Here is a 141,317-nt window from a genome sequence, read left to right as displayed (position 1 = left end):
TTAGTTTCCTCATGGGCTTTCCTTTGGGGCTCATCACAGCAGTATCTAAGCCTAACGAATATTAATTGCAAGGTAGAGAGGGTTTCCACAGCTTGCAAACAGAGGCACAAAGCGATTAAGGACATTTGGAAAAAAAAAAAAGTCTGCTAATTTTTGAGCGCCTCAGTGGTTTTGAAAGAGAGAAGTTTGGAAATGAAGCATATTTAGTAACAAGAATGATTTAAATTTCACCCCAAGTGATTTCTCTCTCGGTTTCTCCACTAAGTGCCTCGCAGCTATGCCATGGGGTTTTGTAGGAGAAACGGGGTTTTGGACATCGCTGCTCTGTTTTTACCCCTTGGAATGCAAGCAAAAGTATGAGCACATTAGCAGCTTGGCCAGAAGAATGAACTATTAAGAGACAAAAAGAACAGGAGTACTTGTGGCACCTTAGAGACTCACAAATTTATTTGAGCATAAGCTTTCGTGAGCTACAGCTCACTTCATCGGATGCATTCCTCATGAAGTTGATAGATTTCCACTCCATACGGCTAAATTCAGTGCCTTGCATAATGAAAGGTTTCAGAGTAGCAGCCGTGTTAGTCTGTATTCGCAAAAAGAAAAGGAGTACTTGTGGCATCTTAGAGACTAACAAATTTATTTGAGCATAAGCTTTCGTGAGCTACATCCAATGAATGCATCCGATGAAGTGAGCTGTAGCTCACGAAAGCTTATGCTCAAATAAATTTGTTAGTCTCTAAGATGCCACAAGTACTCCTTTTCTTTTTGCGAATACAGACTAACACGGCTGCTACTCTGAAACCTGTTAAGAGACCATTAGTGTAAGAGTTAATTAGTGTAAAGGAGAGAATAAATTAGCATGCCCTGCAACTGGTTCTCTTTAAACTATATGGTACTTAATGATGATTGACAAATATGGAAGTCTGATGCCCCCAGTGGTTGTAACTAATAGCTAGGACAAAGGCTGTCACTAATTAAGGCCTTGTTGTCAGAAGTGCCCAGCACCAACTTCCCACTCTAAGCACAGTCAACGGATATGCAGGATCTCTGGAAATTAGGCCCTAAGAGAGAGGGCTGAACACATGGAAAGGGGACAGGGAATAAGTGAGAGGACAGGACAGAGCAGAAGAGACATCAAAGCCTAGCTCAGGGTGTTTTGGTCTGCATGTGGACGTACTGCAGCGCCCAAAGCCCAGCTCCTCTGCTTATGAGTCCTCTGGACAGTGTGTGTACCTCCCTTGTGGAGGGAAGGGGAAGGCCTCAGTGGCCCAGAGAGGCTCAGTCGCAACTCCACTACAAAGAAGTTTGGCTTTCAAGGCCCCTCGGGGAGGGAAGAGAAGGGACCTTGCAGGAGAAGGCAGCCGGCAAAGGACACTGTAACTGGCTGGGCATGGGGCAGGTTGGGTTTAGCAGGCCTGACTGATTTACAGATGGCTGGGAAGAGGACATGGGGTAGATCAAGTTGAGAGAACCCTGTTATTTCTTAGGTCTGGGGTGCAGAAAACATCAAGGGAACTTGTTAAATTGAGGGTCCTGGGACTCCATGGAATCATAGAATCATAGAATATCAGGGTTGGAAGGGACCTCAGGAGGTCATCTAGCTCAAAGCAGGACCGATCCCCGACTAAATCATCCCAGCCAGGGCTTTGTCAAGCCTGACCTTAAAAACTTCTAAGGAAGGAGATTCCACCACCTCCCTAGGTAACGCATTCCAGTGTTTTACCACCCTCCTAGTGAAAAAGTTTTTCCTAATATCCAACCTAAATCTCCCCCACTGCAACTTGAGACCATTACTCCTTGTTCTGTCATCTGCTACCACTGAGAACAGTCTAGAGCCATCCTCTTTGGAACTCCCTTTCAGGTAGTTGAAAGCAGCTATCAAATCCCCCCTCATTCTTCTCTTCTGAAGACTAAACATCCCCCGTTCCCTCAGCCTCTCCTCATAACTCATGTGTTCCAGTCCCCTAATCATTTTTGTTGCCCTCCGCTGGACTCTTTCCAATTTTTCCAAATCCTTCTTGTAGTGTGGGGCCCAAAACTGGACACAGTACTCCAGATGAGGCCTCACCAATGTCGAATAGAGGGGAACGATCACGTCCCTCAATCTGCGGGGAATGCCCCTACTTATACAGCCCAAAATGCCATTGGCCTTCTTGGCAACAAGGGCACACTGTTGACTCATATCCAACTTCTCGTCCACTGTAACCCCTAGGTCCTTTTCTGCAGAACTGCTGCCGAGCCATTCGGTCCCTAGTCTGTAGCGGTGCATTGAAATCTTCCGTCCTAAGTGCAGGACTCTGCACTTGTCCTTGTTGAACTTCATCAGATTTCTTTTGGCCCAATCCTCCAATTTGACTAGGTCCCTCTGTATCCTATCCCTACCTGCCACCGTATCTACCACTCCTCCCAGTTTAGTGTCATCTGCAAACTTGCTGAGGGTACAATCCACACCATCCTCCAGATCATTTATGAAGATATTGAACAAAACCGGCCCCAGGACCGATCCCTGGGGCACTCCACTTGATACCGGCTGTCAACTAGACATGGAGCCATTGATCACTACCCGTTGAGCCTGACAATCTAGCCAGCTTTCTATCCACCTTATAGTCTCACCCTGCCAGCCCCAGGCCACTCCAGGGGCATCTTTCTCCAGACAGCCCAGACTCCCCTCTGGGCTCTGGTGGCAAAGTCCCAAAAAGCAGCCTGAGAATCTGGTCCTAGAGTCCAAACACATGCTAACAGCCCTGACTCCTCCCTCCTGGTGCCCAGGCCCCCTCCAGAGATCTAATCTGGCCGCTAGAGGCAAAAGCAAAGGGGAGGAGACCCCCCCATGGGGCTGCAGCTCCCCCTGCGGTGCAAGGAGAGACAGGGTGGAGAAGCATGCTCTGCTCACTCCTATGCTCTGTCTGGACAGGAGCACCAGGGCCCATACTTAGACTTCAAACCACAGCCCCAGAGCCACTCGCTCTCCCTTGGGGATGGCAGGCAGTCCCTGCAATGGGATAGTGTGACCCCTCCTCCGCCTTGCCAAGCCCTCTTGGATGTTCATCTCCGAGTGAAGACATGCCCCGCATTCCCCCCCATCCCAGATCAGTTCAGCGGCAGGTCCAGGGTGTCTCAGAGTGGGACGGTACTCATGCTTTGGGCTCTTTCCCCCACAGGAACAGTCCTTGCTGGGATCCCCTCAGAGTCCAACCTCCAGGTCAGCACCACGCTGGGCCAGTTTCCCCTCTCGGCGGAGCTATTAGCTGTGCCAAACCAGGGATAAAACTATATCCCATGCCAACGCCCCCGGCCGAGAAGAGCAATCCGGAGCAGGCGGGGAGAGGTGACAGCCTTTCCAATACAATATAAAATACCAGGCTCTCCTACCTTAAATACATAATGGATATTTCTTCTCTCGGAGCATTTCAGGGCAATAAAAGCAACAGTGTCCAACAAGGTGTTCTGCAGCATACACGGTCCGAAACTGGCTTCCTCTGGGATGTCTTGGGTGGTATGGACAGTTGCAAATACATCTGGGAAATGATGATGTAGGAGCTTGTTGTCACTCGTCCAGAGGAGTTTAGGCCAAGATGTCAGTTCCATCCTCAGTCTGCAACAAAGCAAGGAATCACTTACACTGGGGATAGGAAATTGAAGGGGGGGAGGGGGTTAATACCACAAAGGCAGTAAGGAATTGGAATTGAATTATAACCGGATGGGATCTTTAAAGCTACTTTAAAGCTACTGGGGACCAACGCATTGGCATTGGTGGAGATTGCCTGGCACATGGGAGCTTGCGGCTTTATTGATATCCAGCCCAGAAAGAGACAAACTATTCCGCACTAAAGCAGCAATCTTCATCTGTAGAATAAACCAGTCTATTTTTTCCAGGGCGCTCAGTCAGCTGCTCCCACGGCCCAGTAGCTCCCACAATGCTGACCGCTTATACCCAGGATCATGAAGCTTTGGGCACAGTAGGGAAAATCTCCAGTTGATGAAAAGAAAGCCAAGCTAGTCCACCCTAATCTCAGCCCTGTCTATTACAGGATCACAGGCTGCCGGACTTTCTCAAGACACAGTCATTGTCTGCTTCCGCCCCCCAAAATGGAAATGCTGGGATTGTTCCAAACGCTTGTGGCTTTTCTACATCAACTGAAGATTTCTCCCACTGTGTGTGCTGCCTTTTATGTTTTGTTTGTACTTTGTAGGGTGTGAGCCCCGGTGTCCTGGCCAGATTCCAGCCGGGGAAATTATGGTCCATTAGCTAAGATGCCCCTTTCTTTCCTGGCCTGCTTCGTTGAGCCTTGATGCTGTGTGCTCTTAAATGGCTGCCGTGCTGCACCCCTGAGGTGGCTGCATTTCAATTTACATTCGATTAGTTAGTAAATAAAGTGATTTGAGATCCTTCTCGGTTAGCGTGAAAGGCACGGTGTAAATTAGAGGTAGAGAAGCAGGAGTGGGTTTTGGTTTGGCAGAACCTCCTCAGTCCAGGTTTGGGTTTTGCAGAACCAAACTAGGGATGGTTTAGATCCGAGGTGGGCAAACTACGGCCCACGGGCCACATCCAGCCCACAGGACCCTCCTGCCCGGCCCCTGAACTCCTGGCCCGGGAGGCTCACCCCGGCCCCTCCCCCGCTGTTCTCCCTCCCCTGCAGCCCAAGCTCACTGCTCCACCAGCGCAATGCTCTGGGCGGTGGGGCTGTGCAGAGCCCGGCCTGACCCGGTGCTCTGTGCTGTACGGTGGCGTGGCTGGCTCCAGCCGGGCGGCGCGGCTGTAATGCTGTCGGCCACTGGTGCTCCAGGCAGCGCGGTAAGGGGGCAGGGAGTGGGGGGGGAGGGTTTGGATAGAGAGCAAGGGAGTTTGCGGGGGCGGTCAGGGGGCGGGGGGGTGGAATGTGGGTAGGGGTCCCGGGGGGCAGTCAGGAATGAGAGGAGGGGTTGGATGGGGCAGCAGGGGGCAGTCGGGGCGCAGGGTCCAGGGGCAGTCAGGGGACAGGGAGTGGTGGATGGGGCAGGAGTCCCAGGGGGGCCATCAGGGGGCAAGAAGCAGGGGGGGTTGGATAGGGGGCGGGGGCCGGGCCACACCTGGCTGTTTGGGGAGGCACAATACATACAATTTTGGAAACCTGATGTGACCCTCAGGCCAAAAAGTTTGCCCGCCCCTGGTTTAGATCCAGATTGCTTTCAATCTGAACACCCCGAATCCATGAGGCTTGGATAAAAGGGTTGTTTTGTCGCATTTTATTCTGATTCATTTGTGGCAGTTATGAAGGCCCGGGCAGACTGTGACTCCTCTGCCTATGTCCCGACATGGCGATCTCAGACATCACTAACAATATAGCCGGGGCAGTAGGTTCTTGCAGTTCAGCTGGCTTGCAGGGACTAGTGAGTGACTAGTGGGCAATGCTATTAAATGAATCAGAGCTCAGGGGCTCTCTCTAGCACCTTGGGGCTGGGCCTGGGCCTGGGAATTCCACACATGGTTAGGTTGCAGGATTGGGCCCTTAGCCATTTCAGGGTTCTGTGGGTTATTTACAAAGACACAGCTCCATCAAGCTCCCACTGAAGGCAGTGCAAAGATCCTCATTCACTCCAGGGAGAGCTAGATCAGGTCCATAAAGCAGAGAGACTGAAAGAGAACACTAACAAGCCCTGAAGAGCTCTTGACCTTAGAAATACTGAGATGGAAGGACAGATGAGCCAATCTAACCTCTCTCACCTTGTGCCAATGGGATTGTTTTGTTACAATGTGATTTAGAGCTTAAGCTAACGGGATGTAAAGCACTCAATACGCAAGGGAGCGGCACTGACCCAATTCCGGTTCTACCTCAATTTAATCAAATCAGAACAGTTTTCTCATATAGGCAAGGTCTGCGTCCCCGTCCTGCAAAGATTTTGTGCTTAATGTAATGCACTGTGAGTAAGTCTTTGCAGGATCACGGTCTAAACAGACAAGATGCTAAGACAGACAGCAGATGGGAGGGGAAACAAAGGGACAAGGTGGTAAAATGCCAAGTGCCCACAGTTACGTGGCAGGTCAGTGGCAAGATGGGACCAGATCCTAAGTCTCCTGACCCCCAGCACCAGAGACAACTCACACTGGTGCACGCTGCCTCTGGCTGCATTACGCTCCTCATGGCTGGTGGTGGAACTAGACTGGACAGTTGTGCTTTCAGTTGATCAGTTTCACTTCCTGGTTCCCAAGCACTATCCCATGCCCAGTGCTGCTGTGTTTGTGTGACACCACCACTGGGATACTATATAGCTATAGAATTTCTTTAAACACTGTTTTCATTTAAATGTGTGGGAGGATGGGGTTTACTTAATGAAAACATTCTGCTCACATTCGTTTTTAGAGAGCACTTCAAAAGAAGACAACAGAGCATAAAAATGTTGGCCTAAATTACTAAAAACAAACAAAAAAAAACCTGTGGGAATAAATTGTGGGCCCTGGCCCAGATCCCTTGTCTAGCAAGGTTACTCCCTTATCAAGGCAGGTAAATGCCACAAGCTGGGAATGGTGTTGTCTTCCTGGTATTATTCCATCTACCTACCTAAGTTCCTAAAAAACAGTTCCCCTCCCTGTAACTGGCCAGACCAGTGAACTGGCCTGACTAATACAGTGTTGTTCCCCTTCCCATGCAATGCAGATAGCAGAATAACCCCCTTGTGAGGAGTAGGGGCATCCCAGGGCAGGCCCGCTCCCTGGTGGAGGAATGTCACAGGCTGACTGGCCCTTTAAGGCAAGAGAAGCTCAGCCTGGCCCCTGGCCTAGCAGCAACACCCCTCTCCCCTCCCCTGCAGCTGATGGTAATGTGGCAACTGAATGATAATTAGTGAGCCCAGGTGTGAAAGGGGAGGACCAGACTATACAAGCTGAGGGGGCAACCAGTGAGGGGAGGGGCTTGGCTTGTAGAGTGAAAAGAAAAGAAGCGAAGCGAAGCGAAGCTACAGGGCATACTGGTGTAGGTGAGTGGGAGCTCTGAGACAGGCCTAGGCAGGCAGGCCCCACCCACCCACCCACCCACAGGGTGCAGGTTTGGCTTCTGTGCAGGAAGCTCTGGGTGAGGGCCTGCAAGGAGCAGAGGGATCCCCAGTGGGAGGGAGTCAGTGAGGGAAGCCCTGCTAAGACAAGAAGCAACAGAGGGAAAGCTCTGCAGCAGCAGGTCAGGCTCCTGTGGGAGAGGCCTTGACATAGGGTCAGTAAAAGCACCTCAGTGGAGCCGGGGGGAGGTGCAGGAGGAGAGTTACTCACTGGATGTTTAGCTTGGACTTTCAGTTGGACCTTCTGTTACACTGGAAGGGAACTGAGCTTCGTGTGGCTTGGTTGGAGGGCTGAGCCCCTGAAGACCTGGTGAGATGCAGGTTGGCCAGCAGGAGGCCCCAGAGACAAGGACCCCTTGAAGCATTGTGCTCTGACACTAGGGGTGTTGAGAACGCTATCTTACAAGGAAGAACCACTGAAGCTGGGTATATATGAAGTGTAACTTGCTTTACTTACACACAAACAGGTTCTGGAACAGAGGTGGTTACAAACTGCACCCAGACAATACCCACTTCTGGAAATCTCAGCCCCTGCACCAATGCCTAGTTCCCAGGAAGCTTCTCTGTCCTGAGAATTTCACCTCCAACTAGGGCAAAGCGTAAACTGTCTGCTACCTGCCACTTCTCTTCGCTTAACTTTTTCTCCAAGGACTATATACTACATCACAAAACCAACAACCTGCAAGCCTATCTGCCAAATACTGAAAACTTGCTCATGTGGTAAGAAAAAGAGCATGTGAGGCTATGTGTAACAGTGCCATCTGGTGATGGCTGCCATAATATATTTCCCCAAGACCTGTGCCTATCTGGAGTGGTCCACAGAGGCACAAGTCAGTCACATGAAGGCTCAAGGCCTTAGCAGTGCTGCCCAGCCTCCTCTTTGACGCGCCCCCCCCCCACAGCAGCCATGCTACTGGGGCACCCCACTGAGTAATGCCCTCAGGGTACCCCCAAAAGGGACCTTTCCAAACTGCATAGGGAAAGTGGGTGTCCTAATACTGACAGCTCCACAGCATGTGTGTGTGTGTGTGTGTGTGTAGTGATGCAACTTCTGCCACAGGCCCAGCCCATCTCCTCTCCTCCAACAAATCCCAGCCAACCACGGAGGGTTTCCAGAGGTTTTGGGTCAGAGGAGGGAACTATGTCACGGAGAGCACACTCTCTACTTCTGCGCCCGCTGCCCAGCAGAACCTGCTGGCTGCCTCCCACTCATCTCTGGCTATGGAGGGGAAGGGAAGATACGGCTCCTTGTTAAAGGGATCGTATTGTCACACACACAGCTATAGAGAAGGTTGCTGCAGTGTTCTGTTACTACCCGGGATGACTCTGTCTTCTGTAACACTGCACTCTCTCTGCATGACAGAGCATCAGGGAATGAGGATTGATTGGGAATCTCAGCTAGTATCTCATTAGCCCATTTTCACCCCATCCCACCTCTAGCATCTCTCCAATGCAACACGCCAGCTTTGTTTGCTTGTTGCTCAGTGACTGAAATATCCAAAGATCAGTGGCAGACAAAGTCCCCATATCCCGCAGGATTGGATGCCAACGCCTGTGAGTGACAGCTACGGCTGTATTCATACATACAGAAAAGCTGGTTATGTGAAAAGCGGGAAGCGTATTGTCTGTATATAGGAAACAGGCTTGTTGTGGCAAGTCTTGTACTGCCTGCTGGTGCTGAAAGCATCCAGCAAGTGAAACTCCTTAGAAGTTGAATAATTGATTAAATGCACCACCTAGTGTTTTGCCTCAGCATAACACCGCACTCTGAGATAGTCACAGCAGGGCAACCTTCTAGTTTCTGTAGTATACAGGTTCTTATCCTGCCCTCATCCCCATGGTATCTGAGACCCAGATCCACGAATCTAAGAAAGATAGGTGCCCCTCCACCTAACTCAACTGTAGGGCATGATCCTGTGGATGGCCTCTGAACATACCCACTGGATCTGACCTGCAAAGACAGATGTTCCGCCACCCATCTTCTCCTGGTTCGTAGATTGCTCTGGGGCTTAGGCAGGAGATAGGCATCTGGGTGCCTACAGGGAGCCAGCAGCGTCCAAGCCCAGACACTGGAATTTAGGCACCAAGGAAACTCTTATCCTGAAAACACAGGCACTGAGTGAGTTTAGGCACCTACAGAGTTAGGTGAGAGTTTTGTGTGTTGCAGTGATGCCTAAATTGGGACTTAAATGCCTACGTGCCTTTGTGGATCTAGGCCAGACCTCCTTCCAGTAGTGCATTAAGCAATGTGTCTAACATCTATCTCATGTGGTTTGTTCTCTCTCATCCTCTCTCTGCAGGGAGAATTGTGTGTGCAGTGGGGTGGCTTATTGGCATAGAGTTTTGGTTTGTGGGAGGAGGGGGTATGTTAAATGTACATGTGGTTCTGGGTTTATGTTAGAGAAGGCGGCTGGAACTTGTTGCAGAAGATGGGGAGATCTCGGATGGTCCTTCATTCCTGGGGGAGTCTGGGACTGGCCCCTGAGAAGGCTCTGTCTCCTGCCCAGACAAGCTTTACTCTTGTGGTAGAAAGTTCCACTGTACCTGAGGAGCAGCATTATTGACCATGAACTTATGCCAGGGCTACAGGCTTTGAGAGACCTGGTACGCCTTGAAGATAAGGACCAAGACCTTGAACCTGACTTGATAGTGAGAGACTGTCTCCTCCTTGACCTTTTAACCACCCTCCCCTTGAGAGATAAAGGTAAAGGAGCCTCTGCAAAGGAATTAGAGAGAGAAAAGAGGGCTAGAGGAATAGTGTTGAGTGATGGAGAGGAGCCAGACCTCTATGGACGCTTATCAGGCATCGTGGACAGGAGGTGGGGCAGGGTTTATCTGCTGGGAGAACGGCAGTGAATAGAGGGACAAAGTTACACTTTAATGGAAAACTGGCTTTTTTTCTCTAAACCAATTTTTTTTTTTTTTGCAAAAAAAGTGTGGCTATTATTGAAACCTTTTGGTGGCATTTTTCATAAGTTAAAAAATGATAAATACCATTTGTCATGTACAGAAAGCCACACTTTGCTGTCTGATAACCCTTCCAATCAACATTTCTGGTTGTTGGGTTTTTTTAAAAAACACACAAAAATTCATGAAACTCCCAAATTGGGGCCATTTCAAACCCTGTGAAACACAAACAACTTCAATATGTTTCATAAACTTTTGTTTCCATTATCTGAGCAACTCTAGCATTGAGGGGGAGAGGAGGAAGAGGACTAGGGTGGAAGATGCTGAAGAATGGAGAAAGAAGGACAAAACTCCATCATGGTTGAAAGAAACTAAGTCTCTGGAGTCAATTCTGCCTCAACTAGCCCAGTGCCGCCCCAATGGAGTCAAAGCACTCAAGTCAATGATGTGACAGAATAACTCTCCTTGGAGTATGAACACTGGACTGCTCAGGAGCTAATCAGCCCCACACTTTTGCTGTTCTCCCACCACTCCTTGCAAGTCCAAAAAAATACAAACAACTAAGGAGTGGACGTCTGCAAGGTCAGAACTGACTGCTGTCACATAGGGATCTGCTAAATTCTCTGGAGGGGTTTTCAGCAGGTATGTGACTAGTCTATAGCAGAGTGTGATGATCTAATACAAAAAAGCTGCAGCCTAAGAAATGCAATGCAATGTGACAGCTTAACATTGCAAATACACACCGACCCTTATTTAGCATACACACTAGAAAGAAAGGAGCCTAACGGTAAGGTGGTAGAACAAAGTTCATTGTTAGGGATGGGCCAAAATACGGAGCTGAAATATAAATGCCTTTAAATCTAACCTTCCACCAAAATTAAATTCCTGGATATGAACCTACCTCTGTGGGTCTGATTTGCGTTTGGATCCAAAGCCAAAGGGGACACCTGAGTAAGTCTTTGCAGGATCACGGTCTAAACAGGCAAGATGCTAAGACAGACAGATAAGATGGGAGCTTGAAATAATCTCAAACCTCAACCTTGAACTGATTCAGCCACAACCCCAAATTCTGAAACACCCTAAACCTCATTTGGGTCCTGATCCAAACCTGGTGTCCTCAGCAACAGAGTCAATACTGATTGAGGAAAGCCACCATCATTATTAATTGAGCACTTTCCATGGGGCCATAATTAGTGAAGGAGAAGCCCTATTCAGACACCTAACTTCTCTTGGAAACCAAAGTAGGTGTATTGTTCAGACAGTACACTGATGAGCACAGGAGAGAGAGAGAGAGAGAGATCTTGTTCTCTGTGGCTTTGTCTAATCTAGCCTTAGCTGACTCAAATGCTGGGACCACCACCACCATCTTTACATGGGAGCTATTTCCTGATATTGAACCATCCCTTCTCTTCGCTCACGACTATCCCATTATTCCCAGATATACCCCGTTAGAATATACTGAACTATTCCTCTTTCACTTTCTGGCACTTACACCTGTCAAATACTTGCTGATGATTATCAGCGTCCGCCTCACTCTTTGTTTGCCCAAGGTAAACGCATCTCCTTCTCCTCATTAGTTTCTCAGAAGCCAAAGCTTCCAGCCCTTAAATCAGTCTGCTTGCCCTTCTGTGAAGTCCCTCTGGTACGGAAGTGCCTACAGCTGAACACAGGTTTTTCTGACTATGCTCAGACCTAGATACTGCATTGCCAGATCTACTGATAGATGGGAAGGAGTTCAGGAAAGAAGAAGACAATTGAGCAGGCAGCCAGGAGGAGTGATTTGTAAGGAAAGGCAATGTGGCTCATTTAGTGAAGTGACAGCCAAGAGGTGGCATGTTAAGTCTCCAAATAGCTGAAGGCATGGACACCAAAAATGAAGGAGAATTATCTAAGGTGGTAGCCAGGGATACAACTAGCAGCCACCAGTTGAAATTGAGAGGTAAATTGTAATAGATAGAATCTACCTCATACACAGCACACTTCATCAATAGATCTCAAAGCACTTTACAAAGAGGTTCAGTATCATTATCCCCTTTTACAGATGGGGAAACAGAGGGTGAAATGACTTTCCCATCATCACCCAGCAGGCCAGCGTCAAAGCCAGGACTCAAACGCAGGTGTGTTGAGTCCCAGGGCAGTCTGCCCTCTTAGGAATAGTGCTGCCTAGGGGTCAGCCATCCCAATCACATGGCATGGCCCTTTAAGATTCTGGGAGGTTTTGATGTAGCAAAGACCTAGGAACTAAGAGGTATTGGTGGAGAGGAAGCGGTCCGGGGAATAAGTAGCTCGTGGAGAAGGTCAGTTCCTGTTTCTTTAAGGTCCCGGGGCTAGGAGCTTTGCAGAGCGCTGAGCTGGGAGAAGGGGGCGGGCATATATGCTGCTTCATGCCTCGGAGCATCAAAGACACTTGTAGGAGATGACTGCCTTCTGAGCCTGAGGACCAGCTGAAGGAGAAGTTGGCTAAGGCCCTGGAGCTGGCCTGCATTATAACCCAGCCCCACGGAGGAAGGCTGGGGACTTGCATCTCATGGAGAGGGACTGTTGGAAGCACAAGTTGGCTCCTGGAGGAACTGGGGCACAGAAACCTATTGGGGCTCCTGTATGGACCCAGAGAGGGCATGAACTGGAGCAAGTAAACAGTGAGTGAAGCACTGAAGAAAAGTTGATAAACCAGCCCCACCCCCAGGGGACAGATGTTCTGAATTAAGCAGGTCTGGCTGACTGACTGAAAGGGCACTAAAGACAATGCACCTGCAGGGCTGCAAGGGGGTGTGTTTGACTGCAACCCCCCACCCCCACCCCATAGAACTCCCCCCAGAGGCTGAATAGCAGGACAAACTACCTGGCCATGAGTTCTATTAAGGCCATGCTGACGCCCCTCCCCGGCTTGGGCAGTGGGGGAAGGAAACAACCCTGCACGGCCCCACACAGGCACCAGCACTAGATCCTGTGGTGCCCCCACTTCTCCTGCAGCAGGCATGAATTGCAGTCTCCCCAGCAATCCTGACCCGTGCCCCCTTCGATGCAGTTACGTTTACAGAACCTTGTGGCATGCCTCTTGCCACCTCGACAGTGGCGTGCTTCGGTCCAAACGCCACTATTGGGAATGCCCTCACCTCCTGGAGAGACAGCCCTGGTGCAACAGCACCCTGCCAGCACCCTTGCCCCTTCTGTATAAGCAGCTCCCACCTCCCTGTGCTCTCCCTTCACAAGGGCTTCTCCACCAGTGGGACAAAATGACTATTGACAGGTACTCTCCATACTATAGCACAACTGAAAGCTCTTCATGTGGATGAGCGTAGGGGCTCATTGCTTTATGGATTCCTTGTCCCCCAGAGAGTATCTGATACCCCCGTGTCATGTCCCTGCGTATAGATTTTGCATCTTGATTCTGGAGATAACTGACAGATCTGTCAAACAGCCAGTACCTGTAGGCAGGCAGCTCCCGATGGAGTGTGCACCTGGGGACGTCCCCGTGAATTCTTCACTAGACGGTGCACGAAATAGATGGTGCAGGACCAAGACAACTGCTTGCTCACGCTCCCAAGAGTTTTTGTTTGTTTCTTGTGGGCCCAGTTCTGCTACCCTCGTTCACAAGACAAAGTAGCCTCATTGGAATCAGTGGGGCTATAGCAGGGTAAGTGAAAGATACTCCTCAGTGAGTAAGAGCAGCAAAAGCCAGCCCCCAGAGCCAAGCTCTGGCTGTATCTGTTCAGTGGAGCTGCCTTTCAGCTATGTCATCTCATCTGCCCTGGATCTGAGGTTCCCTTAGTGTCCCAGGTAATGCTACTCTGAGCAGTCTGGGGTGATCGAGTGTGGCCATGTTTGACATGGATATACCACTATACCTGGCACTCACGGAGCTAGAACTTTCCACCCACAGATCACAGTGATTTACAAGGGGGTGCCACTATTGGACACACAGGAGAGTGGGGCTGCACACAGACAAAGTGGCTTGTCTGAGGTGGTACAGCTAGTCACGGTGGCAGAGTCGGGAACAGAGCCCAGATCAAAGCACCTGACTGTGTTGCCCTATATCTAAGCACTTAACTGCCCTTATCACCCCAGGACCGGAGCCCCTGTTCGCATGAGATCTTTGGAAATTAATAATACTGACAGATCTTAAAACTGAAATTAATAATACTGACAGATCTTAAAATTAAAATTAAAACTGAAATTAATAATACTGTACATTGATTTGGCACTTTTGATCATAAATCATCCTAGAGGGCTTTACAGACAAGAATGGATGTGCAAACTACATGCAGGGATTGCTTTGTCTACGCCAGGTGGTGAAACCGGAACAGCACTGAACGGCCGAGCCGGTTGAAAATTTTCCAGTGGAACAATTGCATCAAAAAATGCTGATTCAAAACATTCCACAGGAATGTGTCAATTCTATTGAAATTTCCTATGGGAACCGGGCAGGCTGACCGGCCAAGCAACCTACTTGCCTGCTCTCCTGCCCGTTCACCTGCCCACCCACTTCCCTGGGCTTTCCAGCTCCCTGGCATCCCACTGGCAGGATCCTGGGCTCTCAGGCTCCCTAACAGCCCACCTGGCAGTCTGCCAGCCTCCCTGGGCTTCCTCCGCAGCCCACCCTGGTAGGCTGCCAGGGCTTTCTGGGCTCCTTGAGCAGCTTGCCAGGCAGGCTGCTGAGCTCCCCAGCTGGCAGGCAAAAAGATGGGCTCCCCAGCTGATGGGCTCTCCGATGCTACCTGGCTGGCCAGCTCCCCAGCAGATGGGAAGCCTGGGATCCCTGTGAGAATCTTTCATTTCAGAAACCCCAAAACATTCCTACCAGCTGGGCCACCCCTGGAAACATTCTAGGGTGGGTTTGTTTGTTTTTTAAACTTTTTGTCGTTATTCAAGATGCATTTTCCCCCCCAAACACTCAGTTTTTCACAGGATGGAAATACATTTCCTGGCCAGCTGTGCTGAACAGTCCCCACACCGTACACTACACAGCAGCACTAGCCCATAGGGCAGAGCGTGAAGAAGTATCCCACCTCCAACTGAAGCTGCAGGGCGAATTTAAAGCAGCGTGAATCCAGTTACATACACTGGATCCTGGGTAAGACACCAAAGCTTTAATGACCACAAACAGGGAGGAGTCACGATCTCAATTCTAACACCCCAACCAAAAGCCAGCATCTTAAGCACTCGACCAGGGGAGTGACTATACACACTCTGTGGAAGAGTCCCAGATTATCCTGCTGAACACAGCAGGGCTGGAGCTGTCCGGGAGTCATTGATGGCTCCCTGATTCTCCAACTTCTACGGGCTACTCCAACTTCTACTAGCTGGCCACCATCCGTAGAGGGCCCATACACTAGCTGAGCATAGCCAGAGTGCAGTATGCTATAGCCACACCCCCAACATGCACCCTATACCAGATCCAAAGTGTAGGGAGAAGTGGCACAAGGGCTGGCTATGCCAGCTGAGAGCCCCCTGATGCTGGGGGAGTTCTCAGCAAATGAGCTGGAATGCAACCAGGAATCTGATCCTGAATTACCAACACCACTGGGTTTTCCTTAGAGGACTTACCTCTGCTTCCAGACCTGACCTCACTTCTGTTGTGAGAGATGACAGCACAGAGTCAAGTGGCTGGCAGACACTGGGGATAGATTTGGCCCATTAAGTATTTCCACTGCTGTATTTACACCAGAGGTCAGTCAGTCAGTCAGTCTTGTTTCTATGACTTCCTTGCTTTCTCTCAACAGTAAAGGGATGAACATAGCCTGCAAACAAGGAAAGGCAGTGATCACAACCACTAGGCCAAGTTCTATTGTGAGTTAGCAGTAGTGTAAACAGAGTAACTCCACTGAAGTCAGTGGAAATTAAACCAGTGTAAAACTGATGTGTGAGAGAGGAGAATTAGGCCCTCCAACTTGCTGCCCACTTTTGGCCTTCGAGAGACAGAGCACCACATGGAGCGGGTGTAGGTTTCATCTGAAGTGTTCAGGGAGCACGAGAAGTTGGCAGATCTCCTTTGAGAAGGAGAGAAAAGGACTGAAGAGAAGACAAAATGTTAAGCCCAGAACTAAGACAATACTTTGGTTTGCAAGGCGAATTTCATGCAAGGATCTCATTGAACTTTCCAGGCAATTACTTAAGACCCACTACAGCCTTATAGAACAGATCAACATTGCTACCCCCATTTTACAGGTGGGGGAAAACTGAGGGGGTCGTGACTTGCCCAGGATTTCCCAGTGAGTCAGTGGCAGAACTGGGAATGGAATCGAAGATTTGAAACCCAACCTAGAGCTGGGAAGCCAACTGCTTCCCCGATTTTCGGCCCTTTGCACAGGTCACAAGCAAACTCACAATCTACTGGTTTTTGGTTTTGCTTGATGTTTTTTCTAATGCGAGGCTCAGCTGGAGGGGAGATGATTTCATATGAAGCCCATAAGCAATTTGTCTGTGTTAAGACATAGCCCTGTCACTGAAACATTTTAAAATAATCATTTTCCTGACTTCTCTCATAATTTAGATCCTAATCCAGGTAAGCCAGCCCCTCTCCCAAGGCAGAACACTAGTGCAGATATTTCCTCTCTCTCTTGTAAATGTCTACATTTCTTAGTTCTTGCATTTCCTTTACTCCCATTTGCTAGGAGAACATCTTGGGGTGGCCTAGGAATTTTTCAGGTTGTTCCCTGAGAGATAAGCAAACACTTTCTCCCCCCTGCCCAGAAAGGGGAAAAAACAAAACAGTGAATTCATTTTCTGTGCAGCCCTGACTTTCCAGATCCCTGACTTTCCAGTGTTTGACCTTAAGATGTCGCTAGTAGCTCTTGGAAACAGCCTGACTTCCTGCATTTCATCTGTGGGCTTAGTGAAATAGCAAGCTAGAGGCAATCCTAACAGGCGTTCCCCCATCCTCCAGCCTTCATAGAACTTATCATGAAAAAGAGAATAGAGGCAGTTTACTTATTTATTACAGGGAGGGCTGATAGCACCACCTATTAAGTTTGCTCGATGCTTCCCATTATCAGACCCTGTTTTCAGTTGCTTATAACTTTTTCAAACTTTAACCATTTGGGCTGAAGTCTTCCATGCCAGGTGTCTACCACAGGCTGAATTGCTGTGGATAACTTCAGCCAAAATGGTTCAGTTGTTTCCAAAAATGAAGCTAAGGAAAAATACATTGTTTCACCCATGCTATAATCTTCCGGTGACTTTTTCTTTGAAAAGCTTTAGCATCCCTGTGCTTTGGAGCAGGGATCTGAGACATGTGGCAGAAGGTGACATTTGTGACAGGGCTGGGCCTTTTGCTGTCACTGTGAATGTCTGCCCAAATTTGGCCAAGTTACAAGCCTGGTGGGGGGGGGGGGGGAAATGTAGTTTGCACATGCTCTGTAGACTTATTAGATTTTAGTAGCTAAATTCCCCCAAGATTCCATCTGCAATGGGCATGCTCCAGCAGAGGGCTGCAGTTGCAGTTCTGAGCTGCTGAGGGCCTTGCTGGGTCCAGGGTCATGCACCTGAACAGAGAACAGGGAGGCTGGCTCTCCCGCGCTCTTAATGACCTTTCTGCTGGGCCCATGCAGCGCAGAGGAAGGAGCTGCCTGATTTGAAAGTGGATGGGACAAAAGCCAAATCTGCAGTGGGGTCAGAGGGAGTAGCGTGTATGGTGAAGACGCACTATGCTGATGTGACAGGGCTCTCCCATCGGCATAATTACTCCACCTTGGCGAGAAGGAGAAGCTATGTCAGCGGGAGAGCATCTCCCCACAGCACCGGTGTGGACAGCACAGAACTTGCATCACTCGGGGAAGGGAGGGGCTTTTTCACACCCTGAGCAATGTAATTTAGATCAACTTAAACAGTAGAGTAGATCTGCCCTGAGTCTCACCATTCCTCTGCTGTCAGCAAATATCAGTGAAACCTACGGGCAAAGTGTTCTGTCCTCCACCAGTGCTGCTCTACATAAAGGATGAAAACCTATCAATTCCTTTGTTAGCTCATCTGGCAGAGATCTGTGTGGTGGATTGAAAGGTCTCAGCCTTGCTGATGATGCATGTGAGTGTCAGTATAATACCACATTCTGTCTTTTAAGTTTGCTTTTTTAAAAGCCTACATCTCTCACACACTAGTCTATGTTAAAGGTTGAGAAGTCAAACGCTGAAAAGTTAGCAAATGCCAGAATTAAAGTTGTATATGTAACCTTAATTCAGCCTCCTTGTGCAGATGCAATATGAGGCAGTCTTTATTTACATGATTATGTAGGACTTTTTCCAAATTAAGGTTGCATAGGAAGTGCCAGAATGAATATTGCCTAATGTTTGAGTTCTTGGCTGTGTAACCTTGATAATGTTTTTTAAGCTTAGGTTTTGTGTATATATAGTATGTAACAGGCAGTCTCTGCTCCATATAAATGAATACAATTGTCTCTTCACATTGGGGTTTGAGGAAACATAAATTTAAAATAGGAAGGAACAGATTTCTGAGAGTTTGTGTTTGAATTTATACAAAACTATGAAAAAGTCTGCCACCTGATTTTTGTGTTTTTATTAGCGGCTGTTAACAGTTGGCTACCCCCATTCTCTAACCACTAATAAAACTCTTAGAGGGCAATAATAGTGAAAAGACCAGGATTTGGAAAGCTGACAAAAAGGGTAAAGGTGAACTGATTGATCTAACTGGTTACTTTGTCACTGTAATAAATTAACACTCCAAATCACGGAAGCACTTAAGCACATGCTTAACTTGAAGCCCATGAGTAGTCACGCTGAAGTTCAAACAGTGGTGATCACATGTTTAAAGTTTAGGGTGACCAGATGTCCTGATTTTATAGGGACAGTCCCAATTTTTGGGTCTTTTTCTTATATAGGCTCCTATTACCCCCCACCCCTGTCCCGATTTTTCACATTTGCTATCTGGTCACCCTATTAAAGTTGCTTAAATTGCTTTGCTGAAATGTGGCCTATTAACCAGTTATAAGAAACATGCATTAGGGCCCAGATGAGCAGTGGCTGTATTAAAGAACTTATTATAAATCCCTAGAACTGGTCAGAAAATACCAAAGATTACTGAAATTTCAACAAAAAAGAGGGGGCGGAAAGCTTTCCCCAAAATTTCTTTTTTCCATCCAGTTGTGTAAAATTTCATTGAAATTGGAGGAGGAAAACTCTCAGTTTGAGTGCTGTCTCTGTTTTTGTTGACCCCATTGCACAGGTGTGAATCCTAATCCTACCCTTAGAATCCAATCTTTCAGCCTGCCCCAAATCACATTAGAGTCAATTGAAGTCTTTCCATTGACTTCAGTGGGCCTCTTTTGTGTCCCCATCATGGTGAGAAGTGCCCTGGTGAGCAGACAGTCCTGGCAGATCCACAGCACGGCCAGCCCAGCTGTGGTGACTGTATTGTTTGTTGGGTCCCAGACCCCCCACCTTCTTCTCCCCACACACATTTGGGACCTAGGCATAGCCCTAGTTTGCCTATGTGATAATTCCCCCTGGGGGCAGGTGAGGAGAAAAATGTGATTGAACCAGCCCTGCTCACAAGAGTAGCTGTTCCCAAGGGATCTCCACTATTCCTGTCTCCCCAGCTGCAGCCACTTACCACTGATTTGGCAGCTTCCCTAAAAAAGGCAGTGGAGGTAGCAGCTGGCTAGCACAGCCAGGTGAGACATGGAAGGCTTTGAGTAGGGGCCCAGTTTGCACTTCAGAACCTCGGGAATGGAAACTGACTAGACAGAAATTGGCCTGTTTGGAGGGGATGGGATCCAGTCCGGATCTCTTATTCCAGATCCAAACACCTCCAAGCCTCGGCAGGGTTCAGACTTTTTTAGAGCTATGATGTCATCAACGTCCAGCCCTGGAGCAACTGTGGATTGTAGACCCCCCACACTTTTTAGTCAGTCTCCATTCCCCGTATGCCGCAGTACACACCATACAGTCAGTTGGATTAGGATGAACCAGCAGATCTCAGCTAGATACGCAGCACAGTGACCCACAGTGAAGTGGAATCTCCCCAGAAAACGGTGCGGGGACCGCCACCCTGGATCAGAGTAGGGAGGTGATCTCATGGACCACCACAAGGGAGCAATTTCATCTGCTGAATCCAAGCCGGGCAACTCCCCCACTGAAGCCCAGAAGTGACATTTCTGAGACTCAGCACTGACATGCGGCTGGGTGAACTGCCTGTGATGCTGTATAAATAGTGAGCCGTGCCCATAAATTCAAAAGGCTGGGATTTGAAAAGAGCCTAAGGACCAAGGCACCCAACTCCCATTGGCTTTCAAATGGAATTGGGCACCTAACTTCCTCTGGTTCCTTCGAAAACCCCAGATAGAAACTTAAAAAGAGGGTCAGCCTTTTTAAAGAGTGAATTCACTAACCCAGCACATCATACCGAACGGTTGTCTCTTCCCCGACCACACACGACTGCTAGAGCTGACTGAACTATTATATGGGAACAATTTATCCACTGGGTTTGGCCCTTTCCATTCCAAGGCCTATACACAACTTAAGACCTCAAAATAGAGCTTAACTGGGATTTCACATTGGCTTTGTGCCGGCCCCATGCCCTCCATGAATTGTCTATTAACATATCTTGAATTTTATGAATTGGTTTGTTATTTCTAAGTGAGGGACGAAGGCTTTTTGTGCACGTATTTAGTCTCTGGTGGTTTGCAAACTATTCAAAGCAAGTAGTCCAGAGTATCTGAAATTCAATATTTGAGCTGTGTGCCTGGCCACCTCAGTTGCCTGGTCTGGTTTCTGGTTACCGTTAAGCTCGGATAACCCGACCTCTATGAACACAACTGCCTGACTGCATCTTTGGGGTGCTGGATCACTCAAGGAGGGGAAACAGCAGGTCTAAGAACTGTCTATTAGCATTTTAAATCTTTTCTGTCCCCTTTTACATGAAAAAAAAATATATCTGGCCAAATACATGGACCTTAGCTTTTCAAATTGCCGAGTTCTCTGGCTGAGGGAGAGAGAAAGCTATAGCCTTGATTTATTCCCTGGCAGAGAGAGGGGAGGGAGGGAGGGAGAGAGAAAGTTACAGACAGTCCCTTGAGTCACTTAATTGAGAGTCCCAGAGCTCTGGCCAGCATGGTTTGGAAAGCTGCATTCAGCAACACAAGCCACTTTGTATAATTGCCAGCTGCACAGAGTGAATTCACTACTATGCACCACCATCGTGTGTAGCTTGCGTGCTATCAGGCAGATGACTGTATGGTCCCAGGACTATCTGCATGATTCCACAGAGTGATTTTCCTCAACATTGACTCTCCTCTATCTAACTGGCCCATATATCTGGGTAGTACCAGGAACAAGTTCAGAGTGCCTTCGGGCAAAGGATCTGTCTGCTGTTTGCGCATCCTGCCACCACCCACCCTATTCCCCCTCTCACTGCTGCTCATGCTGAGGGATTGTTCAGTTGTTTGCATGAAAAAGATCACTGACTTTCTCGTTCTCCTGCTCCCACACAAACACAACCACACAAGCGGACAAGGTAAGCACTTCCAGGACCAAGATCCTTGTTCTTACAGTTATGTACGTTCACTCACTAGACAAACTAAGCCTGGAATGAAGATATAAATTTTTAATAGAGAGATTAATTAACCATTGGAACAATTTACCAAGGGTGGTGCAGGATTATCGCTGACAATTTTTAAATCAAGATTGAGTGTTTTTCTAAAAGATCTAGTCTGTTCTAGGAATTATTTTGGGGATCTTCTCTGGCCTGTCTTATACAAGATGTCAGACTAGAATCACAATGGTTCCTTCTAGCCTTGGAGTCTATGAATAGCTAGATGCACACAAACATCCGCACAAACAAAAATCAGTTTCATGAATATTCAGAGAAAAAAATGAACAAAAAAGGTGCTAACAAGGTCAGATTCAACCAAAATTTGTAACTGGTGAAAATGTTCACAAATCATTTCCTTTCACTATTAATGCAATTATAATCCAATTTATAATCATCTCTTTTTTTTTTGACGTTAAAAGGACTTTCATCCTACCGGTTTACAAGATTTTTAAACCACATTTGTGTTGAACAATATTTGTAATAACCAAGAGCTACTAAAGATACCAGGATTAATATTGGGTTGGCTGTGTGTCTGTTCCTTTCTGAAAGTTCCATACATAGCTATTACATCCTTGGCATACATATATACTTTGAATATTATAAATTATTCTCATTTTCTCATTATGATGGGGGATATCTGAAAGGAAACATCATTCACTTTTAGGTGCCTAATACTGAAGTGATGGTTGAGGTGAATACTACTACGTAATGTGAAGATTTGGTGAACAAGATAAATACTGAGTTTAAATTACTATGATGAGCAACTTTTATTTTCCTATGAAAGATTTATTTGCAAGAAGCTATGAATAGGACTTAAAATAACTTATGATACACTATTTGCTTTTTCCCTCATGATATTCTAAATAACTTCTAAAATAAGCAGTATATCACAGTGTCATGGGGACATAATTGTACTTGTATTAACAAAAGTATCATTACAAACATTAAAAAAACTACACATAATATGCTAAGATTTTAGCTAGCCGTTTTCTTTAAAAATTAATTTGTTTTCCTATTCGCTTGTTAAAATAATCACATTCAATTAGCAGAATAGAGTATATTTTGACTTTGCATTCATGTAATGGTAATAATGCTCAATCCTCTTTTTCTATAGGATTTTGGTTCCATTTTGCAACACATATGAATTGTATTGAAATACCATAAGTCACCTAAAGCCAATCTATTTTCTCTTTATGATCCAGTTTTTTATTTGATTTACTTGCACACATAAATGACTGACCCAAAAAAATCTCAATATTACTCTTACAGTCTTCGTATTGCCTAGAGAAAAATCTCTCTCCCACTCTCGCCTTCTGTGGTACCAATTATCTTTATTAAATGGTGACCAAAGCTGTCAAGCACCATATTTAGTAATTTTTGTGAAAAAAGACTGAACACAAGGGATATTTCCTGAGTGATGGCTCACATTCAAATACTGCATTAACTACAATTGTAACTGATTTTTTCTGGACAACTGAGACCCTAAGAAACAGCTGTAAATTCCCTCTCTCGAATGTCTATTGACATCCGTTTCAAGCAGCAGGTGTTTGATAACAGAAGACATTATTCAAACGTTTCACACACCCATACTAGGCTGTTTTCTACCAAGTAAACTCTTCCATGGAAGGACTGGCAGATTTAATGGGGGGGGGGGGTAATTGACAATGGAAACAGATTCTTATTTATTTGGCCAGGAGATTTTTGCAAATGGATTGAATCAGATTTAGAGGTCAATAGGAAGAAAGAGGTCTATGCCAAAGAAAGTTCACTAATACTAAATGGCAATTAGTCCCTAGATAAAAGTGTCTAAACCATGATCCTATTGTGATAGTCGCCAGATAGTGTTTTGTTGAGCTATTGTGGTTATAAGGGTGACAAGAAAAAAAAAAGGGGGAAATGATTATTTAAACGGCTCCACTAGAAAACAGCCTGGGGGGGGGGGGTGAGAATTGGTTAAAGATTCATGGGGGGAGGGAGTTAAGACAGGTTGTTTTTGTGGGGTAACCTTCACAAAGTGCCTTCTTTCTGCCCTGCCAGAGGAGAGAGGAAATCTTGTTTGCACAGAGAGATGTGCTATAAAAGAAACACGAAGCTCGGAAAAACACTCCCAAGTGTTCGGGAGGTAAGCTAATTTGATCGTCCTTCTCTGATCATTTTCCCTGCTCCCCACGAGTCCCACACATCTGCCCCTGTTGAGATCTTATCTGAGGTGCAGGAAGTTCTTCCCCACCCCCATCACTTTCCTTGGCTTGAGTTAAACGGGCAGTTCCAAGGAAAGGCCAAGCGAAGGGAAAAGTCTGAGTCCAGGAATGCTTCAGAAGAGCAGCTCTCTGGACCCTCCCCACCCCTGCTCTGTGCAGGGAGGCAGGGCTCGTTCACACGCTGCCCATAGCCCTTCCCAACCCTCCTGGAAGACCAGGGTCAGTCCCTCGAGGAAGGGGCACCACCAAACCCCTCCTGATCCCGCAGTCCCAGGTGCGGGGGGAGTTCACCCTAGACTCCCTGCTGCTCTGGCGGCTCAGCGGGGCTGCCGCCTCCAGCCCTGCGAGCCCCAGCCAACTGCCCCCTCCAGCGCCGGCAGCGAGCGAGGCCAGCCCCAGGCCAGAGCGATCAACTTTCCCAGGTGTCCCAGCGGGCTCCGGGGGCTGATCCCTGCCGCCCGCCCGCCTGCTGGCTGAGCAGCTGCTCCGCACCCGCCCATCCCATGGGGCACTGCCAGCGGGGGGGTGGCGGAAGGGACCCGGCCCCCGCCAGGCGCGGACACACGCTGCCATGCCCCGCGGGGAGCCCGGAGCGCCGCGCAGAGCCCGCTCCCTCCGGCCGCTCGCTTACCAGCTGCCGCCGCCGTTCCGAGGGGGAGCGGGCAGGCGAGGCTGCCACTCAGCAGCGCATCCCGGCTGCAGTCCCAGCCGGAGCGGAAAGCGCCCGGGGGAGCTGGGCGGAGCGGGGCCGCCGGGCGAGGGGCCAGAGCCAGCTCCGGGCGGCGGCTGCAGCCTGCGGTGCCTGCCCCTCGCTCGCCCTGCGCCGGGCTGGCGGAACTCAGCGGCGTGACAGCCCCGGCCCTGCGCCCGCCCTGCTCCCAGCCCCTCTCTCCCGCACCCGCCCACACTACCGCACGCCACCTGCTCCCCCGCCCGCCTTGGACCCGCCCCCCACGGCACAGCTCCACCCACAAGTCCCCTGCACCCGCCCCCCTACGGCACACCCCTTTCCCCCCTCCCTTCACTGCATCCGCCCCCTACACTCCACTCCCCTGCACACACACCCCAGCTTCCCCTTGTTCCCCCCCTCCTTCCCCCAGCACATCGCCCACCCTCCCCCTGGTCCCCACCTCCCGGGCACATCCCCCTCCCATCTCCATCCCGCCCCCCCCCATGCCACACCCACAGGTCCCATCTCCTGCTTCCCTAAATCTCTTCCTACCCCCATCTGTGGTTTCCATCTTCCCCCTCCCTATGCTCTGTGTCTGCCGTGCTCCCAGCCCCGTCCTGCCGCGTTGCCCCCCATCCCCAAGACCCAGTCACTGTGCTCCCCATCACCACCTGTGCCCCTCTCGTGCGCCCCATCTCCACTCCCACTGCATCCCGCCCTCGCCCCCCGAATCCACTCTCACCCATCACAGCCCCTCCTCGCCTCAATTCCCCCCCGGGCCGTCTCTGATTGTCTTTGTGCGGGAGGCGAGGTCCCCTCTACAGTCTCCGGACAGACACAGGGTCACCGGGGCAGACAGATGCTTCCCAGCGAGTGATCGCTGCAGTTGGTAGCCTGGCACTATTATCGTCTCAAGGAGTCTGATAAGCAAGGAGATCCTCCGAGTGCCTTCCTGGCCTGATCCCCCTGGAATCCTGGGACTCGCCCTCCCCAACACCCCACCCCACTGGGAACCCCTGCCCCAGAAACACTCCCACGAGCTAGGGATTTCTCCCCCATACACCCCTCCCCAGGAACACTGCAGCCTTCTCACCAGAAATGCCTTCTCTCAAGTCACCCCTTCTTCTCCCAAGAGACACCCCATGGAGCCCCACCTCTCCCCCCAGGAACTAACTCCCCTGCCGGCCCCCCTTCTTCAAAGAAACTCTACCCCAAGAGCCTGGGGGAATTCTGCACCGCTGTGCATGCACAGAATTTATGTCCCTTGCAAATTTCTTTGCTTCCCTGCAGAAAAATGACATTCTGAAATGGAACCAAAGGGAAACCACAAGAGCAGTCTTGTTACCCTTCCCAGCAGTATGTTTCGGGGCCCAGGGCAGCTGGCAAAAAGGTAAATCACTATGATGCAGGAGGTGGGACTGGGGAAGACCCAGCCGGTGGCTCCGACCCTGCACCATGCTCAGCTGCTAGTCCCAGCTGGGCTGGGGAGGACGGGACTGCCTCTTCCCTTGCCCAGCATCCAGGGCCTGGTCAGACTCACCCCCAAATCTTTCCCTCAGCTGAAGGAAGCTCTGCAAACTCCCACCCCGCTTCCTGCACCCATCGCTCCTAAACTGCAGGGGGAGGGATCCCTGCACAGGGAGCTGCTCCCACATCAACCCAACCCCTGTGCCTCCACACCCCCTCATACCCAGACCCTCCCACCAAGCCCCACCCCTCTGCACTCAGACCCCCCCTCCTATGAGCCCCACCCCCCCCTACACCTGGACCACCCCAACGAGCCACCTGCACCTGGAGCCCCACTCCACCAAGCCCCAACCAGCTGCATCTGGATCCCACACTGAGCCCCCCACACCCATGCCCCCTGCTGAGCTCTATCCCCCCCAGACCCCCCCTCACTGAGCCCCAACCACCTTCACTTGGACCCCCTGCAGAGTCCCATTACCACTGCACCCAGAACCCTACAACAAGCCCCTGTGCATCCATATCCCTCCACACCCGGATCCCCCACTGAGCCCACACCCAGATTGCCCCACACAGAACCCTCTCAAGCCACACCTGGATCCCTCCACGCTTGGTTCCCGCCTTGCTGAGCCTGCCTGCCCACACCTGGTGCACCTGGAACAGAGGGGCAGAGCCTTGGGGTGTTTCTGGGGCAAGCCCAGTCCTTGTGCTGTGTCAGGGTTGGGTGCAGCCTCACCGCTGAGTCCGTGTCCCAGGGGGAGCTGCACAGTGATCTCCCACCTCTGTGCAGCCAGTGGCCTGTGCTCCCCAGTGTCATGCTGGAGCCTCCACATTTATTTGACAAACAAAATTTGCAGAATTTCAAAATATTGTATACAGAATTGTTTTTATTTTTATGTATTTATTTATTTGGGGTGCAGAATGCCCTCAGGGGTAGCCTTTGTATATTACAGGAGGCCAGCACAGCCAGCCTTGCAGAGCAGCTCTGGCCTGTGCTGTCACATGTCCCCTGGTGCCATTGCCGTTCCCAGGCCTGCACTGGTCAGACTGGGTCCTAGGCACACACCTGGTCCTGATTCTGGAAAAGGTGCCAAGAGCTTAGTGGAACTCCTTGAGGAATTGGAATGCACTTCTGATGAGGAAATCTTTATCTCACAAGACGAAATACAGTCATTTATGGCAAACAACAAGTCTTTTTACAGCAATAGAGAACAGTACCGACAGCGTCTGAAGGAGAAATTTAATAAATACTGCCGCTTAAATGATCACAAGAGGCCCATTTGTAGCGGTTGGTTGACAAGGGCTGGAGCGAACTAAATACAATAAAATAGCTCTGTCTTTCATTGACATCCTCAAGATGACTACTGCGCCTTCTCTTTCAAAAACTTAATTTAGTGACTTATGGCAAAATTTTATCTTAAAATCAATGTGATTCTTTTTCTTTTCTTTTTTTTTTCTTTTCTTTTTTTGGTGGGGAGATTAGTGGAGGTGATTTTGTTAATTTCACCCCACTCTCTTCCAGTCTGCAGAAGATTAAGGGGGTTAGAAAGCAGGTGTTTATTAAATAGTTAACTCTGGTGAGATACTAGGTGCTACTAGACACGCTGCTCAATTCCTCTGGATGGGACTTGGAAAAGAGGTTTCCTTTGGGGCTTTCTTAAAAATGTTCCGTAAAGCAGGCGCCCCAATCTCTGACTGAGTGCTCTGATTTACAGGGCTAGTCTAGGGATTCTGGCCACGTCTGGTCTGATGGTAAAAAATGTTTGACATTAAAATAATCTTTGCTTCACAGGAGGCACTCGCAGGAAAGAAATTATGGATCTGTCTGCGGTATCAAACGACTTCTGAAACAGCTGGTATGTAAAATAAAACCATCAGCTGTCTTGTCATGATCAAATATTCCCTAAATCTGGGCTAGCAACATTGCTTTTGAAAGATGTCGTTCCCTATAAATGCCTTTAACGCCTGGTAGAAAATTCTTGTGAACATGTTGACAAATGAAATAACCCGGGTTATTTGATTAACGTCCATGTAATCTAAATATTGGCTTGTATTGAGAAAGGAAATGTCAGCTTTGTAATGCTTTTGAAAGGAGGGATTTTCGCAGCAATTCGAGAGTAATTTTATACCAACAAAACCTACACTACGCGAAATATACTGAAGGGATTAAAGAGAGGATAGAGCAGGGATTTTAACTTTCTATAAGAATTCCGATCATGCAGAAAGGAAGATAGATAATCTGGTAACGGGTCCAAACATTGCATCCAGCTATTATTCCAGCGGCTCATCACCAGTCAAGGGATGGGTTTATCTGGTGCTGCGGCCTTTTAATCTCTCTTTGGACACGTTTTCTGTAATTGGATGTATGCGGCCAATAAATGAGATCAGCAAATTCACATTGTTGGAGCTGTTTGTTTATATTTCTCAAATTGCATGCAAATAGGTTAATAATAGACAGGGAACTCATTAAAAAAAAACACCCCAAAACCCCACCCTTTTCATTTGGGCGCTGGAACCATTACAAGAACATGTGCTAAGATTATTTGTGTCGATTCCCTGATGGAAACAGGATCTAGAGAGGTTAGTGTCAGATCAGCTGATGGGATTGGATGCAGTTGGTTTGGTTTTATTTTGAGCAATGCATGAGCAAATGAACATAGGCCTTCTTGTCATTTTCAATCGTGCAGCTCCCCACCCCACGCCCTGTCCCCTCCCGCCCCTGCTACCCGCCGCGCGCCCAGTTTGATTAGACAAAGAGGTTAGACGCCATCTCACCTACCCACCAGTCAGAGGAGTTGTTAAATTTGCACAGGGCATGAAGCAATGAACCGGTCATCTCTCTATGCTGATGCTGATTTTATACTCAGAACGTGAACCCTGGAAATATCAAAATGTGAAACAAAAATATAAGCTCTGCAGAGCTGGAGTGGAGCAAGAATTAAGTCAAAATCTCCCCTAACCACTGTGCTGTCTCCCCTAACCCTGGCACACATTGGTATTTAAAGTATGAAGAAATCATTGCCGAGTAGTTCTGTAATATCTGGACACAGCAAAGGGGGGTGGGGTGGGGGGTAACAGACTTTTAATTCAGACTGTTCTTGATTCTCAGCTCAATAATTACAGTTGCATGATTATTACACTATCCCCAATTTTATACAGGCCTTCAAGTATGCCCCACTGTTGCGCTGCAGGGTCCCAAGGGGCATTAATAGATAGTCGCTGGGGTGTTCTGTTTACTGTCTCTCTGCACGTGTACCCCGTGTCTATACAGGAGCAATGCAATCGATTGTTTATGAGGGAGCCGGAATGAAAAAGTGAAGAAACATGATGAATGTGCACGAGCCACTTAAATGTCAAAAGATACGCGATGCGTACTCCGGTTTATTCCAGGTTGAAAAGCACTGTGTGGGGTAATTATACCTGCAACACTGATAGGTACCAGATCTTTGTCGCGCACCAAAGGGATCCGAAGCGATGAGCATTTGGCTTTGATTTTAAAAGGCAATTTACTGGATGGATTTCAATGCATACAGAGGGGTGGAAATCTGTTTCTGATCTGCCCTTGGCACATTTGCGCCTCGGACACGTCTGCAGCAGCCCGGGAAAGAGACATTTCCCTTGGAAAGGACGCCTAGTGGGAGGGGATTCTCACTGTCCTGAAGTCACTTGTTCATTTTGTGTGTGTGTCAACATATAGGATGTGGGTTGCTTTTATTTCCATCTCCATGATCTAAGTTAACCATTGGGGCTGAAATGGCCAGGGCAGCAAAAGTGGTTAACACGCAGTGCATTCAACTTCCGACGGGCATGGTTTATACCGAGCACATTGTCTACTAAAACCATTTGATCCTCTTTCTTGCTGACCCGCCTACAGCCAGGGCGGTCTGATTTTCTGAACTGGGTCCAGTGAGGAAACGTGAAACGAAATCGGAGCCGGTTTGCTTGTAGCTTTAACGTTGGCTCAAGATTTTCTAGCAGTAACTTACCCAGCAGAGAGGGGAGGTGTGCGTCTGCGCCCAGATGTGAGTGTGATTGCCTATCCGCGTACATGGGAATGTGTGTGCTTGTGTTGCAGGTGTGTGTGTGTGTGTGTGTGTGTAAGCGGAAAGACTGTGTGTAGGTGAAGGCTGCGTGTGTCTGTGTATATGGGAAGGGCTGCAAGTCTGTGTGGGAGGGCTGTGTGTGGTATTTGTGTGTGTAGGCAGAAAGGCTGAGTCTAGGTGTGAGGTTTGTCAGTGTGTGTGCATTGGTGGGGGTGTGTAGGTGGAAGGGCTGTGTGTGTAGGTGAGTGTGTGTAGATGGGAGAGCTATGTGTGTATTTTGTGTGTGTAGGCAGACAGGCTGTGTGTATGTGTAGGTGTGAGGACTGTCTCTCTGTGTGTAGGTGGGAGGGCCGTGTGTGTATTTTTGTATGTGTTGGTGCGAGAGCTGTGTGTGTGAGAAGGCTGTGTGTATATGGGGAGGGCTGTATGTGTATTTGGGGAGGTGTAGGTGGGAGGGCTAGGGCTGCGAGTATATGGGGAGGGTTGTGTGTGTATTTTTGTGTGTGTTGGTGGGAGGGTTGTGTGTGTAGGTGGATGAGTATAGGTGGGAGGGCTGTGTATTTTGCATGTGTTGCTGGAGGGCTGTGTGTGTGAGAAGGCTGTGTGTACATGGGGAGGGCTGTGTGTGTATTGGGGCGGGTGTAAGTGGGAGGGCTGTGTGGGGGCATTAGTGTGAGGGGGTTGTGTAGGAACAGTTGTGGGGGGGGGGGGATGTAACAGAGCCGGGGGCGCCACGTTCCCGAGCCCCAGCCTGTATCTGGGCAGTGAAGTGACTTGCTGGCCGCGTCTCCCAGCCTGGCCGGGCTGCGGCTGTTGGCGAAGGGGCCCGGCGCCCGCCGCCCTAGCTCGCTCCCTCTCTGCCCCGCCCGGCCGGGCCGGGCCAGGCCGGGCCGCGCCAGCCCGCCGGGAAGCTGGGGAGAGGCTGTAGCCATCCCGGCGCAGAACTAGTGCTGCGGAGCCCCGGGACCCGCCGGCAGGGGGCGGCCGGTGCCATGTGAACACATACACAGCTACACCCCACATACAGACACACAACACGCACAACACATGAACGGCAAGATATGCACAGAGTCCTGCACACACACAACACACACTCCTGCACATAACACCCCCACATGCAGACACAGTCACACAGCACACATACACAACACAGAGTCCTGCACACACACAACACACACTCCTGCACATAACACCCCCACATGCAGACACAGTCACACAGCACACATACACAACACAGAGTCCTGCACACACACAACACAACCTCCTGCACATAACACCCCCACATGCAGACACAGTCACACAGCACACATACACAACACAGAGTCCTGCACACACACAACACAACCTCCTGCGCATGCACACGGTACACACAACACGGTACACACAACACATGCCTGCACACGCCACACATACACAAAGCCCAGCCCTGCACTACATCTACACACCCTTCCAAATACAGACAGGGACACAACACACACTCCTACGCACACCATACACAACACTCCTGCATGTACACCCCACATACACACGCAACACACACACACAGCACACTTCCCTACACATACACACAAATATACACACACACTCCTGCACAGACACACAACACACACTCCCACATGGTCACACCAAACATCTTCTGCTTCCTATCCATAGGCACAGTCAGACGCAAATATACACACTCTCTTGCACCCACGCACCTCACACAGAAATACACACAATGGTGCATAGAGGCAGCAGTCATAGGTACACAAACACAGCACATCCATACACATTCACATACCACAGACATACACCAGGTTCATATATTCACTGGCAAATCTGGCCCCAACACACACACATACAAACACGTGGACGGCACACTGAGACAGCAAGCAACAACATAGAGGGAACCCACCCTGCTTAGCTTCCTTATAGCAGTGGTTTTTGACCTGTGGTCTACATGGACCCCTGGGGGTCCAAAGACTGTGTCTAAGATTTCCAAAGTGGTCCACACCTCCATTTGAAATTTTTTAGGGGTCTGCAAATGAAAAAAGTTGGAAAATCCACTAGATCAGAGGAATCTTTACCTTGGATCCCACAGGATTGGAGGTGGGAGGACCAGACTGCCCTTCTGATAGTTTCAGCACTAAAGAGGCAAGCATCAAGGGATCAGGCTACAACTGAGAGGGATTTAATTCCCACCTGAATGCACACTTCAGCTCAGAACTTTGCCTCTGGTGCTATCTGTTGTGTGACCCAGGACAGGAGATGCTAATGTGACACTGTGAAAAGGTTGCTTTGGAACTTAGGAAAGGCCATACTGGGTTAGACCAATGGTCTATCTAGACCACTATCCTGTCTTCTGACACTGGTCAATGCCAGGTGCCCCAGAGGGAATGAACGGAAGAGGTAATCATCAAGTGATCCATCCCCTGTTGCCCATTCCCTGTTTCAGGCAAACAGAGGCTAGGGACACCATCCCTGCCAATCCTGGCTAATAGCCATTGATGGACCTATCCTCCATGAATTTATCTAGTTCTTTTTTGAACCCTGTTATAGTCTTGGCCTTCACAACATCCTCTGGCAAGGAGTTCCACAGGTTGACTGAGTGTTGTGTGGAGAAATACTTCCTTTTGTTTATTTTAAACCTGCTGCCTATTAATTTCATTGTGTTATGAGAAGGAGCAAATAACACTTCATGATTTACTTTCTCCATACCAATCATGATTTTATAGACCTCTATCATATCCTCCCTAGTTGTTTCTTTTCCAAGCTGAAAAGTCCCAGTCTTATTAATCTCTCCTCATATAGAAGCTGTTCCATACCCCTAATCATTTTTGTTACATTTTTCTGTACTTTTTCCAATCCCAATATGTCTTTTTTGAGATGGAGCGACCAGAATTCAAGATGTGGGCGTACCATGGATTTATAGAGAGGCAACATGATATTTTCTGTCTTATTATCTATCCCTTTCTTAATGATTCCCAACGTTCTGTTCGCTTTTTTCACTGCTGCTGCACATTGAGTGGATGTTTTCAGAGAACTGTCCGCAATGACTCCAAGATCTCTTTCTGGAGTGGTAACAGCTAATTTAGACCCCATCACTTTATATGTAGGGGGTTATGTTTTCCAAGGTGCATTACTTTGCATTTATCAACACTGAATTTCATCTGCCATTTGTTGCCCAGTCATCCAGTTTTGTGAGATCCCTTTGGAACTCTTCAGCGTCTGCCTGGGACTTAACTAGCTTGAGTAGTTTTCTATCATCTGCAAATTTTGCCACCTCACTGTTTACCCCCTTTTCCAGATCCAGACTCCTCTCTGTCACTGAGAGCAGGGAAACAACCAGACCCGCTCCTGGTCCTCAGAAAGAACTTTGCTCTCTGCAAGGGGAGCGATCTCTCTTGGGGTTGTGATGAGAGGCCGGCTAGGAGTCTTTGGGACAATATAATTGCAGCAATTTGCCTTCCAACCCTTATGGTCGCTCTGGGTTCAGTCTCTGAAAGTGAGCCTTCCCCACAGAGAAAGAGCAATGTCCGTTCCCAGCTCTCTCATCCAAAGTGACTACTCGCATCCTTCCCTGTGGCTCTAGGCATTAACCAGGTCATATAATCCCAGTCCCTTCTCAGGAACTGTGACTGGTGGGGGATTGGGGGAGAGTTAGTTCCCTGCTTGGAGATGGGCGGCTGGAAACTGCTAATTATTCAGATTTCATATGCAGCATCCAGATGAATGCGGGCTTTGGCCAGTTCTTTAAGGGGCATTTTTTGTGGGGGAGGTCCAGGCTGTGTGTTATGTGGAGAAATCTTAACTCAGTGATTTATTTGAACCGTACCAACACCGTCCATCCACCCCCGTGTATAACACCCACAATACATAAGTCTCTCGGTGTGTGTTCGTTTTTATCATTAGAAGAAAACGTTTAAGCGTGGGGTGGCATGACGGGGAGAAAGCAGCAACCTGCACAACAGCAAGCGGGCACTTTCCTTTGCACGCGGATGGAAAAGGCGTGTGGCACGGGCAAGGTGGCTTGATAACAGCGGCTGAAAGAGGCACCGATTCGTTATGTTTCGGAAATCGCAAGGCTGCCTCCCGGACGTAAAACGTTCCCCCTCATCCGCCTCCCTAGGGACTCTTTCCCCGACTGGCAACCGCGAGGCACCGAGGGTAATGAGCAGCTAGGGAGCGGACGAGTGTACTGTTATTGACCAGAGGCGTTTGGGCGGCTAATCGATCTGCGGCCCAGCCGGATTGTTTTAAAAGCAGCGCTTTAAAAACAATCGGTAGCTCGATAGGAGCCTGAACTGTTTTCATGACACTGGGGAGGGTGGCACCAGTGTTGATTAAATCGATTCCCCTTTAAACAAAGGGCAGCAGCTGAGTAAACATCCGTGGAGCCAACAGCCTCTCTGCACGACCCGTTCCCAGTGCTGGGGTCCAGACAGATCACTCCAGTTCGTTTGCCTGCGGTCTAGACACATCGCTACCATTCTTCCTCCTAGCCCTTTACCTGTTGCATGATTCCAGAACGGAGCCCCGGCCGTGCCCATGACAGACACGCCACAAATAGCAAAGCGGTGACCGGTCCTAGTTGCTTTAGGGTCCCTAAACACAGAGCATGGTTGTCAAACCAGCTGCCTCCGACGGGAAGGGGGATGCTGCAACAAGCCTAGAGGGAGAGACTTCTAGATTTGCCAGCAAACGAATCCAGAGCTGACTCTCAGGGAGGGAGACGAGGCAGACCCGAGCTGTACCCCTGGGCATAGCTCTGGTGTTTGGTGGGTGGGTGTGTTGGGGGATGGGGGGCATCTCTTGCTAGTTTGCAGCCTTGCTCTCCTTTCCCTGCTCTGGAGCCCGGAACAGGAAAGTCCCAGCTCCGCTTCCCCACCATAAGATCCTGTCTCCCCCTCCCTACGAATCTGTTCGCTCCCTATGGGAGGAGGCACGCAGGAAATCGGGGCTGAGTTGCTACTCTAGCAACCAAGCCCAGCCTGTTAGCGCGGGGCGGGGGGATGGGGCTTTAGGTACCGTCTGCCCGGACCCGGATCCAAGCCCCGCTGCCACACAAAAATCTCCCCCACCCCCAGCAGCAGCTCTTCCCTTGCATGGACCAGTGGGGTGGGGGAGCCGAGATCTGGTTCTGCGCATGTTTGAGAGGAGATCGGGAACTTTTCCTTTGCTTCTGGACAGACGCCGAGGGCTGCGGGGCGGGGGAGGGGGGCAGAGATTGAGGAAGAAAATGGCGAGTCGTGGGAGTTGCGTGGAGAAAGCGGCTTTCCTCTGCGCCTTCCTGCTGGCCACTTGCAGCCTGGCGTCCTGCGCCCAAGCGGAGCCGGAGGAGGAAGGGCGAGACGACCAGCGCTCCTGTCACGGGGCCTTCGATCTCTACTTCGTCCTGGATAAGTAAGTGACAGTCCCATTTAAAAGCGGTTATTCACCCTTCACTGCCTTTGCGCTGCTGCTCCTGCAGCGGGGATCTTTGCTGGTCTCTGGGCGGATCGCCGGGGCATGCCGGCCTCCCACGCTGCCCGCGCCTTGTGCACAAAGGGAGCACTGTGCAAAGCAAAGGCACCCCCCAGCCAGGGAAGCTACAGGTCACACCCACAGGGGCACCGGGCTTTTCAGCGCCTCGGTGGCCCAGCAAAGGCAGCCATGCTCCGGAGAGCCCGTGAATGCCGCTAACGCGCGGTTAGTAGCCCATAATGCGCGTCTTGCGTTATCTCTGGGCTGTTAAAGGATTTGGTGGGCTCTAGGCTGTACCCCGTTGCATTTACTTAGTTTTAAATCCAAAGAATTTGCTTAGTTCTAGGCTATCACCCATGGCATTTGGTTAATTCCAGGATACCGTAGAGTCTGTGCAAACTGGTTAATTTTAAGACTCCAACCCTGTTTGTCCCCATTGCTTACGGCCTTACAGGCATGGTTTAAGGCATTTTAAAACGTGTTAGCCGGTCATGGTTAATATCTGAGGGGTTGTCCACACTAGTGTTTAAAATATGTTAGTTAAAACATGTTGGCTAACACATTTTTAGACACTATCTGTTATCCTAGTTTAAACATCGCCTAATGTATGTCTACACTGGAATTTGTAGATATGTTTTAACACGTGGTACTCAAGTCAACTGTAAATTATAGTGTAGACACTATACAAGTATTAGAGGACATGGGTGCTCATTCCTAGTTGTGTTTAACTCTAGCAAGCAGCCTAGGGTTCAACATGACAAGCAAGAAATGTTTGTGTCCCATCTACAGTAGAATTTACAATTGTGCTAGTCAAGATGCTTTAGTTAGCACATGTTAAAACATGATTAAAGATTGGAGCTTTTTTTCAATGTGCATCTGACCAGGTGATGGCTCTCGCTTTCTCTCTCTCTTTGTGTCTAGCAGGGGAATTGTTCACTCTGTCAGGCCTTCTGCTGAGCTTTGGGCCAAAAAGCACCTTCTCAAAAAAAGAGGGTGACTTTGTTTTGCTTTGAAAGCAAAAGGATGCAAAGACTTCCTAAGGCAGTTGTTGTTGTTGTTGTTTTGTAGCAACCTGCACCACAAAATACTCTACTTCCTACTAAGGTTTATTACAAGGCTTTCTGACTCCTGCATCAAATGCACTCCTAGCAAGGTTTTGAATTGTTATTATCAATGTTGTCATGCTGTTCTCCAGCACATAATAAAAAAACTTTCAGTAAAAATGGATATTGGTGTTTGGGATTGGGGCAGGATATGGCATGTGTATAACTTTATACAGTGTAATTTCCTTGCCTTAAAATGTCATTGGTATATGCCTAGTCAAATCTAAGGCTTTAGATACTGGTTAAGGTACTGTCAAACCTATACATTGAAATTGTGTTGTAACTTGATCCCCTGACTTGATTGTGACTGTGGTATGGATGATCTATGTGTAGGGTCCAATCCTGCTGCTATTAAAGTCAATAGCAAAACTCCCATCCACTTCAATCATAGCAAGATCAGGCCTTGAAAGTCTGCAAGAGAATAAAAGCTGAACTGTTTGGAATGAAAAAATGCAAAAGAGGTAATTTGGCCATTTAAGTTGAAAGAGTTTCTTGTGGTTTTAAGGTCTGAACTTGCTCCCACTGAAACCAGTGGTGAAATTCCTGTTGGCCTTTTGGGAGTAGGGCTGTTACAATCTGCAAGGATTATGTGAAAGCATCACAGTCTATGGGCTATTCGCTGCCCTTGCGCTGTAGCAGAATGTCCAGGGATGTTGGTGGGAGCTGTGCGTACAAACTGAAGTTGTATTTGGCCCTTACTGCTTTTCTATGTGACTGGTGGTATGGCAGCAAGGGGGTTTCTGAGGACAGATCTCATGGATGGATGGACTCTGGCTCTTGGAACAGTTTAGCCAGATGGAGCCAGATAATAAGTAAGAGTTGACAGGGTGGGGGGTATCACTAAGTCTTGGAAGGGAGGATGGCCAATCAGAGGGGGATGGGTGAAACTGAGACTGTAACATTCACATTTTTGGAATCATATTTATTCAGGTGTGAATTGGGGAGCGTTTCTGGTTCCAACTTCTAATGGAATAACCCCCAGCAACAGTCAGTGCTAGACATTGGGGTGCCAAGTGGTGCCATCACATCCTATACAGCACATTGTGGATTGCCTTCCTCCATTGTGCCTGGCCAGTTCGGAATTAGAAACATTCAGCCTTAATTAGATGGATAACAATGGGGTTGAAATGTTGCCATTAAGAAATGTCCCGGCTTGAGTCCTATGGCCCTGTAAGGCCCTCTCTGAATGAATGTTTGAGAAGTCAGCCTGGGTGAACTAGAATGACTTTGTCCTCTCTGTTGGTTTGCTCCCTTATGGGAAGATGTTATCTCACATCAAAAGCAGGCAGACTGAAGGAATACAACACGTTTCTTCCCTTGTTGGTGCAGGCACTGTACATTACTGCAATAACTTTGTCAGGGCATGATTTTCTTTTTCATCCGGCCAGCTGGCGTCTGCAGGGATCAAATGCTCAGGACGTCAGCCGGCAGAGGGGAAAAGATCATGCACTGGTGAAGTTATTGGTATAATATATGGTGCCAATTAGAAAGAGAAACTTGCTGAGTTTGTGCAGTTTTTCCTCCTTCTGATGTAGATTACGTCTTCTTGTATTAGCTCTATGGAATAGGCAGCTTCAGAGCAAAGAGACTGATCTGTGGGTATGTGAAGGCTTGACATGGGAAAAAAGCAAAGACCTATCTCAGACCTCCTAGATGGTGTCATGCCACACACAGCAGAAGGTCAGGGCAAAGCTCTTATCCCTGCAGACAAACCTCTTGAAGCTACCACAGGTAGATACAGTCTGCCCTCTGGGTTCTGTATTCTTACCATGGTATGTTGTGCTGGAACAGCATTAGCCTGTGTTGGTTCTTGGAGGGGACACCTTCAAGTTATGGACAGAGGTGCTGGTGATTCAGAAGGTAGGGCTCTTCTGGTTCAGACTGATACTAGGGGGAATGTCGTAAGGGTAGGGCTCTTAACTCCAGTGTGCTGGTTACAGGGGGCTAGGGGACTCAGAAATCAGAGGGCTGATCTCCAATTGCACTGATGTTTATATAGTAATGCCCTGGTTTTCAGAGATGCTGAGCACCCACAGTTCCTGCTGTAGGCCACAGAAGCTGTGTGTGCTCAGGAGTTGACACTGGACTGGTGCTTAGGTTCTGCCGAACCCATTGCCACAGGTCCCTCAAGTTTACAAATTCACAGCTTCTTGGGGTAGTGGCCTCCTGGCTGCTGCTGACAGCCCTCAGGCTGCATAAGAATCCAGCTGCCTGTCTCTGCACTACATCCTCTGCTCAGGGATTTGGTCACTTGACTCTGTTCAGATCACATGGTGACATCCTTATGTTGTGTTATCCCCCTCTCCTCTGCTACGTTGTTGCTGTTGACATCCAGCTCTTGTTTGCCACTGTGTCAAAATGCACTTGCAAAAAAACAACTGACCTCTAGTGTTTTCTAATTATAGCGGCGCCTGATAGCATCACTATAATTGTCTATCAGTGCAGCAATTATAAGTCCTTAATTTAAAGGGGTTTCTAACTCTGCCATGAACATCTGCTCCTGGCTAGTGCTTGACATGACAGGTCTGAGCCACATAGCTATGTGTATTTTTATTTACTGAATGTGAAGAAATCCTTTTGCTTATTATTGAACTCTGCGGCTGGAGAAAGAAGGAACTGGAGATTTTTGGATATATTTTTGCATTCCTCTAACTGGGGGGTTTCACAAAGATAATTTATATTTTAAGCAAAATTGAGTGGGGCAGACTTGGGGGTTTCAGACTTCTGTTTATCCACAGGACAGACAATGGCTGTGCAAGCTACCCCCGCTGTGTTCTTGCCAGTGTGCATCAACCCTGCTCTGGAAGTGCACTTTCAACAAGGAGACCAATTAGTCCTCTGGGGAAGTGGATTAAGACTCATTGCATCCAGGCCACACAGTCACTAGATGGGAAGGTCTTTCTGTAACTATTGCCCTTGGTCAATTTTGGACTGATGACCTAAAGGTTGCTGCAAGCTATTGCCAGTCTCCACAGTCACCGAGTCCCTACACACTGTGTGCTTTATTTTCAAAAGCCCAGGTTGGCAAGGACATTGTATGTGCCAGGAAAGCCAAGAAAACCATCGTTTTGTTTCAAACGTTCTGAGTGAATGTAGTATTCACAGAAATGATGGACTACAGGCTGTGTCTCCCCAAACAGCCTGGCGTGGCCTGGCCCCCACCTCCCATCTGACCCCCCGACCCCCGCTTCTCGCCCCCTGACGGCCCCCCCGGGACTCCTGCCCCATCCACTGCTCCCTGCCCTCTGACCACCCCTGGATCCCCCACCCCTGACTGCCCCCTGCCGCCCCATCCAACCCCCACTCCCATTCCTGACTGCCCCCCCGGGACCCCTGCCCCATCCAACCCCCCGTTCCCAGCTCTCTGACCGCCCTGACCCCTAGTCACACTCCCACCCCCTGACCACACCCCCAAACTCCCCTGTCCTCTATCCAACCCCCGCTGCTCCCTGCCCCCTTACCGCACCACCCAGAGCACCGGGTCAGGCCACGGGCTCTGCAACTGCGCTGCCCGGCTGCCCAGAGCGTTGTGCTGGGGGTGGGGGGACAGCGGGGGAGGGGCTAGGGGCTAGCCTGCCCAGCCAGGAGCCCAGGGGCCGGGTAGGAGGGTCCCGCGGGCTGTAGTTTGCCCACCTCTGGGCTAGAGCAAATAGGAGCTGTGCAGGTTTCCACCCCCAGTCCTCTCTATGAATCTTTGCCCATCTTGCAACATTCCCACTGCTCTGGTCCAAGGACTTGACTTCAGCGCAGGGTATTGATCTGTCTCCGGTGCGTCTCCAGCGTCTCTCTGCAGGGGCTCTCTGCACTGACTGCTGTTCTGTGTACTGCTTGTGTGCACTGGATCAGAGGGAAACCCACTAGATTTAGGTAAAAAATTTTTAAAAATGGATGGCTAAATCCAGGCTTGGACACCTAGGAAAGTGGCTAATGGGAGATGCTGGGCTCAGCACATTTGAAAATCACACCACTATTTTAGGTCCCACACTATGGACTCAGTCACCTAACGTTAGCCTCCGGTTTTGAAAATCTTAGCCTCATTTCGCTCATGGCCTATGTTAAGATGGGATCAACTTGTCTAGAAGCCCAAACATTAATATGCTGTACTGCCTAACCCTAATTCATCAGCACATCTGGGATCTGATCCTCCAAACTGACGCAGAAAGATTCCCACTGAAATCTACGGGACTTTTCATGTAAATAAGGCGAGCTGAGTTTGCCCCTTCAACTTAATTGATTATAGCAAGTTTAAATTTCTGAATATGGTTCTATCTATCTATCTATCTATCTATCTATCTATCTATCTATCTATCTATCTATCTATCTATCTATCTATCTATCTATCTATCCCCATGCACCCTATATATCTATTCCCATGTACCCCATCTATCTCTCCCCATACACTTAATCTACCCATCTATCCATCCTCACACACCCCATCAATCTATCTATCCATCCCCATCCAACCTTCTGTCTATCCCCATACACCCTATATATGCATCTGTCTATCTCCATCTATCCCATTTATCCATCTCTCTATCCCCATACAGAGCCATCCATCCATCTCTCTATCCCCATACACCCCATCCGTCCATGTATCTATCCCCATCCATCCTATCTCTCTCTCTATTTCTCAATCTGTCTCCATACACCCCATCCATCCATGGTTCCTGGCCAATGGGAGCTGCAGGGGTGGTGCCTGCGGATGGGGCAGCATGCAGAGCAGCCTGGTCACTCTTCAGAGCAGGAGGGGGGACATGCTTCTGGGAGCTGCTTGCAGTATGCACCGCCCGGAGCCTGCACCCCTGAGCCCCCCCTGTGCCCCAATCCTTTGCCACTGCCCTGATCCCTGTCCTGCCCTCCGAACCCCTCAATCCCAGCCCAGAGCTCCCTCTTGTATCCCAAACCCCTCATCCCCAGCACCACCCCAGAGCCCACCCCCCATGCCCCAACAGCTTGTCCCATCCCTGATCCCCGTGTTGCCCTCTGAATCTATTGGTCCCAGGCCGGAGCACCTTCCTGCACCCCAAACTCCTTCATCCCCGGCCCCACCCCAGAACCCTCACCCTCAGCTGGCGCCCTCGTACCCCAACCCCCTGCCCCAGCTCTGATCCCCCTCCCAACCTCCAAACCCCTCGGTCCTAGCCTGGAGCTTCCTCCTGCACCTTAAACCCTCATCCCCAGCCGTGCCCCCCCCCCCCCCGCACAGAGTCCTCAACCCCCCCCTCAACCTGGAGCCCCCTCCTGCACCCTGAACTCCTAATTTCTGGCCCCACCCCAGAGCCCACACCCCGAGCCAGAGCCCTCACCCCCTTCTGCACCCCTATCCCAATTTTGTGAGCATTCATGGCCTGTCCTACAATTTCCATACCCCGATGTGGCCCTCAGGCCAAAAAGTTTGCCCACCCTCTGTCTATCCCCATACACCCTATATAGCTATCCATCTATCCCCATATACCCCATCTATCTATCTATCTATCTATCTACCTATCTATCTATCTATGCCTTTCTCTCTCTCAGCATAATGTAACCTAGTCATTTATACCAAATTTATCACTATGTCTGAGGTCAGATTAAATGATCACAGTGGTCCCTTCTGGACTTAAAAATCCATGACTCAAGGAATCTGAGTGCCTGCAGGTGGTAATATGCATTATTATCAAACCCTGATCTGGCGGTATTTTTTCCTATCTGCCTTTCTTCGCTGGGGTATAGTGTAGCTGATGTTTAGATTTTATGTAACCAGGTACAATGGCTGGAAAGTTTTGCTGCAAATGTTTGCTTTGTTTTGGACATAGCTTTGTTATTGGAAGCAGGTTGTGTTTCTTTGTACTCTGTCCAATATTACACAAGCAGAGCTGCCTTTTGGCAAAAAGAAAAAAACAATTAAATCCAAAAAGAAAAAGCATAAAGACAGTACAAAGCGAACCAATGAACAGTGATTTTGTTAGATGGCACATGTATATTTAAAAGGGTGAGGAAAAAGGCATAGCAACATGTCAGCATCTTATCTGCAATATTTAAATAAGGGTATATATCTGTATGGAACTGCATTTAACATAGTAAGAGCCCGAGCCCTACCCAAGGAAGTAAATTGAAAGACTCCGATTGACTTCAGTGGGTTTTGGGTCATGCTCCATAAGCATATAGTTGTAGGGAGTAAGTTATCGCTTCTGGGTGTGAGCTTGCATGCCTGAATCTCACAATGTGAATTTGCACAGGGCATGCGAGGACTGGACCCTTTATGCACAAACGGAGGGAAGAAGCATGGCTCTTGCGCATTACACTCAGCAGAAGTGCCTGTTTCCTGGTCAGCAGCAGTGCCTCCTGAGTGACGGAGAGCAGCGGGGAGTAAGGGCCTTGGCTTTCCTGAATAGAACCAGAACTGCTTAACTGTATGTCCGAGGCCCTGTACTGCGAATAGCAAAAGTTCTAAGAGTAGTGGGCTGGCTGGCTAAATTCCATGTCTGGCTTTGGGTTTCCTTTCCCATGTGCTGCCCATTTCTGTGGGTAGATGATGGGGAAGTTGCAGGAGGGAGCTGGCTTGGCTGCATGGTCAGACTGATAGTGATCAGACCAGTGACAGTGTTTTGAGGGAGGTACCCAGAGTAGATAACAATGTGGAGCTGGGAAATTTTACTGCCATTTTATTTCATGGGAGAAAAGCTCTCTGCAAGGGGATAGTGTCCTGGCCTAGCACTGGTTCCACTCTTAAAACCTTTTGGACTCAGCCACCTTGAGAGGCAGTGTGCATCAGCAGCTAGCCTGCTGGACTGGGACCTAGAAGATTTGGGTTCTAATCCTGACCCTTGGTGAGTTGCTTTTCTGTGCCTTTGTTCCCGCCCCCATCCTTTGTCTTGTCCATTTACGTTGTAAGCTCTTTGGGGCAGGGCCTGTCTCCTACGTTATGTTTGGACAGTGGCCAGAATAGCGCAGTCGGATCTCAGCTGGTGTGTCTAGGTGTTATTGGAATACAAATGCTGGTCCCTCTTACCTTGGTGATCCATCCACAAAGGGTCCTTTCCAGGCCAGTGCTCAGGAGAGGAGGAGTCTTGTCACTTCTGATACTCTGCTGGCTCAGGAGAACAGAGCCGTGGGATGGATGGATGTGCATGTGCATGTCTGAAACCATAACAAACTCCGTGCCCTGAGGCTTTGCTTTTATTCCAGAGCCACTAATACCAACGTGCAGAATTCCCCTGCTGTCTAGAATGTGGTTGTGGCTGCAATTAGGTCTCGCCAAATAACAACCAAGCTCCAGATTTCAGTGCAAGGGGCCCTACTCAGACACATGTTCATCCCTGTGACGGGCTGGGCCAGCTTTAGCCCTGGGGTAAGCAGGTACTGCACTCCGGGAGTGCAATGGCCCAAGCTAAGCCCAGCACATCTATAGAACAATGGGTTAGAACGGTGGAGTCCATTCTTGCTTTGAGACCACCCTGGAATGCTGCCTTCAGCTTGGAGCGCCTCCATATCAGATAGGCAGGAACTCAGCAAAAAACCTGCTCCCCCATCCATTTTCAACCTCCCCAGTCTTTTCCCACTCTCAGTAGGGGAGAGCAGGTCTTTGGCATTACCACCTATCTGTCCCCAGTTCAAGCACTGCCATTTCCATGTATCTGTTGGCTGTAAATGCAGCAGGAAGAGGGACCCTTTAATGTACACAAAAGGGGGTGTAACTAGGAGCAATGGGATGAAACGAATCAAAAGAAACTTCAGGCACAATCTTCGCGGCATTGATATCTATTGTGCGGTGGAATGAACTCCCCATGGAAGTCCATTGCTTGGGATGTTTAAAACTAGCCTCCATGAAGCGCTGAGAATTACATGCCTGATGCTGCATTTACAGATGTCAAAAGCAGATTAGGAATGGATTTTAATGGCAGCAGGATTGGGGATGGAATAGATGATCTGCAGAAACAGTCCCTGTTTCTAAGTGTGTCCTATTTGTCATAGGCGATCAGATAGTATTGGAAATAGTTACTAGTGGCAAGACCCAGGGCATCCACTTTCACTGCTAAACTACGGAGCTCATACACACTGTACCCTGTTGATCTACTTGGTCTCTTCAGGGCAGCCCCTGCCTATGTGTTGAGTCACATACGTTCCAGCACAGATTCTATGCTGCGCCTCTCAGGAGATGCAGAGATAGAGGGGGGCAAAGATAGCTTTATGGAGAGGGGGCTGGGGGCTGGAGCAGAGATCATCCTGTTTTCTGCACGTTGCTGTAAATTGGCTATGAATGATACCTCTTCTGTGCCAGTTTTGCCTGCCTGGTTTCAGCGGGTATCGGCTTACGCCATTCCTTGAGGAGTTGCGCTCTTGTTGTGATCCACTCAGTCTTGCACCTGATCGTCTCACAGACATCCCTAAGGACAGGACAGGCCTGACTGTGATAACTGTCACCCCAGCTGTGACACAGATATAAAACTCCATTCAGTTAAAAGGAGTCACTCCTGGTTTACTAAGGTGGAAGCAGGGGCAGAATCAGGCCCTGCCTCTCACAGTTCTCCCTTTGCACCCCCTCAGATGCTGATTCACCTCAGCCCCGTTGCCCCAGAGAGGCATCAGTGGGAAATTCAGGCAGGCAGCTGCTGCTCAGGGCTTTCGGTCCCGGATGGGACAGGGAGTGCATTCTTAGCCAGGCTGTGGTTTGCTGACTCTTCTTTTTGTGTCTTGGATAACAGAACTGCACTCCCAGCATGGGGGGAGCTCACTCGCAATGCATGGCTTTTGTGGGTTTTGCATTCATTGGGCCTGATCCTGATCTGGTCCTGGCCGCTTCAGCCTGTGATTATATTGGGATCACTCTGGATTTACAGCAGAACCTGACCTGGAATGTCTCTTCCGGCACGTCACTGCCCACAGCAGCTGCTTGCTGCCTCATCTTCTGCTCCCCCATGAGGATGGGATGGCATGGGGAAGGGCCCAACACATTGGGTAAAGTGTTGCCTCCTGGCTGATAGGCTGCTGCTGAGGGTGATGGCGTGTCTCCTCCCCTGCCCAGAAAGGCAGTGACATAGGCCCTCGGGGTGCTACTGCTACCAGCTTGGGGGGGCGGGGGGGCACTGCTGCCTCCCTGGGGATCTCCAAGTGCTGCCCGTGGGGGAGGAGGATGCTCTGGGCATGCTGTAGGGGAGGGGGCAGACCAAGGAGCCAGCTCTGGGGGTGCCATCGGGAGGGAGGCCCGGATGCTGTATCTGGTGGTGCAGTGCAAGGGGAGGCCCGGATGCTGTATCTGGGGGCGCCATCGGGGTGGGGAGATGCCGAGAAGCCGGCTCTGGGGGCATCGTGGGGGAGGGGGCAATAGTGGTCTGGGGAACAGCATTGCCACTGCCAGGTCTTTTTTACTGCTACCATGAGTATCACAGACATCGTGAGCCACAGAGAATATCAACTTACTGGGTCGCCACAGCTCCCTGTGGGGAGTTAGGGGGAGTCAGTCAGGTCTGAGGCCTGGCTGATGTGACCACCCCACCTGGCCTGACATGTGAATGAACCAGGGACCTTCCGAGCCAAGAGCACCAGTCTACAGCTTGAGCTGGAGAGTGAGGCTGTAACAGACTCTCATCCTCTAGCTCAAGCACAGAGAGGGACCCAGACCACTCTGAGCAGTGCTCTGCAGATGCACGGTATGATCCACCACCCGTCCAAATCCCCAGGCCAGGGACCAGCAGGATTTCATTTCTGCTGCATCTCTGCATGCCTTCCACGAGGGCCTGTGTGGGGCTCAGGACTGCATTGTTCAGCGCTGCCATCCGTTCTGCACTCTCAGTGTGGACTGGCTCCATTGCCAGTGTTCAGGAACCTGATTCTGTCATGGATCTCTCCTGTCAGTACTGTGTGATTTCGCTGATGGTCTGACGCTTGGACAGGCCAGGAGCTCTGCCTTTCTATGTGATGACTGTGGCTCAGGCATCAGAAGACAGTCATAGAATCATAGAATATCAGGGTTAGAAGGGACCGCAGGAGGTCATCTAGTCCAACCCCCTGCTCAAAGCAGGACCGATCCCCAATTAAATCATCCCAGCCAGGGCTTTGTCAAGCCTGACCTTAAAAACTTCTAAGGAAGGAGATTCCACCACCTCCCTAGGTAATGCATTCCAGTGTTTCACCACCTTCCTAGTGAAAAAGTTTTTCCTAATATCCAACCTAAATCTCCCCCACTGCAACTGGAGACCATTACTCCTTGTTCTGTCATCTGCTACCACTGAGAACAGTCTAGAGCCATCCTCTTTGGAACCCCTTTTCAGGTAGTTGAAAGCAGCTATCAAATCCCCCCTCATTCTTCTCTTCCGTAGACTAAACATCCCCAGTTCCCTCAGCCTCTCCTCATAACTCATGTGTTCCAGTCCCCTAATCATTTTTGTTGCCCTCCGTTGGACTCTTTCCAATTTTTCCACATCCTTCTCGTAGTGTGGGACCCAAAACTGGACACAGTACTCCAGATGAGGCCTCACCAATGTCGAATAGAGCGGAACGATCACGTCCCTCGATCTGCTGGCAATGCCCCTACTTATACATTCCAAAATGCTATTGGTCTTCTTGGCAAGAAGGGCACACTGTTGACTCATATCCAGCTTCTCGACCACTGTAACCCCAGGTCCTTTTCTGCAGAACTGCTGCCGAGCCATTCGGTCCCTAGTCTGTAGCGGTGCATGGGATTCTTCCGTACTAAGTGCAGGACTCTGCACTTGTCCTTGTTGAACCTCATCAGATTTCTTTGGGCCCAATCCTCCAATTTGTCTAGGTCCCTCTGTATCCTATCCCTACCCCCCAGCATATCTACCTCTCCTCCCAGTTTAGTGTCATCTGCAAACTTGCTGAGGGTGCAATCCACACCATCCTCCAGATCATTTATGAAGATATTGAACAAAACCGGCCCCAGGACCGACCCTTGGGGCAGTCCACTTGATACCGGCTGCCAACTAGACATGGAGCCATTGATCACTACCCGTTGAGCCCGACAATCTAGCCAGCTTTCTATCCACCTTATAGTCCATTCATCCAGCCCATACTTCTTTAACTTGCTGGCAAGAATACTGTGGGAGACCGTGTCAAAAGCTTTGCTAAAGTCAAGGAACAACATGTCCACTGCTTTCCCTTCACCAGAGAACCAGTTATCTCGTCATAGAAGGCAATTAGATTAGTCAGGCATAACTTGCCCATGGTGAATCCATGCTGACTGTTCCTGATCACTTTCCTCTCCTCTAAGTGCTTCAGAATTGATTCCTTGGGGACCTGCTCTATGATTTTTCCAGGGACTGGGGTTAGGCTGACTGGCCTGTAGTTCCCAGGATCCTCTTTCTTCCCTTTTTTAAAGATGGGCACTACATTAGCCTTTTTCCAGTCCGGGACTTCCACCGATCGCCATGAGTTTTCAAAGATAATGGCGAATGGCTCTGCAATTACATCCGCCAACTCCTTTAGCACTCCCGAATGCAACGCATCCGGCCCCATGGACTTGTGCGCGTCCAGCTTTTCTAAATAGTCCCGAACCACTTCCTTCTCCACAGAGGGCTGGTCACCTCCTCCCCATGCTGTGCTGCCCAGTTCAGTAGTCTGAGCAATAATCCAATAATCCAGCCTCATCTGCAGCAGTTATCCAGTGTTCATTTGCTGCTCATTTAACCGACTCTGATACTGGCCTGAGTGATTTTAAGGGACTGACAAAAACAGCCAAAAGCAATGACATTCCAGTGCAGGTTCCGATGGGCAAATGTCCATTTATACCCAGTGGAGCTGGAACATTTTTAGTAGTGGAGGTGCTGAAAGCCAGCACCCTTGCCCCTGTCTGCTGTCCTGGGATCAGGGCCGTGTCTCTGGGAGGGGGAGGACCCAGACAAGGGTAAGGGGGCCGAGGCTGTGGCCACAGCTGGGGGTGGGCATGGGGCCAGGAGCAGAGCCCCAACTATGGGGCCGGGCGTGGGGCCCTGGGAGTGGAGCCCTGGAGGTTGAGGGCCAGGCACTGGGCCTCAGGAGTGGAGTTCTGGGAGTGGGGGGGTGGGGCTAGGCACAGGGCCAGCGGCTGGGGAGTGGGGCCAGTGGCCAGGACCTTAGAAAGAGAAAGAAAAGGAGTACTTGTGACACCTTAGAGACTAACAAATTTATTTGAGCATAAGCTTTCATGAGCTACAGCTCACTTCATCGGATCCATACAGTGGAAAATACATTGGGGAGATTTTATATACACAGAGAACATGAAACAATGGGTGTTACCATACACACTGTAACAAGAGTGATCAGGAAAGGTGAGCTATTACCAGCAGGAGAGCGGGGCGGGGTGGGTCAGGGGGGAACCTTTTGTAGTGATAATCAAGGTGGGCCATTTCCAGCAGTTGACAAGAACAGTGTGTGTGTGGGGGGGGGGAATAAACATGGGGAAATAGTTTTACTTTGTGTAAAAAGAAAAGGAGTACTTGTGGACTAACCAATTTATTTGAGCATAAGCTTTCGTGAGCTACAGCTCACTTCTCAAATAAATTGGTTAGTCTCTAAGGTGCCACAAGTACTCCTTTTCTTTTTGTTAGCATCTGTTTCTTAAGTTTTTTTGTTGAAGAATTGCCACTTTTAGGTCTGTAATCGAGTGACCAGAGAGATTGAAGTGTTCTCCGACTGGTTTATGAATGTTATAATTCTTGACATCTGATTGTGTCCATTTATTCTTTTACGTAGAGACTGTCCAGTTTGGCCAATGTACATGGCAGAGGGGCATTGCTGGCACATGATAGCATATATCACGTTGGTAGATTTGCAGGTGAACGAGCCTCTGATAGTGTGGCTGATGTGATTAGGATTATAACATTCAAAAACCAGTCGGAGAACACTTCAATCTCTTTGAGCACACCTCCCCCCTCCCCCCGCTCTACTGCTGGTAATAGCTCACCTTTAATGATCACTCTCCTTACAGTGTGTGTGGTAACACCCATTGTTTCATGTTCTCTGTGTATATAAAATCTCCCCACTGTATTTTCCACTGAATGCATTCAATGAAGTGAGCTGTAGCTCATGAAAGCTTATGCTCAAATAAATTTGTTAGTCTCTAAGGTGCCACAAGTACTCCTTTTCTTACTGTATGGAGGATGCCCCTCAGTGGCAAATCCCACCCACTGCCTTTTGAAGTGTCTCCAGCCGAAGGGTGGTAAAGCACAGAGATCTGGCGCAACCCCCTTTCGGAGCATTGCAGATTCTCTTGGAGCATCAAATATAAGGACTCCAGCCCACGACAGATCTCAGTTGCTTTTCAGACGTAATCCTCCCTCCCCCTGTATGAATCTGATCACAGTCATTTCCATTCACATGCCCCTAGGTGTGCAAAACTCCAACTGGTGTTACACGCTCATATGAATTCCAGAACTAGGGCCTTCACTATAGGCAGAGCACATAGCAATGCCTAGCACGAAGGTTGCCTTGCTTAAGCATTTCTATTCTAATGGGCTATTTTCAGCAGCTGAAACATTTCTCCAGCTTTCACTTTCCAGGCTGATATTTATAGGTCTGTTCTCTGCCAGAGGGTGAATTTTTCTTTAAGATTGAGCAAAACCAGTTCAGCTATTTTTGAGTAGGCAGTGAGTGAAAAAGATACATTTTTGGCACTGTAAAGAAAACCTGTTGCGACCATTGTTTTCAAATCGCAGTAACCCCTCAGAAACTTAAAATCCAGCCCAAAATAGTCTCTAAATTGGACATACGAATAATAGCAGGGATCACACTTAGCTCTTAGACGGCGCTTTTCATTAGTAGCTCTCCGAGCACTTCACCAAAGAAGGCAGGATCATTGTACCCATTCTACAGATGGAGAAACTGAGGCCTGGGTAGGCTTGTTCCTTGCAAAGACCCATTGGAAATCTTCTTTGGGTTTAGCTGAGCTATCACGGCTCAGAGTGGATTTTCAAAGGAGCCCAATGAAGTCGGAAGGACATACTGCATTTTTTAATTCACGGGAAAGGGTTCCTCCACTAGCATGACCCCACTGTTCTGGGGGCACTGCACATGCATGCGGGAGCGGGTGGAGTAGAATTTCTCTTTCGGCATGTAGGTCCCGTGTGGAATCTGATCTTCGAGTGTGTGCCAAGGCAGAGCTCCTAGCTTGGGAGGGCATGCCTCATTGCAACATGTGTTTGTATCCCCACTGTCCAACGCGGTGCCTGCTGTTTCGTTTAGTACATGGAATCTGATTTCTGCAGTGAATGAGGCAGGGGTCCCCCAGAAAACAATAGCCTGTGATCGTAGGGGCAGGGCTAGATAAGGAGTCCCGTTCTGTCTATCTTAGGTAGTCATATGGCCCCATTACCTTGATAATGGATTTGTCTTCACATCACCCCTGTGAGATAGGACCAGACTATTCGCCCCATTTTACAGAGGGGGAACTGAGGCACAGAGAGACCAAGTGACTTGCCCAAGATCACACAGAAAGCCTGTGGTGGAGTGGGGAATTGAACCCTAAATCCTACGCGAGCACCCAAACCACTGGACTATGCTTCCTCTGTCAATGCCTGCTTTTCCCATGTTCTGGCAGAGCACAATGGCTAAGGTCAATAAGATTGGCACTTAAGGTAGAGAGCAGTTTATCATGTCTTGCTTGGTGCTGGTTATGCTTTAGTTTGGTTACCTCCTTGTATTTCCTCCTTGCACAGCAGAGGAATTCACATGGTCTAATAAGCCCTTGCTCTGTGATCCTTTGGCAGATGTTGTTTGTTTATGTAACTTTCTCCCTGTGGTTTGCATCTCCTCTGCTTGTGATTCAGTGCTTGGGACACAGGACACATGAATTTGCCCGGCAAAGAGAGCGAATCCAAGTGTGATAGACAGTAGAGTCCAAGGCAGGGCACCTAAACACTCTGATATCTCACCCTTCAGAGACTTTATAATAGTCTGAAAATGTTCATTGCTACAACATAGGGGTAAAATACTCCTCTCTGACCCACACAGTGGAAATGTACTTCTTATTTGCTTTACAGTAACACCTAGAAGTCCCATACACTTAGTAAGAGACAGTCTGTGACCCAAAGAATTTATAGTCTAAATGGATGAGACACTGAAGGTGATATTATCCCCATTTTACAGATGGGGAACTGACACACAAAGACTTTTAAGTGACTTACTCAAAGTCATATAAGAAGTCTGGGGTAGATCCAGGAATTGAACTCAGATCTCCTGGGGTCTAGACCTGCACATTAACCACAATATTAGCCTTCCTCTCCATATTACTTTGAAAGTCCACTCTACCTAAATGAGCAGGAATCCATGGATATTTTCTCCCATATATGCTGGGAGAGCAGAAAATCAGAGCTGAGATTCTTCAGTGCAGCTCTTAGAGCAGAATTGCACCCTGGAAAAGCAAATCCTTCATTTCATCACAAGTCTTAGCAAAATAAAATAAAAAGAAATTACAGTTTAAAGAAAGGACAGGAATTTTTACACTGTAAAAATGAATAAAAACAACTGGCAGAACACTCTCTTCACGTGGCTTAAAATACGCTATGTACAGTAAAATAATTATGACACAATCCTGCTTCCCTTTAAGTGAGTGGGGAGTTTGCAGTTGATTTCAATGGGTACATGATTGGGCCCATTGTTAAAGTTTAGAATGGAATTGTTGTATTAGGGTGGTATTTTCAAAGGAGCTTCAGCAAGTTAGTTGCCCAACTCCCACTGATTTGATTCTTACTGCCTTAGAATATCCCATTCTAAATATGCAATAGGTTGCAGTCAATTCCACTGAAGGGGGAAATTAACCTAACTGGTTATAATTTGCATTTAGGTCTGGAAGTGTCAGAAACCACTGGACAGAGATCTACTCTTTTGTCGAGAGCCTGGCTGAGAAGTTTATAAGGTAAAGTTTTCACAAGCGGAGACTTCAATTACAATATACATAGTGTTTTACCTGCTGCTTTCTTAGAGGCTGCCAAATATGCTGAGACGATCTTGCGTGTGATGTGGATTTGTTCTGTCTGTTTCAGTCCAATGCTGCGCATGTCCTTCATTGTCTTTTCCTCGCGAGGCACTACCATCATGAAGCTAACAGAAGACAGGTAAGTACTTCACCTCCTTCAACCCAATAGAGCTAGGGACTCCTTAACTACTGCAAGAGCTCAGGACTGGCTAAGGTTAGTCTTTAGTGTGGATCCGCTCCTGCGCCTATTGGAATCAACTGAGGCGCTTCCATTGGGAGCAGGATCAAAGGTCATATGCAGAACAGCCCTTTGGTATCCCATTTGCAGCCCTGGGACAAGCAGGTAGCTCAATGCGCTGGTGCTCTATCAAGCAGCATTTCTAAGGCAAGCCCGGCACTTGCAATCCGGGAGCAGTTGCCCGCTTTAGGTACGGCAGCGCCACCCCACTGATTTCAGAAGGGCAGTTCTGGGGTAAGAGAGAGCAGGCCCTGGCACTGTGTGCAGAAGACATGGTGTGATAAAGTGCTGCAGTGTTCTCCAGGAGCGGTCCAAAGCATTTCAGCAATCAATCCTGCATGGTTCTGGACCACTGCTAAAGGATATGGCTGGATATTGTTTTGCAAGAAGTGCTTCCTACTCGCACCATCTGCTTCGAATGCTGTGCCGCTGCAAAGCCAGCCAGAGGAGAATTCCATCCTGTGCTCCAGTGAGAGAAAGGGGAGAATCTGAGACTGCAGCAAACCTCCTTTTTCTGCCCCCCTTTGCAACCAGATTCACTCTCTGTTGATTGACTTAGGGCTGAACTTTTGGCCTCACACAGTCTGTTTCCCTCTCCCCTCCGCTATATCTATCACACTGGCCATCTCTCCCTATGTGTCTGGTGCTGGTAGTGCTGTGTGCCTACTTCACTCTGAAGCACCTCTTAAAGGGAGGAGAGGGGAATTGGAATGGTCTAACCGACATCTGGAGACAGCCTCTCAGATCCTTCTGAATATTCTGGGGCCTGGCCCTGAAGCCGACTGGAGTGTTTCCATTGACTTCACTGGGCTTCGGATCAGGCCCCAAGTGGGTGTCTAGAGGCCAGAGCTAGCTTGTGTTTACCTTGCTCAGGTGGATTTACCCTTTGCAAGGTGAAAGGTCGATGCTAACCCTGTGGCGATGTTGGAAACTGGCATTAAAACATTCCCTGATCTAACCCCCCTGCCATATGCCGTTCCCCAAGTGTCATTTCAGCTCGTCCTACACTTTGAAAGGGCAGAATGCACTCCTCGCCCCAGGGACATCCCTTCTCACAGCCTCAGATTTCACATCTGTCCCACAAAAACTCACACTGCCTTGCTGTTTATTACTGTGCTGCCCAAATGGCTGGATCACCAAACAAAGGCTGGGGAGAATGTCCCGGGTGTTTATGAATGTTTCTCCACAGCATCTGACTTTTGGCCTTCCTAGGTCCTTCCTTTGGGGTCTTTGTTCCACGCTGTTGTTGTTAGTGACCTCAAGACAGGATCAGGGCCCTATTGTGCTAGGCGCTGTACATACACAGACAGCTATGATTCTGATACCCTCAAGTTGAGTGGTACCTTCTATGAGTGGACTTTGAGTGAACCTTCATGGAATAAGGTGCTATTCAAGATAAAAGTGACAGTACCAGAATCTGTCCCATGATAAGGAACAGTTTGGGCCCCAGATGTTTATCGGGGGAAAGAGGGTTGATCACTTTTCAGATTAGGAAGCCCACAACATTCGGACACTATTTTCGTACACTTTGGCCTCTTATCATTATTTTGGGTCAGATCATAACTCAAGATTTAAGCCCTAAGGGCTGTCCAAATCATTAGTTTTGGTTTGCACTTTATAGTGATTGGGGCTGTCAGAATTTCAACCCCGGCTGAAGTTTGCCAGAATTTATATCTGTTTGGTTTTTTTAATTTGGTCCGATCCCTAATTACAATATACCCCCACTGCAACCACAGAACAGAATCCTTCAAATGGGTTTGCCATGATGTTATATCTTGGATCCATTTCTATATGCCATTGGATGCAGGGCAGCTTTCAGAATGTTGGGTTGTAGTGATGCTGTTAGTTACTGACCCTTTGGCCCATGTGTCTGTGGTGGTGCATTGTTCTATTCTGATCAAATGCTCTCAGGGGCTGCATATCTTGCTGGGTTTCAGGAATGTCTCAAAGCAGGAAAATGAGATTTTTTTTTTTTTTTTAAATTCTTCTCTTTTCAAGGGAAGCCATAAGACGGGGTCTTGAGATTCTTCAGTCTGAAGTGCCTGGAGGAGATACATTCATGCATGAAGGATTTAAAAGGGTACACACTGTGGAAACTTCTCGCTTTGATTTATACTTCTTAACTTCTGCTTCTTTTGCCCCTGTTGGACCTAAAAAGAGATAATAACTTTTTACTCTTTGTTGCAGGCAAATGAACAGATTTACCATGAAAACTATGGAGGTAGGGACACTTATCACTGCCATAATTTATTTTCATTGAGAAGCTGGGGAGGATGGGGTTGTCAGCATGACCTGTAATTAACCCGTGGAAGAAAGAAGTGTTGGGGGAGGAGCTAGTATTACACCGTCTTTCCATTCCAGCTTGATTAAAGCCCTGCTTTCAAATTCAAAGATTCTAAGGCCGGAAGGCACCACTGTGATCTTCTAGTCTTGACTTCCTGCATAACACAGGCTGGAGAATTGCATCCAGTGCTCCATGCAGTGAGCCTCGTAATTGCTCATCTGATTGGACGCAGTCTAGAAGTATTGGGCTTTACATGTATCATTCCATTTTGAAGCACCCAATCTTGTCTGCCTGATGTACCCCAAACTCTCATTTGACCGTCAGCATTGCTGTGAGTGCGATCTGACACCCATTGCATTCAGTCGGAGATGTCCCATTGATTTCACTGGGCTTGAGATCAGGCTCTCCATCCTTCTGAACTTAAAAGTAACCTAAAGTAGGGTGGGGGAGTATGTTTGTGTCCTTTTTTGCTTCTGTGCATAAAGGTGGCTTAACATTTAAAGAATGTCTTTTTCCTGCTTGCATTTTACCTTGGCTATATCAGGGATGTCAAGACTTTTCTTCCCTATGTTGCTGGAGGTCTCCTGGAAGGATGCAGAGATATGGGTTAGGCACTCACTAGGATCCTAATTGAATTAGTGGTGAGGTTTTAACAAAAGGCCCTTCTCCCAAGAGTTTCGCTGGTGTTTGAGTTAAGTAGGTGTTAAGAAAAACAGAGTTCTGAAGAGCCTGCATAAAAATGGCCTCTCCTCTCATTCAGTCAATGAACCTACTAGTTTTCCAGGGAAAAAAAGAGTTGACATGACAAAGTAAAGTATGAAGAAGAAACAAAATGTAAAACATAAAATAACAGCAACGATCTTTCCAGCCTTCTTCAACTATTTAAAAAAAAAGCAGCGAGGTCAAGACCCATTTTTCCCAGCTGCAGGTCACTTTTAAGGCTTCATGTTTGTGGCTATGACATGACATGGCAAGGACTGCACGGCATAAGAAACCTGTCAAAACTCATCAGGCTCTTAAATTTCCGGTAATACTGGAAAGACATTTGAAATGGAAAGAAATTATTTTAAAAAACAACATCCCTGGTCTTCCCCACTGCTCGTATTTTAACTGCTGGACCTAAGAAGTGACATCAGATGTGTGTCTGAGCCACAATTTACGTACTGGTTGGGAGTAATTGTGCTAGAGCACTATATTTGGCTGTACATTGCTCTGCTGTATACTTGGCTACTCACTGTGGCTAAAACTCGTCTGGAACAAAGCCGGCACACCCCTTAAGACCTATTTTGAAGATTTAGGTGGGATGTAAGGGGTGCATCAACTATGTGCTGGGTCACTACGCATGGGTGAATTTTATCCCCTCGGCCTGCTCCTGCATTCTTTGCACACCTGGAATCCCCACTGACTTCAGTGCGCATTCTTGCACAAGGAATGCAGGAGTTCTCACACAAATCCTGCTCACTATACTCACCTTGGTGGGGGCGGGGGAATTGCTCCCCTCTGACCTGCAGGAGGAGGCATTGGGATGGCAGGATGCATCCCTTAGGGAGATCACCCCAGCTTGCTCTGTCATGGCACAGGAATTGGCATCCCCTTCTATAAATGAACCCCCTGAACCACAGATCCCTGCTGCCTTTCTCTGCAATGGTCACACTCAGAAATGCTTGTCAAGGGGCGATTCCCCCCTCTCTTCTCCCTCTGGCCTCACCCCACCACAAGGTTCACTGGAGGATCCAGGCAGGAAAAGGGGTGACCTGAGGCAGCAGGCTTCTGGGGAGGTCTGTGCATGGATGCTGCTGGAGCAGTACCCTCCCGACTCACACTGATTCCCTTAAGGAAAAGGAGTACTTGTGGCACCTTAGAGACTAACCAATTTATTTGAGCATAAGCTTTCATGAGCTAGCTGTAGCTCATGAAAGCTTATGCTCAAATAAATTGGTTAGTTTCTAAGGTGCCACAAGTACTCCTTTTCTTTTTGCGAATACAGACTAACACGGCTGTTACTCTGAAACCATTGATTCCCTTGTGCTGCTTGTATGATGAAGATGAGCAGGATTTGGCTCATAACACACTGTTCTGGGTCAGATCTTCAGCTGGCATAGATTGGCATAGCTCCATTGCAGTCACTGTACATCAGCTGAGCTTCAGAGCTCTGTATTCATTTGTCAGCAAAGAAGGATGCATTGCCTAAACTTATTTATCCATTGCCAAAGCTTCTGTAACAGCCATACCTAACCCCAGCCATTTTCACTCTCACCCCTGCAGGACTCCGGACAGCTAGTGTGATTATTGCTCTGACAGATGGGGAGTTGCAAGAGGTTCAGTTTTATTATGCTGAGAAAGAAGTAAGTCCTCATTGAGTTTACCCAAGTTGCTAAGGGTATGTCTACACTGCAATTAGACACCCATGGCTGGCCCATGCCAGCTGACCTGACCTTGTGTTCCCGGGGCTATTTAACTGCGGCATAGACGTTTGGGCGGCATCCCCAGCTCTGGGACTCTCCCAGCTTGCAGGGTCCTAGAAACTGGGCTCCAGCCTGAGCCTGAACGTCTGCACTGCAATTAAACAGCCCTTTGCCCGAGCCCAAGTCAGCTGGCACCGGCCAGCAGCGGGTTTTTAATTGCAGTGTAGACATACCCTAAGTGGTTCATGTCAAACTTGTGAGCATCTGCTCTTGGTTCCAGTTTACGTGGCTTTGCATGTAATGGTATCTTTCATGTAGGCCGACAGAGCCAGAAGCCTCGGAGCTATCGTTTATTGTGTTGGAGTGAAAGACTTTAATGAAACTCAGGTAATTTGGGAACTTTTTTTTTTTTTGTTCTCCCCACCCATTCACAGCATCAAATGAGGTCATTTACTTAATTACCAGTGCATAAATCCATACCTGTCAGAGCTCTGCCTGTCAGCAAATAGGCTTGGTTTTAGATGCTGCAATTTTGTTTGTCTTGTGCATTTATGATGGTCTTTCTTTGCAGCTGTCGACAATTGCTGACAGCATTGATCACGTTTTCCCGGTAACTGGCGGCTTTTATGCCCTGAGAGGCACAATTGATTCGGTGAGTGGAGTATTCCAAAAGCGAGAGAAATGCGCCCTTTCCCACATTCATTAAGTGGCGAAACAACACCAATGATCAAAAATCCCATTATCTTCATCTCTTAGATTCTGAAGAAATCCTGTATTGAGATCCTGGCAGCTGAACCATCCAGTGTCTGTGCAGGAGGTGAGCTTATATTGAAATCAAATGATATGGCAAATGAGAGTGGAATTACAAAAATGTTTGATAGCTCCCTACAAAAGCACCAGATCCAAAGCCCATGGAAGTCAATGGAAAGTCTCCCATTGGGCTTTAGATAAGGCCTAGTGAGTCCGTGCTCAGCTCAAGAAGGAAGCTACAAATGTAAAGATAGGCTCAGCTTTTCAAAGTCACTGAAGGGAACTGAAATTAGTAGGCATTGGGGTAGTGTTTTCAAATGTGCCCAAGTGACTTAGGAGCCTATCTCATTTTCCAAAGTGACTCATGGCTGGATTTTCAAAGGTGTCTGGGTACCTAAAGATACAGAGAGGCACCTAGGCACAGATCCTCAAAGGGTTTTAGGCTCTTTACTCCCATTGGCATCCCACCTGCATAGGTGCTTTTGAAAACCCCACTAGATGCCTGTTTGTATCTTTAGGCATCGATATAGCTTTGAGGATCTGGTCCTTAGGAACCAAATTGTAAGAGAAAGGCAATGGGATTTAGGCTTCTGGTTGGTTATGTCATTTTGGGACCTAGATTCCTATATTCCCAAGCCAACTTTGAAAATTTCAGCCATTTATTACAATATTAGGCTCTGCTTTTATAGCCCTCATATATATAAGCAATCTTTACTCATGTGAGTAGTCCCAGTGACTTAAATTGGACTACTCAAATGAGTAAAGATTGCTTTGTCTGGGTTTAGAAGCCACACCCATCACTGTACTAACTGAGTGGTTTTCAGGCTGCTTGTTCCTGCTAGCCCATTTCTGGTTACCTCCCATCCACAGTCTGACGTAGGCCCAGCCTTGCTTTGCTTGAAAATTAAGCATGAGTAAAGCACAAGGTGATATGATTTTGCATGCATCAGGGGAAGATATTTACACAAGGAAGGGTTTGCAGAAACAGGGGCATACTCAAGTGTTACAATCATGGAAAAGATTTTGGAAAGTACTTTGCATGAAATTATAGTATTGTGTGGCTGAAATCCAACAGTCCTTACTCAGGAAAAATCTCCCTTGAAATCAGTAGGCGTTATACCTGGCTAAGGACTCCAGAATGGAAAGTATTAAGTTGGTTACGAAGGTCAAAAGATTGTGAGCCATTTTCCAAAAATGTTTCCTGATTTATTATTTTTTCAAATTCAAAAATTTTTGACCAGCAATATAACTGGTCAATTAACATAAGGAAATTTAATGGCAATTTTGTTTACATTTTTCCTGATCTTTTCCCAGCATACTGAAATATTGTCAAAATTTCAAAATTTGGAAAATGATGACCAGCTCTGATAATAATGACAGGTTTAGAGTAGCAGCCATGTTAGTCTGTATTCGCAAAAAGAAAAGGAGTACTTGTGGCACCTTAGAGACTAACCAATTTATTTGAGCATAAGCTTTCATGAGCTACAGCTCACTTCATCGGATGCATGTAGCTCACAAAAGCTTATGCTCAAATAAATTGGTTAGTCTCTAAGGTGCCACAAGTACTCCTTTTCTTATTACTGATAATAATGAAAATAAATAATGAAGACACCTCATATCTTGCCTTTCATCTGAAGAATGCCAAGTGCTGCTTATTTTCTGAACAAAAGACCCACTTACTGTACCAATAGATTTGCAACCTGTGTCACAATGTTCAGGAAATATTAGAGTGTTTGGCTCTATTAGAAACTGCAAGCAGTCAAAGCGATGATTTTGTAAAACACACACGGATGTTTCAGGTTTAAGGAAAGGTAATCGGAGCTTTACTGAAACAGAAATAATGAACTGCATAGACCAAGATACTTGGTGGTTTGTAAAGTGTTAGCATTTTGCATATTCGTAATGAAAGAATTGCTAGTGTGTTTGGTAAATGCAAAGTATCCCCAGGGGAGCTGGTGCTAATGACATGCCTTTCGTGTTTAGTATATTGAACATGTAACCCTTCTGGTTTGTGTTAGCAATTCATTTGCTGTGTTTTTGTCTGTTTAGAAGACTATTGCAGCAGAGTAATAATGACACCATAAGCTTGCTGTAAGGTATAATTTACAGCATGGTTATTTAGAGCTTATGCTACTGTCTTGCATTCATTTGCTTATCCATTACAAAAATGAGCACATATAAAATAGCAATGGTGCATGAAAGCTGATTCCGAGCATGTCAGACCAAAGATGTAATTTGAGGAAAATCTAGTAAATATTGCAGAGAAGAGAAATTTTTGTTCAGTCTTCATTCCCACATGTCAATTGCTGGAGGATACTGCATTACATATTTCATTTTAAAACATCCTCTGGTGTTTCCGCTATTCTTCTGAATATTCCCAAAGGAGAAAAGGTGGAGAAGATATTTGCCACAAGACGTTATCCATGAATTATTAAAAATGGAAGCTTACTGATTAAAAAAAAAATCCTAGTAGAGCTGGTCAAAAAACAGAGGAAAAACTTGGTGAAAAACCACAAAATTTCAAAGCTGTTTTCAATTAATAAGGGTTTGAAATGGACCCATTTTTTGTTTTATTTATTTGGCAAACATTTTCAATATAAATGTGTATGGAAATGGTTGTCAGATTTGTTTGTTTGCTGAAAACCTGGTTTTGTCAAATGAAAAATTTCAGTAACCATTTCAATAACATGCTTTTGTACGTTTTGATAAAACAGTTATGAAAATTTCATGAAAAATTAAAGATTTTGCAAAGTTGATAATTTTTCTTGAACAGTTCTCTCTCTTCTTCTTTTTTTTTTTTTAAAAAAAAGCCATATTTCAAGAAAAATTTTTCCCAGGTCCTCTTCCTGGTTTATTAGTTCTACAACTTTCCCCATTTTGTTGACGGAAATAGATTAAAAGATTAACTGAAATACGTATGTGACTTTCGAGGTGAGCAAAATGTTTAATTCGAGCCAAAATGTTTTTTTTTCAAATTTTTTGATTTGCTGAACATTTCTGAAAAATGTTATTTTGGGGTCAGCCCGAAACACTTTAAAATTCAATCAAAATTCAGCAAAACAATCAGTTATTTGCACAGTGCTGGTGGGTCATTTCATTGAAGCGGGGGCCACTGCTCATGGTTCTGTATGAGCTCTGTGCCTATTAATAAATATTTGGAGGATCCAAAAACCTTGATAAAGTGGCAAATCCTTACCTGCATCAATATCCCTGGACAACAATATACAGTTGTTATTTTGTTTAAATGCAGTGTAATTTATACAGTTTATTACTTCATCTTTGTTAACGTCTAACTCATATATGCACACACACACACAGAGATATAGTACAGACAGTCAGATATATAGACACACACACACACAGATATGTACATATAAATTCCTATCTCTAGATCTTTTGGAAATTTCCTTAAACCAACAGTAAAGCTTGTTTGCATTCAGCGCTGAAATATGCACATCCTGGAGCCAGCCATGCATTTTGCATGAAATTCACCAAAGTGGGGGCGTAGTGGTTAATTGGGGGGTTATTCATAATTCTTACTGACAATTTTAATCTTTATTCTATAATGCCAGATTCTGTGTTACTAAGTCAATGGGACTTTTGCTTGAATAGGGACCACAGCAGGTTTTGCCTGTTCATTATGAACAATAATTACCATTATATGGTATTTACTATTTAGCAATGATCTCAGGTTCGCTTTTGAGGTGCCAGTGGTTTAATAAATTGCTGAGGAAATGACTGCTACGTGGCGTTAGCTGAATTCTGACTAGTTCCAGTCTGGGGGCTGTATGTCTGAGATGGAGCTGGCTGGTACATCCATTTACAAATTGATCTAGCCGGGTTATGACAGCTCTCTGATGCTTAATTCTTTTTGACCCTGCAAATTTATAGTTCCTTATGTGGGGAAATGTACTTAGGTCTTTCTGTTCCCTCTGATTGAAAGTGACCAAGACATGCAGCCAGTAAACAGGCGATCAGTGTGGAATTGGAGGTGCTGGGTCTGCTGTTTGACAGCATCATTGCTTTGATTAGGCTCTCGGTACACAGATGTGATTGAAAGGTTTTGCTGGATGTGGCATCCTGCTGGCCCCGTCAACTCCCAGGTGTGGATGCAAGCAGTCAGCTCCTCATCAGAGTCAGAGAAGCGAAGCCGACAGCACAGCCATGGCGCACCAGCTTCAGCCCACCATCTCGCTGCCAGCGCTGCCCAGTTATTTCACTGCTGACCTTTTTCCCTTCGCTGTCTTGTCAAAAGCAACAATCTAGATTCTGACAGTAACTAAGAAAGAAAAGGACGCAGCCAGAGCCAGGGCCCAAAATTAAATAGAATTAGCCATTTCAACAGGCCATCATCCCGAATATATTCATGCTCCATAGCATCTGAAGGGGGGACTGCTCAATAGCAACAACACAATCCAGCCTTGACTGTTTACATTTCCATACAAGACTGTTATTGAAACTATATTGTTCCCCATGTGCTCATGTGGACAGGTTATTATGGGGGCTCTGGGCTGCTTTAGCAAGCATCTGTGCAAAGTTGCAGTGACAGTGAGAGGAAGGGCAGGACGGATAAACTGTCTTGACAAGATTAAACTCCCAGATGAGGCCGTTACTGTGAACATTTTGCATTTAGAGTCCTCTGTAGTCACAGTGATGGTGTTTTTTAAAAAGAAAAACCCACGAACATTAATAGTAATTACACCTTTGTGGCTGCTGTATTTGAAAGCCTGTTCCTTCAGCAAAGCAAACAGCTGTTTCATTTTAACGTGTTGCTTTTCTGTACGGACAAAAAAAATATCGTCTTGCCCAGATGGTGAGATCATTTTGAAGTTAGCGGCTGAAGAAACGGGTCAGAGGGCAAGACTTGGTATGCAAGGATATACATGTACAGCTGTCACTACAGCGTGCCATGCGCCGAGAGGGGAGTGTAACCCACGTTCACATTCTGGGTCAAACGCTGCTGTCAGTTACCTTGGTGTCAAGGAGCAGTCTCTGATTCTGATCAAGAGTAACTGCAGTGAAGTAAGTTGGTTTACGTCAGTGTAAACTGATGCATGATATGAATCAGGCTCGGAGTAACTTGATTATCGTCACTGGAGTTAATGCAGGTTAATACTGGGGTAACAGATAGTTAAATTTGGCCCTGTTTTAATTTATTTTAAGGAGCATTGGGTGCTGATGCAAATCATGACATAATAAACAGGCCCACTTCTGTGCGTTCAGCTCCCTGACTCAGACCATCCTTCTGCAGTAAAGCACCAAAGCACATGCTTAACTTTAGGCATGTGCTTGAGCCCCATTGTTTGAAGCACCGGTTTAAACTTCAGCATGTATTTAAGGAGGAGGTTTTCCAAAGTGCCAAAGGGATTTAGGTGCATTAGTCCCATTGGACTTCTGCATCTAAATCCTGTAGACACTCTGGAAATCCTCTCTCTAAGTGCTTTGCTGAGTGGGATGGGTTTAAGCACATGCTTAAATTGGGGCCTGAGAGTACAATTTTCAAAGGTGCCTGAGTGACTTAGGGACCTGTCCCATCGACTTTCAAAGGGATTTGGGCTCCTAAGACACTTAGACACCTTTGAAAAATTTGCCTTGAATGACTTTGCTGGGAGCAGAAAGTGAGTAATTGATGGTAGAATATGGGCTACATGCATTAATACACAGCACTGAAGCTGCTGCAGGTATTTCCCATGTGCAGCTCTGCTTTTGCGGATGGGCTGTTCACTACAGGAGCTCCTTTTTCTCTCCAAAATATCTTTCCAGCTCTTCACGTTCCCCTAAATCTTGCATTGTCTCTGTAGAACACCAGAGCAGAAAACCAGTGCCCTCTCCTAGCATGCAGTCTTAGATCATGGAGTACTGATCCACACAAACTCTTAGCAGTCACCTGAGCCACTGCCTTTGCAGATCCAGATGGAACTTGATAGTAAGCACAGGAGTACATATATGTCCGTAAGGAAGCATGTCTTTGGGCCTTAACCTTTTGGTTGCAGGGCTAACTTGCTGCCCTAGCTGAGGCTCATTTGCATCTGTAGTTCTTAAGAACTTTGTACGATACCACATTTGAAATGTATTTTATGAGACACCGGAGCCCCATTGCCACATTGCAAAGCCTTAACTGAGGACAGGAGGGTCTGATCCTGCTCTTGTTTGCACTGGGGTCACTTCATTAACTTCAGAGGAGTCACTCCTGATTTACTCCAGTGCAAGTGAGAGCAGAATCAGGATGAGGCCCCGTGAGTCTGGGCTGAATAAGGAGAATGACTTGGAGCATGTACGCTGGTTTGCAGTTGCTGAAGTAAATGTCCTAAGGAAATTGTTTAATCCATTATTAAATGTGGTAAACAAAGGTATCTTGGGCCTGATTCTGATCTCACTCAGACTGCGGTAAATCAGGTACAACTCCACTGAAGTCAGTCGGCCTGATTCTCATCTCATTTATGCTGTTCTGCCCCAGGGTGACTATTGGGTCCCATGGATTTAGCCCTGATTTATGCCAGTGTCACAGGAGAATCAGGCCCACTGATGTCAATGGAATTCTACCCTAGTGGCTATGGCGCACCCTGAGCCTGGCAGGAAGATTCCATCCTCACCCCTCACCATGACACCCCCTGGGCCACGCTTGGCTATCATGGCACGGTACCACTTCCCCCGAGGAGTGTACCCAAGAGGGGGATGAGCTAATGACGGCTTGGGGATTGGAGCTCCTGGGTCAGACTTCACCTCTGTTCGGTGCGTAGGAGTGAGTGACAAACCATGGTGTCACAATGGGAATGGTTGGAGACTCGAGGGAACGGTCTCCTCCATGTCCATTTGGCTGTGGTTGTATCCGATCCATAGGCCCTGTGCATTGCGTCCTCCCTGTCACAACTGACAGCTCCTCAGATCTCCAGCCATTGCAATTTCAGCAGGAGTGTAGACTAGTAAAAGCAGAATTCCCATCTCATCCAGGTTGATGTCCGTGCCAACCTGCTACACAGACAGGGGAGTATGGTGTGGCGCTGGGCCTTTCACTTGTTTGTTCTATGGATGAGGAGTATTTGCCATATTGGGTCTTAGCACTGGGCTGCTGCCTCTAGCAATGGCCTGTGCTGGATGCGTCAGAGGAAACCCCAAATCACCCATTTGCAACCATTGGGGAAGAACCTCAGCTGGGGTAAACCAGCATCATTCCAATTAAGTCAGTTGAACAATGCTGATTTACACCAGCTGAGGCTCTGGCTCTGAAAGAAATTGTAGCAAACTGGTGCGTTTTTTCACTATGGAAGTTGGTTGCGTTTGAGTCAGCTCAGACACTGAAGTGTCCCGGTTGGTTTCATGTCCTGGTTCATGAGCAGTTACCCTGCTGGGTTTCTCAGCACAGCAAGGGAATGTTTGGGTGCATACCACTTCAGCTAGTGTGGAGGGCAATGCCAGGGGTGGGCCACTGAAGGAGCTATGGGTTCCACAGTTAAAAGGATCGAGGGGCCCTAACACCCCATGCTAATGGCACAGGGAGTTGCACTACAATCCTGCATCCTGCTTCTTCTCTGGGAGTTGCATTGCACCCCTTGAACCTCATAGATTTTAAAGCCAGAAGATAATATAGGCCAGGGAATTTCACCCAGTGATTCCTGCCCCAAGCCCATATTCATCGAGTCATATAAGCCATATCTTGGTGGTTGAGCCAGAGCATATTTTTTTAGAAAGAAACATCATATCTTAATGTAAAAACTCCAAGTGATGGAGGAATCTTTGTTGACAAGTTTGAGATTTTAGCTCCAAAGTCAGTTTCCGTGCTCATAAGAATGGCCCTACTGGGTCAGACGAAAGGTCCATCTAGCCCAGTAATCTGTCTTCCGACAGTGGCCAATGCCAGGTGCCCCACAGGGAATGAACAGAACAGGTAATCATCAAGTGATCCATCCCCTGCAGCCCACTCCCAGCCTCTGGCAAACAGAGGCTAGGGACACCATCCCTGCTCATCTTGGCTAATAGCAGTCCCTAGTAGACCCAAACAGCAAGCAACAGGGTTACACTATTAGGTGGGTCTCTCATTCCTATTTAGAGGCCTGCTGTCCCCATAGAACTTGCATTGTTATTATAATGGGGATTAATTTTCTCTCCTTCCAAGTGCACAACAGTCTATGACAATAAGAGTTTTGTGTGCCCAGTGAGAGCAAAGTGGCCCATTGATTGTGCAGTCTGTAAGCAGCTTCCATTTCTAATGCACATACTGTGGGCCGGTCCCGTGTTCAGTCGTGCTGTCCTGTGGGTTGAAGGTTTAAACCACTGAAGTGGGGTAAACATGAAAAGAAAGACTGAAAAAATCTACCGTTCTTTTCCACTGAATTTAGGCAAGAGCACTAAGAAGTAAAGATGGCCACATGCTGCGGAACTTAGATCCAGAATTTTGGACATCCCAAGGTTGGGGAGGGTTCGGCTGGAGGTCTTGGGTCAGTGCCTTGTATATATAGGGGCCACTTGCAAGATTCAGAACTGTATGTGCAGCAGGATTACAAACATCCTCCGAGATCAGGGGAGTTCAGGCTACGGGTGGGTTAGAAAACCTGACCTCTGAGGAAAGGCTGAAAAACAACTGGTCATGTTTAGTCTTGAGAAAAGAAGACTGAGTGGGACCTGACAACAGTCTGCCAATATCTTAAGGACTTGTATAAAAGAGGACGGTGATTAATTGTTCTCCATGTCCACTGAAGGTAGGATAAGAAGCAATGGGCTTAATTTGCAGCAAGGGAGGTTTAGGTTGGATATTGCAGAAAACTTTCTAATTCTAAGGGTAGTTAAGCTCTGGAATAGGCTTCCAAGGGAGGTAGTGGAGGTAGTCCCCATCACTGGAAGTGTTGATCAAACCCCTGTCAGGAATGGTGTAGGTTTACTTGGTCCTGGCACAGTGCAGGAGGCTGGACTTGACTTCTCGAGGTCCCTTCCAGCCCTGCATTTCTATGATCCTATGACTGGGTTTAGCCCATTATAAAGACTCGGGCTGTCTGGTGATCTAGGGTTCCCATTTCAAACACGTCAAAGTCTGTGTGCCTTTCCGATCAGGCCCTGTTAGAAACAGAAGCTGTTTCTTATTCCCATGGGATCTAGTCGGGAAGTTGGAAATTTCCGCTGCCTTCGAATCCAGGTTTGCTAATGGATGAAGGCAACCCCCCTTTCAGTCCCACATGTCCCTCACCACTGGAGTGTCTGAGCATCTCCCAGTCCAGTCACTGCTATGAGGGAAATACAGTCCCCATTTTAGAGACAGAGAAGTGAGGCACTGAAGAAGCGACTTACCCAGGATCATGCCAGCAGCTTGCTGCAGAGATGGAAATGATCCCAGGCCCCTAAGGCCGAGTCCAGTGCTCTGTCCACTAGACCATCCTTCCTACCTTCTTCTCTTCTGTGCTTGCTTAGGTGACAGGTGGGGGCAATTGAGCTGAAAAGCCTGAAGAGGCATTTCCTGCCGACGGGAGCAAAACACAGTTACTTATGAAGGAAAAATATCACAGGTTTTTGTTTTTTTTTCCCCCTTCACAACAGAAGCCGCATAAGCCAGAGCAGCAGCTTTAACGTGTGCTAGCGATCTGACCAGCAGACAGTGGGGAGCATCTGATGTGGCTGGCCTTTTCCTGGGCCACCGTTTGTTTCTGCTGGGGACAGGGTGCGGGAGGGAGGGAGAGAGAGCGTGAAGGAAAATGCAGCTGCCAATCTCTTTGTAACGCCCACGAGGCGCACACAGGTTGGCCCTTGTGTGGATAGAAAGGTCATGTTTCACCAGGGTTTGTACCAAGGCAAAACTCTCCTCTCTAATCGGCATTGTGTGGGGGAGGAGTCTCCACTCTGCCATTTCTCTGGGAATGGAGCTGCTGCTGGGATAGAAGCATATTGGTGAGGAGATCTCCCATGCGGGTCTGGGAGGAGTATTGTGCCCTGAGTTGTCATGCATAGTTGCCTGGTGCCTCCCTCATTCACATGAGTGTCAACCAAAGTGGAGTCACTCGGGAGGAAATCAGGACTAGTGTGAACCGAATCAGACCCATCATGTTATCATAGCATCTTTCGTCTAGGCATACGGCAGAGCCACACTTTTAAAAGTCATAAATGCCAAACAGTTGGTCTTGGTACCTGGGGCTGGCCTGCTACAGGGTGGCCCCGGCCACTCCTTCCATAGAATCCTGGCCCTTTAAAGATCACCCTCTGGCCTCGCGGGCTGAACTCCATTGCATAGCGCTGAGATCCTGTAGAAGGACCCTCCCATCCTGGTTGTAGTGGCTCAGAAGAGCGCCACCTACTGACAAGCCAGCACCACTTCCTCTAGCACCCAAAGGGGTTGTTTTCTGGAAGGTCGCCAATTCAAATACTGACCGAGGCCAGATGCTGCTTAAAGGTCTGACAAGGCCACGGTGGCAAGGAGAGTCAGCTGCTCCTGAGGAGTGTGCTCGCTTGTCCTGTCCATGGACAGGAAAGGAAATGATACTGGGATAGGGAGACAAATAGCTGCTCAGCTTGGCTCAGCGTCAAGGCTGCATCCTGGGCAGCCAGACCTAGCAGTCAGAGCCAGAGTCCACTGTCAGCAGTCAAGAGTCAGCTGGGTCAGGCAGGAGCCAAACCAGAGATCAGAACCGCAAGTCAGAGGTCAGGAGCCTTGTCAGGTCAGGACGCCTGGAAATCAAGCTGCGGGAGCAGAAGCAGGAGGCACCAGGTACATAGTCCAGAGCAGGGTAAATCCGGGGTGTTTGGACAGCTTCCTGTTGCTGGCTTAAGTAGGGCTGACGGGCCAATTGGCTGCTAACAGGACGTAAGAGGCGGAGCCTCAAACTGGAGCTGGGCTTCATGCGTCCTGGGTCAGCAGGCTGCCAAGTGGAGGGCTGACATATGGCTACTCCTCTGGCCCCGGGTTTGAGGCCCGTGAGTCATGACAGTCAGAAAGATGAAATAAGTGAGGAGCATCCATCTCCCCTGACTCAGGAGGATCTAATGGCCCATGGCCACCTTCTGCCATGAAAAGGAAACAAGTTATATACATCCATCCACTAAATGAAATACTCAGCCCTCCTCTGCTGTGGGACAGAACTATCCTCTAGGTCTCCCCAGGCATTCTGAGTCTAATTAGCATCCACTGGCTTAGACTGTCAGTTCCTTGGAGCTTGTCTTGTACAAGGTCACTTCACACCACTCCAGCAGCACACAGGGGCCTCAGTGTAAATGGGGCTCAGGCTTTGTGTGTGCTCAGCTAATAAGGATCTGGATGCAAATCCCACATTTTGGATGAATATATTATAGGCCAGCTTCCCAGCTGGTGTAAATCAGGGTAGCTCTGTTGATGTCAATGGAGCTGTAGCAATTGACACCAACTGAGGATCTGGGTCTGTGTTTGGACTGACATATTATTTTGATCTTGAAATATTGGGGAGGAACAAACCCTGGGGAAATGAATTCGCAGGAGGCAAAACATGACACTGTTGAGAATGTTACAAGCAAATATCCCTTAGGGGACTAAAAAAAGTCCTCCACTCTTCTACAGCAATGGTCCATAAACCACTAGTTTGCACTAGCGACCCTGCAGTGCTTCGGGCTATCACTGCAGAGTAGTGTAGTCATTTATAACAGCAGGGTCAGAGTTAATCATTTGATTCAGACAGAGCAAGATTCAGCTGCTGTCATTTCCTACTTCAGATCCCAGTGGGATTAGACGGAAACGTAGTCTTTGAGAGAGGAGGGGGAAAAGGTCAGTCATTTGTCATCATTCATTCTATTTACTCTTGCAGAATCCTTTCAAGTTGTGGTCAGAGGCAACGGCTTTTATCACGCAAGAAACATCGATCAAGTTCTCTGCAGCTTCAAGATCAATGACACCATAACAATCAGTAAGTTGATGGGCTGGAGATTTTATGCCCTAAATTGCGCAAGGATCCCGACCCAGCTCCTCTGAGTCAATGCGAGTCTTTGCATGGACTTTGGTGGGCGTTCTTTAGGGCCCTAGTCCCATATTATGGGTCAAATCCCAAGATCTGGGAATCACTTAAGTCATACTCTGAAGGTAGTGCCTAGGCTTTGTGCTGGGTCTTTCATCCTCACTGCAAGAGTGGAGATGGTTTGACTTGCTGTCCACACAGATACAGCCTGTCTGGTACTGTGGGGGGAGACGTGAAATTGCCCGCCACTCTCGTGTCCATTAATAACACAGACCGATGCTGTCCTGATCCAGGGATGCTGTGCTCAGACACACGTCAGTTTCACTGGCTCAGGAGGGAGTGACCAAGTGTCCCTCTGTGAAATGAGTTTGTCTAAAGTATCATAACACAAAACCCAGCACAACTGTGCTAAATTGGGCCCCTTGTGGGCAGTCTCAGCATGCAAACTAAGGCTCGAATGGGGCAAAGAGATGCCCCTCTCCCCACCATGTCTGAGAGCTGCTCCTCTCTCAGCCCCAGATGAGTAGGGTGTGGCACGCTGGCCAAGGGACGGTGTGGGGAAACTCACACAGCTGCTGCTTCTGGGGCTCACCCTCCCCTGTGGACAGTATTTGGCCTCCAGGATTGGTATAGACTGGCACCCCATGTTAGCCCTAAAATCACACCGGGTGGGAGCTCCCCTGGGGCCGGTGGTTGGGCTTCTTTCTAGCCAAGTCTGGTTCCCCTGGGTCTCTCTCTGGCCATACACCTCAGCTGCTCCCTGTGCACCTGCAGACAGCAGTACCAAGCCACCTTTTGCAGGCTCCGCCCAGCCCAGCAAGCCCTCTTCAAGGGTATACCTGAGCCAGCTGGCGCACAGCAGACCAGGTGGCCTGTAGCCAATCATCTGTCTTCACTTGGGTTGGCTGACCTACCCTCGGTGGAGTGACACTCCCGCCCTCCAATGGGGAGCTGCAGGGAGTGCCAGATCACTCATCAGCTGCAAAGGAGGAGAGGATAGCTGCTCTCCTCTGGCCATCCTCTCACCAGTCAGTGCCGAGGGGGCAGAGCTGGCCCCATCACGGGCATGCTTTGCATGTGGAGTGGGGGCTCCAGACACAGAGCCACCAAAACATGGAACTGGTATCCTTATTCTGCTGCATCTACCATTGCACACACCCACTGGGTGGTCACTGTAGGGCGGTGGCTGGAGACTTCTCTCTGACAGCATGGGACTCCTCAGAGTGGTACTGGGCTAGAAAACAAGAGGATTTGATTTGGAGGGGGCAGTTAGATGGACTTTGCAAGCAGACAAGATGCTCAATAGAGAGACGAGGGGGGTGAGGTCACATCTTTTATTGGACCAACTTCTGCTGGTGAGAGAAACAGTCAAGAGATTGTCAGTAAAAGATGTGCCCTCACCCACTTTGTCCCTCTAATATCCTGGGACCAGCCCAACTACAACAACACAGTGTCCAGTATATACAATACTAAGCCAAACATTTAGGTGACCCATCCTGAGGGTGGCCTTTGAATGGTTTGAGCTGGGCGATGTCACAGCTGGATGTCACAGCTGTGACAAGGAATGACAGGTAAGACAGCCCCTAAAGACAAGGACCAGCTCTGAGCCATGTCCACACTGGGCCTGATCTGGCATCTGCAGTTCTCACTGACGTCAACAGCACCCCTCCGGGTTGAGCCCGTTTGGGAGACACTGCTCTTTCCGTACGTTACAGTCTGTCTTGTTTCCTTTTAGATGAAAAACCGACTATTGTTCAAGACACCTATTTGCTTTGCCCTGCACCAGTAATAGAAGACATTGGACAGTAAGTACGGCTCTGCAGCCTGGGCTGAAGGGGAGGGGGCGTTGGCGGTGGGATCAATAGGCATTTTGCCTAAAAAGGACTAAGCAAGGAAGTCAGGCCTGTGCAGCTTTTCAGAAGTTCATTGGCAGGTTCAGCGCCATCCTGATGGACCAGACCCTCCCCTGGGGCGTCAGCATGGCTCCGTTCAAGGCTGAGTACACTTCAGCGTGGGGCTCCTGCCCCCATTTGAAGTGGTGGTGGTAGGGGCTGCAGCCTGCCCCTCCGGCCTATATTCCCTAACTTGCCAGTGCACTTAGTCGTCATGATGCCTCCTTGAGGAGCTGGGCCCTGCAGTGCATCATGCAGGAGGGACAGGGATCAGACTGTGCGATGCTTCACCCAAACACATGGGCAGAGCATTGCATCTGGGTCCGCTGGTAAAAAGAGAGTCAAAACCAACATATCGGGTGTCACGGATCCACAGGGTCAGTGCTGCGGCCCCAGCTTTGGAACAGTCAGTGGGAGGAGCCCTGCAGTGTGCCAGACCCTCTAGGGGTCTCACTCTTCCCCCAGGGTAAGCCACGCAGCTTCACCGCCTCCTTAGATGGGACCTCTGGGCCTTCAGCACTCCTGCTTCACACCAGGAGCTCAGCGAGTCCCACTGGGACAGACCCCTGAGGAAGACTTGTGCAGTCTTAAGGAGCAACGCACCTCCTCTGCTAGCACCTGCAGGGACATATCCAGCGTTGTTACACTGCCGGGTTTATTAGTTGGCTGGAATGCACATAGGAAGGCCTTGGTTAGCACAGAGGAATGAAGGTCAAAGCACAGTCCAGAGTCCAGCCAAGCTGCAGTGAACCCCACTGTTCAAGCTGTCTCCCCGTCTGTCTGACATGTGTGCTCCCGGAGCCAACGCTTAATGTCCACCTCATCCCCTGCTCCCCCCAGTCCTTTCTTCCTGACCTGAGGAGAGGCGGCTCAGGCCTCCCTGCTGAGAGGTGGGGCAGTCCATATCTCTCTGGGCCATTGGTTGCTAGGTGTCCATGTCTGGGCAATTGGCTTTTCCATTGTCTTCTCAAGAGCTCCATTGATATGGGACGTGAGGCCCCAGACAGCTAGGCCCTATTCCTGCCTATGTCTTAGCCTGATATGAGAGCAAACATGCCCTTTTCACCCACTAGGTAACAATGCCGCATATAGGGGAAACTGAGACACACATATTCTTCATACAAATATTTCAAAAAAATTCCCGCTTCGTCACATTGGGTTTGAAAGTTACGGCTTCCACATCAACCCTACCATAATCGGTTGCGCCACATTTCCATCACCACACACAACTTCCCGCTGTTCATGGGCATGCGGAATAGTATGGATGCATGAGGGGGCTGAATTTCTGGGCATCCTTCTGCTCTCATGTACATTGGTGTAAATCAGGAGTAATGAATCAAGTCTTGCACTAGTGTGGAATCTGTGCCGTGGGGCATAGAATAGTTGCATTCAGGAGCTTGGATCAGTGCCTCGTAGTGAGTTTCACCAGGGCAAAGAGTGGGTGTGAAATGCAGCCGTTCTTACCTGGTGGCATGTTACATCCACTCTGCTTAGGCAGAAAGGACTACACAGGGTGCAGGGCAAGGGGGGGATTGAGCCCTTTGATCCTTTTTGTGCATTGTAAATAAAATCCCTACAAATTCACACCAGCCTAACTGAGGACAGAATCTGGCCCTCTGACTACAATGGCAAACGGCCACATTCTCCTCCATGCAATGCGATTGATGGTAGTGGTGCTGTACCAAGAGATGTGAGTTCCAAGTCATCTGAGCAGGATGCAAAGCTGCAGATCTCAGAGGTTCGCTTTGTAGGGACCTGTACAGACTTTTCCTTCAGCTTTTCTTTGGGTTGGTTCAAAAGAAATCCGAAAGCAGAAAACTCCCAAGTATTATTTGGTTTGACTCTGCAACTGCAAATTACACAAGGTACCACGGGAACCACGTAAATTTGTCCATGTCTGTGAACCTTTTAGCGCATTCTGGCCTAGGCTTCAAATTTGCAGCAAAGCTGGCGCTAGGCAAACTTTATGTGGTTTCAGGTTTCATCTCCCGGAGCTCTAGTCAGGTATTTCGTCTGTCTTCCTGCTTCATGGGAGGTTCAATTTAATTCTCCCTAAACAATCTCTGGTAGCCGAGAGACTAGTCTGTGTAAACAAGACTACTGAGCAGAGAAGGAGGAATTGCTTTAAGTGTTGAGTATGTGCTCCATCAATTTTGAATATCGGCAATTCTGAATGTCAACTGAATGTATGTGATGTCCCCTCCTCCCTGCATTTTGCATCTAACTCTAGAGTGGATTGAGATTGTATTGAATTTCAAGCAAATTTCAAATTTTGACACCCCTCTCCCCCAAAAAAGAGGGGGGATGGATTTCAAGTGTCTTTATTTATGAATCAAATTTAGTTTCCTGTGTTTGGATCTTCTCTGCTCTCGCCAATGATGGTGACTCCTCCACCCACCTCAGCAACTTCTTTCGTGACCCAACCCCCTGTTAAAGTTAAAGGGTTGAGTTGTGCCCCATTTTATCCCCCTGCAATCCCATTGGGTGCTCAGATACTATAGTGGGGGTGGGTAGATAAGTATTTAGATAGCTAGGTGGGGTTTAAGCCAGAGCAGAATTAGACTCTTAGGGACAGGTGCTAAACTGGTGTACGCCAATGACAATGTACACCAGCTGAGAACATGCCGTCTAACCTAAGGCTAGATTCTGCTCACAGCTACCCTGGCGTAAATCCAGAGGAGGTCTGTTAATTTCAGTGGCGATGCTCAGGGTTCATCCCTGTGAAAAGGAAAGCCCAGTGTGACCCCACAGTATTCCCTGCTGCAGCTTAAACCTGTAGCTTCCTGTTTTAGCACAGGTCGTATTGCAAATATCTGAGCCGTAGCATTCTAAGTCACTGAACTAGTGCCCTGTACCCCCAGGGAGAATGGAGTCTATTAATAAAGAACATATGCCCCAACTCAATTTAGCCAACGTAACAACGTTGGCTTTTGGGCAAGCGAACAGTCAGATGCAGGTGAGCACCTGCAGTCACATAACTGCATTGACCAGGCAGGACATGTGTTCAGGAGCCAATGGCCAGGAAGAAGGGGAATAGTGGGTATAAAGATGACACTAAAAATAAATGTATCTGTTTGTGCTTTAGGGTGGTTTTCCTCCAAGTCAGCATGAACAACGGGCTAACATTCATCTCCAGCTCTGTCAGCATCACCAGCACACAGTGTGTAAGTATGGGATGGAGCCACCTTGAGAAGAAAGGGTTGCTCTCCGGGGAAGGCCTCTTCTCCGTCGCGATTGCAGAGCCGATCCCAGCAGCACACTAAAAAGCAGCGAGGGCTGGCTGAGAGCAGTTCATGAGTGATTGCAACCCATGCATGGATCGCGACTGATTCATAAGTGCAAGAATATCCTCCCAGGAAAGAGAGAGAACTGCCGGTCTCAGACTGGGTCTGGGAGGGACCCATGGACCCCCCAGAGGAAGCCAACCCCCCAGAAAGTATTGGCAGTCTACCAGTATTCTTCTTCTGTTCCCCTGTCTCATTTCCATTCATTAGGGGGTGGTGTTTGCCACTGGAATGGGGTGAGGGTTGGCCTTCCTGGCATGGGGAGGACCATAAAGGGACAGTAGCCCCAAGTGCTGGGATGAGCTTTTCCTGGAGGGGTTGTTCTGTCACCCAGCCAAGGGAGAGCTTTCTGTGCCGCTGATACTGATGGGAGACGGGGAGAAAAAGGACTGGGCTATGCGGCGGCTCCGTGGCTGGCATCTGTCTGCCATGGGGGAGCAGGACAGGAGTCAAGAGCCCCAGATGACCTTTTAGGGAAGATTAACTTTAGAAGCAATCAAATAATCCAAGCTAAGAAGCCAACTATGATGAGTGATCTGCTCACTGCACCTCACGGGAGAGAATAGCCTACATCCCCAGCTGGCATAAATCAGCAGAGAGGCAGTGGACGTACATCAGTTTACAGTAGCTGAGGATCTGTACCCATGAGTTGAAGTGACAGGAGGTTTGCCATAATAGCTGGATACCAAGCATTTCACACCCAGGTCATGGGTGTCAAGGTGAGCTTAGTTCTGGTCAGTGTCCGTGCCGCCTGAAGGCTATTGGAAGGGGTTGATGGTCTCAGGCTATGTCACAAAGCTGTCATAGAATCATAGAATATCAGGGTTGGAAGGGACCTCAGGAGGTCATCTAGTCCAACCCCCTGCTCAAAGCAGGACCAATCCCCAATTTTTGGCCCAGATCCCAAATGGCCCCCTCAAGGATTGAACTCAGAACCCTGGGTTTAGCAGGCCAATGCTCAAACCACTGAGCTATCCCTCCCCCTTAAATCCTAAATCCACAGAACAAGCGTGACTAGTTAAGCAGTGGTAAGATCATAGACTATCAGGGTTGGAAGGGACCTCAGGAGGTCATCCTAGTCCAAACCCCTGCTCAAAGCAGGACCGATCCCCAATTTTTGGCCCAGATCCCTAAATGGCCCCCTCAAGGATTGAACTCACAACCCTGGGTTTAGCAGGCCAATGCTCAAACCACCGAGCTATCCCTCCCCCCAGAATACCATCATACCATCACACATGGTATTCCTTCATTGGGCCCCTTTGTGGCAGCGTCAGCGAAGAGGCCATGGAAGGAATGGGTCCCCAAATCCACATGGCTGAGGTGTCTGACTTTTTCAGCTACCACGCTGGGAAATTTAATCCCAGAGCTGTGGGAAAGTCACAGGGTTTAGTCACTTGGAATTGAGCAGGGATATTTTTGCTGTTTCACCTGGTTTCAAAACCCCCTCCAAACTTGGCAAGAATTGCAATGAGATAGGGATTTGACACCCGGACAGCAGGCATTTTACACCCACGTCCCCTTCAAAGCCATCCCAGGCTGCTGCAGCAAAAGCTTTTGCAATGATAGGCCCGGTTTTGGGTCAGTAACGGACCGTGAATTTTAACTCGCTGTGTATTTGGTTACCGGTGCTTCACACGCTTCTAATGGAGATTGAACTCTTAGCTCTAGCGGGGGTCCCTGCAGGTCAGAGCTCAGCCAGGCTGCTGGGGAAGGCATGCATTGCCATTGCCTCGGGGTAAACAGAGGACTGCAATCTCCAAGGCTGTCAATCTGGCACTTTTCACCAGCCCTTCAAGTCACTTGTAGCTTCAAAACAAGCAAGAACAGGGGCCCGATTCTCAGCTGATGTGCAGCAGCCTAGCTCCATTGAAATCAGATCGCACCGCTGAGGGTCTGGCCCACTCTCTGCAAATATGTTTTCAGGCTTGTGCGGAATCTCATGCATTCAGGTCTTTCTTTATCGTTTTAGAGGATCCTTCCGTTTCCTTTCTCTCCTGTTTCCTTTGCTGTGAACAGCAGCAAGCTGGCCTCCTCGGCCCTCATTCTCAGACGGTTCCTCTGTCCTTTTCTGTACAGTAAGTGTCTTTTCTTCCCCTTCCTCTTGAGGTTTCCTCTCTGGCCCCTCCACCAACCTATTTCCAGTCTTATCTTACCGATTTCCTAACCATCTTATCTGATTGGCTCCTAGCCCCTCCTCCATTTCACTCCCAGGTTTTGCATCTTTTCAGCTGGCTGGCCCTGTTACCTTTGTGACACTGAGATCATCCAACACAAACTTTGACATGATATAACTGACTTTGAGAAGGTTTCCATTAGCATGGATAATAGGATCATGAGGGCAGCTGGGCTAAAGTTTTACTGCTAGCTCTTACCATCACCAGCTGGCCTGATGCAGCCCCGGGAAACTACAGATCCCATCATGCAACATTCCACCTTGTAGCAAGGGTTGCTTTTTGTAGAAAAGGCTCTTTGTTCCTTGAAGAGGTTGTGTTGGGCTGCAGGCTGTGCACAGGGGCCTGTGTGGTGTCACTTAGGGTGAGTGTTTTATTACAGAAAATCTGCAGAGGGATACAGCTAGTGATTGGTTTCGCAAGACTTTCCAGATTAACTCACGAAGACCAGGATTTTCAGAAGGGCTCAGAACTCACATCCAAAGAGCTCGGCTCGGATATAGCCACCAAACCAGCGGCTGTTTTTTCAGAAGAGCTCCGTGGCTTTGGGTGCATGTCTGCTTTGAAAATCTGGTCACAAGTTTCACAGTGAGAGCCTCTGGGTGTTGGGTGCTTTTCAAATTGTAGCCCCAGTTATGGGTGCTGAGCACTTGACAATGTGGCATTAAATGCCAACCAGGCTAGAACATTGTCTACAGCAGGAAGCAGTTTGAATACAAGAGGCAAGAACTTAAAGTCTTTGTTCCAAAGATTGGCATAGTATGGATGTCAGACATGTCACCTGCACCTAATTTATTGCCCCATGAATGAGAGTATTGTAGCAAAATGGCCCATTAGCACAGTTAAGGGATCGGAAGATACAGTCAGTCATGGCTTGCTGCATGCCTGAGTATCCATAGCAAGATCCTGCAGTCAGAAATCAGGCAAAACGCCCCACCACAAACACTGGGGAATGTTGTCTTCAGGATCACATCCTTAGGTTCCAATTCAGCAAAGCACTTACCCACGTGCTCAAATGCCATTGAAGCCAAAGAGACACAAGCATGTGCATAAATGCCCTTGCTGAACAGGGATGCGATCCTGTATCAGGGCTTGAAATATTAACTCTTGTCCCTGAGCGTAGAATCCAGTCCCAATGACAATAAAGATAAATTCTCTATTCTTTGTATAATCTGATTAAAACCTGTAGTGAAGCAAACCAGCTCCTTTTCTCCCGGTCTAACAGCGCAGCCTTCGGGTCTCCTGCCGGTGTTAGCCTGCCAAGCTTGTGCCATATTAAGGTAACCTGGAAACAACTGTCTTGTTTGCAGCTCAGTGGGACGATCCTTTTCATCGCACTCTTAATTCTGTTCCTGTTGCTGGCCTTGGCGCTGCTTTGGTGGTTCTGGCCTCTGTGCTGCACGGTGGTGAGTATGGCCTTTGATCTTTGTGGCTTAGTTTCCTCTGCTGTCTGCCGGAAGCTGGAGTTAAAAGCCTGGAGAGATGTTCAATAGACAACGAGAGGAGCAGACACGAATCTTCATCTTAGGATATAAACTGATCTATCTGTATGGCCCTGATTCAGCAAAGCACGTAAACCTGTGCCTTCTCCCATTGACTCCAATGGGACTCACGGACACGTGGAAAGTTAAGCAGGTGATGAAGAGCTTTGCTGAATCCGAAGTGAGGCAGCAGGGTCGGTTTGTTAGAGTACAGGACTAGGAACCGGAAGATGTGAATTGCATCTGCAGCTCTGCCACCAAGCTGCAGGGTGACGTGGGCAAGTCGCTTCCTCTCTCCGTGCCTCCATTTCCCACCTGCACGGAATGGGGTTAAAGATACTGGTTTTCTTTGTAGAGTGCTGTGAGATCTAGGGATGGAAAGCGCTAGCTGTGATGAGGATGCGTGTGTGTATGCTCTTACTTTCATTGGAAATGCATTTCATATGATTGACATTTCAACTCATGGGTTAATGTTTCACCGTAGTGTTGGACTCAAATGACCCGTACAGGTTAAGGGAAAGTTTGAACTCACAAAATCTGAGCCTATGTTATGGGCGATTCAATCTGGTGTATAAGCATTGGTGACTCATCTACTCCAGTTTCACCCCAGTGCCACTGCACTGGCTTCAGTGCCATTATTCCTGACCGCTGGCCCGGGGGAAGCGAGAAGCAAGTCAGGCCCAGTAACGTGCCAGTCTAGATGGACAGGGCTGGCTGGTGGTAGCTCAGTTCATCAGCAGGCAGGAGAATCCCTGCAATCCCATCTCTGCCAGCTGTCGGAGATCACACATACCACACTGCATGCCAGCCATTGTCCCAAAGGAAAGGTGCCAGCCATCCTGTTCTGCCAGCTGTCTCCTGCCCGCTGATCCATTCAGTGGCACGAAAGGTCACTGTCCAGGGAGCCAGCGCAGCCTGCTGAATGCTGTGGCATCGCTGCTGGGAGAGAGAGGGCGACCCTCGATCCAAAAATGGGCACGCACCTAAAATTAGGCTTGGCAGAATTCAGGTTTTATTTTTATCACGACAATGGATATCGATGTTTATTTTTAAGCTTTTATTTTTATCATTTTAGCTTTTCACCCTTGCAGGGAACTTTTCACAGTTGGGGGGCAGACAATGGTGTGGGGGGAGGCAAACAATGGGCAGGGGCCGGACAATAACCCGTTAATGACAGTTCACATTGAGATTCAAATCGTTAAAGCTTTATAACCGCTAAAGCACAACTTGTCAACATCACAAGTCAAAATATACAAAGTAAATATCCTAAAATCAAACTCTTCGGCAGCATTGTTCTCACTTTGTCTATCTGTACATTTCAATGATTATCAATGGAAATATTTTTTCACCGGTTTGTGTGCGCGCAGTGAAACCGACGTTTACTAATAAAATTCAATCCTTCTGCGCCGACCTGTAATGTGAGCCTAGGGGAAAGAGAAGGACCGAGTCCAGGGGGACAGAGGCAGTGACAGGGATATAAGGTGTACCTTTAACTCTGATTCTTTCCATTGCCTGTATGTCGTAGGTCATCAAGGAGCCTCCGCCACCACCGCCCCCAGAGCCTGTAAGTATTTTATTTTTCAAACCATAATACTACTGTCTGCAGCCACTGCAATGTAACACATTGCCTAGGAACTTGGTGGGATTCATAATGTCAACTCTGAGGCTGTGAGAGAATGTCTCCTGGGATAGGGTTAGCCGTGCCTTCAGGTCCATATATATGCACACAGATGCTCTTCATCCATGGAAAAATACCTGCATAACCCCCAGCGAGATGCCTACAGAATCACTTTTTTGGTCAGACCGATATTTTGGTCCATGCTGCTGAGCATCACGCACGAATGAAAAACCATATTCCCAGACGCTGTGCTCAGTGCTGCAGCCTGGCTCAGGCAAAATTGCCATTGTTCTCAACGGGAATTTAACCTGAGGAAGGAGTAAAGGTTAGAGTCCATCATCAGGTACAAGGCAGTGTGGAGGCTGTTGTCTAGAGGATAGGTCACTGGGCCAGGACTCGGGAGACCTAGAGATTGTGTGCCTGGTTCTGCTACTGATGTCACTTCCTCTCTCACCCTTTGTGTGTTTCGATTGGAAGCTCTTTAGTGCAGGGTTGTGCCTCGGTGTGTGCACAATGGGACCCTGATCTCAGGTGAGGGGGAGCGTCCTGCCTGTTTCCACTCCTTACATGCACACACAGTTAATCCGTGGCAAAAATAACTGCCTAACCCACACAAGCAGGCTGCAGTTGGCTGCTAACTTGCTGTAACTTGGCATCCATCTGAGGAGGGAACCACAGCTGCCATTTTGAAGTTGCCAAAGGCCACCAGTACTGTCTTTGGGAGCCTGTGATTTATCCCGAGCAGCAACTCTGTGGCAATTTAACATGAAGCCTGGGGGTGGGGGAGGAGGTTCTGTGGAGAGACGTTGCTGAGCCCTTCTCTGTGTCATATGCATTCTGTGCACCAGCAGGTGTGGGGATCAGACCTTCAGCTGGTAGAAATTGGCCCAGCTCCACTGAAATCAGTTCAATGCTCCGCAGGTGGAGTAAATTGAATTGGAGGCAATGAAGCTCCACTAATGTACCTCAGCTGAGGACCCTGCAACATGTCTCCCGGGATGTCAGTGCAGGATCATTCACCAGCACTGAATTAGGTTAAGCAAGGAAAGAACTATGGCTCTGAAAGAGAACCAAGATCTGGACTTCTTCACATTTTGGGTTTGCTAAAAAACCAGCTCAAATCTTTATAATGGGCCAGATCAAACACCCCAGATCCAAGCCCCCCAAAGGTACAAAATCCAGTGCCTGATCTGAATGGTTGCAGCCTGAGCCCATCGCTGCAAAGAACCAAACAGGGCAGAGGAGCTAGGTACAGCTGCAAGGAAAGAATGCTCCGACGTGCATGTTAGTGAGCTCACAGGGATTGCCTTTTCTCCTGTTAGCAACATACTGTTCTCAAAGCACAGCTAGGAAAGGGTTTCATTTGGCAAAGTGTTGGACATAATCTATGGAACATAGCAGCAAGGCCAGTATAATGTGCAGTTCATCTCCACTGTGCCTTCTACCCCCTTAAAAGGCAGTTGTGATTTTTGAAGCTTTATGCATATTTGACCATATATAAAAGCAGCCTGAAGAGACGAGAAGAAGGGAACAGACAGTCGGCTTTGACTTCTCTAGGAAAAATTGCAGCTGCAGAGACAAGAGGCTTTTGTTTGCTGTCAGCACATAAATATAACATACAAAGCCACATAGCCAGGGATAGGGCCGTAGGATGTTCGCTTGTTTACATCCCATGCTGTGTGCATGAAAACAACAGAGATCACTCTCCTTCTTTCCCGCAGGAATCGGATGATGAAGATGGATTGCCAAAGAAAAAGTGGCCAACCGTGGATGCATCTTATTACGGAGGCAGAGGTGTTGGTGGAATTAAGAGGATGGAGGTATCAGGCGCTTTCGTTTCCTGCGTCGCAGTAAACAATCAGAACCTTTTTAAGTGAAAACAACGGCAAGATGTTTTAAAATGCTTTTTACAGAGTTATCATGATGGAATAGGGAGGCTGTTTTTTAATTAGGACCCATCTACCTAATCACACCTGCCAGCCCAGGAATCAGCCATCAAGCTGCCATCGTTTGCATCGTGCAATTAATTGTGTCTGGAAGTATTAGTGAGTGCAAATTTGCAGATTGAGGAACGGGATGAGGACCAAACACTTTCACTTTATTGGATCAGATCCTCAGCTGGTGTAAATGGGTCTCACCCTATAACTTCAATGGAGTGAGGCCAATGTATACCAGCTGAGGGTCTAGCACTAACTGGCCAAATTGAATAGAAGTGATTGCTTCTTAGCCCCAGAGGTTGGGATTTTACAATCAGGCACTGAAACCTGATGCACTATCAGTTTGGCATGGGAGATTCTGACTCTTGAAACCAAGTGGCTAAGCAGCTGCATAGGGTAAATCCTGCCCTGGGATGCATTCACACAGCTCCCATTGAGGTCAGTTGGAACCCCAGGGCAGAAGCATAAAACTATAGGGTTAGAAGGGACTGCAAGTATCATCTAGTCTAACCCTCTGCCAAGATGCAGGATTTGTTGTGTCTAAACCACCCAGGACAGATGGCTATCCAGCCTCCTTTTGAAAACTTTTGAAAACTTTTGAAGGAGCTTCCATGACCTCCCTCGGCATTTGTTCCACTGGCCGACTGTTCTTACAGTTAGGAAGTTTTTCCTGAGATTTTAAAAAGGTAGTCTTCTATTATTGATATGAATTGAAATGTATTATTAGGGGAAATCCAGCCCTCTCCTACGCAGCTATGGAGAGTCCTTTGCTGAAGAACATAGTGTAGTGAACTAGGACTAACTGCCCACCAAGCCTGAGAGCCACTGCTCAAAAGAACCCTTCAGGGCTTTTCCTCATTCCTGGATACTTTTGTCACCTCTGAGTTGGAGGGCTGCAGTGCCCTCTTCTTGGGGCTATTGGTGGAGACCACCCAGGAACGTTAGCTACTCCCCTGCCATGGGAGACCATTCGTGGCGTGTGTGTTGCCAGAAGATGCAGACTCTAGCAGATTGCTGCTGGGCTGTTTTCAGTGGAGGATCTTTGACTTTGGAACCTTGATAGACCATGTCTGATGACCTTCAGGGTCCAGTGCAACATGCATCTGACGACCCTGGGTTTTTCCCAAGTAAAGATTTGGATGGGAGGTGCCTGCTGGCTAAAGAGCTGGCTGGGAAATTGGGTGGGGAATTGATTTTTTGGAGTTTCCTCTTTACAGTGATGGTTCCTTCAGGGATTTTCCTTCTTCATTAGTTGGTGGCTGTATGTCATGATGGATTGTTCTGACAGTAATTTTGCTTTCAAGGAGGTCACTTCTCCCAGAGGTGTGAGCGATTGGTGCGTGTTTCACAGACACTGAGAGGAACTAGATTAAATAGTAGAAGTGTCTAGTTAAGACGTGTGTCAGCACTGCTCACCAAAGCCTCCGTGTCCACGATGTGCTCTTACCACTTCAGGTGAGGTGGGGAGACAAAGGGTCAACGGAGGAAGGGGCCAAATTAGAGAAGCCCAAAAATGCCGTCATCAAATTGCCAGAGCAAGAGTATGAGCCATGGGAGCCCAAGCCGAAGAAACACAATGTGAGGAAGCCACCTTCCCAAAGGAAATGGTACACTCCAATCAAGGTAATGCATCTGCACGTCAGCTTTAAAATGTGGGTCATTTATGCCAGGCATGTTACCACGGACAGGTTCCTGAGCACATTTCTCATGGTTAGCCGTGGGGTGGGAGAACTATTGTAGGGGTCACCATTTCTGGGACTAGACATCTCACCAGGCAGCAAAGGCTTGGGAACTTCTTTCACCTGTTTTCCTGTCCCTCTGCACTGATTGGATTCCAGCAGAAAATCCCAGGATCTGTTCTCAGTACAGCACCGGCTCGGTGATGCACACCCAAGAGGGACAGACGATGTAGAGGAGGTGGGAAGGATGGCCGTGTAGTTACGGCCCTGGACTGGGACTCATGGATTTCAGCTCTCGTCTCACCCAGCTGTGCCAAAGACGCAGTGTGCACCTTGGCAAAGCCAGTTAGGGTCAAGTTTTTAAAGGTCTTCAGGCGCCTAACGGTGCAGAAAGATACCTAGAAGGCTTTTCAAAAGTGCCACTGAAATCAGTGGGAGTCAGGTGCCTGTCTGCATCTCTAGGTCTCTAAACACTTTAAAAATCTTAACCTGTCTCAGTTGATGCTGCTGCTGATAATGCATCTTTATCTCCCAGGGTTGGTTCACCGATGTCCGTGTCATACACTGAAATCCTCGATGGGAGCAGCCAGTGAAGTTCAAAGTGTTATGAAAATTGACTAAGCGATCCGTCTTTTGGATGCTTATCTATGCCAAGTCTGCTCTCTTCTGCTTTATGGGGCCACCCATCATTGGACTTCCCACAAGCTTCTTTGGTTCTTCAAGTCTTTTCTTAACGCTGTCTAACCCCGTTCACCTAACTGCACCTGCTGATCTATGTTAACTGTTCATAGTAAGCCAGATGCATCCTTAATGTGACTCCAGTCGGATGGATTTGTTCCATTGTGTGCAATGGCTGGTTCCCCTAGGCACTCAGTATTACAGTGATGGGCATGCTATAAATACACAGACAGATAATAATGAGTATACAAAGAGCAGCGGCCTCCGGGCCAGCCTGTGTGCCGATGGTTAAACACACAGTAATATCACAGCAAGTCGACTGTCGTTTAATTTCACATTGTTCTCTCAAGCATTGTTGGTCATGTCACGTATGTTTGATTCCAGGGCAAACTTGATGCGTTGTGGGCTCTGGTTCGTCGAGGCTACGATCAAGTCTCTCTTATGAGACCACAGCCAGGGGATAAGGTAAGTTGTCATGGACGCACTGTCATGTCGATTCTTTGTGGTCGGCAGTAATGCTCATTTTTTCCCTCTTCTTGAGAGCTTGTCTCTCTCTGGATTACCCTGAGGCTAAAATCCATCACTAGATCCTGAGGTTTAACAATGAGCTAAAATGTTTGCAGTGGCATCTGTTTAAAAGCATTGCCCCTAATGGTCAATCACTGTCTCTCTGGTGCTGTCCTTTGATCAGACACACTTAGAGACTAGGTCATTTGAAGATGCCGATTCATCTCTTGACTGATGTTACTTCTCCATGATGCGTTTCTTGCCTTTACTTCTGTAAGCAGAGATGCACTGGAATTAGCGGTTGGGTTTCTTCCTTTGTGCACTCGAATAGATTCTTGTGTTCTAGTTTCATATAGAATAGTAAGCGTTAATAGATATTGGATCCTGCATACCAACGGCTCACAAAATGTTTTACTCATTCAATAGCAGAATTAAATGACAGGTAAGAGAAATCATAAATCACACAGGGTCCCATCCTTATGGGAAAATTCCCTGGATTTTAACAGAGAATAACGTTCCTGTGGGATTCTAGTGCAGGGCTATAATCTGCACACAATCCATACGTGGGCTTTAACATTCTAGAGAGAGGATCTCCTGCTTTATTCAGTTCCATGGGCCAGATCCTCAGCGGGTGTGAATCACAGGTATGCCAATATGCACCAGCAGAAGATCTGGCACTGTAGGATCTATAGAGTGTAATTTCTGAAGGACCCTGTTGGTTTCACCCCTGTTACATTCTGTAGGACTTTTCCATAAGGCAAGCACTCCTCTGCAGGAATGATCCACACAGGGGATGTTAGGTTTCAGAGTAGCAGCCATGTTAGTCTGTATTCGCAAAAAGAAAAGGAGTACTTGTGGCACCTTAGAGACTAACAAATTTATTTGAGCATAAGCTTTCGTGAGCTACAGCTCACTTCATCAGATGCATTCAGTGGAAAATACAGTGGGGAGATTTATATACATAGAGAACATGAAACAATGGGTGTTGCCATACACACTGTAACGAGAGTGATCACTTAAGGTGAGCTATTACCAGCAGCAGAGCGGGGGGGAAAAAACTTTTGTAGTGATAATCAAGGTGGGCCATTTCCAGCAGCTGACAAGAACGTCTGAGGAACAGTGCGGGGTGGGGGAATAAAGTTGGGGAAATAGTTTTACTTTGTGTAATGACCCATCCACTCCCAGTCTTTATTCAAGCCTAAATTAATTGAATCCAGTTTGCAAATTAATTCCAATTCAGCAGTCTCTTGTTGGAATCCGTTTTTGAAGTTTTTTTTGTTGAAGAATTGCAACTTTTAGGTCTGTAATCGAGTGACCACAGAGATTGAAGTGGTCTCCAACTGGTTTTTGAATGTTATAATTCTTGACGTTTGATTTGTGTCCATTTATTCTTTTATGTAGAGACTGTCCAGTTTGATCAATGTACATGGCAGAGGGGCATTGCTAGCACATGATGGCATATATCACATTGGTAGATGTGCAGGTGAACGAGCCTCTGATAGTGTGGCTGATGTGATTAGGCCCTGTGATGGTGTCCCCTGAATAGATATGTGGACACAGTTGGCAACGGGCTTTGTTGCAAGGATAGGTTCCTGGGTTAGGAGTTCTGTTGTGTGGTGTGTGGTTGCTGGTGAGTATTTGCTTCAGGTTGGGGGGCTGTCTGTAAGCAAGGACTAGCCTGTCTCCCAAGATCTGTGAGAGTGATGGGTCGTCCTTCAGGATAGGTTGTAGATCCTTGATGAGGCGTTGGAGAGGTTTTAGTTGGGGGCTGAAGGTGACAGCTAGTGGCGTTCTATTATTTTCTTTGTTGGGCCTGTCCTGTAGTAGGTGACTTCTGGGTACTCTTCCGGCTCTGTCAATCTGATTCTTCACTTAAGCAGGTGGGTATTGTAGTTGTAAGAATGCTTGATAGAGATCTTGTAGGTGTTTGTCTCTGTCTGAGGGGTTGGAGCAAATGTGGTTGTATCGTAGAGCTTGGCTGTAGACAATGGATTGTGTGGTGTGGTCTGGATGAAAGCTGGAGGCATGTAGGTAAGTATAGCGGTCAGTAGGTTTCCGGTATAGGGTGATGTTTATGTGACCATCGCTTATTAACACCGTAGTGTCCAGGAAGTGGAACTCTTGTGTGGATTGGTCCAGGCTGAGGTTGATGGTGGGATGGAAATTGTTGAAATCATGATGGAATTCCTCAAGGGATTCTTTGCCATGGGTCCAGATGATGAAGATGTCATCAATGTAGTGCAAGTAGAGTAGGGGCATTAGGGGATGAGAGCTGAGGAAGTGTTGTTCTAAGTCAGGCATAAAAATGTTGGCATACTGTGGGGCCATGCGGGTACCCATAGCAGTGCCGCTGATTTGAAGGCATACATTGTCTCCAAATGTGAAATAGTTATGGGTGAGGACAAAGTCACAAAGTTCAGCCACCAGGTTTGCCGTGACATTATCGAGGATACTGTTCTTGACAGCTTGTAGTCCATCTTTGTGTGGAATGTTGGTGTAGAGGGCTTCTACATCCATAGTGGCCAGGATGGTGTTTTCAGGAAGATCACCGATGGATTGTAGTTTCCTCAGGAAGTCAGTGGTGTCTCGAAGATAGCTGGGAATGCTGGTAGTGTAGGGCCTGAGGAGGGAGTCTACATAGCCAGACAATCCTGCTGTCAGGGTGCTAATGCCTGAGATGATGGGGCGTCCAGGATTTCCAGGTTTATGGATCTTGGGTAGCAGATAGAATACCCCAGGTCAGGGTTCCAGGGGTGTGTGTGTGCGGATTTGTTTTTGTGCTTTTTCAGGGAGTTTCTTGAGCAAATGCTGTAGTTTCTTTTGGTAACCCTCAGTGGGTAATGACTTGTAGAAAATGGTGTTGAAGAGCCTGCCTAGCAGCCTCTTGTTCATATTCCGACCTATTCATGTTGATGATGGCACCTCCTTTGTCAGCCTTTTTGATTATGATGTCAGAGTTGTTTCTGAGGCTGTGGATGGCATTGTGTTCTGTACGGCTGAGGTTATGGGGCAAGTGATGCTGCTTTTCCACAATTTCAGCCCGTGCACGTCGGCGGAAGCACACTACGTAGAAGTCCAGTCTGTTGTTTCGACCTTCAGGAGGAGTCCACCCAGAATCCTTCTTTTTGTAGTCTTGGTAGGAAGGTCTCTGTGGGTTAGTATGTTGTTCAGAGGTGTGTTGGAAATATTCCTTGAGTCGGAGACGTCGGAATAGGATTCTAGGTCACCACAGAACTGTATCATGTTCGTGGGGGTGGAGGGGCAGAAGAAGAGGCCCCGAGATAGGACAGATTCTTCTGCTGGGCTAAGAGTATAGTTGGATAGATTAACAATATTGCTGGGTGGGTTAAGGGAACCATTGCTGTGGCCCCTTGTGGCATGTAGTAGTTTAGATAGTTTAGTGTCCTTTTTCTTTTGTAGAGAAGCAAAGTGTGTGTTGTAAAAGGCTTGTCTAGTTTTTGTAAAGTCCAGCCACGAGGAAATTTGTGTGGAAGGTTGTTTTTTTATGAGAGTATCCAGTTTTGAGAGCTCATTCTTAATCTTTGCTTGTTTGCTGAAGAGGATGTTGATCAGGTGGTTCTGCAGTTTCTTTGAGAGCATGTGGCACAAGCTGTCAGCATAGTCTGTGTGGTATGTAGATTGTAATGGATTTTTTACCTTCAGTCCTTTTGGTACGATGTCCATCTGTTTGCATTGGAAAGGAAGATGATGTCTGTCTGTATCTGTACGAGTTTTTTCATGAAGTTAATAGATTTCCACTCCATACGGCTAAATGCAGTGCCTTGCATAATGACAGGTTTCAGAGTAGCATCCGTGTGAGTCTGTATTCGCAAAAAGAAAAGGAGTATTTGTGCCACCTTAGAGACTAACCAATTTATTTGAGCATAAGCTTTCGTGAGCTACAGCTCACTTCATCGGATGCATTCAGTGGAAAATACAGTGGGGAGATTTATATACATAGGGAACATGAAACAATGGGTATTACCATACACACTGTAACGAGAGTGATCACTTAAGGTGAGCTATTAGCACTCTTAGGTTTTCCTTCATGTGCAAGTGACAGGGAGCTCCAATCCCTAGATCTTGCCACCAGCCCAGGTTTTTGACACAGATGCCCTGTGTCTATACTGCCTCATGATTTCCTTGGCAGCAGTTCAGTCAGGATCCAGGCACCATCAGGACCTAATACAGTAATACCGACTCTGTCAGGGATCTTCTGAGGGGAACCATTGCCCAGACACTGGCTGATCCTGCCCTGGGCCCTCCCACCCTCTGATCTGGATTTATGCAATGGAGATTTAGATGGGCTGCGCGGAGAAGACTGTGAAACTATTTCTCCCCATTTCTGTGCCCCTCTCGGGCCAGCGGCCCTGGGTTTCAGCACCCCAGCTCTCAGTGAGAGTCTCTGGGTGGGAGTTGCCGAATCCTGCAGCAGAGTTACATCCAGTACAATAATAAAGTGCCTGTCACAGGGGCTGAAGTGGCCTTGTGCTGGGCTTCCACACCTGGGTGAATTTCACCCTTAGTAACCAACAGAAAAGGTGGCTCCGCTTTTCTTTTAAAGCCAATTAGGTGCATCACTCCTGCTCATAGCAAGACGCTGCTGTGCCCTGGACCAGGAACTCTCCCGCATCAGTATTTAGTCTTCAGCATTCTCTACTTTTCCTTTTGCCATAAATGCAACTCAGCTTCCTATGCTGCTCTGTAAAATTGCCTTTTAACTGGTTTACCAGGCTGCGTTTCCTTAGGCAGCTGCACTAGAGTCACTTATTTACTTCTTAAGCACGGCCCTGGGCTTCTGAATAGACCATTGAGGCCCAGCTGTATTTTGATAGCAGGCACATTGTATAGTAAGATTCTATCCTCCACCTTTCACTCGCGCTGCTGGTAGGTTTCTATCCCTGCAGAGCACAGTCCTGCCACTGTCAGAGCAGTCAAGAAACATGCAAGGGGCTGACTCAAAACAGAGATTCTCAGTTACTTGCCTACAACACTGCTGTGTGCAAAAGAAAAAGAAACCAGCAAAGAGGCTATTTAAAATGGAGCGAGCTGAAGGATTGTTGTATTCAGGGGAACATTAGAAAATCAACCGTGCATCTGGGGAAATAGGCTGGAAAGAATCTCATTGAGTTACATTCAGTGGAAGAATAAGGGTCATCTCTGTTCTATGGGCTGTGAAATTAACTATCGCTCAAGAATATTGAAAGGGAAACAAGAAAATGACTGGGCACAGTTCTGTTTTCTGAAAAATGCACTGGCGGAAGTTGCATCTCAATTCTTTTATTCCATTGCAAGAGCCAGCATTGTAGGGAGCAATGTTATTGTATATTATTTGTATTCCAGTAGCTCCTACGAGCCCTGAACGAGATGGAGGACCCGTGCAAAAATATACACCCAGCCCCTGACCTGAAGAGCTTACAGCATTGCAGGACTTTTTCATGTTGACAGAACCTCTACCATGCAAGCTAAAGGAATGACACAATTAGTTGAGAGTCAGTAGCAGGTTCTCAGCCTCACCAAAGTCAGCCTCTAGAGGGAGACATGGTCATTCTCTCACTCGTATGCACACTGACAGTGCTAAACCGATTTTCTCATTTCATGCTCCTCCAGCTCGTAGGGTGGGCTTACCGTTATTCCTCTTAGGCTTTGCCTGCACTTGGAGCCGAGCGTTTAATTCCCAGCTCCCATAGATGTACCCACAGCAGAACTGCTCCACCTAGTGCGCTAAAGCTAGCAGTGGAGCTGGGGGAAGCACAGGCGGCAGCTTGGGCCAGCTGTCTGAGCTGGGGAAACGGAAGCTGCCTAAAAGTGCACAGTCAGCGCACAGTCAACCTGTGGAACTCCTTGCCTGAGGAGGTTGTGAAGGCTAGGACTATAACAGCGTGTAAAAGAGAACTGGATAAATTCATGGAGGTTAAGTCCATTAATGGCTATTCGCCAGGATGGGTAAGGAATGGTGTCTCTAGCCTCTGTTTGTCAGAGGGTGGAGCTGGATGGCAGGAGAGAGATCACTTGATCATTACCTGTTAGGTTCACTCCCTCTGGGGCACCTGGCATTGGCCACTGTTGGCACACAGGAAACTGGGCTGGATGGACCTTTGGTCTGACTCAGTGTGGCCTTTCTTATGATCTTATGTGGGGGAGTCACCAGTGCCCGAACTGGCTCTAGGCCGGCCCTCTGCAGCCGTAGCAATAGATCATGTCTGTGGGAATCAACCCTGGCCTCTCGTTACTGAACAGGTTTCGGGGCGTCCCAAGAGGAATCAGCATCTCCTTAAGAAAAATCCAGTGGCACTGAGTCAGACCCATCCCTGCTGTAACTCCACAGACTAAGACCAGGGATGAATGTATCCCTCCTCTCCTAAGAGCAGTGAGCAGAGTGGCACAGCCCTGGAATGACCACATGGCAAAATGCTGAGTTTGCTGCTTGGGGAGATGAGTGATTATAACATATCCCTGTATTCCAGTAGCACCAAAAGGCTACAGCCGAGATCAGAGCCTCATTGTGCCAGGCACTGTGCGAACACACGTTGATCCTCAGCTGGTGGGAATGGTCATAGCGAAATGGAGCTATGCCCGGGTCCACCAGCTTAGCTTCTTCTTCGGAAGGAGAGAGAGCCCCTGTCCTGCAGAGTTCACAGTCAATATAAAGGAGGCAGGCAAAGGTGTGGCAGAAAGGAAGAAGTATCCCCATTTCACCGGTGGGAACTGAGGGCCCCTCTCCCTGAAGCATCTGTTGCTGAATGCACTGCTCACCCGAGTTCCCTGCCAGGAGCTCCTCTTCCTCTAGGGATCAGACAGTGAGGGGGAAACACACACACAGCATTAACCCGTCATTACCAGGCAGGCCGTTGGTTGTGGGTGGTTCTCTAGAGGCAGAGGAGGGAACAGAGTGTGTGTGGCTTGGGTTTGCTCTGGGGTTCTCCTCAGCAGTCTGGCCACAGAGGGACCCTGCTGCTGGGTTTGTAGTTATGTTATTTTAGTGCTGGCGAAAGGTGCCGGCTTGATTGCCCTGGGGACCAAGATCCTTCTGATCCACACAGCTCGGAGTGCCAGCTGGCCTTGTCAATGAGGAGGTGGCATGGCCCTGCAGATAGGGCATCAGAGTCAGGGTGTTTGGGTCCTATTCCTCACTGTCATTGATTTGCTGTGTGGCCATGGGTGGCTTGCTCTGTGCCTCAGTTTCCCCTCCTATAGTACGGAGAGAAGGACACTCCTGCCTTTGGAGAACACAAGTGTGTGTGTGTGTGTGTGGGGGGGGGTGTTACATTAATGTCAGCAAAGACAGAGAGCACTGTCTCCCCTGCAATTCACACATACTGCCCTCGGTCTGCGGGAGGAGCATTCTGAGCAGCCCACGGGTCTGATCCTTCTTGCTCCTTGTGTGCTCGTCTACACCCGTGCAAAGTGGGTGTGATACATCATGGCTGGTACAAGGTGGGAGAGGAGGGGCTCTCCTATGGGCTTTACACAAGTGTCCAGGATGCCCCAAGGTGGGGGAGAATCCAGACCCCTGGGAGGAATCCACTGGTCTCCTTTGGCATGGGGCAGCTGATGGAAAGGGGCCCCCTGCAGGCAGTTTCCCATGGGACCTGCAGAGCCAGCAATGGTGACTCTGATGTCCCCGCTCCCTCCTGGAGGAGAGCAGAGTGTGTGGCGCTGGAGGGGCAAGTAGGTGGAGCACAGTACCCCCCCCCCCTCGCTCTCCTGAATCTGGTGCCATAGAGGCCATTGCAGGAGAGGGGTAAGTTAGAGCAGCCTTGGGGGATGCCCTAGCTTGCCACCAGGGGTCACACCAGCTCCCAGCAGCCCCTGGGTAGGGGAGGAGCCAGCCATGCCCCCTTAACCCCTGGGCTGGCATCATGGGTTTGCTTTCCTGAGCTGCGATGTTACAGATGTTGTCTCCCCACTCCCTTTGCTCTGGGATGAAAGTGAGGTGCCCCGTCCAAGGGCCGGTTTAGTTGCTGCTTTCAGCAAATCCACTCTGGTTTGCAGTTCAGCACATACTGTGCCAGGAAATTCTCCACTGCTCGGTTTACCAAAAACCTCAGCTGAAAAAAAAAGAGACATTCTTTTCCCCCAACTGAATGGCTTTGGTTTACTTGAAGCTTTTAGAAAATTATTTTATTTTTGTCTCTGAAAATTACCTGCAAGGAGGTGAGATCTTACACTGGACTGGCGGCATCCTGCTCTCACTGACACCTTGGGTGACCCCAGTGCCTTCCGCTGTAAGTCAGTGATCCTTCCCCACCATTAGCCAGCAGTTTGCACGTTCAAGGTTCATCCCAGGGGAAAGGAGTTAGCAACCAACTTCACAGGAGAATCTGAAAGCTGCATTTAGCCTGGATTTTTCTCATTCCTCAAAATCAGAGGAACATTTCACAGGCATCAAAGACTGGCTGGCTAGGAATATAATAATGGGCAGCCAGGACTCCTGGATCCCATTCAGAGCTTAGCCATTGACTCCCTGAGAGAACTTGAGTGAATCACTGAGGCCAGTATTTTAAACAGTGGCCTGAGATCTTGCGGGTGTCACTAGTTGGGTCCCTGACTCTGTCCACCTTGGGGCTGGGTTACAAAGGGGCTAAGCCCCCCACTGACTTGGTTGGAGCGGTGGGTGCTCAGCATTTCAAGGCCTCAGGTGTCGCTGCAATTGGGCTGTTGCTTTTTTAAAATGCTGACCTTAACTGCTCTGTGCCTCAGTTTCCTCACCTGTAAAATGGTTATGGGATGGTGGCAGGCTTATTTAGTTAATCGCTATCAGGCACTTAGGACTCATCAGGTGAAAGCTGCTATAGAAAGACAAAGGATTATTAATTGCTAATAATTATTTCCAGGCTGCTACCCACAGGTGGTCAGCAGGTTGGATCCAGCCTGTGTCTGGTGGCAGCACATGCCCGTCAGGCCTCGCTGGCTGCCTGCAGGACAGTACTGTTTGGAGCTCATTCTAATTAGCTCTTTTCAAGTCCCAGAAATAGCCTCTAATAGGATTGGAGCCTGATTTCCTGCCCCTTGCTGGGAGACATGCTGTTGCCGCCCCAGTAGCGATTGGCAGAGCTACACGAGGTGCTGGGACTGCAGAGTTTGCCTCTTTCGGACCACATTCGTCAGAGATCTCTGCGTGGATCTGGGGCTTGCTTTCTTCCCGTAACCCTTGCGAAGCCAATTACTTTCATAAGCCGCTGAAAAATTCAAGAGACAGGGGACGCCAGCTACCACGATAGGTGATCTCGCGTTGTCACTTCCAATGAGCGTGTGGCGCCCGGGTAACTTTTTGCAGTGGTGACCGATGTCTGTAATGCCGGGCTCAGCTGTAACAGGCACCGTGGGAATCAAAGATCCACAGCACATGGCCAGTTGCCCAAGTGCGGCCGCAGCTGTGCAGATGGGCTGAGCTCACAGCTGGAAACATCTCATCTGTGACCTAAGGAGTTTCCTGTCCTGCAGGGAGCTCCCACGCTGGCATCGCTTCTCTCAGGCCCTCTTGTATGATTCCTGACTTGGAAAAGGAATACACAAGTGGGCTTGGCAGCATCTATCTGTCCTGGGTATATCTAGGGCTAGCCAGCTCCAGAGCCCAAAAGCTCTCTCCGTAATGACAGCTCACGGATGAACCTGCTGCCTGCATTCTAGGGCCAGAGAACAGAACCAGGGCTGGGGCTACGCTGACAGCAGCATGCCCCAGGGAAAGCAGCGGCTGCATCCACACTTGTCACTGTGGTGTGTGGCCACACGTGGCAGTGAATGGCTCTGCCGGGGCAGGCAGCAGGGAATGGCTCAAAATAGCATCGTAGCTGTTGGAGGCACTGCTTGGGCATGTACAGAGCCCATGTAGGATATTTGTCTTGGGATTCAGAGGCATAGGGCATCCTACTCCCCTGGGCTGTGCCTCGCCATCTACACTGTTAGCTGGGCCCAGCGCGGCTATACTCTGCACACCACCGTCAGCATAGACATTACCCAAAGCACAAGCAGGAAGGGAGGAGCTTGTGGCTAAGGCGGTGTGCTTGGAGACCCCAGTTCAGTTCCTGGCTCAGCCACAAACTCCCTGTGTGACCTTCACTTCACGCCTCTGTCCCCCCTGGCGGAACTGTGATAATAAAACATCATCCCATTGAGAATGTTTGTAAGGCACTCGGTTACTTTGCAGAGGGGGCATGTAAACTGCAAGGAACCTTGGCCTGGCTTTTTAAACCTCTGCTAGCGCAGTGATCTTTATAATACCCAATGAGCCTCACTGTGAGCAGCTGGCAGACCACAGTCTGAATGCCCCCAAACAGCTGGGCTGCAGAGTCAGACGGTCCCTTATTAACTAGATCCCCCCACTTTAAAACGTCTGCCAGCATCGAGAGCCCCCAATAGCTCATTGGGTCCCAGCAAGCCTGCACTGCAACTGTACAATTTTATTCCTGCCTTCTTAAGTGCAGCACACACCAGCAATAGTGAGTCTGATCCAGAGCCCATTGGTATCAATAGAAAGACACTCCCACTCCACACCACTTGACTATAGTGGGCTTTGGAGTGGGCCTATAAATCAAAACACTCCGGGGCCTGATTTTTAGCAAAGCTAGGCTCACAGATGCATGTGCATCTGCGCACCACATGCAGATCAGGTATTGGCACAGGGATATGGCCAGTTATGCATCTCACTGGTCACACACAAGTACCGAGCACAGATGCACAGTCCTAGTAATTACACATGCAAATTAGGTACACAATTGCACCTGCATTCATATGCATACATTCCAAATGCAAAAAAGACCCTCAGTTTAGAATGACAATCCTGCATAAACTGAGCTCCATTTATATCAGCAAGGCTCTCCTGTGGTTGTCTTTTTCAATCCACTGCTGGGGTTGCAAGTCCCTAAAACTTGCCTGGCCAGTTTTGCATCCAGGCTGTAAAACTAAATAGACTGGTGTGAACTGAGGTCGTATCTATAGCCTGAGTTGGTGACAAATGCTGTCTGATTTTTGTTTGCATTTCTGTGATGCCTTCCAGTTGAGGATTTCAAAGTACATGTGGCCTAGTGGCTAGAGCATGGGAGTGGGACTCAGACAATCTGGGTTTTATTCCCTACAGGGGAGACCTTGGGCCAGTCACATCACGACTCCGTGCCTCCATTTCCCAGTATGTAAAATGGGGATAATGCTATCAACCTCCTTTGTGAAGCAGTTTGAGATCTACTGATGAAAAGCTCTAGATAAGAGGTTTCTAACCATCAGAACAGTGAAGTTCTGGAACATGTTTCTAAGGGGAGCAGTGGGAGCAAAAAAACTAATTTGTTTTAAGACAGCTTGATAAATTTATGGAGGGGACAGTACCGTGAGGTTGCCTACCATGGCACATGGTCCATCCATGAAAGCTATTAACAAATATCTCCAGTGGCCAGAGATGGGACATTAGATGGGGAGGGCTCTGAGTGACAACAGACAATTCTTTCCCTAGTGTCTGGCCAGTGGGTCTGGCCCACTTGCTCCGGGTCTAACTGATTGGCATACAGTATTTGGGATCAGGAAGGAATTTTCCCCCAGGTCAGATTGGCAGAGACGCTGGGGGCTTTTTGCCTTCCTCTGCAGCACAGAACACGTGTCACTTGTTGGTATGAACTAGAGTAAATGGTGGATTCTGTGTCTTTGGAAGCCTTTAAGTCATGATTTGAGATCTTCAGTAACTCACCCAGAGGTTAGGGGTCTATTACGGGTGTGGGTGGGCGAGGTTCTGGGGCTTGTGATATGCAGGAGGTCAGACGATGAGACTAGAGAAACTGGGCCTGAATCTCCAAGTGATACTTAGCTGTACCTGGGCCCAGTTTCATTTATTTATTTGGACTCTTCCTGGCAGTTTTGCCACTTTACTTTCCTGTTGATCTCCACTGGCCAGGGAGCTTCCCGGTGGGCCTGATCCTCAATCACCTGAAGGCAGCATTGGGCCCTGTATTTCAGAATCCTGTGTGATAGTATGAGGCACAAGGAGGAAAATGACTGCTCCTTTGATGTGAATAAATGGAGCAGCAGCACGTGACCTCTACTGGAGACATCAGCAGTACTCCATGAGCAGTAAATAGGGAAGCCAAGCCGTCCTCTGCGTTCTGGGGAGTGGGCCTCAGGCAAGCTGGGTCCAGTTTCCAGCATTGCAACAGCCCTCAGGCCAGTCAATTTGATGTCTCTGTAGATGGGGAATAATGCTTCCCCCACCCTTTATCTCTTTAGGTCCTGATTCGGAAAAGCACTTAAGCATGTGCTACCCAGAACAGGGATGCGTTCCTGAACTGGTGCCTTAATTATAAGGCAGGATGTTCTCTTACTATCGAGGGCGTGTCTAGACTAGGACAATGGGGTGTATTTTGAAATGTGTTAGCCGGAGCCCTGTTCTCGGTCGTGGCAACTAAATGCGGCTGTAATGTAGATAACCAATAATAATGTGTTGGATGGAAATGCTCACATTCCCTTACGGATTGCATGCAAGCTGGTAGGCACTGGGCATTTGCCATCTTTCATTTTTCTATTTGAATTTACCTTAGGTGCTTCTTGGTTTCCCTCTACAGTATCACAGGGGTAGCCGTGTTAGTCTGGATCTGTAAAAGCGGCAAAGAGTCCTGTGGCACCTTATAGACTAACAGACGTATTGGAGCATAAGCTTTCGTGGGTGACATCATGCATCTGACGAAGTGGGTATTCACCCACGAAAGCTTATGCTCCAATACATCTGTTAGTCTATAAGGTGCCCCAGGACTCTTTGTCCCCGTCTACTGTAGTATCTGAGCTCCTCGCAATCTTTAAGGTACTTATCCTCACAGCACCCCTCTGAGATGGGGGCCTGCCGTTATCCCTGCTTGTGTTCTGTGAAACCGGCTCCATTCATATAGGAAGAGGCCCAAGAAGAGAACAAACAGTTAAGAAAGAGGTGAAATGGATTTATTTTTCGAATGCCTGGGGGAGTGAGGGGGCACAGGTGGAAGAATCACATCTTCCTTGTTAGATATCAGCACCTACTTTAGCTTTGGTGTTTAACATTCCCTCACTCTGGTCCACTTCTGTTTATCATACCATTTCATAATTTGCAATTGCAATGGCCAGGAGCCACCTCCCCAGTCATTAGAAAATCATTATCCAGGAGAAAATACTTCTTGCATTAGGAGGTATTTAAAATACCCAACCTCTGGGTGGACAGGGGGGAAAAAACCCAACCATTTGTGGTGATTATTTTTAATGCTCCAAGTTGAGACGTAAAAACTGAAAATGCAAAAAAATTATCAAAAGCTCAATCAGCAATCAAGTTGCAGCTATTTTTAACCTCTGACATTTCCCTTTATGTTTGATAAGCTTTTCTGTCCTTTAAATACAAAATCAAAGCCCCAGCCATGAATGTAGCAGTTTTCTTTAGTAAGAGTTTTTCCAATCCTGTCTGACATCCACGCGTACTTGGTTCAAGTGACAAGGAGTTTCACTGCTCCACGAATTTCTAACCCTAACGCTATGGGGTAATCACTGCAATTGCAGGGAAAGCGGGGAGGGTTTTAATGAGCCTTGGCATGTTCAGCACACAGTTAGCATGAAGCGATGCAGTGCAAGGAAGCTTTTGACAAACACTGATTTGCATAGATTGTGGTTCCTTGAAACCGCACGTTATCGGCCCGATCCTGATGCCATGCCTAGGCAACGTGAACAGCAGATGTTCAGCACCTCTTTGGATCAGCTCCTTCCCCGTAAAACGATTACACCCAAAACGGTTTTGGTGTCTGATCCATGAATTAATCAATTTAAAGCAACCCGTTGATCTCAATGGACTTTAGCTCAGGCTCCGATTGTATATTTTGAATTGAATTTTTAGGGAGCAAGGTTCAGATGCTGCCAGCTGGAGGGTTCTTGTTCCCTTAAATCTCTGTTCACTAAAGTTTCCCAAGAATTAATGTCTTAACATTAACTTAGGACCCACAAAGGTCAAATTGCTGAGACCTCCCATTGATTTCACTGGGCTTTGAATTCGGGCTTCCTGTCAGTTCAGTTGATTCTGTGACTCAGCTTATGCATCTAGTCTCAGATATCTCATGCTTTGTAAGTTGACGTGTTCATTTTATTTTTAACAGCGACCTGTGTTCCTTTTCTTTTGGGTTGGTAGACAATACTGAGTCGCTGTTTTTATTCTTTCGACCTGCCTATCCGTGCTTACAAACAGAAATATCAATGATATTTTATTTTTTTAAAGCAGTTTATAGAGAGTGAAGACGAATGTAGACCTGCTGTGTGTATAAGATAAATGTACCCTCGGTAAAAACCTATTGACCTCAATGAAGATAAAATAGTGATGAATTCGGCCCATTTATTTACAGAGACCCAAACGAAATTACATTATTCTCAGTTGTTAATTTCTTAAAAGTAACATTTTTGTTGGTTTTAAAATTATATTTATACAGATATACCAACAGATTGTTTTATTCTAGAGTGACCAAACTTTAAAGGGATGTTTTCAATTAAAATTTTACCCTAAAATTTAAAGGCAAAACAAGATTTTATAAAGTCTACGCCCCTCAGAAATGTCCTCAGGGCTTAAAACAAAAATTCCGGTGGAAACAACTAAAACAAATGAAAAGGAGTACTAGTGGCACCTTAGAGACTAACCAATTTATTTGAGCATAAGCTTTCATGGGCTACAGCTCACTTCATTGGATCCGATGTAGCTCACAAAAGCTTATGCTCAAATAAATTGGTTAGTCTCTAAGGTGCCACTAGTACTCCTTTTCTTTTTGCGAATACAGACTAACACGGCTGCTACTCTGAAACCTAAAACAAATGAGTATTCCCTTCCCCAAAGTCAAAATTGCAGTACTAAGAATCTTTAAGTGAAATTGACTATAAACAAAAATTAAACTGACTTTCTTTGCTTTTCATTGTGCAAACTGAGAGTAATGCAAAAAGTCTACAAAATGGCAAATGGAGTAGACTTTTAACCGTCCCCTTTTAATGATCAAAGATGCTGTTAGTACCATAAGGAAAGGCATTTGGTTGTTTACAAGGCATGATTTTTAAGTTGTTGGTGTCCCTTTAAATAGTGCTTCCTATTTTGTTGACAACTTGTTGCAGATGAAAAAGGGTTGTGAAGCAAAGGGTTGGGAATCTAAACACTCAGTGCTATGGTGAAAATGACCAAGAAACAAGATTTAGTGGCTTTCAAAAGTCCCCCCCTCCCTTCCCCCCCCCCCGATAAACCACAGCAAAAAAAAAAACCACATCCTAGGTGGTCAAAGAGGCAAAGCAATTGAATTACACGTGATTGTTACACTGGGATAAAAGCTGCTTTGAATTGCCCTGATTGATCTGGCTAGAGTCAAAACAAGGGCAGATTCTGCAGCTTCAGTATTTGTACCTTTGAAAAGCCAATTTGGCAAACAGCGTAACAGGAGACTAACAAGTGGATAGACATATGGGAAGGCAAAATAATAGTGTATTATAAATACTGTGTAGATGGGAACTGAAGTAAGGGCATAACTCCATATGGCATATTGCTGATCTGCAGTTGGTCCATGAATGACAATAAAGATTTACGGGTCAGACCATCTGAGCGATTTCATGCCTGCAGTGAGGGTGGAACCAGACAGAACTGGATTTATTGAGATCACTTGCTTCTTAGAAAACTAAAAAGCGGCTACCAACAGCTGTTGAAGTTGGGATCATTGTGGCATTACCACAGTTGACAGCTCTGATACCTTCCCTTAAAAGATTTAATGCTGCCATACTTAAGGGGAAAATAATGATAGCTCCACCACTGGTGTGATTGCAGCTGTCAATCCTTATTAATCAATCCCGTTGATCACAGTCCCTCGATCATAGGTATGTGTGGGTAGAAACCCGAGGAAGGAATGCAAAAGCTGTATTTAATTTAATCTTTATTCAAATGCACGTTGCAAGCTGTTGGGGGGAGGAATACTTAAATCAAATGTAGGGTATGAAAAAACCCTATAATTTCTGTCTCATAATAAATGGGCTTTTTGTTACTTAATGTATATACTAACCCTGGGCTGATATAGGACTGTGTAACAAACACAAGGCCCTGCAGCCCTTGCTTACGAGCATAACCCTTGCCCACAGAAATAACCGTCTTGGCACCACTTGTTTGATTACAGCTTGCAGGATGTGGCCCGTAGCTTACTGCAAGGCTGAATTCCTCAGCACCGGTAAAGCACTTTGAGATCTGAGGAAGATGAAAAGCATGACTGATCAGTCGTGATTATCTGCTCCTCTGACTCTCTCTGTAATCCTAATGCAAGGCATCAGTTCAGCTTTGATTGATCAGTGGCTGCTGCGGGTGCTCGGAGGAATTTGCTTTAGTATTAACCAATCGCTCGTTGCCATATGAGATCGGAGCCGTGCGCCGATAATCTGTTGTGAGGAAATGTCACAGTATATACATCGATCATCCCAATTGCGCTCTGTCAAGCTCCAAACCCAACTTTATTTTTCATGACACAATGTGAGGCCTGGCCTTTAAATTACCCAGCTGTCTGACAAATCCAAGAGTGTGGCAGAACCTGGCAACAGTTTGACGCCGCCTATCGCTTTAACTGAAGTGAAAGTAATGCAAACAGATTTCTGGGCTCCCCTTTGATTATACACTATGAATACATTTGAGACTAATGGTTGGGGGTGAGGAAGGGCACGGGGCAGGGAAGACTTGCAGGCAAAAATACTGATGTGCGTTTGAGGCTTTGCACTTACAGAGAGGAAGGGTTCTTTTATTTCATTTTGTATCTGACTTTTTCTATAGGTTGAGCAAATAGACTTCACTCACAAAGTGAGTCTTCTAAACCCCTGGCAAATGCACAACCTTGTAAATACAAAGGCAAAAGCATTTGTGTACTAAAGTGGATTTGTGGGGCATGCTGCATGGCTGTAGATCTTGGTAGATCTTTATCAGGCATCATTTACTAATCTAGCAGGGAGCAGATTTTGAATATAAAGGAAACCAGTAGAAAAGAAGACAAGTGGCCCTTAGAGACAAAGAATGATGATGCAATGGTTTGGGTGCTAACCTGGGACTCAGAAGACCTGCGTTCTATTTCCTGATCTGCTACAGGCTCCCTGTTTGATCTTGGGCTTGTCCTCGCTGAAGAGTAAAGCCAGGCTCTTTGCTGGGTGTTTCTCCTGTCCATCTACAGAAACCTCTGACACAAGTGTGGTGGTGTTTCAACATGGCTACCTGTCTTGGTGGGGCTATAGAGTAAAGCCTGGGTATTGCTTTCACCTGGCCACTTTGTAGTTAGGATGCAGGCTAAACCACTCAGTGCTGATAGTCCTCCAGTGCCTTCCCACAATTCCCCTGGGTACCCAGAAGGGCAGGAAAGTTCTCCCACAGTTCCCTGGGAAAGAATCACAGGGCGGCTCAGCTCAGGGCAGCACAAACAACTGAAGTCCTAGCACTTCCTCTGGGTGAGTACAGCACAGTGTGGCTGCTCGCCCCCAGGCAGGACAACCCTGGGTGCAGATCCCCTCCATTAACTCTGCAGCACAGACAGCCTTAGCCTCTCTGTGCTTCGGTTCCCCAGCTGTACAATGGGCATAATATTCCCACTCTGCCTCATCGGGTTCACAAGGATAAACACAGTGACGACTGTGCGGTGCACAGACACTATAGTAATGGGGGTCCCGGACAGAGAACTGTATGTGTATACGTTTAAACATAGCTGCCAAGTCTTGCGCAGCTCCGGGTGTGATATTCAGATATTTAATTAACTAATTGGCATAGAATCCTAAACTTCAGCTTCAAACGCTGGAGGCTTTAGTACCAGTGAAAGGCATTAGTCCTTTGTCTGTCTACAGGATAGCAGCCAGGCAGGCTTCCCACATGTGCTGCTCTCAGCCCCTGGTCTGGGAGTAGGGGTTCGTCTAAAGGTAACAGGTGCAGATCACTCTCCACAGCCCGTTCAGGACTTGGCCTCTCTATTCCCTCGGCCACTTAATGCAAAGCCTGGTGGTGAGTTTGTGACAAGGGAGCTGGAACTGAGACCCACCAAACTCATCTCATTCAGGGGCTACCTGGAGTCCATCTGAGTGGAGCAACTTTTAATCACTGTTGAGCTGGGCTGGATTACAGGGCTCGGAATCTCATTAGGAAAGCCTGGAGCCAGGTAGGCAAGTGTAACATTGCCCCGTTTGGGTCATCGGCAGGGATTGAGCCTGGGAATGTACACACCTCCAATGAAGCTATACCCTAACTCTGCTGTCCCGTGCTTGAGTTCCATCCGGGCTCTAACGGGTGATTTCAAAACCCCGCCAGCAAGATGGTCGTGCAGATTGATTCTTGAACAGCCGGGCAGTGGGCGGAGCCTGCCGCGTTGAATGTTCTCAAGCCTAGAGCTGGGTGGGAAATGGATTTCCCATCCCACGAACATTGCTGAGATTTCAAAAAACAAATTCCTGTTCTGCAGAAGGATGGCACCGAGGCCTTTTCTGCGAGAAAACAGGGAATGAATGACATAGCCCAGTGGCTAGGGGACTCACATGGGAGACCTGGAATCAAGGCTCTCCAAAGCAGACAGCTTTGGGGGAGTGAATCTGGGTCTTCCACATCAAATCCTGAGTTGGAGGGATTTGATCCTGGGTCACCTACATCCCAGCTGAGTGTCCTGACGGTTGGCTACTTGGAGCGGGGGCTTACTTTTCATACTTATGGGCGGTGTCACTCCTGCATTTTCAAAGAGCCATCATCTTTAGCCTTTTATTTGCTGGTGAGGGGCGTGGCTCACTCTCATAAGCACAGACTCTTGCCACGGTTAAAGCAACAACTTTGCTGCAAAACTCTCCCTCCCTCCTTGCACCACGAGGAGGATGCAGGGCCAGATCCACACCTGCCGAGTTTAGCAGATCAACCTGGGACATTAGGAATCTGCAAAGGATGTAATGAGTTTCCCCTAGCTGCGGCAGGGGGTAGGATGGGGAGCCATGCAAGACTTGGCAGTTGCAAAGCTGGGCAGGTCAGGAGGTGGGGGAGCGGCTGGGGTGCTGGCATGTGTCTGGGATTGCTGGGTGGGCTCTGGTGCTGGCTGGGTGCTTCTTTCCCTCTTCCCCTCTGGAGCTTGGCTGGAGGGAGCCCAACAGAGCTCTGCTTTGGCTGGGGGAAGCCCGGTTGAAAATATGTGTAGTCCTTAAAGAAGCAGGACATCCTTCAACATTTCCTTCAGTTTCCTCTTTGTTTCCCCACGCACTATGGTGTTGAAATGCCACTTAGGCAGCTCCCAACAGCCCAGCCCACGCGATAGGCCACACCCATTTCAAAATCCCCTGAATCGGGAAACACGTTACGCTATCACGTGACTTGCTGATGTTCTCGGTGTGGGACTGGAGGGCTAAGGACCCTAGGCCATGTCCTGCATAACCACACCAGCAGGCCTCTTAAGGCGGCTGGTTTGCAGTCCAAGAACTGCGTTGCTTTTGAATGCTAGTGCGTGTGATGTGCATGCGCCCCATAGGGGTACTTTGCCATACCGTGGGCCTTGTCCAAAGCAGGACTTGGACTAGTTTTGGGGCGTTGCCTTCTGCCAGGTCAGAGCTATTGTGCTTTCTCCAGCAGTCTCTTGTACGCACAGAAGACGGGTCGATGTTAGTGTAGATCTAAATGGAGAAGCAAGGCAAGGGGTGGGACTCCTCTTCATTGAGCATACATTGACTTGTCCTGTATATATCACCAGTCCTGAGACACAGTGAGGTCTAGTGGTTAGAGCAGGGGGCCTGGGAGTCATGAAACCTGGGAGTCACTGCTTTGCTTTATACAAGTCTGCCCCCGCTCTGTGCCGCTGTTTTCCCAGCTGTCAAATGGCGATACCTGCGGGAAGGGCTTTGAGATCTGTGGCTGACAAGGGACAGTGGAAGTTCAAAGTACTGTAGCATGACTGTGGCAGAGCCACCCACTCCGAGACCCCTTTTCCAATCCCCGCTGGGAGACTTCAACACAGTAGCTGAATTTCAGGGTGGGCCTTTTTCTCACTAAGAGGCTCAAGCAAAACCTGGGTCAGAACCGTCCCGTGTTTGATAAAGCGAAGGGCTGAACTTTGCTGGTGGGGGCCCAATGAATGTCCAGTGGATGAAGATCGACAGGCATTCCCATAGCAAAAAACAGCATTGCATCCCTTTGGCACTGGGCTTGCTAGCTGCTGCAAAACACATGGAGGTTTTACAAATAGCTATTTTTCTTTTAACCAGGGACGATGCATAAACTTCACCCGGGTGAAATCCGACGGAAGCACCACCCCATACCGCCCGCCGCCGAAGCACGACACCACCCCCCTCAACAACGCTCCGAGAAGTGCCTCGCCTTCGGCCTCTCTGCAGCCTCCTTCCAGGCAGCCGCCTCCTGGACCTCCCCCATCCCGAGTGCCCCCGGGACCTCCTCCGGCGCGCCCGCCCCCACAACCCCTGGCTTAGAGTGCGGCAAAACCCAAGATTGCTCTCTGCTGAGCATGGCATATTTATTGAGGCTTGGTTTACAGTCGAAAGATAGCGAAATTTGTTGCTGGTCAGCAAAAAAAAAAAATTGCCAAGTGTCAGTTTTACTGTATAAATATATTTATGCCACACGTGCTGAGTAAACATTCAGTGGATAATTCTGGAGCTACTGGATGTAGAACAAAACCAAAACCATCATCTAGACACAGTAGTAGTGTTTATATAGACAGACACACACGCACACATTCTTCGGATTTATCCACAAATGACGTTTGTATGACATTATATGTCCTATCATACATGAAAACCCAAGCCAGATACACATGCATCAGTCAGTACAAAGGTGCCACCTGCAAATGAGTTGGGTAAATTGAAAGTCGCTCTTCTCCCCACAAACAGAACGCAAACAGGGAGCAGTGATTACAAGGGAGCATTCACCTTGCTTTGTTCTGCAAGGGGAATTTCCTGGGTAATGACAACAGAGCAAGGTGAGGCTATGCACCATGCAGTTTCAGTGATGTAGGGTGTGGAATCTGCCCTGTGGTTTCTTCCTCCCCCCCCTCACCCCCCCCCGGAGAAGATCAGTATTGAAACCAAAATCTTTGATTTAACTAGATTTGGCCTTTGTTCTTAATTTCCTCAGACACAAGCAATAAAAGCTAATTTGCGGGTCTGAAAACCTCAGACTGGGGCAGATCTTTCCAACGTTCAGGGGAATGTGGAAAAAAGTTTCTAGGTCTGTTTGCATTTTTAAATTTTCATTTACATAAAAAGGCCTCCCACATGGCACAGATGTATATGTCCCTTATATGTGACTGCTACTGTATATAAGTAGCATGTTTGATACACCAGACATACGTGGGAACACATAGGGACTGATCCCACGTCTGTTTCCCATAGACTTCACTGCTAGCAGGAGCAAAGGATTGAGCTCTTTTGTGATTCAGATGAAAACACATCTGCGTCCTTTTTTTTTCACAGAACTTCCCCGTTCCCCCAGTATGGAACATTACTATTTATCTGTGTGTACAAAACACACAGCATCTGACTTGTCAGCATGGGCTTTTCTTTTGGTTTTTCTTCATGCCAATCCTGTGGGACTCCCAAACATTGATGAGCCTCAGTTGTGCCTGACACTAGGCAGAGACATAAGTGCACGCATGTAGGTTGTAATATCTGACGTGGGATTACGGGGTTCCTCATGACTGGGGCTTGCTAAATGCTAAAGCCCGAGTGGGTTGTATCCAGCTCATCCCTAGTGAAGCAAAATAACTCCTGGACTTACATTGCTCCCCCCATCCTGTATTATTCTGCATCAGAAAGGGTGTCTGCAGATCCACATGTAAATGGTATTACTGTAGTCGTAGAGAGGATGTCCATGTTGCATCATAGAATCATAGGACTGGAAGGGACCTTGAGAGATCATCTAGTCCAGTTTCCTGCACTCATGGCAGGACTAAGTATTATATCTTATTGGAATGGTCGGTCTATTTGTGTGGGGGAGGAGATATAACCTTGCACCTGTTCTTGGCCATGTAATCCCAAGAGGAAACTGTAGTAATGCCTTGCATTTACTCTCGCTTTATGGCATGTGCACTCCTGGTGCGACGTAAAGAGGCCAGATCAGGGGATGATGAAGGGCCCAACAAGGCCTAATTGGTAAAGACATGCAGCGCTATGGCATGCTATTGGGCCGTAAACTCAGCTCACAGGAATCAGCATAACTCCATTGAAGTCAGGGGAGCAGCACCCATTTACACCAGTTGAGGATCTGGTCCCATTGACTGCAGTGGAATTGGTCCTGATTTAGACCTGAGACAGCAAAGCACTGAAGAATGTGGTTAAGTTTAAATCTGTGATTAAATTTCATTGAAGTCAATAGGATTATTCGCATGCTCAAATTGGGGCCTCACACTGCACTGAGAGGAGAATCAGATACATTACTTATAGCTCGGTACAGTCCTACCTCCCTTACCCCACATGAGTGCGGTCTGCTGGGTTTGCCCATAGGTGGCAGAGACGGGGGAATGGCTTGTGGGGGGTTAACATCTCCATACTTCTATCTGGATTGCTCCCCCTCCATTTAAAGCATTTGCTTTGAGAGCAGCACTCCCACATCTGCAGCCAGTGTGACATCTAATTAGTCATCAGTTGTTTGTTCTCACTGCTTTGAGTTGAAAGGCAAAAATAATGTGTCTTATTCTCCATTTTAGTTATGGCAAAACTCCACTGTCTTCAGTGAACGGGACTGGATGAGCCGGGGGAGAGTGGGAATGGGCTGCCAAGTTTTCCATGGCAAGACCATCCATTTAGTCCAGACTGGGAGTGACTGGAAGTTGGTATTTCCTGATATCTCTTTGGAGGCCTTTGTGGAAAGAGTTTGGTGGGTCTCAGCCCAGCTCCTAGCGGACAGGTGTCTACATCACAATAAGCAGTTGGCATTAACCGCCCCTCTTATTGGCAATCTCAGCGGAGGCCGATAATTGAAATGACAAAGGACACTGAACATCCCTCCCAGCCTCAAGTGCTGTCATCGAGATCTGGCACATGGGTGGCGAAGCTTGTGCGGCTACTGCCTGTGCATACAGAAAGGACATCAGGGCTGTCAGACCTTTCACCAACACTTAATTCACCACCAGGGGGGACTGAGGTACTAGCGAGACCCACAGTGCTGGGAGCAGATGACGAGCAGGGAAAATTAACTTACAAAAATAGGTTCCATTTATAACGTTTTTCTTGACTGGCCAGGACTACTTTTAGCCAGTGATTAAAGCAGGGGGCCAAATTCTGTCATCGCTTACTCCTGTGTAAATCCAGAGTAGCGCCAATGACTTATGGAGTCACTGCAGATGTACACCAGTGTAAATGCCAGTGGAGTTTGGCCCAGGGATCTGTGTTACATATGCCAATGCCTAGAGGTTTTTCACAAGCTATTCAAACAGCTGACTCATCTGCAGATTGACAGGTATCACAATGCCGTTACCTTTGCAAAAATGTGTCTAGTCTTGGCTGTGCAAGGAATCCATCTTCAATAAACTCAGGTGCACAGCTGGGATCGCAATTGTTTGGGATTCCAGATGATGAGATCTGTTCGCAGTGCTAAATTCACCACTGCATTACCCAAGCTTTACACTGCTCTGACTCCATCTCTTCTAAAACTACCCCAGCATACAAGTGCAGGAGGGCAAGGGGTTTCCATGAGTATCAATAGCTAGAGAGTTACATTCCCAGGAAATCAGCTTTCGGTTTGTATCGCAAACCTGCCCCTGCAGTGTCTGCCACCCAAGCACTACAGCACTGTGTGAGAGCTGGACAGTGGAACTGGGGAGAAGCAAAAGTGAAACTGACCAGTCTATTTTCATCCTTCAAGCTGAATGCAGCGCTAAATGTAAACCTAGGGCACTGGCTGCAAAAAGGACATTTGGACTCATACAACTCTTTTCCATTTTTACTATTTCAGGAGTTACAATAACACAGGTGTTAAGCAATTTGGGCTTTTTTTCTTTAAGTCTATTTCATCAGATCCTCGGCTGATTTAAATTGATGTTGCTCCATGGACTTCAATGGAGCTATGCCACTTTGCACCAGCTGAGGGTCTGGCCCGGGATTTTTAACCTGACAGTGTGCCTTTCACTGGCCTGATGGTTGAATATGCTATTGTTGTTTTCATCTGTATGTTTGGCCAGTTGTGATTACAGTGCTCCATAGCAAACACTGTAAGGAAGTGTTTAAAAGGGAATGATTCACCAGTACCTTGGAGCCTCCCATCTTATTTTCACCTGTGCACTGTGAGTGTCTAATGCTTTCCCTGGCATGAGTGCAGAATTTGGATTTGGGAGCATCTGGCACACACTTAACGCTGGTGTAAACAGTAATGCAAAATGCAAAGCAGTGGAGAATCAGACTCCAAGTGATCAGGATTCATCCAAGACCACTGTGGTTTAGCCTATTAAGGGCTGCATACCAACTGCAGTTCCTGATGCATCAAGATCAAGGCTGTGGGTCAAACAGTCCTAAATTTACAAAGCTTCAGCTCCTCTTATTGGTGAGTGAGCTCAGTGATGGGTTGATTCATGAACTGTACCAGTTCAGATGCACATGCACCTGTTGTTCTCTAAGCCTTTGTATTCTTGTGATGGCTTTTGTCAATGTGATCGGTACCATCCTTTGACTTTTTCATTTTAAAAAAGCATTTTCCTGAGAAAACAGCCCAGCTTCTGTAAATATAGAGAGTTTAACAGAGAGGAGACAGGACACTTCTGGACTTTACTGCTGGACAGTTAGAGTAATTTATTAAAAGGGACTTAAGGTGAATAAATACAGATGGCCCAGGATGTTATGCATGTGAGTGTGATAATAAGGTATGGTATTCTCAAATTGTTCTCTTGTAGCTTTGGGAAATGGGAATTATTGGGTACTGCCTAGTATATTTAGACATTTGTTACTGATCTGATGCTTTTGAGTAATGCAAAATGTAGTATAATTAGGAAAACCAGGAGATTTCTAACCTTTAACAATGCTTGAACAGATATGTAGATAATGATAGATTTACATTTTGGGGAAGAGAGAAATTGCTTGGTTTATAAGGGAAAACAATGTACTGTACAAATATGTTCTAGAAAGAGGTACGCTCTCAGAAGTAGTGGGGATGTGGGCTGACATGACTGCCATAAAACATTGGGGACAGAGGAAGTTGACGGATTTCTTATTGCTAAAGTTTAAGGGGGTTCTTCATGGGGGTTTGTTGCCGGTACATGTGGTACAACTTTCTGTAACTAACATGCTGCTTCCATGTTATAATTGTATAACTTTTATGCATTTTGTGCGCCTGCTCCATTTCTCTGAAAAACCCTGCGACAATAATATCTACATGCAAATGTGGGAAATGTAGCCAAAATCTCATAATCCAACGTAATGTAGTCTTAATGGATTTTAAATCAGCAATAAAAGTGCTTAACAGTTACCCATTAGAGCGAATGATTTCACTCCAAGGGACATTTTAAGTGGCGCAAGTTTATCTGATCCTTTAATATACTGTTCCTCATTAGTACATTCATGTTGTGGCTAGAGCAAGGAACTGGGAGTCAGGGCTCCTGAGAGCTAGCCAGTGCTCTGCTGCTGTGTGAAGGAGTGTCCTGCCTCTGAATGGACAGCCAGGTGCTCACAACCACAACAGGAGATTCCCTGCTTCACCCTCGGGCTGACGTATTTAAACAAAACCAGGGAGCTAGAAGCTATGCAGGTTGGCGGGTGTGTGTGATCTCCCACTCCCTGGCTACAGGAGACTGACCCGAGCAAGCAGAGACTTTCTCTAAGGACTTGGGCAAGGAGCTTTGAACCTGAGGTCTCCGAGCTGTGACTGAAAATGCTCCTGCCATGAGACTTTACTAAAGGAGGCACGCCTATTTTGGTTTTTGTTTTTGGCTTCCCTTGGCCCTGATCCTTTACAGAGGGAATATTTTGATGCACCAACTGGAAAATAAGGTAGGGTTCGCCTGCAGTGCCACACCTGATCCCACGGGGATGTGCAGGAGGGGCCCATCCCTTTACATACTGACCCAATGGGCAGCTGTGTGCCAGCTGCTTGTTCTATGACTCTCTTTTCCCATTCCTGAATGGGAATGACAATCCTTACCTATCTTGCCGGGCTTAATTACTTAGGAGCACGTTTTGATCACAGGTGCACGGCTGAAAATTCAGAGTAATTCCACTGAAGTCAACCGCCACATCAGTTCACATTCAGGTCACAATTGCAAGGGTATTTTGCTACCTTGAGGGCTTGAAGTATATTTAAAACAAAAATGAAAGCTGAGATTCCAGAGCATAATTCTGCAGCATGGAGCAAACTCTAGGGCAAATTTTACAGCTGCGGGATCATGGGACACACAGGGCTCTTCCTGTGGGGGAGATCTTGCATTTCTTGCTCAAGCAAAGCTCCCACTGATTTTGGGAGTCTTGCCTGTGTAATGACAGAGGGATTGGCCCTGTAATTTCCCATCCCACGCAGCCTAGCAAGCCCTTTATTTTCTTGCTGGGAGCATTTCCTCTGAATCTCTCTGCATCCCCATGGGGATAGAGACACGGGCTTTAGCAGAGACGCAATGGAAGTGGAGAGGTCATGGGGATAGGCCACAAAAATCTCCAAGCCAGGCAAGCCACAATGACTAGCAACCAAGGCTGTGGCAAAGCTGCACACGGTCCGCACGGCATGTCAGCCACAGCCCCGTATGGAATGAGAGTGGGGAGGAGAGTGGCCAAGAAGCTGATGCATGCAGATCTGAGTGGGCAGATGCAAGCACGCAGCCAGCTGGACAATGCAGAGGCCACAGGGAGGGAAAGCCAGGGAGCACAGAGAGCCAGATTCATCCCTACACTGGCCTATTCAGGGGCTGTTGTCTTGCTTCACAGTCCAAACAGGGCTTTGCTGGGGCACAGAATCCTGTGGGGGGGCGGGCAGGAAGAGAATGCCCTGACCACACCCTCTTCCCGCCCCTGCTACCCCCACCACTCACTGACTACTCTGGCCCTCCCTCCGCTTCTGCAGAACTTGGGTGTAGAGGCTCTGTGACCCAGGGGAGGGCTGGACACCTGACCTAAGATCCCTTTGCACTGTGAAGGGGTTGCAGGCTAAGGGTCAGTCAGGCTCAGGAAATTGCATCACGCCTAAACCCAATCCTGCTCCCTAGGAAAGCGCCCGGAGTTGGCTTAGTGGATCTGAGTGCAGCGTTAAGTCCTTGCACCAAAGCAGTGGCAGGCTCTGGCAGGCAGAGCCTGTCCTGTGGCCAAGGGTGGGGGCCATTATTCTGTTCGTCCCTTTAACCTGAGTCGATAGCTTTTGCCCCAGGAGCTCATCCCTTCATCAGCAGCATTGTTGTCTCTGACAAACAGCCTGGCCCAGGACACAATTCACCCAGTTGGGCTGCATGGCCTCCACTGTCTTGCCCAGCTCTAACTAACGTTGTGCCATTGGGGTGTTACGGGAAAAGCAATCCTGTGCTCTTGAAAGAGTTCAGATGCACAAAAGCTCTCCCGGAGCCAGTAACAAACACCAGATGCTTGCTGCAGCTGTTGCTGGTTAGTATACTCATAACACTAGCTACAGGCCTGAGACGCAGAATTCAGCTCTGACCTGAACTCCTCTAACCATTTGGCTTCAGGGTTTTGGTTCCAGCCTCTCTATAAATAGCCTGTTATGCTGATTTAGCAGCTTCCAGCCCAACATACACAAATGTACCCTAGCCTGCTGCCCCTGAAATCAATGGCAGGACCCTACGGGCTGCAGCATTTGAGGCCAGGAGGTATGCTGCCCTCTAACAGGCAAAGCCAGGTTTTACACTCCTGACTCCTATCACATAACCTTCTCTAGAGCAGACTGTGGGGTGAGCGACCACTGAGAAGCCTCAGCCTTCAACAGCCTCCCGGCCCCCTGTCTGCTCTTGCTGATTGCAGCTGTCCCTCCCTGAAGTAACCCACTGAACACAGGTGGGAATTGGCTCTGTTACTGTGTAGCTGGTCCTTTAAGAGGGAAGTGGCTTCAGCCCCATCTGTGACACTGCCCACTCTCCCCCTAGGTGGGAAAAATGAAGTTCATGGGCCCCAGGCAGACTGCAGGGGTAGATATGGGAGAGGCTGTGAGGGGTACAGCAGGGCCTGCTTTGGAAAAGCTGCTGAGAGGAAGAACGTAGCCAGTACATACATGGTCTCTGGAGGGCTGTGGAAGGCCTGCTTCAAGGGGACTTATTTTGGGAGCTGGCCTAGTAAAGTGAATTACATCTGCCTTCCCCCACCCTGCACACTTGTGGGGAATATTGTTTTAAAGCTTCTTTGCTGTGAGTGGATTATTTCTGGGACCCCTGGAGGGAAGTTGAAGGGGGGGGGGCTGCAGGGCTGCTCCTGGCCATGCAGGAGGTGCTCTGAATGTGGTAACCCTCTTACAAGCCCATTTCCTTCTATACTTAGCACTGAGGAGTAGCTTGTGTGCTCTGGCTCCAAGGCAGATGATCCCATGAATGGAGAGGGGAGCTCCCAGCAGGATAGTGTCCTAAGTGACCCCAGGTTGTGGGGCTGGCAGTCCCCCCTGCAGGATAATGGTTTTGAGGTGATCCTGCTTGGGTGGTGTTTGCTCTGGGTTCTTGGATAAATTTCTTTGTGTTCCTTTATTAGAGACATTTGCATAGGCTCCCTGTTCTGTAAGGGCCTGATCCAAAACCCATTAGAGCTGACAGATAGAAGGGCTCCCGATCCAACATCAGTGGCCATCTGTTCCTACCCACCTGCTGTTGCCTCAGTCCCCTGGGTGGGGCAGTTCTGAGCGGCAGGGCCTGGCTCACACGCTGCATGAAGCATAAGAAAGACCAGCTAATAGGGAGTCAGGGCTTTATCAAAGCACTGCACACGCTCATCACCCCCCCACCCCCCCCACCACACAACTTCCACTCCAGCCAGGGGCTGTGTCAGCTCAGCACCCTGGTCCTTGGGTCCCTTTAATTTGGGCATCGGAATGTGGATTTAGGTGCCTCGCTGCAGTGACCTGGGGAGTGGGCTCCTGAGTGCTCATCCCAGTTCTGGCACTAATGTACTTCATGGCCTCGGTCAAGCTGTTTTTTGAGTGCCTCAGTTTTCCCATCTGAAATGCTGGGCACTCCAGCCTGAAGCTTTGGGCCCTGGTTCTCAGTGCTCAGCACTAGACACTGCTGCCTCTCCCAAATAGGAGGGTTCCCAGCAGTGCTCGGTGGGCAGCAGCAGCTCTTGGGGTTCACTCAGGGCTGGGTTCCCTGGGGGTGGCTCTTGTGTGGCACTGCAGCAGGGACTAAAATGATATGTGAATATGGCCTGTATGTGTGTTTGGAGCTAAGGAAAGAGCCTGGTGTATGTCTGCTTTCCTGGGCTTTGCTATCCAATGCCTGATGCTTTCCCCAGCAGGAGGCTGCAGCAGTCTGGAAGACATGGGGGTAACATGCTGAGGGGAAACACTGACCCCTATGATCCTGCTGCCTCTGTCTTCCCTGGCTCTGCTGCGGAGGGGTGAGTTTCACCCTGTTGCTGCAACCTGCTGACTCTGGGTTTTTTGGCCCTGCGCTCTGGGCTGGGCATGCTGGTTTCACATCTTTGTTATTCAGTCCAAAAGGAGATGGAGGAGACTGAATTTCTCTCCCTCCCCCACCCCAAAACAAGGACTAGGGGTGGCTCTCCGCACCCCCTCTGGCTGCTCTTCCAGGCCCTCAGCTGGGAAAGGGGCCATAGCCTTTCACGTTTCTCATGTGGCTAGGGTGACCAGATGCCCTGATTTTATAGGGGCAGTCCTGATATTCAGGACTTTTTCTTATATAGGTGCCTGTTACCCCCCCGCCCCCCTGTCCCAATTTTTCACACTTGCTGTCTGGTGACCCTACATGTGGCTGGCTCAGATTAATCACTTACTCAGTGGTCAGACCCTTGTCCCATCCCTCCTGCCAAACCCTCCCTGCAATGGATTCTGTGGGGCTGATGTAGCCCAGCTCTCATGGTAGGCTTTCTGTGCCCTACAGTCCATCTCCTCTCCCCACATTGTCTCCCCACTGTGCCATCTGATGTGTGAGGGGATAGATTCAGTCTGGCAAGGGGCCAAGTTTCAGAATCCAGGAATTGCAGGATTAGGGGCATCTAGTCCAGTATCCGGTCTCTGACAGTCACCAATGCTAGCAGCTTCAGAGGAAGGCTCAAGAAGCCTTGCAGCCGGGAGTTATGGGATCTCCCCGTCCCTGGAAAATTCCTTCCTGACCCACGGTAGCCAGCTGTCCAGTTATGATCTGAAGCAGGTGGCTTTATCCCTTCCAGAACTCTTGAGTACATTTTAGTCCTTACTCTGGATATTCTTGTTATCCCTATAAATGATGCGGGTGGTTGGCTGTTTTAGTTGACTCAGTGCTAGCAAGGGGTTGAGTAGAGGGCCTTAAGCAAAACCCCTCATCTGAGCATAACTGTGGTGATGAACCTTTGGCCCCTGTGGCCAACATGGACTGACCCGAAATCCTAGATCTGACCATCCGGCATCTCTGTGCTCAGGCTCCTCTTATGATCAAAGCTGTGTGTTCCCCTCTTCCTACCAGCAAGTCTCTATGCCTGTGGAATGGGCTGGGCATGTCTCTGTTTCCCAGCTGGGTTCCTTTCTCTGAATTTCAGCAGATGTTGGCCTAGCATCAGAAATACTTTCCAGTCTTAAACCGCCCCAGCTACATGGCAAATTCTGCCCTCTGCTAATAAATACATAGGTGCAATTCCTATGGCCTTCAGTGGAAATTGCATTCCTTTCGATAAGGACAGAAATGGGCTTCTTAGGTCTGGGACACTGAAGAGTGAAACAGTGCTATTTTTAGATTAGCCACTGGAGGCCAGTACATGACAATGTATTTCCATTAAAGGCACAGCAAAGCCCTGATGTTGTGGTTCATAGATTCCAAGGCCAGAAGGGTCCACTGTGATCATCTAGTCTGACCTAAACACCTGCCGGAGGCACCACTAGGATCTGAATCTTGGATCTCCTGTTTATTAGGCAGGCACCTTAACCAACTAAATCACAGCACCCTCCAGTGCTTCACTGGTTGATTGTGTGTGGGGGAGGCGGGGCAGCCAAACAGAGACACAGCACCTACTGCAGCTTGTGTCTAGGAGAGCAGCGTGCTGCTAGAAGAACTTGTTTCAATTTATTACAACTAACTTATTGGAATTACAGCAGCTCACAGGAGCGCCAGTCATGGACCAGAATTGTTGAAGTAGGTGCTATACAAGTACTAAATACAGTCCCTGCCCCAAATAGCTTACAATCTAAGCAGAGTCAATATTGCTGTCGGCACGGCAAATGTAACATGATCTACAAATAGTGTGCTGACATGCAATACTAGTCCAATTAGAAAGGGACCATGCCACCTGAGTAATGTGTACCACAGACCACTGGTGACCTGTGGTGTTCGGAAACCCCCATGGTATCCCAGGCTGTCGGATGTGCTGTGCCTTGCTAGAATGAGTACGGCTGGGTGGAAGGTTTCCAACAATGTTTTTCTGTTGGAAAATGCGGATTTGATTAAATGGACACACGTGGCGGGCATGTGTCGATTTCAGTGAAATTCCTCTGGAAACCAGGCAGATTTCTGCCTGCCAGACAGGTTTGCAAACCTACCTGGTTTCTCGTAAGCTCACCTTCCAGATCCTCAGCAGCCTTGTTCTCCCAGGGCTTCCTGGCTCCTCAGCAGTCCAGAAGCCCCAAGAACCTGTTCCCAGACCCCTGAGCTGTCCAGCTCTTCACCTAGTGGGCCGCCAGGGCTCCAGGCATCTCTCAGGAAGCCTTGGAAACATTTCTACGGGGAGAAAACGAATTGTCAGGTTTTTTTAAACAAAATCTTGGAATTTCTTTTCTTTTTCAGTTCCATTTCAGAACAAAGTGGCTGGTTTTGTTTTTTGTTTTTTAATTTTGAAATTGCCCACTGAATGGGGTTTCCAGCCACTCTAATAATGACCTGCCCTCTTCTGCGAGGCAAGCATTTAACGAGAGATTGTCAACGGGTTTGGCGGAATCCACAAACAACGGTTACTCCTCCATGTTTTTAAAACTCATGGGTGCTTGCAAATAACATATTGCCTCACCAATACTTCCCACCTCTGTGCCACCATGGCAGCACACTGAGAAACAGGGATTGTATATGCTGGGTGGTTGTTGTTGTGTTGCTTTATGTAATGAATGCTAGATATAAGGAATCAAATTCTCTGCTGGAGTCATCTGGTGCAGTTCCGCTGAAGTCAGTTTCTCCCAGCCCACGCTTCTACAGGCATATCATCTCAGAGGTGCGTTTATAAGATGCATATGTACTTAAATACATCTGTACATGTCAAGAGAAAGTATTGCTCTTCCTTAGTTGTGGCCAATTTATAAATCCCCTTGGCTAAAAGCTAGGGGAATACTTGTTTTCCTTATGTGGCCTTATGAAGCAGCCATTTTTTTATTTTTTATTTTTGTGGGGGAGGGGGGTAATAGGTTCCTTGCTTCACTCCCACAGGAATCACATTCGTCACTGAAATCCGGCGCTGTGGTTCTCAAACGTCTGAACAAACGGAACATATCAATAATAGCAGGCTTTACAGATGCAACAAGCAAGAGTATGCTGCTCTCCTACAGTCACCGCAGTGACTCGGCAATGAAAAAGAAAGCGACCATCTCCTTATCGTTGGGCAACATTTCCAAATGTGGGTGCCCACACGTGTGCATACAAGGCACCTCAATCAGAGTGGTCTGATTTTTTTTTTTTCCTTCAGGGCTGTTCAGCTCCTGGATAAGCTAATGAAGTGGGAGGTGCTCGGTATTTCTGTTGGTCTACATGGGGAAGTTCACCAGCAGAACGACACTGGGATAATTATACTGCTAGATTTCAGAGTAGCAGCCATGTTAGTCTGTATTCGCAAAAAGAAAAGGAGGACTTGTGGCACCTTAGAGACTAAGTGAGCTGTAGCTCACGAAAGCTTATGTTCAAATAAATTGGTTAGTCTTTAAGGTGCCACAAGTCCTCCTGTTCTTTATACCACTAGAGTTATACCATATAACTCCCCAGGTGGACACACACTCCAGAATAAGTGTCCACATCATACGGCACTATACCATTATAACTTCAGCAATAGAACTATCCCAGTGTAGTTCTGCTGGTCACTTTTCCCCATGTAGATAAGCCTTGAATCTCAGGTCACTTTCATTTGGATGCCTAAATATGGATTTAGCCTAATTTTAGGCTTCCGAGTTTGAAACATTTGGCCATTGTGTACAATACTTGTGATAAAATTAGAGCTGAGACAGTCTCAAATTTTTTTCCCCATTTCCCATTACTTTTTGCAATTGGTGCAATTTTTGCAACCCTTTCAAACTGAGTAAGGCTGGGGGTCTTATAGCTAAGGCAGTGGGCTGGAACCCAGGAGATCAGGCTCTGATTCTTAGCTTGCTCTCTGATGTTTGATGTTTGCAAGGTGTTCAGATATTATGGTGACAGGGCGCTATAAGGATGCACAATTTATGGGAAACTGGATATTTTTTTTTTTTACTTTTTTTAGCCACAAAGCCACTCTTTGCTTTTGCAGAAGACTTAAAAAACTTCACTTTTTTAAATAGCATTTTTGGGGACCTATTTTTCCTTCTCACTGGTGCACAAATTATTTGTGCACCATGGCAATTCCCTGCCTCCCCCCCAATTAGTCTCCCCCTTTTTGTTTTTTGGGTTTTTTTTTCTTTATTTGCAAGTTCACAATAAAATGTAAAAAACCCTGTATTTCAAGTAGTTTTGTATTTGTCCAGATAAAAACCAGTACTCGAGTTGCCTCAAACAGGATTGTCTGGATTTTTGTTCTACAAGTAAGTGTCCACGTTATCAAGAGATCTACCATGAAGAACCACCTGTACCTTTGAACTGCAGGTTGAGCTCACGGTTCTGCTGTGCTGGGCCTACTAAGTAGAAAATGAACCCTTACCATTGCAGGGCCCAGTTCTCCAAGTCTTGTTCATATCAATGAGTACTCTTGCCAAGTGTCAATGGGACAAAGGTCAATCTGACTGAAGTGAGGGTTGCAGATTCAGCATCAGAGAGAAAGCAGCAGCATGTGTCTATTTATTCCTGCCTCCCATTGCCAAAGGCTTTTGAGAATGCTATTGCCATGATCTGCAGAACATCTAAATGTATAAAACCGGAGGCTGGATTCTGATCTCCGTGTAAATGGGACATAACTGCACTGACTTTGATGAAGTCGATCTGGTTTTCTAGCGATGCAAGTAATGGAAATCTGGCCCCCAGAGCTTAGTGTCTGGTCCAACACCCTTTGAAGTCGGTCCCTCTCTTGACTTCCAGGGGCATTGGATCCAGTCCTCAGTCAGGGAACATGAAGAAGTAGCTCCTAAAACAAGTGATTAAGTAACCTGTCTGTAATATTTAAAAAGGCCTGTTTCTTCTGCTGAAGACATGATTTTATATAGTATCTTATTAGATTGTCTCCACCCCACAGAGCTGACAATCTTTTTGTTCTGTGTTTGTACAGCACCTAGTGCCTTTCCTGTCCTACTTATAAGTTCGCCATTGAGTTCACCATTATCCTAGGCTACTGGACATAGGTACTCCAACTTCTGTATCTTTGGTAGTGGCTAGCGCCACAATGCTGGAGTTAGCCCCTATTTTTACCAAAGGGATCCTCAGTGACCACATAGTCTTGGTTTCTCCTCTCATCTGCTTTATTATAGACTGTTACTGATTAGTGTAATAAACCTCCTGGCTCATTACTACATGTAACAGTAACTTGCATCCCCATGATCATTTACAATGTATTAATATACTATTGTTTCATTTCCAGTATCTTTTTTTAAGGTTCTCTCTTTTCAGATGGATCAGTGCAAATGTAAGAGATGCTGCTACATTGCATTTGGGTTTTGTAGAAATATCAGGCTAATTCGCTTCCCACTTATGTCAGTTTACATTCATGGCTAGCCATTGACTTGCTCCTAATTCACACCAATGTGAGAGTGGAATCGGGTGTCGGGGTTTTACTAAGCCTTGGTTTCCATGCTTTCTGAACTTTCTTCTATCCTGTTTGCTGTCCTAACACAGCAGTATCTGACTAGCCTGTTGCAGTAGCCCAGGAAAGTGAATGACTAGAGATAGGCCATGAAAATCTTCACTGTGAAAAATGCACAAAAGGCAGAAAGGAAGTGAATAGCATGGATGGTGGAACGGAGGTAATCTGAGTTTTTAAAAATATCATTACACTGAAAATTTTTAAACATGACAGCCTTCTGCAAGCTACAGCCAGCACTGTGTATTCTGCTTTCTGCAGGCCAAATCCTCCATTACTTCGTGCAGAGACACCCACATCCTTACATAGCAATGACAGCTACTCCACCCAATGATCTCAGGTGCTCTTAATATCCGAGGTAAGGAAAGTTTGTTTAAAAATGTGGTTTGTTGAGTTTTTTTTGTTTTGTTTTTTTTAAATGAATGACATGTGGGGTCACATCTTCCCATGCAGCCAAATAGCTCAGTGGGCATTTAGGGCCACCTGGTGGCACAAGGGATGTGGAAGGAGGCATCACTGTGCTGTCCCTACACCCTAGTGATTCTTCATTGGCTTTGGTATTCTTCAGATTGTAGCAGGCTGGACCAGGTCGAACAGAGCAGCTCTAAGTTTGAGAGGGCAAAGGTCTCTTAAAGCAGCCTTAGCACCTTCCTCTCCTGAGGGCTCCCACTTTAAAAAATATATTTTAAATCTGGGAAGTTTGAGCAAACTCTTGTCAGTCATTCTTGAATTCCCCAAAGCTGCCAGTGGGGAAATCAGCACAGAGTTTAAACACCACAACCCCAAACCTCTGGCAGTCCTGACAGCAGAACTGAGAAAACTTGAGCACAGAGCTAACCCCAGGGGTGGCCCAGAACTCCAGAGACCCCTGACAATCTAGGGCAGCTTGCACAATAGGCCAGACTCTGGCAACTTCTGCATAATCCTGTGATCATCATGGGGAAACAATGTGAGGGGTGGAGCTGCAGCTGTCAGTGTTGTTCGCTAACTCAGGGCGTGGATGTTGGTCTCCAGAAAGGAATGTTACTGAGACAGTTATTGACCCTGGAGAGCTGGGCACCGCTCCGGGGCATGGGAGGAACCACTCCCTTACAATCTGTCTTCCAAAGCCTTGCAATAACTGCAATTCCCCCATGGCAGCTTGAGCACGTGGTGCCTGGGCCCAGTCTCTAAAGGGGAACAGGGTCTAAAGTGGAGATCAGTCTCTCCAGGTTGGGCTGGTCTGCCTAAGTCAAGGTGGCCGAGGCTGAGGGGGTGGTAGGGCAGGGAGGAGTAGCCGCTAGTCCCTCACTAGAGGGGCCTTACAGTTCACAGTAGTCCAGTCCCTGGTTTTCATTGGCCTGCCTGGCATTTTGAGAGCTGTGGGCCCATTACATTTGTATCATCTTGCTCAGGATGGGCTGATTCCCTCCCCTCTCCCCCAAGGAAGGCACATGTAACCAGATTTGTGTATCCCACCGAGGGATTTGGAAAAGCCCCAAAGTTTGGCCAGCTTTAGTGGGAGGGGGGAGGGCTCATGAGTCCATCACCCCGAGAGTAGGTGATAGCAATGGAATCTCCACAGGGCTACATCTAGTTGCTTTGGGCCTGGCTAACAGACCACTTCCCTCCTCATTCAGGTGCTGCTGTGATTGTCAGAGGCCCTTGAGTTCCCAGACCTTGGTACGACAGAGAGGGTGCGTCTTGCAGTGCCTTCTCCACGTGGGGCTCTGGAACGCCCTTCCCTCCTGGGTCTTCACAGCCTCAACATAGTGAGCTTCAGTGCAAGCTGTAGGGCTCCTTTTTTTCTCCTAGGCTTTGCTGGGAGGGATGGGGCACTGGGTGGGGATTAGCTGAGGGAATTAGTGTCTTGTTTTGTTCGGGTACAGGTAGAGAGAGTCCTTTAATAATTAGAGAGCAATTGATCTGAGTGTTTTATGTGCTCCGGGCCACACTGGTATCTTGACATTATCTGGCTGTCATTTCCATGGTGCACAAGCCCCTGGGGCTCAGGCAGGCACATTGCAAAAATCAGAAGGGGAAATTCAAACTTTAGTCAACCAAGTTTGAAAGTGAGGCTCTTAACCAGGGAAGTCCTGTTACTAAGCAACTGCATCTCTGCCAGTGAGATCATATGTACAAAAACCGGTCAAACCATGTCTTTAAGGTGTTGCCTTGTGGGGTGTATAGAAGAGGAAGGCACATATCTGTACATTTTTTGGTGCAGAGGTGCCAGTTAGACCCTGCAACGGCCAGTGTGAATAGACCTCCAGAGAGCAGAATTTTTTTTTTTTTCTTATTTTCTAGTGGTGAGTTTGCAGGAAACTTTTTTTTGTCTTTCCAGTTCACACATGCTCAAGACCTTTAACTTTCAAAAGATCCAACATGTAACTTCCTTTATTTACAGGAAAAAAGAATTGCTACCAAGTGTACCATGGCATGGTGGAAGGGCTGGGTAAGTAGAGGAAATACTGGCGTGTGAAATTCTCTGTACGTGATTTTAGAGGCGCATTGTCATGCCTCAGACAATATATAAATTCTATGTGTGGAGACAGAGTAAAATCCTTCCACTTACAAACTGACCACACCTGATGCATGACCACTCTGTGTGTGTGTGTTTGATTATGAGGAATTTGTTAAATATGTGTGCTGGTTTTTAAGCAACAGGCTAGCACTTTTATTGGCTGTTTGCTTATGAGAAGGGGTTAGGTGGGTGGAGACTTTACTGAAGGACATCTAAACTGAGGAAATGAGTTCTGCATTTAGTTCTGAGAGCTGTGAACAACTTGGTCAGTCTCTTCCCTTGTAGGAGTGAGTTACATAGTCTAGGTCCAGCTCCTGCAAACATTCGACCTCCCATTGTCATCAGCCTCTCGATTGGCCACCGGGCTGATTGCTCCAGCTGTGGTGGTAGGTCCTGGTCCTGGAAGGAGATGTGGTCTCAAGTAGCTATTCAAAACCTTCCATGGCAGTGGCCTATCAGTACGGAGAGCTGGACTCAATGGGGAGCCAAGACTACAATGTTCCTTTAAAGTTCACATTACTTTGAAAATGTACATTTCAAATCTGGTCCAGTGGCTGAATGGCTTTCACTGAGGCAGACCCATTCTGTACCTGAGGTCAAAGTGTGGAGGGCAGCAACTGATCAGGTGTGTAATTTAGGCCCCACTGAAATTAATGGCAAAATTCCTGTTACCTTCAGTAGGTTCAGGATTCCACCCTGAGACTTTGTACTGATTTACCAAGAGCTGGAGATAAAGAGGAGACCTAGATGATGATGATGATGATGATGATCTGGTCACTGGGAAAGCATTTACTTCCTGAACGCAGTCACCTACCAGCCACCAGAGTTACCAGGAGCCCTGTTCACAGTCGAGCAGGTCAGAAACATTTTGATGATACACTTTCATTTGTTCCATTGGAAGCCTGTCTGGCTTCCTGCCAGCTGGGCTGTCCAGCACCTTCCAGAGCCCACCTGGCAAGTTAATGGCGAGCCAGGGAGATCCAGCTGCCCAAACTATAAGGCACATGGCTCTTAGGCAACCTGGGTTCTTGGAGCTTCCAGGGTCTCTGGCTCTAGGCCAGCCCATCAGGCAAACTGCCCCAAAGCTGGGCAGAAAATAATTCCCTTCTGCAGAGAACTTCAGAGCTTTGGCTTTTGTTCCAAACTGGAATGAAACCAGATTCTGAAATCTCAAAATCCTCCACAGAATGGTGTTCCAGTTCTCCACCCAGCCGCATTCCAGACACCAGCGCCAAACCGTCATTATCCTGATGGGGTTTGTTTAGCTGTCTTCCATTAACTCTTTTTGTCCCAATGCTGCCTCCTCTTTGTATTGCCCGGTAGCTGGACTCTATGGTTCTCATGTGATACAGATGGTGCTTTTACTCTAGCCAGTATAAAATATGGAGAACAGTGAGGGCCAGGATTCTACTTCAAGTGGGAAAAACATTTTGCTCTGGTTTTTGACTGAGAGCATTACTGGTAGAGTTGGTTTGAAAATAGACAAACCATTTAATGAAAAATTTCAAATTTGAACCCTGTGAAATGGAAACAAATGAAAGTTTCCGGTGTGTTTTTTTTTTAAATATTGTCTCATTTTGCCCCCCTCCTATTTCTGCATGAAACTTTTGAAATGTCAGCATTCCTCTTCCACCCCACCCCGTTTCACCACCAGGTTCAAGAAGATGAATAATGGGTGGAGGGGGGGCATGACTTTTTTTCCTTTTAGTTTTTAATTTTGCTGCTCTGTCACTCTTCCAAAATTGGAGACACTTTGAAAAATGAGAGTGGAAAGAGGAAGCAAAGCACAGAACCACGACCACTCCAAAAGCCCTGGAAATTGTTCCCCCTCCCCCAGTTTTTTTTTAAAATGGACTAAAGTTTGAATTTCCTTTTGTTTTTTGAAAAACAAAGTGAACATTTCAATTCAAAATTTTGAAAAATGAACATTTTGTGAGAAACTTTCCAGTTAAAAAAATCCAGGCAAAACCCACATTTTCCCACAGAAAACTTAGGTTTTGGACAAAATGCCACTTTTTTGTGAGAAGAAACTTTGTTTGGAAAATTGTAACTAGAGATAGTCAAGTAAAAAAGCCTAACTGAGGAGCATGTCAGGTGGAGTAGATCCCGCTGCATGCCTGTCTAATGGGGCTTGTTCGTTATGGCAGTGCTGCATATATTGACTCTTTTCAGTCAGCTACCTCTGAGGAGTCACCTGGAAACAGAAAGCCAGATGAGTCTCAGCTGGATACCTGTCCTAACCTGATATGGCCACACCTTTCTCCCTCCCTCTGCTATGACAGCCAGAGAACACAAATAGAGGGCTTGTGTGGCTGTGAGTGATGCCTGATTCCTTCTAGCCAGAACTGACTCAAATCCCTGATTGGGATTTTTTTTTCATAAGGGTCACTTAAATTTGTGTGCCTTGCCCCAAGAGCCCTATAAATTAAAACTCACCTTTGCACTTCCCCAATCTCCGAGTCACAGTGCACCAACCGAGAGCATTCCCCAGGCTGCTCTAACTCACACCCAGGCTGCTAACAGTCTGCAGGGACTGAAGCCGCAGCCAACAGTGGGGCATCCCAGTCTTCCCTCCTTTCTTCATCCACATCCCCTCTGCCTGGAGCAAGGAATGAGTGGCATGGGAGTCTTGATGTTGATTATAAGCAAAAGTGTGGTGATCCTTCCGGGGTCAGGAATGCTAGCTGGACTGCCACCTTCCACTGGAAGTAAAGCACAAAGTGGCAACACCTCACTTGAGGATCTGGCCCTTCACATGGTTCTGGAGGAGTGTGAAAAGGAGGACAATGAATTTGAATTTCATGCAGTGGAGAAGTGTGAGTGGAAGGACTGGGGAGACAATGCAATCAACAGGGAGGAAGATGTTTAGCAGGGCAGTTAACTTTGGGTGCCCATACAGGGATTGATGTAAGTATGAGGATAAATAAAGACAAACAGGAATAAACCTAATATTCAAACTATGGGCTAAGTAAACCTAACCCTAGTTAACTAAATCTAGACAGAGGAACTCTATAGGCCCATAATATAGAAGGAAGCAAGCTTCACATACAAGAAAAACTGTGCAAGTAACTCTCACTATTCCAACTGCTTCCTGTCCTAGGCTGTGTGTCCAAGGGAGCTAGATATAGTAGCATGGACATACGCAGATAACTTTCCATCCACACAGACGTTTGCCTTTGTTTCTTTTGCATAGAGCTAGGCCACCCCAACAGCTGCTTTCAGGCAAACATAGTCAGCTGGCAGGAACCTTCGATTCATAGAGAATAAGGCCAGAAGGGACCATTCTGATCATCTAGTGAGTCTGACCTCCTCCTGCGTGACATGGGTCATAAGCATTTCACCCTGTGGTTCCTGCTTAAGTATGAATCCCTTCTGCTATTACCACTGGTGCAGCCTTGGACTCCATGCCTCTTTTCCCAGAGATTTACCAAGCAGTCCAAGTTCTTCCCACACACAATCCCTCTTCTGCCCATGGCTGTCTCCAAGTGAGCCTTGCCAGGTAGAAGAGCTTGAGAAAGATTCCTCCAGGAATCGCATGCCTGGTTTCTAGTGAGATTTTGCAAGGTCACCAGCATGCAGCTCTGCCCTACAGTTACTATGGGCATAGTTCCCATCTCCTACCTGGCAGGTAGAGCTAACAAAAGCTGAGTAGGGGTGACTATTGGTTCCATTAGCTCTTCATTGGAAAACGGAGTTCAGTGTTGGCAATTGCCTCTCATGGAGGAAAAAGAATGTCAATAAATGCATTTGACTAGTCAAAGAAGAATGCTGACTTCCCTTGTAAGGTTCAGGATAGGCGGGAAGGAAGATGATCTGAAAGTCTAGCAAGATACAACATGTTGCTTTCACAAAAGCAGTCTCCTAGGCCTGAGTCCAGCTGATCTGGAGACTTTGGGGTCTTCTAGATGGGAAAGTTTCACCCATTATATTGAGATGGCTATCCTATATGGACTCCTAGTCTGGCATGAGTGCCTTTTTCGGGTTTAGCGTCAACCCCTTCGCAAGCAACATAAACTAACCTGAAAAGGCCCTCTTATACTGGAATAAGGCTGTCCACTAGGGGGTAATACCAGAACAACTGTACTGGTGTAAGTTCACATGTTAATTTGTATCAAAAATCTTTCCCAGGTAGACAAGGCCTAAGGCCCCAAACTATTGGGAGTTGGTGGGTAAATCCAAGCCTGTCCCCAACTGGCTGCATTAGGTGAACCCTACATTGCAAGGCTGGGTTTGGGATGTTTGCATCACAAGGTTGGGATGTATTGAAATGCTACCACTTAATAAACAGCACAGGGAGGAGGGGGCTGGCCGTTTCCTTGCGGCTTGCCCAGAGACCCCCTCTAAGTCAAGACCCCAGGCCGGGGATGGAGGAAAGAGATTCTCGCTCAAGTTTGCTAAACCTGAACGTCTCCAGTTTCATCCACCCTTGCAAAATACACTGGTTCCTCTTGCTTGGCCTGTAGCTCTCCTTTGGGATGCCACACCCTGTGAAGCCAGTCATGCCCAACTCTACCTCAATCAGGAGCCAGGCATGTGAAGCTACAGTACAGAAAAGCCCATGTTTTCAACTGGGATATGCCATGGAACAAATGAAGTTATGTATAAAACTACCCTGCATGATAACACTCTGGTTATAGCAGTAATGTAGTATCACACACAAATACTCAACTGTATTAAACTATGTTTGTGATTTACTTGGTGCTTGGAAAACTGTGTTTAAAATGGCAAGTGATCACTTTAAGATTGAAGGGTTTCTAGGTCTTGCTTGCAGGCTAGGTAGGGAAATTTGTGATCTGGGGCTTGCAGAATCAGTCTGCAAAAAGGCAGCCTAGAACAAAGTGGGGAGAGTTGTGCCTCTGTTTTAGGGAGCAGCCTGCTTTGTCTCTTTCTGTTTTGGGTTCTTGTGTGTTATCATTCTGGATTCTAAGAAATAAAGTTGTTACATTGCATCCTTTCCAGCAAGAGTATTTTGCATGTTTATCTAACTTATGCGTGTATACGCCATGAACATAACAAGATACCACCTTTCAGGGCAACAGGAATGTCCAGTTTCGATAGTCAGGTCTTTCTGCTGGGACTGCCATTAAGGAGTTAATCAGCACCTATTGCAATAGTGTAATCTGTGCTCTAAGTCCACAGGGACCTGGACTGAGCCCTATCAAACTAATTTCACATGGGATGCATAGTTGCCTTTTCTTACAGCGTGATGAAGATGGCAGCTCAGTGAAAGGCACCCTGAGCTTTGACCCCACACCCGATGCCCAAGTTCTGTATAAAGCCATGAAAGGACTCGGTGAGTTGACTCTATCTATTACCAGCCATGCTTTTAAAACATTCTACACTTCGGTTATAGCATTAGCACAATTCCCTACAGAAAACCACAGCCATTTGTGCCATCACATGGGAATTCAGAATCCAAGCTGCTCCAAAATGTGCCTAAATCCCCTCCTTGTGAGGGCAGTGAGTTTGGGAAGGTTGGATGGGTAATACCCTTGGGAGTTTGACATGTCTTGCCTTATTCTCCTGCACAGTGTGTTTACATCCTATCATCGTTTGTTTCCAGGGACAGACGAACAGGCTATAATCAATGTCCTCACCAAAAGGAGGAGCGCACAGCGTCAACAGATTGCCAGATCGTTCAAGGAACAGTTTGGACAGGTTATCCAGAGAAAGGACATGTTTGATCAATTTTCTCTTTGCACTGCATGATGCTTTTCCTGAGAAGGGAGGTGTCAGAGACCATGGGAGCACTGCCCTCTGCTGGACAGAATGTCAGATGTTGTATGTTTGTGTCACCCATTGGTCTATTGGCACTGTTGTTGTAGCTGTGTTGGTCCCAGGATATTAGAGAGACAAGGTGGGACTGGTAATATCTTTTATTGGACCAACCTCTGTTGGCAATAGGGACAAGCTTCCAAGCTTAACAGACCTTTTGTCTCTCCCCAATAGAAGCTGGTCCAATAAGATATTCCCTCACTCACCTTGTCTCTCTCTAGGTATTTTATGGAAGGGTACAGAGGTTCTGGGCACTGACATTACTACAACAGTGCAAGTCTACCTTCTTAAGGTAGGTAGACTGGAGGTTCTTGGGACCCAAGGTTCTATCTAGTGCACGGATGCAGTATAATTAATGACCATGATGTTCTGCAGCATCCAGATTTCTTGTCCAACACCCATCCCCGGATTTATTACCAGGCCTGGGCTGGCCAGGGCATGTGTGCGTGAAGAGCAGAGCCAGTTGGAAAGCCACAAACTTCCCTATGGGAAATTTCAAGGATTTGGGTTTGTGGAAGGGTTGTGGGGATGAATTCTATAATGTTTGTGAAGTGCCCAGATGTTGCAGTTATTGGAGGAGGCACTACAGAAATACCTAGGCACAGTCCACTCATAAGGGTGGCCTCCTGATCAGCCCCATAGGTGCTTGTATAATAAGCCAGTCAACATGACACTGTGCATCAGCTTTATCACTGTAGCTCATCATGGGGGTTACAAATGGAGATTCAGGGAAAGTGACGTGCAACGCAGTGAGCATTGGATGCACTCTTCCCTTAATTAGATCTTTCGTCTTCAACAGGATCTTATTGCCAGCTTGAAGTCTGAACTGAGTGGCAAGTTTGAGAGGCTCATCATAGCCCTTATGTACCCACCATTCAAATACGATGCCAAGGAATTACATGATGCCCTGAAGGTAAATCAATGACATGCTGCTTATTAAGTGGTAGTAGGAACACTGTGTTAATTTCCTGTGCTAATACAAGTGCTTGGTAGCTGAACTGGATGAACCCTTTCCACTGTATTGTTTCTCAGCAGGCCAATGTTTATAGCAAATATTTGGCTGGATAAGCTATTACAGCACGTCTTTGGTGGAAAGGGCACCCTTTAAAATATTATTTATGCCTTTGACTTGAGGTCAACAGCAGAACTGTGCAAAATTCCGTATTTCTGGTGAAGAATGATTGAAAAATACAGATCTCTATTGCCACTTCTTGCTCTATAAAATTCCAAAGTTCCTCTTCTTTCTGCCCAGACAGCTACAGCTCTCATCTAGGCCCTTCTCTGCTGTCTTGACAACTGTAACCTCCTCCTCTCTTGGGCCTCCCCAACAATGTCAGGTCCCCACAAAACACAGCTGCTAAGATCATCATCCTCACCTTCAATGACCACATCACCACCTTCTTTGAATCCCTCCAAAGGCTCAAGTTCGAAGTCCTTTTCATCCCCTTCCAGGCCCATCACATAAGAATGGATATACTGGGTCACACAAAGGTCCATCTAACCCAGTATACTGTCTTCCGACAGTGGCCAGTGCCGGGTGCCCCAGAGGGAATGAACAGAGCAGGCAATCATTGAGTGATCCATCCCCTGTCACCCATTCCCAGCTTCTGGCAAACAGAAGCTAGGGACACCATCCCTGTCCATCCTGGCTAGTAGCCATTGATGGGCCTATCCTCCATGAACTTATCCAGTTTTTTTTTTGAACCCTGTTATAGTCTTGGCCTTCACAACATCCTCTGGCAAAGAGTTCCACAGGTTGACTCTGTGTTGTGTGAAAAAAATACTTTCTTTTGTTTTGTTTTAAACCTGCTGCCTATTATTTTCGTTTGGTGACCCCTAGTTCTTATGTTTTGTGAAGGGGTAAATAACACTTCCTTATTCACTTTCTCCACACCAGTCATGATTTTATAGACCTCTATCATATCCTCCCTCAGCTGTCGCTTTTCCAAGCTGAAAAGTCGCAGTCTTTTTAATCTTTCCTCATATGGAAGCCGTTCCATACCCCTAATCATTTCTGTTACCCTTTTCTGAACCTTTTCCAATTCCAATATATCTTTTTTTGAGATGGGGTGACCACATCTGCTTGCAGCAGTCAAGCTGTGGGCGTACTATGGATTTATATAGAGACAATGTGGAATTTTCTGTCTTCTTATCTATACCTTTCTTAATGAGTCCCAATATTCTGTTCACTTTTTTGACTGTTGCTGCACATTGAGTGGATGTTTTCAGAGAACTATCTGCAATGACTCCATGATCTCTTTATTGAGTGATAACAGCTAATTTAAGACCCCATCATTTTATATGTATAGTTGGAATTGTGTTTTCCAATGTGCATTACTTTGCATTTATCCACATTGAATTTCATCTGCCATTTTGTTGCCAAGTCACCCAGTTTTGTGAGATCCCTTTGTAATTCTTGGCAGACTGCTTGGGACTCTCAGCACATCCCCTCCCTGCTTGTCCCCTGTTGTCTACTGCAGCCTACTCATCAAATTTGTTCTGCAAGGGAGGCCATCCTCAGCTGCTCATTCATCAGTTTCTAACACCAACATCCCTGCACCTCCTCTCAACCTGCCCTTTGTGCATGGGATGCCCTCCTTGGACCAACCCATAAGGCTACTCCCCTCTCCTCTTTCAAATCCCTAACTTCTGACATGAAGCCCATAAGAAATCAGCCAGTGATGATGGCTGGAGGGGCAGGATGGGGTGATGTCTTCTTCCAGGTCCGAAGAGGTTGGTATGGGATGTTTGCATCCCAAGGTTGTGATGTGGGACTTTATTTCTCTACTTCTAATTATTTGCAAAATTACAAGTGGAGAGAAGCTTATGAAAATTGTATGTAGATGGATAGATTTGATTGCATCATTCTCCTCACACCCTTCTAATGCCACTTGTCATTAAAAGCCTTGATGAATGCATTGTACATGGGCAGAGCCCCATAAAATCAACTTCAACTCTAGGATTGCTCAGAGGAGGGGTGAGCCTTAGCAAACAAATCTGTACTGAAACTGAACAAGTTGAATGTGGTTCCAGGTTTCACCGTGACAATTTATCACAGCTCAGCACACAGCTTATGACAACCCTCAGACACTTGAGGGCTATTTTTCTAAAGATAGCTTTAATTGCAAGGCAAAGTATTTTCTCCCACTCTTTTTTCCTTTTTCCTCTTAAAGGGTCTAGGAACAAGCGAAGGTGTCATTATAGAGATCCTGGCATCACGGACAAAAGTGCAAATTAAAGAAATAATCAAAGCTTACAAAGAAGGTAAAGCAGCTTACACTACACTGTGTGTGACGGAAGCACTGTGAGGGGGTTTCGTGGCAATTGAATGAACTGATAACATTTTCCGTAGTAAGGCGGGATCTTCAAAAGAGCTTGGTGTTGGCTTCCCAATGGAGTCAACGGGAGTTGGGCCAACTCTGGCTGCTTCTGAAAAAATCCCACCTTTAAATGTCCCGTCTAGTAACGGGCAAACCTCAAAGGTGTCATGGGTTTAGTTCATGTGGGTAGCAAGCAAACCAATGTTGGTGTAATGGAATCTTCCTGTCTATGGAGCTGTATTTGTTCACCGGGTTTTGCTTTACTGGGACATGCCCCAGTTGGGACTCTGTCAAATTTATGTCCATGCCCATCCTTTAATCCCTTCAAGGCTTCAGGGCAGCATTTGGCCTTGAGAGAGGGTTTCAGAAAATAAGGCCCAGATTCTATAAGGTACTTAATTAAATACATGCTTGGCTTTTGAGCATATGCTTGGCCCCCTGACTTAAAATTAGAAACCCTGCTGATGCATGTCCCTGAGTCGGGGCTAAGTGAGCTGCTCACAGCCATGTGTTTCCCTCAAGTTACCTTCTTGGGGCCTGCCAAGCATTCATTTGGTTCTGGAAGGCATGGTGACTCTTCAGTCATTCACTGTGCCTTTCAGTGAACACGTCACCCCCGCCTCTTCTTGGTCCTCTTTCCCTTGCAGAGTATGGTTTTAATCTGGAAGAGGACATCAGATCGGACACAAGTGGCTACTTCGAGCAGATATTGGTTTGCCTCCTTCAGGTAAGTTTGTGATGAAAGAATGGGGAGCCAGGACTCTTCATCTCCCCTTCTTCTGATTGGGACTAGCAGTGAGTACAGGCCTCTTATCGCAAGCCCACCTGCTGCAGGTAGCCATCAGAATTACGAGATAAATCACCCGCACAGAGAGACCCCTTGAACTAGATCTCTGCTTTAAAAGCTGATGCAGAGTTGAGAGTTCCTTTAGGCACTAGTAGTTAGCCTCCAAAACTGTTTCTGTGAGCTCCGCCACTGGGGGCACCATCCTATACACCATCCATTCCTATACAGCAACCTGGGCATTGCCCTCCAGCTAGTTTCAAAAGTGCTGTACCCCAATTGCATTGTGCCCCCTTTCTATACCCTGCCCCACAATCTTCAGAGAGCATCTCCATGCATCAGAATTATTGACCTGAGTTAAGCAATAGCAACTGATCGGCTAAAACCACTCATATGATGAGGCGCCAATCACCAACAAGGATTTTTCTCTTGTATTGTATGTAACAATAAGGCTTATCTACCTGGCAAGGATAAAGGGCTGGGAGGATGAATTTATCCATCTGTAAAGTGCTTTGAGATCCTCATGCGGGCAACACTGTAGGAAAGCAAATAACCGTGTTTCCATTGTACCCTCCTAGGGCGAGAGGGATGATCCAAGATGCTATATGGATTCAGCGACGGTGCTTCAGGACGCACAGGTATTTCTATAAAGTGACCAGTCCTTTACCATAACACTGGTTCTTAGGGTGTGACCTGAAGACCCTCGGTAGGGAATGGAATTACTCACCCTGCTGTAACAATTAGCTACTATCCCAGTTTAAACAAAGGCAAGGGTTGTGGTGTGAAAGGGTCTAGCTTGCCTGGCAGCAAGTGGCATGGTAAAATCAGTTATCCAAGCAATACAAACAGTGCCCCAGCCCACATCCAGCGGGAGCGGAACTGCTGCTTTGCACCAAGCCACATGAACCCCTCCCCTGCGAGATCCATGCCTCGAATGTCACTGGGAGCTGTAACCAATGTGTTTCAATCACAGGCTCTTTACGCTGCTGGGGAGAAGATACAGGGCACCGATGAGATCCAATTCATTACCATCCTGTGCACCAGGAGCGCCACCCACTTGCTGAGAGGTACAGAGCAGGGGGATGTATTTTCATGCACGGCAGCAGCTTTCAAAATGAGAAAGCATCCCCCACAGAAAGCAGATGCAAGGCCGCCCAAGCCAACTGGGACACCCAAAGTTAGGCAGCTAAATCTACATTTAAGCACCTGAATATGTGCCCTGACTTTTTTTTTCTGAGGTGTTGAGCATCCAGAAGCTCCCATTCACTTTGGTGGGAGATCTGAGCACTCAACACAGTCCATTTACTGAAGAGTTCAGATACCATAGAGACTGGTGTGTTAGACAAAGATGGCTGGAGAGAAAGACCAGGTGGGTGAGGTGATATCTTTCATTGGATCAACTTCTGGTGGAAGGCACAAGTTTTCATAGAGTTCTTCCTCAGATCTGAAGATGGTAATTGCCGTGTCACCTTCTCCAGACCTGAGGAAGAGCTTTGTGATGCTCAAAAGCTTCTCCCTTCCACCAACAGAAGTTGGTCCAATAAAAGATATCACCTCAGTGAGAGACAGAGAGAGTGTCACTTTCTAAAATGCATTACAACATGCTGTTCATACTTGTGGCATGGTTTTATGTTGAAGAATCACAACACACCCAGGTAGAATCCCCGCACCATGCTCCTAAAAACATGATAGATATCAGTGACAGAGGGAAGTATGACATCAGACCGTCCCATGAGCAGCATAGAGCCGCCAATGACCACAGACTGTTCAGCCAAACAGGCTTTGTTACGTTGGCTGTCGTGCCCGTGTTCATAATAGGCCAGTCACCTGGTGCGAAGTCAGACCATGTGCCTGCAGCAGGTGAACCTGAACTTTGCTTCTGTGGCCTCTTGCTAGGAATCTGAGGCCAGCTCCCTCTTACATTTCCAAATGTAACCTCTCAGAATCAGTTCAGTATTGCTGACCTCGAGAGATCAAAAATCATGAGGCAGACCCCGCCCCCCAATCATGTGTTTTAAAAAATGTTGATCAAAGAAGGGCTGGAGGGTAAATAGTTTGAGATCCACTCACCTAATTAAATGTGTCATGATTCACATGCACACATTGCACTTATATTACTTTTTAAAGTCATATTAAAGAACATTGATAGAGGTTTAATCATTCAAATAAGTGATCATGTCACAGTAAAAACAATATGGGTTTGGTTTAGCCTTTTGCAAGAAGCAGCTCTTCCCTGATTTCCCCCCACCGCTCTGAGAGCGGAGTAATGGTATCTATTTAAAATTCAGTTCATTTCAACTCTGTTCCAGCTAAACTTATTTCTGATACAGGCCTGAGCTGAGAAGGTCATCTCCAATCTGTTAGTGTCTTTCACCGTAGTATCTAAGCACTGAGGTTAGAGGAGATAAGCTTGAACGCTGCCCAGATTTATATTTGAAGCTCACTGTGTTACATAGAACGATAGGGTTAGAAGGGACTGTAAGGGTCATCTAGTCTCATCCCTGCCAAGATGCAGGATTTGTTGCATCTCAACCATCCAAGACAGATGGCTAGCCAGCCTTGTTTTGAAAATCTCCAGTGAAGGAGATTCCATGACTTCCCTAATACACAGGTCTTCTTTAACTGCTAGCTCTGTGTGCAGGTCTAGAAGTCAAACTTGAGGCTTAATAATTCCTCACTTGCAATGTCTACACTCTACCTAGAGAGAAAACAAATCTTCACTGCTGTGGTTCAATATGAACTTTCTGCAGGAATCTGAGTAAATCCAAAGATCTTGGAATTTACCTCTGTATTTTTGCTTATGGTTTTCTCACTTAGTGGTTTTTCTTTTTGCAAGGAGGAAAACAAGAAATTCGAGCTTCCCCTGGTGTTTTTCCCCCATCCAAAAACTGAAGGGCCACGAGCAGCCCAGATCTTGTTAGTTCAGTTTTACTTCAGCTCCCTGAGCCAGTGACAGCAGCAAACACAAAACTGAATGCTAGAGCCATGCAGACTCCTCTGGAACCAGATATAGATCAATAGTCAAACATAGGGATTAAGGGCCAGATTTCCAAATGAACATGCAATGAGCGAACCTGTACTTCCAAATGTAAGCCAGTAATTACGTACACCAGTGCCCATCTTCGTGCATACTTACCCATCATATGCACATACAGATACTTACTTGTGTTTGTGTGGTGCCAGTATTTTTGTGTTTCACATTTTTTGGAACTCACCTGAAGTCAATGGGAATCAGGCCATCCACTTCTGTGGGCTTTGGGTCAGGCCCCTCAGAAATGCAATCAGTGGAAAAAAGGCACAAAATGCCTGGGGAATTGTTTGGCCTGGATTTAAAAGTCCTTCATTTGTTGTTTCCCACAGTCTTTGATGAATACCAGAAGCTCGCCAGTAAAAGTCTAGAAGACAGCATCCAGAGTGAAACCCATGGCTCACTAGAAGATGCCATCCTGGCTATTGGTAAGGGACACCGGACTCCCTTACTTTTGTCTACGCTTCTCTTCTACTGCGGTAGTGGGCTAAGCATATCCATCCCATAATACCAGGGCACTTCTTAGCTGCCATGATCTCATGGGGAGGTTTAGGGAAGACGATAGGGAGTTGAATTACTATAATCTGGTGTCCCTGGGTTAGACTGAACCTGGGCACTAACTGAATGTTCTCCTGTGTCTAGTGAAATGCACAAAGAACATCCACAGTTACTTCGCAGAGCGGCTGTACCATGCCTTGAAGGTAAGACTGTTCTAGCACAGGCTGTTCAGAGCGGGCCTACTTCTCCTCTCACTTCAGTCCGAAGCTCTGAAGGGGCAGTGGGGTAAAACTGGTACAAGTGAGAGCAGAGTCCGGCCCAGCCCCTTTGGAAGAAGAGGGACATATAGAGTTAAAGTCCTGAAGGAGCTTGCTTCTGTGGAGTTGAGACTGGCACAAAGAGTCCAGTTCTACCCTCAGCTACATAAGTGCAACCCCCACAGAGGTCATCGGATTTGCACTGGGTATAAATTAGGGCTGGGTTTTGTCCCTAGTGGTGGTTGAATTGTTCTGGTACCAATAAGTTTCCTGTTTTTTTAGGATGCATTTTTCTCAGTGACATTAAAATAAACAAAAGAAGTCCAAGGGGAAGTACATGGAAATCCCTAAAGCCTTTGGGGCTGAATGTGTCAATGCTAATGGGGATCTTTAGCCCACTGAGCATAGATGTAACAAAGAAATGTGGGGCCTATGCAGTCTCCTTCCCTGGAAGACTGCAAATGAGAGACGCTTCCCCCAAGTGTTTTGCAACTTATGAATATCCCCTTCTTAAGGGTAAAGGACTAAATGGATTGGCTGGAGTCCTGGGCAGATGCTCTGTAAAGCTATCATGCTTAGCTGTGCTGTATGCACCAATAAACCTCCGTTCCTGCTTGCAACCCTGCAGGTGTTTGCTCCAGAGTTTTTCATGCACAAAGATTGGCAGTCACACCAAACTGCAGGATGGGTTTTGTCACATGAATAGTGGGGCACCAGGATGAGAGGCAGAGATGTGCTAAGTTCATTCTCAGCAGCATCTGAAACCTGGTCTCTTCCATCTTGGACCAATTTGCAAACACTAAATCTGCTTTCTCTTCTCCCCACCCCGCTCCCACAAAAGAGAGAAAATTAGATCATGCCAACACTCGGTGGCACTGCCAAAGTGATAAATGTGTCATTGCAGGGGGCAGGCACTTGTGATGGGACCCTAATAAGGATCATCGTTTCCAGGAGTGAAATTGACTTAAATCTCGTCAAGGCTGAGTTCCTAAAGATTGCAGGCAAATCTCTCTCCACCATGATTCTGGTAAGCAGTAGCTTTGTTGTTATGAATCACTGACATGCCTTTCTGGTACATCCATCACCATGGTGTCTGACGACTGGGTGAAGGACTACCCCCCCAAGTAAGATCGTGAGTCTCCCCCGTCCATAAGTCCTCTGAAAAGAGTCAAAGTCCAGAGGGAGTTGGGGATCCCTCCTTGCCCATTAGGGAAACACCTGGCTGAGCAGGTGAGCCATGGAATGTCACCTGCAGGTGATAGGACTTGTGCTCAGACTAGTTGCTGATGGAAGCTGGTTCTACTGCCACAGGCTCTGCAGCAACCAAGCTCTGCTCCCACGTGCTTTGAACTCTGCCAGCTGAAGCATCATGGTGGAACACAGTTGCTGTCCGCTGTCCTAGCTCCCTTCCCAGCCCGTGTGATTCAGCACACATTGCCCATTCTGCCCTAGTCCTCTGTCAAGCTGAACGCCACCAGCAGGCCTAGCAGAGCACTTTGGAGCCAGCAGGGGCAAGACAGTCACCCATTTCATCTCTGAGGTTTTGCAGCCAGAGGATGGAGCCAAGCGCAGGGTTTTGCAGAGGGCCGTGGCCCTGTTTGGATTGGTCAGAAATGTTGCAGGCAGAGCTTTCTGCCTGTCATCTCCCACGCAGAGCCAAGGGGCATGAAAATCTCTTGGACCAACTCCTCCAGGGGGGGAACATCCATGTTGTTCTGTCACAGATCCTAGTGAGCACCCCGTCCAGCCACTCTCTAGGGCTGCAGTGAACGGAATGCCAGGCTCTGGATTGCCCAGAGTTTTAAACCCCTGGAGCCTAAATAGCGTCCAGCCATTGCCCTGATGCTGGGTTCCCTAGGCACACTCTCGGGACAAAGATCTTCTCTCTGGCACCTCCTGTGGGGAGCTGGAACCGGCTGTCCCATTCCTAGCCCCTGGGTACAATGGTGACTCCTCAGACTCCAGTGTGTTTGAACGCGCCCTGTCCCAGAACTCCACCCCAGAGGTGTTTGGCTTAACTTACTCAGAGGCACACGGCAGCTGTGAACATACACTTTGCACAGTCTAACGCATTGACACTCTTCTCCTTAATCATGTAAAGCACAAGAGGGCACAGATCATATAAAACAATAAACACCAGATGCCGGTCCCTGCCTGTTTCCTCTCCACTCTAGGGTTTTCTTTGGGCTGGGGGAGAGACTCTTGCATTGTCCAGAAGCCTTTTGGGTGGACTGGAGGAAAAATGGCTACAGTGAGTTACAACTGCCGGGGATCTGGCCCATATACTGTGTGTGAGAGATCTAGAAACTGAACATTTTCCAACCCCCTGTCCCCCCACGGAATACTTTGGAGTTGGATTTTTCTTTTTTGGTTTCCAAGCTGGTTGCTCATCCCTAGTAAAAAGCCACATTCTACAGTGGGGTTGAAATCCCAACGTTCTCCCATTCTATCATTCAGGATTGTTCCCTTCCCCTGTGCAAATGGCACAGAGGCCCCTGTACGAGCAGTCCCCTGGGAAATCTGTCTGTAATTAAGGCTCCTTCTTCTAATCTACATTGTCAGTATCTGTCATGTTGATTAATGATCGGTCTTCGAGGGTCCTGACTGAATAATAATTCCTGCTGAAACATTGCGGAAGGTCCCCCAAAATACCCAGAGAGGATGAAATGAGCATCTCATCACTTTCTCGTTAACACTCCCCTCAACAGAGACTGAGAGATTTGTCTGTTTCCTAAAAACTTGACTTACAAAGCACATTAACCAAGGAAGAGTTCTACACTGCCAGCGATCGGGGGGCATTAAAACTTTGGTGGTGCAAGGTGATAATCAGTGACGGACGTAGATTGAGCAGCCAGCTAGACCATTTTAAGGATGCTCTGCAGGCCCTTGATCCATAAGCAGCAATACTCTATGCCCCTTTGGGAGTTGCGGCAATGATGATACCAATTTGGTGCTTCACAGCTAAGTGCTCCACTCATTCTTCGCCAGTGAGTGGGGAGAATGGTGCGTAAATGCTCAGGCAGTTTGAACCTTGAGTACAACTGGCTTGAGTCTACTTTACTTTTCATTTACATGATTTTTTTTTTACTCCTGAGTTACTCCATTGACTTAGTGGAGTTAGTCCTGATTGGTTGCAAACCAGTATAAGTGAGAGGAGAATTGGGCTCAATATATTACACTGAGGGGAAACCCTATTAGGCCTGTTTCTCCTCTCACTTACAACGGGGTGTAAATCAGGAATAAATCCATTGAAGTCAATGTAGTCTGTCTTTCTCAAAGCCCCTGTCAGATGTGAGTGCATTCTATGGGGCTAGAATGCTAGCACGGTCCTCCACCTTCCATTCTATTTTTGCTCTTCCCTCTGTCAGGAGGACACGAGTGGTGATTACAAGACAGCCTTGCTGAATCTCTGTGGCAGTGATAAATGAAGAAATCTGAAGGGAAAAGGCAAGATGTTGAAATGGAGGCACGGAAACCGTTGGCAATGAATAAGTGTCTGGGAATGGATGTCTAGAAAATCCCTAGCACTGAATAAATAGAAAATGGAAAATCTGCTTTAGAGGCTAAGATTTTTAAAGGAATCTATGTGATCTGGGTACCCAACAAAGAGCTGCTCAGGAATTTTTCAACAAATAATTTTTCCCACAGGAAAAGGCCAATTTGTCAAAGTTGAAACTGTTCACAAAACAGTGCCTGTTTCAACTCGATAATTTTTGAATTTCAAAATGATCAAAACATCCCAGTTTGACACTTTCTGAACAAAAGTTCTGGCGTTTTGGCTTGAAATTGCTTTTTTGTTCATTTTGAAATTGGAGTAAATTTCGCCTCAAAAAAAGGTTTGAAATCAAAATGAAACATCTTGGAAGGCTTCAGCGGGGCTGCTCCCAGGAATAAGGGATGCAGGAGTGGGTGGGTGCTGAATTCATCGTTACAAAACCAATGGAGCTGATTCCTCCCTTGCTGACACCAATGGAAGCCAGGATAACTCAGCTGAAGACAAGGGAGTTACATCCAACTAGTGCGAGATCAGAACTGGGCCCGATATGTTTCCTGTGAACACACGTTTAGCCACGTTCTGGTCTCAGTGGGCCTGATTCTGCTCCCGCGTATGGAATCGCTCCATTTATCTCTGTGAAGTTCTTCTGCCTTTACTCTGCTGTGACCGAGAGCACAAAATGTGGCTCAGGAGCCAGACAGTGGCACAGGGAGAACAAGATGAAATGTTCCTGCAAACTCTGTTCTGTTCTGACCAGCAGTTCGCCCCTCAGCTCCTTCCTTGTTCCAAGCAGGCAAATTAAATGCATAATGACCAAAAGCCATTATGTGCAACCTGGTGATTTTTCTGATGGGGCAGAGGAATCTGCCTGCGGAAGCCAGTCTCCCTTTTTTGCGCGCCTGAAATTAACAAGGATATGTGCATTTAGGATGGGGTGTTCAAAGAGTCCTAGATCCCCTTGAGCTGGGCCTCCAACTCCCTTAGGAGCCTTTGGTGATGCCATTCTGATACATGACACTTCCCCCACCCTGACAGCCCCAAGGTGGTTGTGCTTGAAGATATTCACGTAAGTCACATGGACTGCAATGAATCATCACAGTCTCCCTCATTCTAAGGTTTCCATCTAGTTTTACAAGAGGGAGGAGAGTCAGGAGGATAGGAGGATGTGCCCCCAGCCAGGGTGACAACCCCACTTCCTCAGGAAGCTCAGCACCACCTCCAAGCTGTGTGAGCGTCGTGCGACTCGCAATCCACACTATGCACCATTGGAGTGTGAGCGATCACACAGGTGTTTCAACCTGTTGGGTGGGGGGCAGGGAAGGTCCTCATGACCTGCCAGCCCGCTGCAGCTGTGGCAACATGTCTCTCCTCCACAGATATTTCCGTTCCTTGGGGGAAGCACTGTGGCAGGAGATCCGTGGGTTTGTGTTCACCCTTTGTGTCATGGGAATGCCTGAGGGGTTTGCCAGCTGGCAGGGATTAGAAGTCAGGGCTTGCTTTCAGGGGGATGCCTGGAAAAATCTAGAAGGG

General features: G+C 47.7%; 2 protein-coding genes across 2 annotated transcripts; both read left to right on the top strand.

Annotated features, from left to right (window-relative positions):
- The first annotated feature begins 34,983 nt into the window (after positions 1-34,983).
- Positions 34,984-105,534, top strand: ANTXRL (ANTXR like). The gene is made up of 18 exons (XM_077822082.1): positions 34,984-35,240; positions 52,164-52,235; positions 52,363-52,434; positions 54,532-54,613; positions 54,721-54,754; positions 57,083-57,162; positions 57,541-57,609; positions 57,794-57,874; positions 57,979-58,039; positions 69,726-69,824; positions 71,608-71,677; positions 74,850-74,928; positions 78,530-78,625; positions 80,226-80,264; positions 82,040-82,138; positions 83,711-83,878; positions 84,997-85,077; positions 105,313-105,534. The coding sequence occupies exons 1-18, from the start codon at positions 34,984-34,986 to the stop codon at positions 105,532-105,534; spliced, it is 1,761 nt and encodes a 586-aa protein (XP_077678208.1).
- Positions 105,535-122,539: 17,005 nt separating this feature from the next.
- LOC144267648 (annexin A8-like) lies at positions 122,540-139,719 on the top strand. Its single transcript, XM_077821784.1, has 12 exons — positions 122,540-122,560; positions 127,832-127,922; positions 128,193-128,287; positions 129,204-129,317; positions 131,578-131,668; positions 132,372-132,451; positions 133,087-133,146; positions 133,482-133,575; positions 135,869-135,964; positions 136,179-136,237; positions 137,196-137,318; positions 139,660-139,719. Exons 1-12 carry the CDS (start codon positions 122,540-122,542, stop codon positions 139,717-139,719), a joined length of 984 nt encoding a protein of 327 aa, XP_077677910.1.
- The last annotated feature ends 1,598 nt before the right edge of the window (positions 139,720-141,317 follow it).

Source organism: Eretmochelys imbricata, chromosome 7, assembly GCF_965152235.1.
Source record: "Eretmochelys imbricata isolate rEreImb1 chromosome 7, rEreImb1.hap1, whole genome shotgun sequence".
NCBI lineage: Eukaryota > Metazoa > Chordata > Testudines > Cheloniidae > Eretmochelys > Eretmochelys imbricata.
Note: the sequence above shows the minus strand (reverse complement) of the source record. Positions and strands in the feature narration are given on the sequence as shown.

Coding starts and splice junctions, on each gene's coding strand:
- ANTXRL (XM_077822082.1), top strand. CDS start 34,984: ATGTTTGAGAGGAGATCGGGAACTTTTCCTTTGCTTCTGGACAGACGC. Junction 57,163..57,540: donor TTTATTATGCTGAGAAAGAA/GTAAGTCCTCAT, acceptor TCTTTCATGTAG/GCCGACAGAGCCAGAAGCCT. Junction 71,678..74,849: donor GTAATAGAAGACATTGGACA/GTAAGTACGGCT, acceptor TTTGTGCTTTAG/GGTGGTTTTCCTCCAAGTCA.
- LOC144267648 (XM_077821784.1), top strand. CDS start 122,540: ATGGCATGGTGGAAGGGCTGG. Junction 132,452..133,086: donor TATTGGTTTGCCTCCTTCAG/GTAAGTTTGTGA, acceptor GTACCCTCCTAG/GGCGAGAGGGATGATCCAAG. Junction 133,147..133,481: donor CGGTGCTTCAGGACGCACAG/GTATTTCTATAA, acceptor TTTCAATCACAG/GCTCTTTACGCTGCTGGGGA.